The sequence below is a fragment of the Chrysemys picta genome, chromosome 7, assembly GCF_011386835.1.
Source record: "Chrysemys picta bellii isolate R12L10 chromosome 7, ASM1138683v2, whole genome shotgun sequence".
In the NCBI taxonomy this organism is placed as follows: domain Eukaryota; kingdom Metazoa; phylum Chordata; order Testudines; family Emydidae; genus Chrysemys; species Chrysemys picta.
Genome location: NC_088797.1, coordinates 89304779 through 89447664, shown reverse-complemented (window position 1 = coordinate 89447664; position 142886 = coordinate 89304779). Strand labels below are relative to the sequence as shown.

Sequence of the window (142886 nt, the reverse complement as noted above, 5' to 3'; positions counted from 1 at the left end):
TAGTGCGCAGCCCCGCTCCCCCTGGAGCACTGCTTTACTGCGTTATAGCCGAATTCGTGTTATATCAGGTAGCGTTATATCAAGATAGAGGTGTATATATGTATATGTGTGTGTGTGGGTGGGGGGTGACAGGTACTGGAACATTTCATATATTCCCATTATATAGAAAAAATTGCACCCATCTCCTCCTGTTGTATGCACGTGTTCGCTGTTATGATTTAAAGTAATCTCTCCCATTTAATGCATGTCTTCTAAATCACTGTAATGAATCATTAACCCCTTCCATACTTTAATCAAGTTTTATTCCTGCTAGCAAGTTGGTAAACACACCTATTCAGTCCACTGACTGGAACTTCAGAAATCTTAACTCTCTAAGTTCAGAGAGAATACATCTCATGACCACCTGAGTCAGAACTTAACAAGGTTATCCTCCCATGTTACCATCCCTTTTTAGAAAAGGAAAAAAAAATAAAATGGAAACGGTGTTGATTCTGCCATGTTCCTTTCCAGTCTTTCGTGTGTGTGTGTGTGTATGTATATTTGTGTGTCCCAGTGGAACAAAATACTCAGACCTTACCACCAGCCTCTCCTAGTCCCACCCTAGAAAAAGTGGTAAACCAAAAACACCGCTAAAAACTTGATCTTAATCCTTTTTTTCTAGGGCAAGGATCATGTCTTCCTGTGTCTGTGTGTTATCTGTCACAGTGGCCTCTGCAAACTAATACAATACAAATACTTAAAATATCATCTATGACATATAAAAGTGAGGGTAGAAAGATCGTGGGAAAGAGTGGAAAGGAACATGGCAGAATCAATACTGTTTCCATTTTATCTCTCTTCTTTTTCTAAAAAGGGATGGTAACATGCGTACCTAAAAAGGGATGATAACATAGCAGCGTACACGTGCTTATAACAGGAGGAGATGGGTGCAATTTTTTCTACATAATGGGAATGTATGAAATGTTCCAGTACCAGACTAAACCGTTTTAGTGACTGAACTAATATCTAATTGTTTATTAACTTTTAGGTGGGCAAGACTATTTGTAACTTTTTAATGGAAATGTGGAGATTACATTTCCCATCTGAGCAAAGTGTCTATTCAATCTAAACTTCTTAACATGACCTTGTTGATATGCACAGTTACCTTATATGCTGTCACTTAGGTTTTTTGAGAACCTGTAGAGCAACAAACATTTCATTAAAGCTTTTGGTATGAGTCTTAATCTATAGACCTAATTGTACCTAAAGAAGTTACATATTCAAAAAATGAGACATAGGTTATTCCTTCATTATATTCCAAATATGCATTTATGCAGGAAGGAGTCACTGTTAAAAATAATTCTTATCATACTGTTCAGCGGAAAGATCTGTTTTATATAGATAGATAGATATAGTCTGTCTTGTATATCGCACTCAATATATAGTCGGGTCTGAAATAATCACACTTTTTCACTGGCAGTTTATCTAAAGTGCAAAATACTGATACCCCTTTTGGCTGGAGCAGTTAGCCAAAAATTCAGTTTCTTGTGGGCTGTTCCAGTTAGGAGGAGATATTGATGATGGAGCCAGGTACCTTTGATGCATGCAGTCTTGTTTATTTACAAGGAATGTGCAAAATCCAATTTCACTGAACACAGAAGGAACAAAACAGGAAGCAGTTTCCTTGCTCACAGCCCCAAACCTCTTTTAGCCAGCACCAGATCCAAAACCTGTCTAGGCTTCTCTCAGGGCCACCCACCATGCTGGTCCAGGCTATATCTGGAGCTTCCTTCTGTTTCTGTATGCTTCTCTGCTGGTGTCCTTTCCCCTCCTAACTCCCCTTTTCAAACAATACCTGTTAAGCCCTGAGTAGTGGCCTTGGGTGTGCCTTTATTTTGGGCAGCGACATGGGCCCGTGGTTTGATTTGGAGACTATTATTTTGAGAGCTTAACTGTTTCTACCATCTTAAATGAAAAGCAGCGGTTAAGCCTCATTGAAGCTGATGCGTGTAACCCAGCCTATAGTGATAAAAAAACAAGATGGCTATCAGTGTCTATGTAGCCATTAATTTATCAGTATATCTGTAAATGATTGGAATTGCTGTTTAAAGTTTGTTTAAGTTGATCTTGGAATAGAAGTTTAAATTTGATCGTAAATGTTGTGTGATTAGTTATGTGAATTAAGTAAGAGTACACTTCACAGTGATGGATGATACCAAGTGTCTGTTAGTTTGAAGAAAAAAATGGACCATCTTAATGGAAGGACACAAAGGAATGATGAAGTCTTCCAAAAGAGCTTAAATTACTAAATGAAAAGGTAAACCACAGGAAATACATCCTTTCCTATGGTGCATCTGATGCTTTCATAAAGCAGTCAGTTAAGTTTTCCAGTATGGAAATTCCTAATACTAATGACTTTGTATTCATTCCCTTGCTTTTCTACCTTGGGGAAAACCCACAAGCACTCCTCTGGTACTCTCTTGCCTCCCCTTGCACTAGCACTGCTCTTGCTGTTCTATCACTGATGGAAATGCTAATGTAGACCAGGCACTGGAGCTTGTTCTCCAACCTTGCTCAGAGCGGTAACTTCTAAACCCGATCTAGGCTTATAGTTCCTCCAACAATTGGAGCAATGCTGAAATGCCTCTGTAGGCACAGTCCTAAAGATCAGGAAAGCAAATTGGAGATGTATTCAGAATAAGTTTATCTGGCAGTGCTTAATTGGCATTACAAGTCTACAGGAAAGTGTGCTCCTGAGTCAGTGGTGGGAGAAAAACTTGGACTGGCTAGGGATAATTTCGGAAAGGAAGTGTGAAGTCAGCAATTGTACAAAAAGCTTGGGAAACCTCCATGAGTTTGAGATCTTTACCATAAGGAAGATAAGTTGCAATATCCATGGCATCTAAATATATTGGGGAAGTAAATCAGGGTGGATTTAACTGCAGTTTATTCATGCTGCTCCTTAAAATTCAGTTGTTGGATAGCAATTGGTAAGTATTTGTTTATAAATTCTCCTGTACCGTGTTCCTGCAAAATATTGCCCTTTGCTATACATGGTGTTACTGCTCATATTTTGCTTTTACTTGTCATCTTAAGCATGATAAATAAGTTTTGTATCTTCATACCCTTTCTTTATAACCAATTATATGTAGAGGATTATAACCACAAGATTTTAGCCTAATAATGCCTTTATGAACATACGCAGAGAAAATAGAGGGATTGGTGGAAGTGTAAAGAAATTTAAATTACTCTCTTGAGAAATGCAAACACTTGTTAACCTTTCTGCTACTAGGAACAAACCAGCTAATCCTCCCAAGTAGGGAAAATATCATTGAACAGACTCATGACATGTTGAGTTCCTGCATGATAGTTGAGTTCCGCTGTGGTCCTCACCTCTACTTTGAAACAGATTAAGGGTTGCTTTACACTGGAAATTTACATCAGTATAGCTATGTCTCGCAGGGGTGTGAAAAATCCACACTCCTGAGAGACATAGCTATGCCGACCTAAGCCCCAGTGTAGACAGCGGTAGGTTGACAAAATAATTCTTCCATCAATTTAGCTACTGCCTCTTGGGACAGGTAGATTAACTACAACGATGGGAGAACGCTTCCCATCACTGTACTGCGTGTCAACACTGAAGCGCTACAGCAGCGCAGCTGCAGTGCTTCAATTGTGTTGCTGTAGCATTTTAAGTGTAGACAAACCCTAATGTTCTGTCTACCTGGTTAGCTAAAAACCACACTGGCTATGCTGGTGGAACTCCCTAATGAAGACATGTTGCACAGATATAAATTGTGTCTTGTAATGATACAGATTATTCTGCATTGAAACCATGTTAATTTGCATCATTGCAAGTCATGGTTTATATCTGTGCAGCTACACTAAACACTTGCACCCATGTAACTACATGGAAGGCTAAAAAATCAGTGTAGACAAGGATTTAAAGAAAGCAGTTAGTACAGCAGTCTTTATACATCTATCTGTTGTTAAAGGGTGAATATTTTTTTATGCTGTGTTCTTGAAAAGATGTTAATTGTGGCCCAGTTTGACCAGCCTCCCAAACGACACTAGGCTGGATCAATATGCTTTGGAGTCTCTTCATAAATGTGTGGAAGAATCTGAGACCTGGCTTACGCTAGGAAATTAGGTCAGTATAACTATGTGGCTCGGCATGTGAAAAATCCACCCTCCTGAGCGATGCAGTTAAACTGACCTATAGCCTGTGCTAGATCAATGGGAGAATTCTCCTGCCTTTTGGGGAGATGGATTACTGACAGAAGTGGAAGAACCACTCTTCACTGAAGTGCTACAGGGCGTAGCTTCAGTGGTTTATGTATAGACATACCCTTAGGGCATGGCTACACTTGCAGATGTAGAGTGCTTTGAGTTAAACCAGCCTTCGTAGAGCGTAGTAGGGAAAGCGCTGTAGTCTGTCCGCACTGACAGCGCACTGGGGTGGCCACATTAGCAGCTCTTGCAACGGCCACAGAGAGCAGTGCATTGTGGTAGCTATCCCAGCATGCAAGTGGCTTCAACAAGCTTTTCAAATGTGGGGTGGGGTGGAGTGTGACAGGGAGTGTGTTGTGTGTATGTGGGGGGAGAGAGAGTGGGTTTTGGGAGGGGCTGAGAGCATGTTAGCATGCTGTCTTGTAAATTCAGACAGCAGCAGACCTCCCCCACCCCGCCACTCTCTCTTGCACAGTATTCCACAGCAATGGTTGCTTTGTCTCAGAGCAGATAAGCAGCTGGCTGTCAAACGGAGCTTTCAAAGGGCATATCCAAAACAATGACTAGAGTGTCCACTTGACTTAAGGGGATTATGGGACGTTTCCGGAGGCTGATCAGAGCGCAGTAATGCAACACCTCGTTCACACTGATGCTGGGGTGCTCCAGCGGGGGTGCATCAAACGTTATTCTACTTGCCGAGGTGGAGTATCAGGAGCGCTGTAGCCGTGGAGTCAGAGCGTTCTACGTGCCTTGCCAGTTGCGGATGGGTAGTGAGCTGCCCTGGGGCTCCTTTAATGCGCTGTAACTTGCAAGTGTAGCCAAGCCCTTAGTGTTCAGTAACTTTTTCTCTGTTTTTGAATGTTACCAATTAGCAGTACTTCCTTTTGTACGGTTTTGCAAGCAGTCTTTTTAGGGTTTTTGTCGAAGTTGTCTACAAAACTTTTGTCTTACACGGGTGCTTTAAAAAAAGCCCGCCGCGAAAGACAAAAGCTTTGCCGACGTAAGTGGCAGTGTGAACATGGCTTTGTTGGCAGGAGCACTCTCCTGCCAACAAAGCTAATGCCGCTCACGGGGCTAGAAGTATTTTGTCGGCAAAAGTGCCGATAAAGTACGTTTACACACGCTGACTTTTAGTGACAAGGCTGTGTCGCTAAACCTTGGATAAGATTTCCACAGCTCCTGTGCTGTAGCTACTGCTGCTTGCCTCTTGATACTATATAGTATGTTCAATGTGAAGGGTATCTACACTGATTTGAGTGGAGATTTGAAGGCTCCAAGATCCAGTCCTCTTGATTTTCATTTAATGGTGTAGATAGTAGATCAGGAAAAAGTGCTCTGTGTGAATAAACTTTTTAAACACAATAGGCCATTTTAGTGTTCAGCTCTTAACACTGGCAAACCAGCAGTCCCCCTGACTCCTAATTGGGGAATCTTGGCTGTCCTAGTCTGTAACAAAGGGTAATATTTTCAAAGGAGCCTAGGCAATTTAGGAGCCCCAAGTATTTTAAACTCTTTGAAAATTTTACCTTAAATTTCAGTCTCACCTAGAATAATTACTGTGATATGGTCACTTTGTATCACAATACGACCTTGATTAGATTATAGCTTGGCCTGGCCTTCCATGTGTAGAGGCTCAAACTGTTGTCGTTTTACTAAATTGAGTTAGTATGTTTGGTCCTGCCTACTCAGGTAAGGCCAAACCATGTTTTATTCATAGATTATTGACTTAATAGTATATACAGGCTCTGTCTGAACTTGCTCTGATCAAAGGTATAGCTTATTTGCTTTGGGTTTACTATTCTTTCCCAAGCACAGGAGTTTTCTTAATGGTTCCCACATAATCCACACATTCATGCAATGGGCCATTTTTGAGGATATCTTTATTTATTCATCTTCACTAAGAAAATGTTGCAAAAATTTTTTAACCAGTTCTAGGTCTGGTACAGTGGAACCGAAGGGAGCCATATCTGGACTTGCTCTTACCATGGTTTTAGCTAAAACTGCTGAAAACCAGTCTAATTGAAACTTCTTTAAAAACTATTCTTAAATGTCTGCCTGCTTGTGCTGCAGCCTTTATAAATTCTAATACCAATTTATTAAAACCAGTGAAAAATATTTTTGTAAACTGTCCCAGTGTTAAGGCCTTGCAGGAAATGACTTCCTTAACAACATAAAGCACCATTTCAGATTGGTCTGAATAAGTACATTAAAATGTTTGCCTAACAGCTGTAGGTAATGTATTGACCACATGTGCACAAATTCAGTCTGCAACAGGAGGAGATACTTCTGTATCAGAATATTGGCCTCCCTACTATGTTACCCTGCATCTGTGTCATGCTGTTTGGAGTGGCTCATGAATGAGAGTGCTAACCTCAGGGTAGACTGTCAAAAGGCAGGGCAGAAACCCCAAACTGCTTGTGTTCTATAGTTAGTTTTCACCAACCCCGTAAAAATTGTGACCGCCTAAAGCACTATAACAAGTCTTATCATGGAATCACAGCAGTTCCCTTGGGCATTCCAGTCTATTTTGCCATCCAGGCAAGCTGGGCTGTGTGATTGATGGTCATTTTATACGAAAAATCACAACCATATTCAGATTACTCCCAGTCGCAAAGGACCAGTCACTTACCCCAGGTCAGTTGTACTCAGATCTCAAACCAAAGACAATGCCTGCAGCCAATCCTGTAATAAATAAGATTTATTAACTAAGAAAAAAAGGATTTTACAAGGTTAAAATGGGAAACATACATACATAAATGAGTTACATTAACTTTTTAAATCTAAGACTGTATGCTTCCATAATAACCACTTTATATGTCCTTTAGGGCTGACCCATTTCCAGTAGCATGGGGATCTCTTGCTTATGTTTAGGAATCTCCAGGAAAGGTTTATCCTACCTAATAAATCTCCTTGAGATTGGGGGCAGGAGGAGAAATGCATAGGAAGAGAGTGACTGAATTTTGGTGCCAACTGTTTGCTCTTTTGTTTTCTGTCAAGTGGGGCGTCTCCAAAAGGACATTTATATCAGACTTAAGATGTTTGCTAGATGTAACAAACTGGCAAAATAGAACAGGGTGAAAAGCTCAGCAGCATAGCCCAGTGATCAGATCTCTTCAAATATAATATAGTCTAACTGCAGTGATGATCTTAAAACATCAACACCGAATCCAGTTAATCTTCAAAACAAATTAATTGCATATATTGAATGCTCCTGCTGATCTCCTTTCTGAAACTAGTTGTTTTGCATGTGTCTAATTTCCAGAACAGGTTGGTATTTTTGACTGGCTTTAATAAGTAGGACCTAGAGAAATTTCTCCTCTAATGACTAAGTTCAAAGATTGCCTTGATGTGTGCATTTAAGTGACTCAGATGCTGGGATAAATAGATTTGTTTCCAATTCAAATCCTAATCTTAGAAACAGTTGAGCCTTTGCTAGCAATTTTTGAGTGGGAAGAGAGTCAGTAGTAAAGCCGCATCCACAGATTCTACTTAGGGAATAGTATGGGAAGCATTTGCAGACCTCCTTTTATTTTATTCTCAAACTTGTACCTTTAAAAGTCAGTTAGCCACTTGAGTGACCTGTGCCCTAGCATGCTCTAATACTAGCCAGGCAATTTTAGGAAGAGTATCTTTTTAAAAATACTTTTTATTAAAATAACCAGACCAATCAGGAGAGGATATCGGGATATGGGAATCTTTTGTTTATATTTAGTGGAATTGCATGGAAACCCAAAACTGGGATAGGATTATAAATCAAGACAACAGTTAAATATAGTCTGAGGACCCATAGTGATTCTTTTTAGATCTCCCCATTAAATGTTGCCTTCAAAAACATAAGGCTTACATTATTAATGTATTAGTAGAAGCAAAACTCTTATTAGCAGCGAGTAGGAAAAATAATACACTAGAAATTAGGACACAGCATTAATGGAGAACTTAACATGTCAAATTAAATTCAACACCGAAATCAAACCAACATTATTGAAATGCCTGGCTTCCTTTGTGTCTCACCTTGAAAGGTGGTAAAACACCAAGTGTAAAACACATAAAAAGAAGTTTTTTCAGTGTGTTTAAAAAGTGGGTGGTTGTCACAACCTCCAATAAGGAGGACCATTGATAGCAGCAAGGGACAAGGAAGACATACCTAATATTCCCTTTTGGAAAGGCTATATCTAAGGACTAAAATAAAAACATGAATAGCAAGGAAGGGTAAATTAGCCAAGATTGATATTTTTCATTACTAAAGGGTATAAAGTGATACTTGTAAAATACTCTATGAAGATTTCTATTCAATTTTAACCTTTCTTGTTTTGTAAGTAATACTGAAAAATAAAATTTAGGGAAGTAAAGAAGCTGTTTATACAGAAACATCAATGGGAGGCTAAATTCTGCTAGCTTTCAGGTTCATTTATGAGCATTCTTAATAATAGTACATTTGTGGAGCACCTTTTGGGAAAATCAGACATTTTACAAACTAGTTTAGATCAATTGATGTACACGGATGGGGCCAAGATTAGGTCATGCAAAACATTGCAAAGTTAAAGGAACACTCAGTTAAGCATTTACAATTTTTCCTGAATACTTTAAATAATTGAACTTAAAATAACAATCTTAATTTTTTTTGTCTTCTACAGTGAAATGTCAAGTGTAATCGATTTATTTATAATTTGCAGATCTATTTTACATATCAGTAGCACAGTATTGCAGTTCTTGCATTGCAAACACTGCAGGGAATGTTTATCTATTTGGGAAAACTTTCAGTTTTCACTGGCACTTACATTTCTATTGTTTTTTGTTTTTAAATGTCATAGATGTCTTATTTTAATGTAACTATGATTAGAACTGAATTTGGCTTGATTCTTGGTTACCTCATTTTTCCTTGTAAATATATTTTAATCATTTACAATATTTTAATGTTTCTCATAGGAACTAAGTGATCTACAACGTGACCCACCTGCCCACTGTTCTGCGGGGCCTGTTGGAGATGACTGTAAGCTCTTAATAATTTACTGCAGAGGTCTTAGTATATTTTTGTCTGAGGGAGGGGAAAAATTATCTAAAAACTTAATGTGCTTTGTCTTTCAGTGTTCCATTGGCAAGCAACTATTATGGGACCTGTAAGTATGTAATTCGTATAATTGAAATAATCCCCAAACCCCTTAAAAAGTAGGCCTAAGGTATTGACTTCTCTGACTGTGGAAAGGATTCATGTTCACACAAGCATTTGAGCACCTATAAGCAACATAGTTTTGGATTGAACTATCAGATATTCAGGTTAAATATTTTGGGGAAACCTTTTGCTATTCTAGTAGTTAAGTACTTAGAGTATTCTACATATTCCACCTACTTTGCTACACTTAACTTTCACTTTCAGTAAAACTTAAAAAAAATCCCTCCTTTTGCTCATGAAACTAAAAACAATTTAAAGGTAAACAACATCCGTCTACATTGAACCTTTGGTTTACTATTCAGTTTTCTAAGCGAAAAGCCTGTTTGTTTTTTCATGGATGATCAGTTAAATACTGTTATATGTTAGCTTCATCAGTCCAAATGGAAAACTATTATAGTAATTCATTTAGTAGTTCTAAATAGAATTGTGATGGCACAGGGTGTGCTTGGGCCTTTAAATGGTTAAAGTTCCTCCCATTCCTGTGATGTGGTTATACCAAAAACAGAGCAATTTTTGGACTTGTAGTACAGCAATCATGGAAACCATAGGCTGCAGGATATAAAAGATCTGCTTTCTTCAGTCTGAAGAAGGTCTGGGAGATGTTAGGATTTGCTGTAAGGCTCTCTCCACAGTAGGTGGTTAGGGAAGGGCAAAAGTGCTAACTTTGTCAAAGGAAAAGTGCTAAAGAATAGAAAGAAGCCTGAAAAGGAAGCCTGAAGAGGATCTGAGAAAAGGACTATTTGGGAGAAATACATAGAGTGAACCTCTGAGGGAAGAGAAGTTTACCCAGACCCTGATAAGGGGATCATAGCCCAGATGTCTTTCCTTTTGGACTTTTTGTTACCACAGAAAGAGGATTTTTGGTTCCGTTGGAGGGCTAAGCCATCGAACCTACAGGGGAAACTGAGGCCCTAGCCAAATCTGATGACAAGAAGGTGAGCAGGAGCAGCAGCAGCATTACATGGTGAAAAGGAGAAAAAGGGAGTTGACTACTCTAGGACAACTTGTTTCAGCATATTTCAACACAACTCCTGCCTCTCAGGAAAAGGATTAGGTCTTAATCTACCAATGGAATGTTAGAACCTGTTGTCTAACTGAGTCACTTGGTGGTTTTATCCACTGACCCAGAAGCTCTGTGACTGACTGACTGACTTGGGCCTGCTTTATTAATAGTGGATTCATATTCACACGAGCTGAAGTTACCCTTCTGGTTTAATGACTGCTTCCTTTCTTCTACCCCCTTTGCGCTACTGAAAGGTGAATGGCAAAACTGTGAAGGGACATAGAGTTCAGATGAAACCCCATTAACAATGCTGTGAGACTTGTTCAACACAAAAAATGGAGGAAGTGTAGGAAATTTTTTAAAAGAAAGATAGAATTTGTCCCAATAGAATTACCTTGACAACCTGAATAACAACACATCTTAATCCAGTCCCCCGCCCTTTGCAGTTCACCTTTAATATCCTGTAGCAGAAACATTCTTTTCTCTCCATGTATTGAACTTGCACAAGAATGAAGATGTACTTCTCTAGTGGAGAATGGGAACAGATCCCTTTTCCGTCCATCTTCCATTCATATCGGGCATTAAGAAATCAGCATAATGCACTTGATACTGAGAGACACGTGAAAAATGACATATATTCTAAATGCTCCCATTTCCTGCTGGACTGTAGAAAACACAGGACTAAAATTCACCTTCAGAATTAATGTCCCATGTCTGGACGTAGGATGACTTGTATGCTACTTTTGGGTCCACCCAGGGTAAATATTTCACATTGGTTATGTTTCAAATGACAAGTCTGGATGGGTAAAGTATCTCTCTAGATACTAACTTTCAACCAGTAGTAAACTTTTACAGGTACAGTTAAAACAGCAACAAAAAACTAGGGTTGTCGATTAATTGCAGTAACTCATGCAATTAACTCAAAGAAAATTAACTGCAATTAAAAAAATTAATTGCGATTAATCACACTGTTAAACAATAGAATACCCATTGAAATTTATTAAATATTTTGGATGTTTTTCTACATTTTCAAATATGTTGATTTATATTACAGAACAGAATACAAAGTGTACAGTGCTCACTTTGTTATCTTTGATTACAAATATTTGCACTGTAAAAATGATAAAAGAAATAGTATTTTTCAGTTCACCTCATACAAGTACTGTAGTGCAATCTCTATCGTGAAATTGTAACTTGCAAATGTAGATTTTATTTTTTAGTTACATAACTGCACTCAAAAACAAAACAATGTAAAACTTTAGAGCCTACAGGTCCACTCAGTCCTATTTCTTGTTCAACCAATTGCTAAGACAAACAAAATTGTTTACGTTTACGGGAGATACTGCTGCCTGCTTCTTATTTACAATGTCACCTGAAAGTGAGAACAGGTGTTCGCACCTGTTTTGTAGTGATTGAAGCATGAAGAAGCATACGAATGTTTAGCATAGGTGGCCCATAAATACCTTGCAATGCCTGTTTTGTAGCCGGCGTTGCAAGGTATTTATGTGCCATCTATGCTAAACATTCGTATGCTTCTTCATGCTTCAATCACTATTCTGGAGGACATGCTTCCATGCTGATGATGCTCATTAAAAAAAATAGTTTAAGTAAATTTGTGACTGAACTCCCTGGGGGAGAACTGTGTCTCTCCTGCTCTGTTTTACCCGCATTCTGCCATATATTTCATGTTATATCAGTCTCGGATGATGACCCAGCACATGTTTGTTTTAGGAACGCTTTCACTGCAGATTTGACAAAATGCAAAGAAGGTACCAATGTGAGATTTCTAAAAATAGCTACAGCACTCAACCCAAGGTTTAAGAATCTGAAGTGCCTTACAAAATCTGAGAGGGAAAAGGTTTGTTGCATGCTTTCAGAAGTCTTAAAAGAGCAACACTCAGATGCGGAAACTACAGCACTCAAACCACCAAAAAATAAAATCAACCTTCTACTGGTGGCATTTGATTCAGATGATGAAAATGAACATGAGTCGGTCTGCTCTGCTTTGGATTGTTGTCGAGCAGAACCCGTCATCAGCATGGGGACCCCTCCTCTGGAATGGTGGTTGAAGCATGAAGGGACATGTGAATCTTTAGCACATCTGGCATGTAAATATCTTGTGACGCTAGTTACAACAGTGCCATGCATACGCCTGTTCTCACTATCAGGTGACATTGTAAACAAAAAGCAGGCAGCATTATCTCCTGCAATGTAACCAAACTTGTTTGTTTGAGCGATTGGCTGAAGTAGGACTGGGTGGACTTCATAGGCTCTAAAGTTTTACGTTTTATTTTTGATTGCAGTTATTTTTTTACATAATTCTACATTTGTAAGTTCAACTTTCATGATAAAGAGATTGCACTAGAGTACTTGTATTAGGTGAATTGAAATATACTATTTTTTTTACCGTGCAAATATTTGTAATAAAAAATAAGTATAAAGTGACCACTGTACACTTTGTATTCTGTGTTGTAATTGAAATCAATATATTTGAAAATGTAGAAAACATCCAAAAATATTTAAGTAAATGGTATTCTATTGTTTAACAGTGCAATTAATAGCGATTAATTTTTTTAATCACTTGACAGCCCTACACAAAACATTAGCGTTCATAACCTAACAATTAGATTGTAAATTGTAGATTTGGCAGAATTCTTTTTTTATGATTTTGACTTATTATTTTAAGAACCTTTTTATTTTTATTAATTTAAACTTTCACTTACCTGGTAAAAGTAAAGCTTTCTAACCATTAAAACACAAATTGTATATTTTGACATGTGACATTGACAAAGTGAATATCTTAAATTAAACTCTCATAAGTTCTCAAGCAGCATTTTTCTCACTTTGCCTATATGTACGTTTTGATTAGTATTGATGGAAATATTTTTTGTTGGTTTGTGTCTGTTTGGTGAAATTGACATTTACCAATAAAAATCTAATCCTTCCAAGCCTAGTTACCCAATGTTAATGGACTAGGGAAAGTATTATCTTCATTCTGAATTTTTCTATGTGGTACATGCCAAACAGTGCAAGTTTGTTTTTCCTCTTCTTCAGTGTTAAATTTGTTTGATCTTAAAAGCTTTTAAGATCATTGACAGGTCCATTTAGTATGCATACAAACTATCATTGTATTCCTAGCTAGAAGTATTGTGACAACCACTTTTGGTTTGGTATTACATAATACTGACTTCTTAGCAGTACTGTTTTAAACTTGTCTCTTACTGCGACAATTTCTTCATTTGGAAATATCTTTATATGAAGTATTCACATGGCTTTCCCTATGGCAGTCTTTACTAAGTAAAAATGATATTTATGGTGATTTTTTTAAAGCTTTTCCCTCTCCTCCAAAATGAAGAGCAACAGGCCACCTTAGATCTACACAGGGAACCTGAGAAGCCAGTGTACTTGCACTGTTTTGTTGCAGGCATCAGATTCCTAGCAATTACATTAAAGATACCAAAGAAATTTGAAACTGTTATTTTTTCTTTACTTACTCAGAAGTCACAGGGATGCTCTAGCTTTGAGGCCCTCAACCACCTAATCTTGGGGTTTTTTTCCTTCATAATTATGAAAATGAAGGGTTTCCTCAACAGATGACTGCAACAGAAAGATATTTCTCTTTTAACTGTGTGCAACCTGGACTTAAACCTGTGCACATGTTCTCTAACAAAATGCATGTTCACAGATTTGTACAGGTCACAAAGATGTTGTGTGTTTTAAAAACTTCCTGATGTCATCATGATCAGCTGAGTAATGCTGGAAAACCCTACTCTTTGCACCTGCAAAGAGAAATCACTTCTTAAGGTAAGTATATTTGTGGCTTAAAGCTAAAGGAAGCCCCTGATTGTAGCAGAGCAATTGTGGTTCTGTTGCACAGAGGGCTTGATAAGGAGGGTCTGCTCAGAGGTTCTGTGCTGCCATGGAGCTGAGTTCCAGGAGCACTTTGCTGCCCAAACATGTAGGGGGAGCTAGCTTGGAGCTGGTGGATCAGCAAGTAAGTAGATTCACCAGCCAAACATTCTTCCTTCTCTCGTCTCTCCCAAAACGTGATGTTCAGTAGGGTGTGGGTTTCTGCAGTAGTGGTCAGGGATGGCTCTGCTGTTGCTCCAAAGCCTTGGGGGAGGATTCCATCCCTCATTGTCAGCCGCATGCCTTTCCAGTGCACAGCCCGCATACTTGGGCTGTGTGCTGGTGAATAGGTTTTGGTCCAAAGTTGCCATAGTTTTGAGAAGGCTCTTTAAATTCAGAAAGGACCCTTAAAAAACCCCAGTAGCATAAATCCTGTTTTTTGTCTTTTACAGCCTGATAGTGCATATCAAGGGGGAGTGTTTTTTCTCACAGTACATTTTCCAACAGACTATCCTTTCAAACCACCAAAGGTAAATACTTAATTGTCCTAAAAGTGTTATGAAAGTCCTAGGTTAGGGCTTTGTTTCTGTGTCTTGACTGTTTAAAACTCAATTTTTTTAGTTCAAAGCAGAAAAGTTAGTAAAATACCTATTCATATTGATTAATATAGCTGACCAAATGTTAAAACTGGGTTATAGGGTCAGATATTTGTACAATAGGCTATTAGTGGTGATAAAAGCCCACATTGTGCTACTTTTGTGGGTGGCAGCTCTAAAAATAAATAACTGGGTATTAAAGGGGCAACACCTATGGTGCCAGTTGCAGTAAGCAGAACTTGTAGCTAACCTCTTTGTTTGTTGATCACAGATTGCTTTCACAACAAAAATATACCATCCAAACATAAACAGTAATGGGAGTATTTGCCTTGATATCCTGAGGTCACAGTGGTCACCAGCTTTGACTGTATCAAAAGGTAACTCCATAGATGTGCTAATGATTTTATGCATCTGTAATAGTAATGATGGTGAACATTTTGATAATGCTATGGCATTTTTTAGGTCAGCCTTACTGTGCATTCCTACACTGACAAAAGCTGAAAAACAGCAGTGGCAAAGGGTGGGAGTAAGAACTTTTATCCTACACGGTATTTAAATGGGAAATTCCACAAGATTCCTGACTTTTCAGATCATGCAACCTTTTTTACACTTCAGATGTCACATTAGACAGTGAGTCATATGTATGACTAGCAACTATTATTCAATTTGTGCCACTTAAGTGTGGGTTGCTGGGAATGGAAAAACAAGTTAGATATAGGCATTGTATTTAGTATTTTAACATTAAAGAGGTGTCATGGGTGCCGGCTCTGAGTGATCAGGCACCCTGCCTCCCTGTGACTGGCTCAGCTAAGGAGGATAAGCTAACCCAGATCTGTCTGTGAATAGTTAATTGGAGAAGTAGCTGGGTGCTATTTAATTAGTTAAGGAACAGCCTTATAAAGGGTTATGAGGGCTCATGCAGGAGCCCAGAATACAGAGAGAAAGCTCTTGAGGAGATTGTTCCTGTATGGGGTTGGGTAGGAGACTATTTCCAGTAATATCTCCTCGCAGAGCAGAGGCTCCTGGGGAGAGGAACCACACCCAGAACACAGAGAAAGTGCCAGAGGAGAGAGACTGCAAAGTTTCCCAGGCAGAAAGGCCTGAGATACCCTGAGTCAGTAAGGGAGAGTCTTCAGAGATCCCAGCAGTGGAGAAGCCTGGGGACTTGTGGCAGAAGGAGAAGGCTTGTTTGCATACCATGTGTGGCAGTTGATTAAATAAACGCAGACCCCTGTAGGGGCATTGTTCACTGAATACAAGCCTCATTGAACTTACTGAAAGCACCTAGGGGAAACTGAGGTAGAGACATAACCATGATTGCATACAGGGCTTCCAGGGGTGCTCCAAGGGTGGTACCTGGTATATCACCGGGGGTTCTGTTGCGTGTGTGTGTGTGTACACAAATATAAAAAAACCTTTCACTACATGCACATATAGAGGAGAGAGTAAACTTAATGTCTGATTTATCGTAAACCCACAAAAGCAAGGAGATTCAAACTTAAATGGAAAATCCTATCCTTCACCCATCCTGTCCTTTATCCATGTATTGGTATTGCGGCAGACCTAAAATATCAGATGGCTCACTGCTTTGGAGATCCTTGCTACATGTGAGCATAAATAGATGGATTAAGGGTGATGTTCGGGATTGGCTGTGAACCATCTTCTTGTGGGGTAAATCTAGCCTTTTAATTATGCTTTTATGGGGGGAAGGGAAACTGTTCTGACTATATCACATCCACGTGTGAGATTACACAGTCTGTTGGCCCTCAAATCTTCAGCAAATAAAACTGCTCAATTATCTAAGCAGTCTAGTGTAGCATTCAGATTTTCTCAAGTTTTGAATATGTTGGCTCTTGGAACAGTAAGGTTGAGGTTAGATAGTTTTGCCTGGCACAGCTCTTCATATTGGGTTGTAGGAGTTCCACTTAAGGTGCATCTTTCTTCAAGTGTAGGCACCAGAACTGCTTTTCATTTCTCATCCATACTACTCATAACACTTACCCACCCCTTTCCTTGACACTCTGTATGTAGTAATATAAAATACAATCCGACTATTAATGATGGAACTTCTTTAAAAACCTACAGGGTTAAACAATGTAATGTTTTCTTAGGTACTTAATAAGGGCCTAAACAATGTCTCCTTTTAGAATAATGTCATTACATTTTCAGTTGGAACAAGACAAAATTGTTAGTCTTCATCTGATCTAAATTGCTCCATTCAGGTACAGCTATTATAGCGTCTTGTATAATGCAGCTGCTGCCCACACACACCAATTCTGTGCAAGACAGACTCAATAGCTACATAAAAAAAGTCTAAATTTACTTTGATTGCGGGGGTAGATGCATAAGGAACATCTTATGTATACTTGTTCTGCAGCTTTCTGTATAAATTGGCCACTTGTCCTGTCACTGAGCAACCGTTGTCTTTTTCCCTATTAATGTCAGGACATATTTAAAAAAAAAAGAAGAAGAAAAGACAAGGGGGGAGGGGAAGATGTCAGCCATTTGCATCTTATCGTAGTCTCAGATTTAAAGGCTACACTCCATGTTTTTCTTAAATGCTCTTTTATTATTAGTGGTGATTGGTCTGTCCCCTGGTTCACGCTTTAGGTAGAATGCTTTTAAAGTCTTAATTTCATTCATGTGCATGTACATTGCATATCTCAAACTGGTGCCTCACCTGAATGGTTGATGGAAGTTAATGTTTTTACTTGCACATATGTTCTTGCTGAGCAGGATTAAAGGACCATATGTCTGCTAAAGTGGTCACTGCTCAATGTGACCAGTCAAGCAACTTGAGTTGTCAAAGATTAGTGGCTTATGTTGATTTTTATAAGTGCCAAAAACTTTAGCACAAAATGATTGAAACTGACACAGTTCAAAATACCATTAATATTAAACTGAATTCAAACTTTTTAATGTGGTAAAAAAACCACCATAAAACAAAATGATTAAACAGTAAATTGTGCGATTACTGTGGGAACAGTAGGTGAGTTAGGAGTACCCTTGCTCACGGAGTTCTGCAGATTATTAAATATAATCGAATCCCCTCTTTGCATGATGTCTGCATTATTTTTTGTCATTCCCCCCCACCCCCCCCAAACTATACCTCTAACACTGGAGATAAAAGTTACGTTCTTTGAAGATGATTAGAAAGAAATATGGCAAAAAGTCAGAAGTATATCAGGTCATTTTCTCGTGTTTTTCCTGAGTAAAAAGTTAAATAGATTTTGCTAGACACAAGATTCTCTATAAAGCAAATTTAACTAATCCTATTACATGCCAGAGATGTCATCAGCATAACGTTTTCTTGCCATGAATTATCTAAATATTGGCACAGTATATGCAAAAGTGTTTCCAGAGTTCTGAATAGAAATATATTGCCCTCTCCCAAAATCTGTGTGCCAGAATTTGTGATAGAATTAAATCTACCCGAGAATGCCAATAAATTAGTACTGACATCTGTTGGTGGCAAAATTTGTAGTATTTAGAATTCAAAATCTAATACCTAGTGTATTCAAATTGGGTGAAAATTTTCATATGCAGTCTTACTGGAGAAAATAAATCTAAGTTGGCAACAAAATTGGAAAAAATACACTAAAATCTGGTGTTGCATGATAATGTGACAGAATATAAAATAGATGCATTTGTAATTAGTACATGCTGATCCTGTGACCTTGCACTAAGCCCTCTGTCAGAAAGTCAATCTCTCTCAATGAGAAACTAATTGTATTAGTTTCAAAGCAAAATGGCTTGCAGTCTGATAAAATGTTCATATGACAGTATGTAGTTTTCTTTAACGCGTGTAAGTCAAAATTGTCAGTTGTTTCACTTCTAAGGCCTGAGTCCTGTAATGAATTCTTCACAAGCACATGGGTCTGCATGGTGTGTTTATTGTGCATCAGGTTCTTGGAGCATACAGTCTCTGGGTCAGGGACCATGTCCTCATGTATGTCTGTACAGCGTTGAGCAGAATGGGGTTGTAATCCTGAGTGAGGTTTGTGGGCAGACCTGTATTAATACTAATGAAGTACATTTGTTTCCCAAAATTTATCACTGTATATAGTAAGGTATTATAGAAAATAAGACAAAGAAGTAAACCCTTCCTTAATCTATTTTCTTTTTTTAGTTTTATTGTCCATATGCTCCTTACTTTGTGATCCTAATCCTGATGACCCTTTAGTACCAGATATTGCACAAATCTACAAGTCAGACAAGGAAAAGTAAGTAACTTTTTGATATTTAGAGGCTTGTTTTTAATCTGTTACGCATAAAACGTTCCCTCCTCCCCCATTCTTTGAAGACATTCTCTTCATATACGCTCACAAAACTTAGGTATACCAAAGATATACATATCTAAGTCTTTAAACAATAGAATCTAACAAGAACCCATGTAATAGTTTTATAACTTCGACTAAACTACTTTAGTAGACTGTAGAGTTACACAAATTAACATTGATATTTCCTAATATTTTAGTGCAAAAATCTGTACATACAACCTTGACACTTCTCTTTTGTAAGTTTACATTAGTTTTAAACTACATGAGGACAAATAATATATTATTTGAGATGGTATGTGGTCCTATCATTAAAGACTTATTAGACTTATGCCTCTGCCAAAAGGTTAAGATACTGAACATGGATATTAAATTTTGACATTTGATTTCCCAAATACTTCTGTCTAAAATATAGAAAATATTGAGAAGTTTTTTTCCATAGCCACATTCATCTAACAAACAGCAACATCCTACAGCAAAAATGGACCTTTCTTCACTTTGACCTCAATTTAGAACTGGTGGGAGAGCTTGTATCAGGATGGCAACCTAGACAACTAATGGCTGCAGTAGTGCATACTTCTGGTGCAAAAGAGATTTAAATTGAAAGGACTTAATCTCTAAAGATACCATATTGACTGGATTCCTACTCTTTGGTCTTAGTCTTGTTCTCAAAGCACACCTGGAACTCCCAAAGCTGAATTTTGATGGTTTCAGACAGCACCCTGTTACACATCCCTGCCATGGATGTGTAACAGCATTGAAGCACTGTGATCCAAGTACACTGCATGGCTGTAGCCCCAAAACATCTGGTGCCAGTGTTTTGTGGTCAGCTGAGTCTCCAGGTCTTTGGCACATAGTGGAAGCTTATCTCCAGAACAGTGCAGTGTAGAGTGAATTCTCTAAGCATTTCAGACCCTAAAGGTTGATGTCTCTGGATATCTCAGGAAGTTGATGCCTTGGCACACTATGGGGCACTTCACCTAGGGGTGGCTAGAGGTTCTAGGCCCTCAGCATATTACAGATCAGACTTGGGAATTTCCAAAAGGTTTCCTGGAGGAAATTTGGAATGCCAGTGTCTTGGAATCTCTGGAGCTTTCCCCTGGTGTATCAGACACTACTACTGTGAGAGTGGCTTGAAGAGCCGTGATGGTAACAGCACTTGGGGGGAGGAGGGAGAAGAGGACAGGGGAGGCGGCGTGTATCTCAAAGAGCTTGTACTTGAGACAATCTCCTCCGCAAGTAAAGCTGCTTATTTTCAATGAGACAGGAACATCTGTATATGCTTCCTCCTTCTAACTCCTGTTTTTAAACTTTTTTCTTATGTTTAGAGGGAATATTGATCCATTGGTCCTATAACCACAGTCTGAGTGTTTAACCGTCATTCCAAATGGTGGAATGCTTGACTAGTCTAATGAACAATTGATGTGATAACAGAGTAACTTGGGGGTACACCAGTCTTCCACATCAGGGTGCTCAAAGTAGGTGGGGGATTGAGCTTTCTTCCTAGAGGTCCTGTGGGACATGTTTCTTGGTCTGGATAGTCCAAGAGAAGTTCAGGATGTGGTCTGACTGTTAGCTAAAACAGACACATTGAAACCCAGTTGCAGCATATGCCCTAAACTGTTTTCTGCAAAAGTATTCTAGTACAGTGGACCCTCGCTAGAACGCGTGTCTATATAGCGCAAATTTGCTTATAGTGTGGGACCGTGCATGGATCCCAAATTTAATTACCTTCATTGGAATCCATGGTAATGCGGTTCCCATGTTAACGTGGGACCGTGCATGGATCCAAAAGCCCGCGTTCTAGTGAGGGTCCGGTGTACCTGTGACATCTGAACCACATGAGAGCATCTTAGTAGGCCTGAAAACCCAAAACATAATATCAATGAAGATGCAGCAAACTCAATGTCTCGCTCTTAGTGATTGTCTTAAGCCCTTCCAGATTCCATAAATTCAGATTGTTTGCTCCCTGAGTCAAGTATTTGGTAGACACTATTAGGTTGTTGATGGATGTGTTTGGGATGCATATTGGCTACCTGTGATTCTGGCCGAAATCCTAGCCCTATTCAAGTCATTGGGAGTATTGTCATTGACTTCAGTGGGGCAGTATTTCACTCGTGGTGTTCATGCTAATTGTTGGTAGCCTAGTGGGGGGGGGGGGGGTCCTCTTCTTTAGTATCTTAATCAGTTATACTCATTGTTCCAGGATCTCTAGAGTCTGTATGGAATATCTGGAAGAGATCACAAACTGCTTGTAACATGTGAACAAGTTGGTGTGTGCCTGCTGCAATAATTTAACAAAATACCCATTAATACCAGCACTAAGATGAAAGGTACTTACCAGGTATATGTTTGACATTGACTGTCATCTACATATTACAGATAGAATCAGATTTAGCTTTTTAATACTCATCCATTCAGGAGCTTCTTGGTACATCTACAGATGGTCTGTAGTTCTTCCTCACTGGGCACAGTTTCCTGAAGGTAACTGAGGATTGTTTTCAATTTGAAAACTGTATTCTATTTGTCAAGTTGTGTTGGGGTCTTTGCTTATGTTAGATGGAGGTTATGGTCTTGTTAAAGGATATTCCTCTGCTGAAACAGTCTTTCTTGTCCATGGAGTGGACATTTTTGCAGACTGTTAAGATAGTTTTTTCTTGCCAGTTAGGATGATTGGTGTAATCAAAGCATCTGACCCATTTTGCAAGCACCTGCCTCAATATTTGAACTTGTTTGTATATCTGCCTTGTAATACAAACCCTATCATTCTCAAGATGAAGAAATCAGGGCTCAGCCTTTGCCTGTTCATTTACTCAATATTTCTTCCTCCTGTTGTTGATGGGTGGCAGGGGGGGGTTGAAAAGTCTCCACGTTTCTTAAGGTGGTGTGGAAATTCCCCATACAGTTTCTTGGAGAATCTCTTGGTTTATGGAGACTCCTTCTTTGAAGTGAGGGCTACGAATTCAATCCGTCTGGGACGGTTTAAGAAAGGAAAATTTGCCTGTAACTCTGCTTCTTTGAAGATATCCTTTGGTTGGCTTTCTATTAAATTTATCTCCCCTCAGATTTGGGAGGTGAAAGTCATGGCTGACTAAACTCTGGTTATGCTATACACTGACTTTCACCAGTATTAACTTAGAGTCCAAGGAGTTATGTTCCATTAGCATGTGTTTTGCAGATTATGGAGACTGCTGCAGTTAGTGCACAAGTTACATATATTGGCATCTTAAAGGGAGGCAATTAAGTTATATAGGTTTGCAAAAGTTCTTGCTTCAACCTTTTATTTGAAGAAGGAACTAACAGGTGGGGGCACAAGAGGCTGCTGAGCCTACGGTCAGGAGTTTAATATACCACATGCTGCTACCAAGGCAAGGAGAGAGTTGGCTAGGAGTTTTGGGAGTTCTGGCCAGTCTCATGAAGGAAGGAAAAGGCCCAAGGGTAGAAATCCAGTCAAATGATACTTTCGGAGAAGCATAATTACTTCCCTTTTGAGCGTCAAAATTCAGATGATGTTGGCAGACTATGGAAGTTGTGACATTTAAAAAAAAAAAAAAAAACTTCCTAGGTTTTGAACTAGTTCAATAAAAGACCTTTTATACCTAAATAATATTTTGGAAATAACTTTGTAATAATGACATTAACAATTTGACCTTGTTCATTCTAATGGTATGTAGTTAGCTTTAATGCAATTCTTACCTTTCTTCTGGGAAAAGTCTTTAAAAACTTGTTTAAATTAACTTTCTGTAAAGTGAATCTCTACAGCCAAAACAGAATTGACATTGAGAAACAGATGGTGTAATAAACAATCTTGTGCTTCAGTATATGGTGTGCATTGTTTTAATGACCTACTACTTGCTTGCATTAATTAGCTAATGTGTTTCTAATAGTCGTAAGTATGCTAGAGTTGTTGATTTGGCACTGTTTAGTGCACAGTGGAACTATTAGCAAAAGACTGATTACATAGGCACAAACTGTAGATTTCTTACATTTTAATGCAATCATAGACGACTGCTGTGGTTAGATTTTATTTTTTTAGGTAGTTCCAAAACTGAGCATATGTATCTATATGCTATGAATTATGTATTTTGTTTCTTGAGGGAAGAGTTACTATGTAAAACAGTTCTTATATTTCACAAGATTATAATCAATCCCAAAAGGTGGAGAGCCAGTAACACATCATTTGAGTACTTACATAGATGTTGTGGATCATATACCTATCTTCATTGAAATGCCTTCTTTCTACACATACAGATACAACAGACATGCAAGAGAATGGACTCAGAAATATGCAATGTAAACTTGTGAAGACTTTTTCATATATACCACAGAGTACTGTAAATTCTAGGTTTTTTCAAAATTAGAAGTAAATGGAGCACAGTTTACTGTTTCAATGTACCATGAGGCCCTTTTTAATTTTTACCCATGTAAGTGTGTTTCTGGAGCAAGAAAAAAACAAACTTCCAAAAATAATCTTAAAACTGTGATGAGACTATTTATCCTTTTTGTATGCTTTGCAAAAGACATTTATTGTGGTTTTTAAGACTCTTGGACTTCTGCATCTTCAGCCTACAAGATCCCTAATGCAGTTGTAAAGCAACCAAATTATTTTTTGCTGAAAAATTAGATGTTTTACATGAGAAATACTGTATGTGTCTTTAAGATATGTTGTCAATTTCATAAGTCTCTGTTCAAAAGTTCATTCTGTTAGTTGTTATATAATTTGTATTTTTTTACTGTATAGACTAAATATATTTTATTTACCATGCAAATTAATTCATTTAAACTTTTTTTCCTTTAGCACAGTATTGACATGATACAACTGCTACTAATGAAATCAATGAGGTGTTGCTCCCTATGGGCTATTATATAGACTGATTGCAGATTTCTTAAAACCTAAAATGATCTTTGCACTGTAATTCTTAACATGCTGATTATGGAGAAACACTTGGTTTTTTTATTCTGTTGCATACTTGACTTAATTTTATTGCAATGTGAACTAATTGCACTGCTATGTAGAAAGATATGTAACTGTTTTTGTTTGTTGCTATTCATGACTGATTTCCCCTCCCACCCCCCATATTGGCAACATAATATTCTCACAGACCTTTTACAAATCTTACTGTAGCTTTTTCCATATAAATAAAATGCATTTTCTACAATTTGTCTTGGCTATTATTTAAATCTTGCATAACCTTGCAAGTGCTTTCTTTAAATTTGAAAGATCAGAATATTAAGTTATGCATGTGAATTATAGACAAAGGGGAAAATAAAGCCATGCATCTGATATTAATTCTAACTGTGTTGCAATGAATGTTGTTAGCTATAGGCCAATTTATTTAACATGTTATACCCATTGTTTTGTAATATGTGGGATTCAACTTTGCTGAAATCCTACACTAAATATATATATAAGCAATTCTCTTTTCACAAGAAAAAATCATATGTTTGGGCATCAGACACTTCACATAAATTGATATAAATGAATACTTTCAATATCAGAATGTCATGGTAAAGAATCTTCCCTCATTTATGTCTAACAATATTTTGGTCTAATATTTTTCACACGTAAAGCTAACTTTTCCATTAACTGTGTCATCTCAGTCTACTTCACAATGCATGTAGAAAATCCATAGTATTGGAAAAACATATTTTGTTTTTAAAATGCTTTTATTTTTAGTTTAATCTCAAAACACAGATTCCCCCCTCCCCCCCGAATGCTAAATAATTGTAAAAAAAATGCATGGTTAGCCTATTGCTTTGAACTTTCTGCATTAAGCAAAACTGGATTGAATGGGAAATTTGCCACCACAGGAGCCAAAACCTTTTGAGTGCAAGCTAACTCCAGTACTTTCTCTTACACCAAGGAAAAAATGCCATTTACTGTAGCAAACATCTAACTGGAATGTGTAGAAGAATAGCATGTATGCTAGAAACTCTCTTTCTACCATTGGAATAATTTTGAATCATTAATACTTGTTTAAAATTCACCATTGAATTCACCATTGCCCAGAATATGAAACAGCAGCACAAATTGGTCACTTGTGAAATGTCTGGTTTTTTTTCCCTAATACATACAATTGACTTTTGAGAACAACACTTAGTGAAGAAGCACTGAAGTTTTTTCATTGCACTGCTTCAAAGAATGTCCCTGTTGTACACTATAGACTATTCCATCTTTAAAATGGTCAATAAAAATCTTGAATAGTAAAAAGAAATGAGTAAGTCCACTCTTCTTGAAATGGGATATGACTGCTATGGAAGCTAAACTATTCACCATTCATTTGTTTTGTATAATATCATGGGGGGGGGGGGGAAGGTTTCTGAGTAACAGAATCTTTCCCAGAATTCTTTTTCATTTGTGTTTCTTACATTTTTGTTAGTAATATGCTTGTACCAGAACAAATGGTTTAAATAGTTCTTAGTGTCTTATGCTTAACTGTGTGAAATTTGGAAGCTTGACTTGCATGTTAAAGGGAATTAATTATTCTTTGTCTTTTACTTTACTAAAACATCAAGGTTAGTTTGAAAATGTTTATACGTAAATTGGCAATATTTGAGTATACACCATACAAAAAGGAATAGCTTCCCACCCTAATGCAAGATCTTTGGGATGAGCAATAGAAATCAAATTAACTGACAATGATGAACTGACTGCAGCACTAGTTTTTACTCTAACTTTATAGGATTCTTTGAAGAGAAGTGTCTTGAAGACATTCTTTGTAGTTTCTCAAAGTGGTATTTTTGGTTTCTCAGTGATATTTTTAGCTGAAATTCAGTTCCTGACTCAGCTATCAACCTGCCTTAAGTAGTCTAGACTTTCTGTCCAAGAAATATCATACCTACTAATCTATAGGTCTGATATTTTGATTTTTTTGACTGACTGGCATTTTAGGTAATTCCAAACTTCATCCACCAGGACAACATTTAAACCATTGTTGAATAAGCAAGGATTTTAAGAATTTCCTGGTTAATATTCTGTCATCACTTATTAGATGATGCATTATGAAGACTTTTTTTCTTTTCTCTCTCCAAAAGATTGCTCAGTCCTGCTGCTTTCATTATGATGGAATAAACAATGTATAAATAATCTGTGCTTCCCTCCTCTCTATCCTCTCTATCCAGTCATGTTCTACCAGTCATTGTAAAATGCTTCATCTGATTGTCCTCTCTACTCTACGGTGACATTGCTACAACTAAAGGATCTCTGGAAATTCTTGAAAATGTAATCTTAGTTTTATTCTTATTTATTCTTACTCTAATATTACAGACAGCTTGCTTTCTAATAACTTGTTTAACAATCTGATGTTTGTGTGGTATTTTCTGTCTAAAGATGCCAACTGAGGCCTAAATGACAATAAAAATTAAAAATGTATATGTGTCTCCGTTAAAGAATAATTTGCTCTTTAAGTACTCATCTGTCTAATTCTACATTTTTAATATTGTATTCAACTGCTAAGGAATGAATTGGAGCTATTAAAAGTCTTGTATATGGGGAATAGTGGTTTGGAGACTGCACTGGGTGTAAAAAGCAGCTGGGAAGAATACTGAAGACACTGATGAATGCATCATTCCCTCAGAAGGAAACTGCTGTTCCTCAGAGAGGAACAGAGAACAAAGGGCATGAGAATGCTCTGTGGAATAAAAAAAATAAGGTGCAAAACAGCATAATCAGAGAAGAATTATTATAGGCTAAATACTCTTTTCTCTAAAAATCAGCAAGATTCTCACTCACACAAGAAGCGGAAGGGATGTTGCAAAAGAGTAAAGCTACTACTAGCAGAAAAAGTGAGCTTGTTCTATATTCCTGTTACCTTATTCCTCTTTATACTGTTAACACAACTGCACTATCAAACACACCATTGAAGTCTTTGCTTATTTAAAAATAAATTGGTCAACAAAATAAGGGACACACTGAGAGAAAACAAAAGTGATGGGTGAGTTTGACTTATTTTACTTTGGAATTGAGCTTTAAAGCGGAGTTGAAAAGTCCTACCTCTGAGGGTGAAATCCAAGCAAGGAGGGCCAGGGGCAAGGGCACTGGTTTGAAACTTAGGAGCCCCGAGTTCAATTCCTTGCTTGGGCCCGGACTTCATAGGTGACCGTGGGCAAATCATTTAGGCCCACTTGACAGATGGGGAATTGAAACACAAAGAGACTTGGGGCCAGATCCTCAATGGTATTTAGGCACCTAATTACCATTAAAATCAGTGGAAGTTAAATGTGTATCGTTGAGGACCTGGGCCTAGCCTCTGTGCCTCAATTGCCCATCTCTTAAATGGGAATATTTCTTCCCTACATGCCAGCTGTGTTGTGAAGATAAATACATTAAAATGTGTGAAATGCCCAGATACTTATAATGGGGGGCCATTTTTAAAGCATTTTTTTATGAAAGAGGACCACTTAGTAGGTTGGCAGGTGGTTTTCTAGGGAAACAGCTGAGATGGACTGTTATGTGATGGTTTTGTCTCAAAACAAGTACGTTTTGACATTGTATCCCTGCAGTCTGAAACCAGAAGGCTATCAGACATCCATTTAGATGTGATTGTCCTAATAAAAATATTGCCTGATGCATTGGTGTCAAAAGAAACAAAATTGGATTAGTCTTCTGAAAGCTTTAGGAGTTTCCAAATATAATTCCAATTATCTCTTTCACAGTGATGCTATACAGGTTTCTCTGTGATAGGCAGGTGCGTGAAGAAAATGTTGGTAGGACAATAGTCTAAGGTTGAATTTGTGGTGAGGAATCTCAGTAGAATCACAATACAATTATTCTTGTAAAATCTAGTATAAGGTTGATCAGTCAGCTCTGTGAGCGAGAGTGACTGCCACCAGAAATGGGACTTTCCACATTTAAAAAGAATTTTTTTTTCCCACAGGAATTGAGTGGTCTTAAAGGACCTTTCATCCGCTTTATCAGGACCATGCATCTTGCTAACCAGGTGCCTCTAATGGGTGGTTTCAATGTTAAATATGACAATGTGTTTTAAGACACTAAGTGGTCTCCTTTCCCTTTAGGACATCAAAGTAGGAAAAATGGTACTGGAATTCTGGACCAATAGACAAAAGAAGCCCCTGGGCTTGGAGACAGGCACTGAACTTTCATGTCAGAGTACCTAGGCCCCCGTCACACAACAACTGTGCCAACAAGCAGAAACACCGTGGTGACATGGCACTGACCAAAAAGAGGCACCAAAAGAAAGAAAAAACAAATATCAGTGTGTCAAAAAAAAGAACAGGCATAGAGCAGCAAAAGCAGTACTTAGCCCTAAAGACTGGTGCTATCTCCCACTATAGCAGACACTGAAGTAATGATACAATGGTGTCAATAATCTATAAAACCACACTGGAACTGACTAGAAGACAAGGCTATTAGGAAGAAAAGAATACCCAATAAAGTGTGGTTAGGATCTGCTGAAACAATGGCTCCCAAGGCACAGGCTTGTGCTGAAAGCTATTTCATTATGGTAAAGAAGAAATTGAAAGGTCAAGGACAGCACATATACTTTGCTGCAGATGGCACATGACAGCCAATAGAAGCCTGTCAGCTTCTGCTGCCCTGAACAGAGAGGTATATGCAATGTAGTTGTAGCTGTGTAAGAATCCAGGAACAGATATTAAAGGGACATGGTGGGTGAGGTAATATCTTAAAATGGACCAACATATGTGTGTGAGAGAGACAAGCTTTCAAGCCACAACTGAAGAAGAGCCTGTGTGGCTTCAGAGCTTGTCATAGAAGTTGATCCAATAAATTAATCCACCTGGTCTCTGAGTAACGCTAAGGAAGCTCTGCAAGTCTCACACTAAGGGGTTAAGACTCAAGTGTGAAAATTCTGTACAGACAGCATCTTTAGAGAAAAATCGTAACATTAACGCAGGCCTGCACAACATGCGGCCCGCATGGGCTCATTGTGCGGCCCGCGGGGGTTGAGTAGATGGGCTCACTGTGCGGCCTGCTGGTGGAGGGGGGGGGGGTGAGTAGACAAGCAGCGGGTGAGGGAGGGGGCTGAGTAGATGAGTGAGCGGGCAGTGGCAGGGAACGAGTAGACGAGCCGGGAGGGTGGAGGGCTGAGGAGGCGAGTGGGCGGGCAGTGGCGGGGGGTGAGTAGGCGAGCCGGGGCAAGGGGGCTGAGGAGGCGAGTGGTGAGTCGGTGGCTGACCTGTTCTACTGATCTGGTCTTGCTCCAATCCCCTCTCCCAGGGCCGGCTCCAGGCACCAGCAAAACAAGCAGGTGCTTCGGGCGGCACATTTGTAGGGGCGGCATTCTGGCGCCGGCCATCATAGGTACCGACTCCGGGGCATGGGAAAAAAGTGCCCTCGCTGCCCAGCTCGCCTCCGCCTGCTCCCCTGAGCGCGCCGCCACCGCTCCGCTTCTTCTCCCTCCCTACCAGGCTTGCTGCGCGCGAAACAGCTGTTTCGTGCAGCAAGGCTGGGAGGGAGGAGAAGCTGAGCGGTGGGCGCTCGGGGGAGGCGGTGGTTGTGGAGCGGAGGTGAGCTGGAGTGGGGAGCGATTCCTCTAACCCCCCCATTACTTCCTGCGCCCCACCCACCCTAGCTCACCTCTGCTCCGCCTGCTCCCCTGAACGCGCTGCTGCTCTGCTTCTCCGCCCTCCCTTGCCTGAGAGGGACAGGGAGAAGCGGAGCGGCGGCATGCCCGGGGGAGCAGGCGGAGTGGAGGTGAGCTAGGGCGGGACGTCACGGGGGGCCCGTAGGAAGCAATTGGGGGAGAAATGCGGCACGCCAGGGGAGGAGGCGGTGCTCGGGATTTGGGGAAGGGGTGGAGTTGGGGTGGGGCTGGGGGCATGAAAAAGAAAGGGGAGGCGGCCAAAAATTTTGTTGCTTGGGGCGGCAAAAATCCTAGAGCTGGTCCTGCCCTCTCCAAGCGTTGCAGCTGTCCAGAGGTGCCTGCTTCCACGCCTTCCTCATTCACACCTCATTCATTCAACAGGGCAATCGATTACAAAGTGGGGGGAAAGATCTTATTCTACTTCTAGCAAAAAGACATTTTTCTTTTACCTTAATTATACTACCTTAGGGGCCGCTATAACATATTACCAAGATTCAATACTGCTGTTTCGGTGGGGCGGCGCTGGCAAGAGGTTTAATTACGTGGGCAGATGGTGTGCGGGGGGGGGGGTGTTCAGCGGCGCTGGGGAGGTTGTTTCCCGTGGGGCGGGTGGTGCTGGGGGGGTGTTGTGTTTCGGGGGGCTGGGTGGTGCTGGGGGGGGGTTGGCAGCGCTTGGGGGTTTCGGCCCTCAGTTGTTTTCTTTGGAGTAATATGGCCCTCGCCACTTTACGAGTTGTGCAGGCCTGCATTAACGCATGCTTACTAACAGCATATAAAAGGGCTTCAAGCCAAGGAATGCCACGATCACCAGTGTGAGTTTCTTCAAATACCTGCATTGGGTCGACTTTTTGTTTAAAGGCAGAATATATTGATTTCAGCGGGGATATCTGCTTTAACAACTGGTATGTGAGCCGTGAGCTATTCCTGGGCAATTCCAATCGGAGCTAAACGAGTCAAAGAAATGGCACGGTGTGTGCGACGGAAAGCGCATGGCAGGCTGCACAGTGCACACACATCATAGGAAAAGGCTCCGTAAATCACTTGTCTGTCTCTGTCTCTCCTCCAGCTCGCAAATCGTTGGGGCAGGAGCCGTCCTGAGATCCGTCCTAGGCACCGAGCTCTGCTACCACCTAAACGGGGCCAGCGGGGCTTGAGCTGCCAGCCTGAGCCCGAGCCTCGAGGGGGAGGGACCCAGCCGCTATTGGTCCAGCCCCGCCGCGGGCGCCTCCCCACTAGGCCCCGGTAGACGCTACAGGAGCAGCGCGCCGTACTCCCCGCTCAGCCCCACCCTTTGCATGCGCCATCCTCCTCCTCCCCCCCCCGTCTCCCGGTTCGGAGCATGCGCTTTGGGGCCTATACTGTCCCGAGGCCCTGTTCCATCTAGGCGGGATCCACTTCTTCCCACATTGCACCGCGACAGCAGCGCGCGCGACTCTGACCGGACGAGCGTCCTGTTGTTTTGTGTGTCGGTGCCATGGCGGCCGCGCTGCTGGGCCGGGCCCTGGCCGCTCTTCCCAGTGCCCGGCACGTTCTCAGGTGAAGGCACCGCCCGGGGCTAGCGGCGAAACTTCGGAGTGAGCTAGTCTCCTGGGGCTCCTGGTCCTCCCAGCGCATCTGTCTGCATCCCGCCCCAGCCACCCTCCTCCCGTCCCCTCACTCCGCCTTCCCCTATGGGCAGCGCCCCCGGGTGCCCCCCGCGCCACGTCCCATCCTCTCCTGCAGGACCCTTCGGGCATCCTCTGCGCATCATTCCCTTCTTCCGTTCTCCCATGTGGCCCTCTTTGCTCATAGAAGGGAGCGTGTCCTTGGGTGGGGTGATAGTGTAGACTTCAGTGGCCTGGGAAGTGGCTGACCCAAGCCTGGTTACAGATGCGGAGTTGTTTCTGGAGGAGCTCCTGTGCATTTGGGCCAGGAATATGATGGGCTGTAAATGTTAGTTGTGGGCTTATTCTGGAGTCTGGTAATACTGCTTACATCTGGATTGTAAATAGGGTGACCAGATGTCCCGATTTTATCGGGACAGTCCCGATTTTTGGTTCTTTTTCTTATATAGGCTCCTATTACCCCCCACTGCCTGTCCCGATTTTTCACACTTGCTGTCTGGTCACCCTAATTGTAAACTAATGGTCACGTTATTTATTTTGAAGTGTAATTTACAACTGAGTTTACATATTGATGTATTTTTAATATCTGATAACTTTGCGTGTGTTAAAGATGCAGTACTACATACTCAGTGGAGAAGTGGTTTTCAAAACAGATCAATTCAGATAATCCTCCAAAGCGACCCTTAACAGCCTACTTTCGTTTTGTAAAAGATCAGCAGCCCATTTTTAGAAAACAAAATCCAGGTAAGGAACTCTAAAGAAATTTAGCATTAGAATAAATGTTATTTTTGTTTAAAAAATGCTTAGAAACATAAATAAAATCATTTCATTTTAGTATGAATTTAAGATGTGTTGGCAGTTCTGTTTATAGAACCTAGTTTTATTTTAGATGTGTATGCACTTTTTTCCTTTGGCTTAAAAAACTAGATAAGTATTTGAGTCAAACTAAGTATTATATGAATAAATAAACTTTAAAAGAACATATTAAAGTGATAAAATCCTGTAAAATTAAATATCAGTATTGAATGTTAGATGCACACACTACTCATACTTTATATTAGCTCTCAAAAAATTGAATTTTAATTCATTCAGAGTAGAATAAATATTTGTCATATGGACAAGGTACTTAATATGAGAACTTCAAAAAAGAACCCCATTAAATATTTGCGTTGTAATGATTAGCATTCTTCCATTGCATGTGAATATTTCTTTTCATGCACATGAAAAAGATAATTTTTGATTATGTACCAATGCCCAGTACAAGCTTTTATCCTGATGCTTTATCTAGTAATTTGCTGAGCTTTGAAAATGGTGGGTATGTCCATAACCTAAATTGGGAAAGGGCAAATATTTTTAAGAGTGGGTGTCTTTTCCTTGAATACTTTTAGTTGTCCTAAAGTATGTGTATGTTAAGGTTTTCATTCCTATTCATAGCCAACGAGAGCTGCAAAATTGAATATTGTTCCGATATAGAAAAATTCATTTGGGAATGAGGAAACTTGGTCTAATTGAGGATTACTGTTTGTAGAAATGATTGTTTTAAAGTATTGAAACTAAATTATGATTTATGATCATCTTGGACAAGTTTTGAGGTAACTCACTTTAAACGATAAACAGTTGAGAATTCTTAAGTCATTTGGCTATAGAGAGGTTATAATCAGAAAGTTCTCCTATTAAAATATGCTTGAAGATCTTGTCCAGTTACCTACCTAGATCCCAGTGCACGATCTCTTCCTGTGCCTTAGGCTTTGTCTACACTACCAAATTTTGTCGCCCAAAACCGCCTTGGACACCACCCTGAAACTGACAGTTAAGGCAGATCACAGAGCACCAGTGTTATGCATTCCTGGTATGAAATATTAAGATGTGCTAACACATTCAATGCTAACTTAAGGGATGCATGGAAGGAAGATGTAGACATATAGAGGACAATAATCTAGCCTAAGGGTGACAGATATGAATAACTGTAGCAAATTATTCATCTGGGGAAAAAACACTGTTGCACTTGTCTCATTGGGCCAATATAGAAGAGTGTTTCAGACCACAATTGCTGCTGGAGCATCCATGAGCCATCCAGACAGGACCTATAAAAATCCCTACATTGTAAATCTATGCTATAAACAGCACCATGCAACACTCCCCTTTCAGAATTGCTGGGGAAGTATCTGACAGCTGAGTGTGCTGCTCCCTTTTGGGAACAAGGAAGAAATCATTGGCATGCTCCTGCTCTGCCCTGCACTAGGAACACAGCAGCCCCTGCTTTGACATTCCTCAGCACAGAGATCTCACAGAGTTACTCATGATGCCACTCCCGGCAGCTGAGGAGGCTGTGGGAAAACATGGAGGGAATCCTCCCAAGATGCTCAGCAATCAGCTCTGCCGTCCCACAACACTGCACTGTGGGATACATACCCACAGTGCATTGCTCATGCTGTCGATGATGGTGCCCACAATGTGGATGTTATCTGTCGACAGAGGAAGCAAGTGTGAACACCCTTTCGCGTTTTTTGTTTTGTCGACCTTTGGGTGTCAACATAAGTTTTGTTCACAAAACTTGGTAGTGTAGACAAAGCCTTAGTCTACAAATTAGTATATTCCATCCCAGGGGCACAAAAAGTTTGTTGTAGACCTGATAAAGTATTAGTGTTCTTCATCTTGATAAAGTTATCCTTCTTTTCTCCTAAAAACTAATAGTCCATGGTAAAATGTGGCATTGTTGAGTGGAGTTGAAAGGAGAGGCTGTCTGTCTTGTCTTCCTATATTTTTGAGCCTGAATGCTTAGGTTCAGTCATGTCAATAATGGAAAAGTGGAACTGGCATTTTTGGAAAGTGTGTTGGGGGGGAGGAATTGAGCCTGTGCCCTTTCCCTCACTAGGATGTGTAAAGAAACCCTTGAAGGATTTTTGTCAACAAAAATCTTAACTGCTTCTATTTTACAAGTTCAAGTCCTGTTTGACCTGAAAAAACTTTCTGATCGAAGAATTTGTGAAATGATATTACAGAAGTAAGGAGTGAAAGCTAATTGAGAAGGGAAAGGCATTTTAGGCAGAGTCTCTAAACCATTGTTTGGAGGAAATTGGGGATTGTTAACTTATTTAATTTCAATGATTGACATTTTAGATGAAGTACCTGCCATTTGAATATTCAACACCACTTCTCATTAAGTTAAGGTGTAAAACTGAACCTGTACCTGGTCTATTCCAGCAGATCCTCTGGCAAAACGAGGAAAGTTGAGACTTGACTTTTTCCTGGTATTTCTAAGTAAAAAACAAAAACAAGCAGAAACTTTAAAAAAACAAACAAACAAAAAACTCTCTGTATATGCAGTGTAAAGAAGAAAAAAGAAATATAAGCCCAACTTCTAAAAAATTCTGTGTAGGTCACATTAAAAAAATGCCTGTTTCTGAAATAGTGACATTTAATCTTTCCTTTTAGGAATAAAACAAAAGCTCTCTTATTCACCTGCTGTTCACAATTTCTTGTACTGGCACATTAGGACAGGTTTTATGGAAAAAGAATGTATGTGGCAGAAAAATACCAGTAGCAAATTCTGTCCTGGGGAAAACAAAAAACATTTTAAACATTAAAACGGGTTCAGTTTTCTTACTCTCTTGTAAACTAAGAAGTTAAAATTTTCTTCTGTTTCACAGATGTGAGCATTTTGGAGATAGCAAAAAAAATTGCATATGCTTGGAAAGAGCTACCAGTGTCAGAGAAACAAGTAAGCTTGATTTTTTTTTCTTTTGTTTTATGCTCTTTCAGTTGCATATTGAGTCTTATTTTTATGTTGGCTAGGTTTGGTGTGTCTTATCAAAGGAAATTTTGTTGACAAGGTTGTAGCATGGCAACTTATAGTATCTGGAGTTCTCAGATTTTTGGGACCACCCCATCACTCAGGTTTTAGACCTGGGTATGGGACAAATGGTATTGCAGAAATTGATATCTCCTACTAATAATGAACAAGGATAAAGTGTGTACTTATTCTTTTAGAACTGTTGTTTTAAACACTTGATCATAAAGTGGTGTTGACTGATTTGCAGTCCTTAGCAAATGGCTCAACTTCTTTCATAATGAGAATTCTCAGAGGTCAGTACTTTTGGACAGTTGCTCACCTTCCCTGAGAGAAATGTCATGGGATTCTACAAGGTTCTGTTTTACTCCCTTTTGACCAATTAATATATGTAGTTATTCTAATGGTTAGGAAGGAAATACATGCCATTGTGTTTTTTAGTGTGTTAAGCAAAAGCTCTGTTTGTTTGTTTTTTTTCCTCATCTGATCCTATTGGAACAAATTACTTGGTATCTCAATGAGAGCTGGCTGAGGTTCAATCCAGAGGAGACTGAAATAGTACTTGTAGGTTGTTAAGCAATTGGAAGGATTGGCAAAGGCTATAGTGACACCCCGAGGGTGCATGGTGCTGTTTGTAGCATAGATTTATAATTCAGGGATTTTTATAGATCCTGGATGGCTCATGGATGCTAACGTAGCAACTGTGGTCTGAAACACTCTTCTATATTGGCCCAATGAGACAAGTGGAATGGTGTTTTTTTCCCAGATGAATAATTTGCTACAGTTATTCATATCTGTCACCTTTAGGCTAGACTATTGTCCTCTCTATATGTCTACATCTTCCTACCATCCATAACTTAGGTTAGTATTGAATGTGTTAGCACATCTTAATATTTCATACCAGGACTGCATAATACCTGTGCTCTGTGATCATCATTAACTGCCGATTAGTCTCAGGGTGAAGTTCAAGGTGTTGGATTAAGATATAAAATTCTAAATGGTTTGGAATCTGATTAACTTGAAATTTGTCTGTCACCGTTTGATATTTATAGGTGTGGGAATGGGCTTCTGGTGGGCATTTTCTAAGAAAGGGACTTCAAATCTGGAAATCTTTGTTTTTCCACAAGAAGCCTGGCTCTAACTTTTGGGGCCTGCTGTTAATGCAATTTTTTTTCACCCTTGGGTGTTCGTGGAAGAAGCAAGCTGAAGTATTTAAGATGTTTAGATTTGTGATGGTTGTATTGGGGGAAAAAACTATTACAAAGATTTTAATTTTGATATTTTATTTTAATTGTTATAGTATAGATCTATGTGCTTTGTAATATGTAAGTGAAATAAACTGCATAAATCTTGTTGCTCAGATATAGCACCTAAACTTGATGTATTATAGAAAATAGCTATTCAGAGGGGTCCCACATGATTATACTAACCTATATACTTCCTGTTTCTCTTGGTCTCCTGTCTTTGTGCTGTTATGGTAAATGAGACTCCCATTTTGTGAGAGATCACATAGTACAGTCTTTCCTCCTGATGATATTATGATCCTGGAGTTCAGGCTCTAATCTGTTGAAAGTAATTTCTCTAAAGGTACTATCTGTGTGAGATTTTTCACTTCTGGGTCTTAACTTCTTAATGCAAGACTGGGAAACTTGTGCGTTACCTCTCCTTTTTATCCTTGAGGGCAGCAATAGAGAGGTAGAGTATGAGCTAGGGTCCCCGGTGCAATTGCTACCCAATGCAGAATATAAATGCTGCCCTTGGAACATTCCAAGCCAGTTCCTTCTTGACAACAGTTATAAAAGAAACTCCCTGTTGGAGGCAGCACCTGACTGTCCATTGCTCCAGTTCTAGCCTGGTTTCCAGTAACATATCAGGTATTTATCTTCATATTTCCTCTCTGCTTTCCTGTCAAATCTGCTCTGTTAGCTATATTTTTGAGGTCTTTGCTGAGTCACCAAAGTACCCAAAGCACTTTGGCACCTGCTTTCTGATACTCTGCACTACTTTGGCACTCCAGCGCTAGTCATCTTGGCCCAAGCATCCTTGCTGTGGTGCTAGCAGTGTTCTAAGATTAGTTCTCAGGACAAATTTTTGGTGGCCTCAGAGTGCGGCCACCAATTCTTGGTGGTGGCCACTCTCATATTTTTTTTCCTAAAATACTTGATTAGCTTTAGGAAAAACAAATAAATATGCACATATACACGTCCAAATTATTGTAATTTATTTATTGCTAGCTAGTAAGTCTGTTGCGAAAAGTGATAGTAACAAACAAGTATCATTTTTCACAGCAGACTTACTCAGCCCTGGCATGCCTTGGGACAAATTAAGTCCTGGATGGGGGGGTATTAGGGGCAATGGGGTGTGTGGGTGGGTGGCTGGGGGAGGCAGCAGGGGGCTGGAATCTGAAGCCCTGTGACCAGATCCCAAAGCCCCATGGACGGGGGATGGAGCCTGAAGCTGTGCAGCTGGAGCCCTGGGGTGGAGCCCGAAGCCCCGCAGTCAGAGCCTGCTGCCCTGCTTTCCCAGAGCTGAAGTCCAAAATCTGAGCCCCACTACCCCAGGGAAGGTGGGGAAATCACTGGCTGCCTGCTCCTCCAGTGTTATGCCTCAGGTGTCTCCAGAGGGTGGCAATGGCCAACCCCTGCTGGCAGCCCCGCAACCAACGCCAAGGTGGTGCATCCAAGAGAAACAGGGAGGGACGGCTACTTTGTGAGAGGAGGGAATTGGATGGTATTTGAGGGAAATCAGGAGAGTAACTCTTCAGCTGTTCTTGGGCTTGCATGCAGCCAGCTTGATAAGTGACAGAGCTAGTGTGCTCTGAGTTGTTACAGCTGTCTCTGAAGCTAGACAGGAGCATTCAGAAGCATTAGGAGGCCCATCACTGGTGTAGTTGCTGCATTAGCTCTTAACTAATGGAATCTGATATAGTGGTAGTTAACACATTGGTTAGCTTTTCAATCCAGATGATGGTGTGTACCGTTGATACAGTTGCTGTGAATGCATAATATGATACATACATGGCAGAGGGTCTAAAGAATAGTTATATCGAATTACTGTTGTGTCGATCATGAAGTTACTTCATCCTGAAGACTAACTCCCATGGATTATGTCCCTCCCAGTGTAAGGATGGGCAGGACAAAGATATGGGGCTGTTGCACATGGGAGATGGGGAGCTCATGTTACAAGAACTCTTCTTTGCTAGAGATGATATGCATCTCTGCTGCATTGATTATTTCTAGGGACTCTGTGTAGCCTGATGATTCTGTTTATTGCATGGCAGGCCAATATCTGTACCCTGCTATAGCCTGCATGGTTTGGAAGGCTGTTTGATCTTTAGAGTGTTTTAAAGCAGTGGTTCTCAAACAGGGGTACTCATATCCTAGGGGGTACACAGAGGTCTTCCAGTGGGTATATCAGTTCATCTAGATATTTGCGTACTTGCATTTCAGTATACAGAGCAGTATAAACAAGTCATTGTCTGTATGAAATTTTAGTTTATTCTGACTTTGCTAATGCTTTTTATGTAGTCTGTTGTGCAAGTACAATATTTATATTCCAGTTGATTTATTTTAGAATTATATGGTAAAAATGAGAAAGTAAGCAATTTTTCAATAATAGTGTGCTGTGGCACTTGTATTTTTATGTCTGATTTTGTAAGCAAGTAGTTTTTAAGTGAGGTGAAATTTGGGGAACATGTCAGACTCCTGAAAGGGGTACAGTTGTCTGGAAAGGTTGAGAGTCACTGTTTTAAAGGTAGAATGTTTAGCTGAAATTGACAGTTATGTTTGCTTTCTTTGGTTGCTTTCATGATTTTTGTGCTTATAGACATATGAAGCAGCTGCAAAGGTAGAGCGGGAAGCATACAAAGAAGAACTGGCCAAATACAAAGCACAGTTAAGTCCAGCCCAGATAGTAGCTTTGAAAGAAGAAAGGAGACAAAAACGGGCAAAAAGAAAAGCAATGAGGAAAAAGAGGGTAAGTACTCAAAATGTGATTTCATTTTCCCTTTTAAGGTAACTTAAATGTATTAATCTGGTTGTTTCAAATGGTTATTAAACATGATTACAATGCAAGGCTAGAAATCATGTTTTAAAGGAATGCTGTCAGGTTAAAAATCATACTTAAATCATTACTGATGTTTCCTGTAATACTTTAGTTTATTAATTGATTACTTTATTTAATTTGCTTCTCACTATGCTATACTTTTTTCCATTTCACTTAACTGAGACTGTGAAAATAGACCAGCCAGTTTCACCTTCTGGTGCATGAGAATCAGCACAGTCCTGCAGTATTTGGTTGCGTATGTTGCAAAGCCAATTATTAACCCTTATTTGCCACAGCCTGAAATAGTCCCCTCTGCCAAGGTAAAGATGGCAGATAATTTCAGCAAAAAGAACAAGTAATAGTGACTAGGTAGCAAGTGCTCCACTCCAGTTATTTCCCATATGGACAGTGTCCTGGAAGAGGCCTGTCAGGAGGGAGCAACAACACCAGAGGTCTCCAAGTGGAGGAGGTGTCCTGGAAATAGCTTTTCATGAGGATTCAGTCCACCAGCCCCCGAATTTCTCAGCTCCAGGATGTTATCCAGTTGACTAAGCCTCCCCAAAACCATTGTAGCCACCAACACCTATACTAGACTGGGTAGTAAGGTTGGCACTTCACATGTCCTTTGTATCAGAGTAAGAACTCCAGAATTAAGAAATGTAAATATTCTCCTTCCACTCCTTCTGTGATGGGTTCACCCTGGGGTGCCACCCGGAACTTGAGTACCACCGAGCCCCCTAACCCACCAGCCTGGGCTCCTTCTCACACTGTACTGCTGTGACAAGCTGCAAAGCCCTCCAGCCTACACTTTCACCAGCATTCATACAGGTAAGGGACACACCCAGCTGCAGTTACACGCAGACTCTCTAACCATCAGCTTCCCAGCTTGGGACCCCAGAGCAGTACCATCCTGCCCTGGTCAAATCTGGTCAGTATATGGGTTTAATATGCAGTTCGTCTCTCCCTCAATGTGAAGAGAACAATGCACACTTGTGGTAACCAAGCAGAGATATTCCCCAAGCATTCCAGTCAAAGCTCACTGGTTTAGATTAAAATAAAAACAAGTTTATTAACTACAAATGGTTATTCGATTTATTAGGTTATTTGATTTTAAGTGATTATAAGGGATAGCAACAGATCAAATCAGATTATCTAGCAAATAAACAAAAAACCCACACTAAGCTTAATATACTAGATAGATTGGATATGAATTAGCAGATTATCACCCTAAGAGATGATACAAGCAGGCTGCAGATCCTTAAGGGGCAAGATGCACTTGCTTTACAGCTTGGAATCCCCAGGTGTTTCATACACAGGCTAGAAATCCCTTTAGTCCAGCACTTCCCCCAGTTCAGTCTTTGTTCCTCAGGTATTTCCAAGAGTCTTCTTGTGTGGGGAGTGAACAACCACAGATGATACTCCCTGCCTTATATAGTTTTAGCATATGGCAGGATCCCTTTGTTTCAAAACTTGGTTCCCAGGCCAGTTTGTGGAAAAATACTGACATCCCAAGATGGAATCCAGAATCATGTGACCTGGTTATGTGTCCTTGTAGAGTCATAGCAGCCATTACTTACAGGCTGTTAGGAGTGTTCTCAGTAAGGCTCACCAGGTGGGAGATAAGCTTCTCTGAGGGCTTGTTGTTTTCTCTAATGGCTTATTGCCCTGAATAGGCCCTTCCCAATCAGCTATCTAGACTGAAAGCATCTTGTCTAGTGGGCATCGCCCAGGTGTAGCTACATTTTAAAATACAGATACGTAGTCAATATTCATAACTTCAGATACAAAAAGATACATGCATACAAATAGGAATAACATATTCAGCAATTCATAACTTTTCCAATGACACCTCACATGACTTATCTTGCATAAAATATATCCTAATTATGCTATAATCATATCATATAATAATATTACTATGAAGAATATCGGGTGCAGTGTCATACCTTCATCTTCCCCTGAAGAAGAGGAACTTTTGGATTTAAAACTATAGGTAATGGAAGAAACAACTCAGGAAAAGCTCTTTAAAGCAGACTGTTTTGATCTAATGCTTTGCAATGTAGTTACCTCTCAATATGAGTCCAATGAGTGCAGGAAAATGCTGATCGGGGTAAAGTGAAACTACAAAACAACTTCTCCATTGTCCTAAAGAAGGAGCTGTCTATCTTTCTCTAATCAATGCTTGAAAATATCATAAAATCACAATTGGCACAATCCAACAAATGGAGGTTCCCAGGCAAGGCCAGAAATTTTATACTCTGTTTAGTATCAAAGGCAAATTGTTAACCTACTTAAGATAGATGTGGCAGGAGCCTTACTAATAAATTAACCACTCATTTTTGTTCAAGGAGTCCACTGATAGCGAAATAAAAATGACCTTTAGAAGAAACTGAGATGTTTAGTGCAGCCCTCCACACTTCAGTTCATGTAGCTAGTCATGATCCTTTCCTCCAATAGGCTCAAATGTAGCCTATTGTCTCAATCTGGGTTAAAATATGAATCGGTTCACAAGTGAAGACTAGTTTAGTTTGGTGTTAGTGTAAACCTTAATTGTCTTATGTCCACAGTGTAATGCAATTTTGCATAAGAAATTGATCTTTTTGTAAAATGCTGCTTTTTTTTAGTAAGTGTAAAATGGTCAATAAAAAGCTAATGGTATAATCAGCTTTGCTAAAATGAATTGAAACAAACTATAAATGTATATAATCAGTGAGTTGACTCATTCACAGAAAAATAACTTCTGCCTTCTTACAATTTTTTAGGAATCAACAGTGCTTGGAAAGCCTAAAAGACCTCGTACTGGCTTTAACATTTTTATGTCTGAACACTTCCAAGAAGCTAAGGGAATTTCAGTTCAGGTAAACAAGACAAAATTGGTTAACTTTAGATTTCTTCTTTGTTAAAACAACTATCTTCCAAATTTGTTGCATTCAGAAAATTTGTTCTAGCTTCTGTTATGGGTAACAATTCAAACAGTTCAGTGTTTCTGGATCTTTCTTTGCTAGGCAGAAGTGGGAATTTTTAGGGCATGGTTGAACGCTTGCTGCTAATTGCTTGCTATCCAAACTGAGCCACTCAATGGACACAGGGACTTAATAAATCAGAAAGTCTTGCAGTACTGTACACTCTGAAGACTTACTCCCTCTTATTCAGTTACTGGAGAATTCCATTTTTCCCTGCTTCTTTCTAAGGCCTGGTCCACACTAACCCCCCATTTCGAACTAAGGTACGCAAATTCAGCTATGTTAATAACGTAGCTGAATTCGAAGTACCTTAGTTCGAACTTACCGCGGGTCCAGACGCGGCAGGCAGGCTCCCCCGTCGATGCCGCGTACTCCTCTCGCCGAGCTGGAGTACCGGCATCGACGGCGAGCACTTCCGGGATCGATTTATCGCGTCTAGACAAGACGCGATAAATCGATCCCAGAAGTTCGATTGCTTACCGCCGGGTCCGGCGGTAAGTGTAGACCTACCCTTAGGTCTAAACACAGGGTTGCATCACTTTAATGAAGACCTTGTCTGCACAAGAAATTTGCACCAATTTAACTTCAGGTGTGAATTTAAACTGATTGGAGTAAGTCATGTGTGGACATGACGACTTTGGTTAAGTATGGCTTATTTTTGGATGAGCTTCAGCCTGTTCCAAATTGACTTAAACTATAAATAAGCCATGTAGAAGGTTGCCCCAGTTTAACCAAATAGCACTTGTCTATACAGTGAGGTAATGCATTTTACTGGGTGTGATTTCTAAAGCATGCTAATGTGTTGATTGATCTATGTAGATCCTGCTAGTGTGCCATAAAGGTTCCCTAGTAAACTTTAACATACATGTTTCAAACAGCACTATGTGAAAGCACACCAGCAGGATCTACAAATGCAAAACATAATTAAAATAGATTCAAATCATGATAAAGTTGATCTGACTGGATAGAAAACTATATTTAACCCATGCTTAGTATCAAGGCCACTAATTTCCTAGCTGAGTGGAAGGAACTCTTTGATATCCTGCAGTTACATTTGATTATATGGAGAGGGTCAGCGAGTGATGCAAGGCATTTTTCGCTGAGGTGATCCATTCATATAATCAACCAGCTTATTTCCCTAGAACTAAGATGATCAGGAATAGTAAGTGTAAACTGTATGTCTCGTGAAGGTATAGGTCAGTGGCTCTCAATCTTTCCAGACTACTGTATCCCTTTCAGGAGTCTGATTTGTCTTGTGAACCCCCAAGTTTCACCTCACTTAAAAACTAACTAGATGGGCAACAACAGAAATATATAGATGATCCCCTTGGCAGACTACCCATAAGTCTGCCCATTTATGCTTGAACTAGTTAATTGGTTTTTGTTTCACTTTTGCATTGGAGCAGACTTTTAGTGATGGGGAAGTATCCACCTACGCTTGGGGGATTGCACCAATGCAGCTACATCAGCAGCTGGCCACTGATAGCTGTAATTTAGGCCATTTGGCTACTCTGTCTCTCTCCAGAGTAGACAAGGCCTAAGGCACTCAAGTGTTAAAAGTCAGACTATCACCTATGAGTGGTGTATTCATTCCACCTTGTTTAGTCTCCTCTTCTTGCTCTCTGCTTACCTTCCTTGTACCCTCAATTCTCCATCTGTTTTCTAACATCTGCCTACCTTCCAATTCAGCAAACACCTTCATCTTCTATCCTTACTTTCCCCCCTAACCAATTTTATTCCTAGCTAGCTTCCTCATATTTAGCCCTTCCCTTTTGTGTGTTTTCCCATGTTTGCTCCCCCTAGCTCTAGTCACCTTTCTGTGACATTCTGGGTGCCCATGAGCAAGTCAATTCACCTCTATTTCTCCATCTGTAAAAAGGTCAAAATTACCAGTCCCAGTTTACCTATTTCATGAAGACTTTGACAGTATTTATAAAGTTCAAATCATATTTACAAACAGAGTGAAATTAATCAAGATGTCTAATTTGTAAAGTACATGCAGATAGCACTTCAGAGATTTGTGAGTGCTGGTATTCTGTACTGGTACATACTGTCCCATCTCAAGCAGTGCACAACTTTCCATTTTAAGAGCACGAAGAATGGTGGTTTTTACTGGAATCAAAGGTATTTAGCTGTCAACTAATTTTGCTTTAGGAGGACTTTAGTCCCTTTTAGCTTATACGCTTGAGAATCTCATGATCCAAATTTTTTACATGAGTTTGAGAGAGTTTGTATTTTGTAGGCAAAGATGAAGAATTTATTAGAAGAATGGCAAGATCTATCCAGTTCTCTAAAGCAGGTATGTGTCTAGCTTTTGGTGAGGCTCCAGTTCAGCTAAGTGTTATCCAACTACAGAATGACAGTTTAGTCATTCTGACTCCAGAACATGCTTGTAAATTCCAGTTACACCGACCTTTTATTATAGTTAAAGTGCGTTTTTTACTAAAGGATTTTATTTTAATTTATTTTATAAATTCTTGAACCCAATTACACTTCAAGCTGAAATGTCTCATATTGATTCTTAACACAACAGTGACCACTTTTTAAAAAATATTGATAACATTTCATTAAGCAGTGGAATGGGTGGGTGTTGTTGGGGAGGAATATTGATTCCTGAGTATGAAAGGAAAAAACAGTTAAATTTTTCAAATTAACTTCTTGCTTTCATAAATGAAATTAGATCTTTTTAAAAACTTCAAACTAGTAATGGATTTGGTTCTCATGGGGAATGAGATCTTTTGCTATGTTTAATAGAAATTTTAAAAATAACCGTTACATGCATGGGAAAAATCTTACTTCATGTGGCTTTTTTTACTGTCTTTAACAGTGCACTGAGGTATGATGCTCCAGATCTGTATATAAGAATATTTGAAGCATTCCACATTAAAATAGTATAAAAACTAGGGCTGTTGATTAATTGCAGTTAACTCACGTGATTTAAGTAAAAAAAAAAATTAATCACGATTTAAAAAAAACCCACAATTAATCGCAGTTTCAATTGCACTGTTAAACAATGGAATACCAGTTGACATTTATTAAATATTTTGTATGTTTTTCTACATTTTCATATATATTTTATTCTGTGATGTAATTGAAATCAAAGTGTATAATTTTGATTACAAATATTTGCACTGTAAAACTGATTTTAAAAAAAATAGTATTTTTTAGTTCACCTCAGACAAATAGTGTAGTGCAATCTCTGTTGTGGAAGTGCTACTTACAAATTTAGATTTTTGTTGTTTTACATATCTGAACTCAATAATAAAACAATGTCAAACTTCAGAGCCTACAAGTCCACTCAGTCCTACTTCTTGTTCAGCCAAGCGCTAAGACAAACAAGTTTGTTTACATTTACAGGAGATAATGCTGCCCTCTTCTTATTTACAATGTCACCAGACAGTGAGAACAGGCCATTCGTATGGCACTTTTGTAGTCGGCATTGCAAGGTATTTACGTGCCAGATATGCCAAATATTCGTATACCCCTCTATGCTTCGGCCACCATTCCAGAGGACATGCATCCATGCTGATGATGCTCGTTTTAAAAAAAAAATGTGTTACTATTCTCCCCAAGGAGTTTAGTCACAAATTTAAGTATGCCCCTGCTCTGTTTTACCTGCATTCTGCCATATATTTCATGTTATAGCAGTCTCAGATGATGACCCAGCATATGTTGTTCATTTTTAGAACACTTTCACTGCAGATTTCACAAAACGCAAAGACGGTACCAATGTGAGATTTCGAAAGATAGCTATGGCACTCGACCCCAGGTTTAAAAATCTGAAGTGCCTTCCAAAATCTGTGAGGGATGGGGTGTGGAGCATGCTTTCCAAAGTCTTAAAAGAGCCACACTTCGATGCAGAAACTACAGAACCCGAACCACCAAAAAAGAAAATCAATCTTCTGCTCATGGCATGACTCAAATAATGAAAATGAACATGTCGGTCCATACTGCTTTGGGTTGTTATTGAGCAGAACCTATCATCAGCATGGACGCATGTCCCCTGGAATGGTGGTTGAAGCATGAAAGGACATATGAATCTTTAGTGCATCTGGCACATAAATACCTTGCAATGCCAGCTACAAAAGTGCTGTGTGAACAGCCTGTTCTCACTTTCAGGTGATATGGTAAACAAGCGGGCAGCATTGTTATCAGATTTGCCCATTACTTTGGGGTATGCTCATTTATTCGGGTTACTCTTCTGGGGAAGGAGATTCTGTAATTCTATCAATGTACTGCTTGTGTTTTCATATGGAGCTCTACTTCTCCCTTCTGCAAGTCCCCTCCCAGTGGAGCTATCCTGCAGGACCTAGGTTCCCTAGGACTGGGTTTCTCCAGCCCCAAAACCGGACGGACGGGCACGCACGCGCACATGCCCCTGGGCTCCATGGACTGGGTCAAGCAGCACTTTCAAGCTGTTACCCTTATGCCTCCCAGATTCAGCACGTTCCTATCCCCACTCTCACAACACAATTGTACTGGCAGTAACCTACTTGATGAGCAAACCCCACAGTATTTTGCGCGCTGCAGGGATCTTTAGCTTAGGTAAAAGAAGCGTTGCTGTAGAGTGAATGAGGGGAGATAAAAACACAAAAAAGTAAAGTTCAGCAAGAGAGAGAGAAGCAACCAACTTAACCATAAAAGTTATGTATTGAATAATAGTGATAACTACACAAGGATGGCTAAAACAACGTAACATACATTATTAAAGGTTAATACCTAAGGTAGAAAGGAAAACAGAGAGAGAAAGAGGGGGATCTCACCCATTCCATGAGGCTTGCACTGGTCGGGGTTCCCAGGTGATGGTGGTAGGGAAGGGTCCTGAATGCTGGAGACAGGCAGAGCCCCCAGCACGATCAGTCAGGAGAAGATGGAGTTCCAGTGGAACTGATGCATAGTTTGGATCTAAGCATCGGAACCCTGACTAGAGGGTGAGTAGGGATTTTTGTAGAGAAAATACAGTTGTTCAGGGGAGAACACTAGATTTGTTTATAGATAAGTTGAAGACTCAAAGGTTTTCTTTAGGCTAGACAATAGGAGCTGATCACTCTTGGCTATGGGTGGTGTTTTCTTCCAGGGAGCTCACAATGCAACTAGGCTGCTTCAGTATTTGGATATCAATTAAGGATTCATTACTAGAATTGGTCTGATAATTGCTGAGCTGGGTGTGTGCAGACATAGGTTCATTAGCATCTGGAGCAGAGATCCCATGATGCAGTGCTTCCCTGCTTTTTCTGGTCCCAGAATTCAGTGTGGTTCTCTGTTCTCCATTCTGTATGTAAATTGAGATGTCTTCCTGTCCCATCTTTCATGCAGATGAGGCTAGGGGAGTTGTCTTTGCTCTCCATTCTGTATGCTACTGGAGATGTCTTAATCTTGTCACCCTTGTCAGGAAGGGTCTAGGTGTGTCTCCCAACGCCCTTCACTGCTCTCTGCAAGTTTTTTCCTCTGATGGGTTTTGGTTTAAGCAGAGGCTGGGGGGGACGGGGGGTGTCTTTCATGAGTCAGACTGGATACTGCACCCTGGTTCCCCAAGAACACAGAGGTGTCTGGTATCAGCATTATCTCCTGCAAATGTAAACAAACTTGTTTGTCTGAGCAATTGGCTGAACAAAAAGTAGGACTGAGTGGACTTGTAGACTCTAAAGTTTTACATTGTTTCATTTTTGAATGCAAGGTTTTTTACATAATTCTACATTTGTAAATTCAACTTTCATGATAGAGATTGCACAACAGTACTTGTATTAGGTGATTTGAAAAATACTATTTCTTTTGTTTTTTTACAGTGCAAATACTTGTAACCAAAAATAAATGTAAAGCGAGTACTGTACTCTTTGTATTCTGTTTTATAATTGAAATCAATATATTTGAAAATGTAGAAAACATCCAAAAATATTTAAATAAATAGTATTCTATTGTTTAATAGTGTGATTAATCATGATTAATTTTTGTAATCGCTTGACAGCCCTAATAAAAACCCAATTGGCCTTTATTAATCTTGACTTTCTTTTAAACCTGCCATTTCTTGTCCTGAATTTCCTTTGTCCAAATAATGTTTGTTTGAATGTGTAATTGGAGCATACAGCTATTTTATATTTCATATTCTTTCTCGAGAGAAAATCAAATTTGAAATTGGTTGTGCAGAAATATCTGTTTGGTTTCTCTTTCCAGCTTTAATCCTTATGTACCCCAGCTTCATCAAACTTGTACTCCAATGCAAAACCTTAGTGACCTCAGAAATGGTAAGGCAGAATCATTTCCCAAATGCATGGAATGTGACAGTCAGATGTACTGATCTGTTGGCATAATTGATATAAAAGAATATGATCTTACTGTTAAGGTTTTGTGTTAAAGTGCAAATTTGAAGTTGAGGTAATTTATTGTTTTTTGGTATTTGTTGGAAACAAAAGCCTTATGGAATATAGGAGTATATTATCATATCAATAGTTGAATGGAGAGAAATGCACAAGTCTTTCTACTTAACTTTTTATTTCCATTCTTCTAAAGTTTTGGATGGATGGAATTTGTCCTGCTGTAACCTTAACTGCCCCTATACATACATAGTATTTCTTTGCTAATATTTACTTAGCAATGGGGAAAAGGGAGAGTTAAAGATTTTATCTTGGGATCTAATATGTCTGTGCAAATAGGTAACACACTTCTAATGTGCTCATAAGAAGACTTCATGCAAACAGAGTATATTATATTGTAAGCTCAAGATGGGGACTTGTCTGTCTGGGTGTAAAGCATCATGCTATACAAATAGTTTTTCTAACATTTAAAATTGAAAAGGCAGTTTCCTCATGGAAGTATTAAGTCTGAAATCTCAACATGGTTTCACTGCTCACGAGCTGAGTAGAGCATACAGCTAATGCCTTATCTGGTTTAGCTGAAATTGCTTAAAACATTCCAGAAGAGTAAATTTGCAAATTTTAAATATGCAATTGCCTGAATATTCTACTTCAATATAAGGCACTAGGGATGGAGGGAAAATTGAAGGTGTAGAGGAGGCCTGAAGGTCTCAAGAAGCAGAAGACATGATAGCTCTTAAGAAAGTGAAGGTAGAGGTTACTGAGGAATTTGAAATAGACTTTGTCGTTTAAAGAGATAAATAACTTACTATGCAGCAACTTATTAGTGCTTTCATTTGTGAGTGAATTTGCTTCTAAGAAACAGATGCTTCAAATTCTTGTGGAGCATTGGGAAGGGGAAAATGCCATGGGATTTGGCAGAATTTCCATTTACAACAACAGCCAGAATTTTACCTAAGGAAATATTGAAACATCTTAAATGATTTCTCAGACATATCTACAGCTTGCTGAAGATGACAAGGTTCGGTATGAAAATGAAATGAAGTCATGGGAGGAGCAAATGGTTGATGTTGGACGTGATGATCTGATACGTTACAAAAACAGGCTCAAAAAATCAGGAGTTGCAACAGAGAAGAAAACCATAAAAAGGGTTGTTTCAAAAAAGAGGGTTAAAATTATAAAGAAGGTTCAAAGAACTAAAGGTTCTTCATCGCCAGAAGTTATGGCAAAATTAAAGACAAAAAGTTCTGAAGAATAAAACTGGTAAATGTTTTATATTTAATTACTTGATTGCCATGACTTTATTCTGCTTGTAAGTGTTAATGCACTTAGCACTAGCACTGAATTTTTGAAAAAAAAGAAAAGAAAAGATGGTTTATATAAGATATTTAAGAAAAAATTGGGTAAGAGGGATTTGAATATCTTTCTCAGAATTATCTAGAGAAATGATCTCTGCAGGTGTAACATAGTGTGTATAAACCTAATCAACATTAATCAAGCTGTGAATACTTTTGATACTGACTGATTATGATGGGAAGAGCATTCTTGAGCCCACAATAATGCAGACAAGTGTTTAGTTTTTGTAATTTATACGATATTTTAATGTAAGCAACCATAATCAACGATATTATCTTCTAGATGTTGTAACTAATTGGGAGGTGAAACTTGGATTTACAACAGAGGTATGTTCTGTTTCCTCCCTAGTGTTAATAGCGCATGTATTAGCTGGAAATAAATGTCTAGCTGTGTATTTTTGCTCATTTCAGTTCCTCTCTCAACAAATGTAAACTTCAGAATTATGTACACATTTAGTTTTGTTACTTGCATCCATATTCATCTGTGTACCACTTTGTATGTATCACTCATCTATGCATACATTTAAGTTGAATAGAATAAAAAAAATCAATGAGTTTTGTACAAAATACTTTCCCTTGAGTTTTATGCCATTACTTCAAAAATCTGCAAAACACCATTTTATCATTGTCAGTTTTGGGGTAGTTTTCAAGAGAAGCAATATACACTTCTTTTAAGTTATCTACTGTTACAAAACAATGGTTTCTGATTTAGGAATAAAACTGGGCTTTGTCAAGATCTGATTGGTGTCTCTTGGAGCCTTCTCCTCCCCTTGCTGAAGTCCGTGGCAAAACTCTAGGCTTCTAGAGAAGTTACCTTTTAGAAATAATCTCCCATTTCCCAAAAGTTATTCCAAACTTGTATGTTAAATAACTTACAGTAATTATAACTAACTGAAAGCAATTCCAAATAACTTCATATTTGTGGAATTTTCTCCTTGAATGAGGAAAAAAAGCAAGGAGTCATAGGAAGTTCTGAAGCCTGTAACATATTGACAGTTACAGTAACAGATTGACAGCTGAAGCCCTAGGGCTTCAGCTCTGGGTGGCAGGGCTCAGGTTATAGGCCCTCTGCCTGGGGCTGAAACTTTTGGGCTTTAGTATTTGTGCCCCTCCACCACCACCCTGGGCCATGGGGCTCAGGCGGCTTCAGGCTTTGGTCCCTTCTCCTGGGGTCATGTAGTAATTTTTGTTGTCAGAAGGGGGTCGTGGTGCAATGAAGTTTGAGAATTCCTGCCTCTGACTAATCTTCCATAACAGTAGCATGAATAAGCTGATAAAACATTATATACAGTGAAAACTATTTGATCATTTCTAATGAAATCCCTGAATATATAAATGGCAATATTGAATAAGAGTATGGAAGGTTGTATTACCTTTGTATTTGGCACTGGGTACTAGAATACTATATCCAGTACTGGTATCTACAATTCAAAAAGGATGTTGAAAAATCAGAGACAGTTCAGAGAAGAGACATGAGAATGATTAAAGGATTGTTATAAGAATGCCTTATAGTGACAGCTTCAAGCTCAATCTATTTAATATCTATTTTACCAAAATGAACATGAAGAGGTGACTTAATTAGTCTGTAAGTATCTACGTGGGGAGCAGAAACTTGATGATAGAGGACTCTTCAATCCAGTACATTGCATATAATGTTTGTTCCTACTGTTTCTAGCTGTTCAGTCATATTAAGACTGCTAAACTATTATATTTTGTTGATATTACACTTTGATGCATGCAATTGCTGTAGTTAGGACAGGAATAATAGTGGAGGGGGAGAGGGTAGTGGATAATGACCACACTATTTAGCAGTATAGGCCAGGTGCTATAGGAATGAGAGAAACCCTTGCTGACGTGACCAAGATATGGTAGTCAGTGTTGGCTTCTGACGTGTCACCATTACACTTTAGCATTAACACCCTGCAGCACAGTCTGGTGTATTTTACTCTGCTCGTCAGCCTTTCTACTCACAATGCTTTCCAACCACAAATCCTATATGTGTACATCTTTAAAAATGAAAGCTGAGCTCTCCCAAGAAGAGAGAAGCTATGGTTCAGCCTGGGTTGAGCCTGCCCCACTAGTGGGGTTCCCCTGACTGCCACTGTCAAAACTAAGGCCACTTCTGAATGAGAGCATCCATGGAAGTTTAAGGTGCTGTAACTTATGTGCATTCACTTCACATCTTTATAGTGACACCATGTAGACAAATACTTAATAAGGGAAACCAAGGAGGGAAAAGCTTCTGTTAATTCATTTAGCTTTAACTGGTTTTCCATGACACCTACACAAATGGGGTGCGGAGGGGGGCTACAGATATTTAGATGCACGTACCTTTGATGGCAAAGAAGCAATGTTAGCCACAGAATAGTATCAGAATTGTCAAACTATGAATAATGATTCATTTAACATCTGTTAGCATTCTAGTTTGTGGTCCATGTTAAGAAAATGTGGTTTAACTAGTAGGGTAAATAAATGAATTAGCTATCCTGTTGTAAAAACATAGTGGAGACATAAGGCACTTTAGTTTCTCCAAAAGACACAGTAGATGAGATCTGAACTATGCCTACTATCCAACCAATGCTCAGGAGTAACTGGATAATTCATTTTAAAAATATCCTTGATTTTGGCAGTACAGAATGGTAAATGTGTCAATGAAGGACATTACTGAAATGTATTATAATAATATGTAGTACAGGTAAAAGGTTATGAAATTAAAATACGCCATTAAAAGTATAAACTCAGTAGAAAAATAAACATGTATGCATACAACCCGTGAAGTAATAAAGTGTACACTTCAGTGTGTACAAGATGGGGAAGTCTTCCATTAGAAAGGAAGTGGGTATCATGGTACTGGAAATTTAAAATGATACTGAATGTTATAGGAATGTACAACTGTTTTAGGTATATGGATTATTTGGGCGAGGTTAGAGCAGAAGTATGAATCTGGTGCTGGTGTGAGCCTATAGCATGTAAAGTAATAGTAAAAAGAACAGGCGTATTTGTGGCACCTTAGAGACTAACAAATTTATTTCAGCATAAGCTTTCGTGGGCTACAGCCCACTTCTTCAGATGCATCTGAAATCTCTTAAGGTGCCACAAGTACTGTTCTTTTTGCAGATACTGACTAACACGGCTGCTACTTTGAAATCTAAAGTAACAGTGAAATTTTGCCTTGGAGAAGGATTTCATACAAGATAAAATATGATAACGCCCACCCTGTGGTTACCGTCCTGCCCGTAGGCCCCTCGCCTTCCCCTGCCTCCTCCAGCTGCTTAACTCCCAGTGCTCAATCACTTTCCCCCTCGACAGATTCTGCGCGTCGCTCCCCTCCGTTTAGCCCCCGCCCCGAGCAGCAGCAAAGACCCTCATTAGGACTGAGGCCCGGCTTCCCCAGTATCACGCATGCTCAGTAACAGCCGCGAGACAGACAAAGTGCGTCAGGCGGCTGAGCGCGGCCCCAATGTGAGCTCAGACCGGCCCTGCGCTTCACACCGCTCTGGGCGCCGACATCTCGCTGAGTGTTGGGACGACGCACAGGGCAGGGACCCGTGGGCAGCGGCCAGTCCCGCTTCCTACTGGGGAAGTCCCAGGGACGGCCAGCCCGCCGTCTAACGCGAAACTTCCTGGGGGCGGGGCTGTATTCACGACAGCTAAGGGCTGCGGAATTTATTTGCTCTCCCTGTCTCAACTGCGCATCTTTGCGGCAGTTCCAGACCCGGCCGTAAAGCCGCGCGGGTCGCAGACGTAGCGCGCGCGCCAAACTCGTCCCGCGAAACGAATCTGCTAGTCGCGCGGCGCTACCGAGGCGCCAGCGGCGGGATGGGGCTGCTGGAGCAGTGCGAGGCGGCGTTCGGCGCCGCCGACCTCTATCAAGTGCTGGGCGTCAGACGGGAGGCCTCGGGGGATGAGATCCGCCGCGGCTACCACAGGGTCTCGCTGCGGGTCCATCCGGACCGCGCGGCCCCAGACCGCAAGGAGGAGGCGACCCGGCACTTCCAGGTGAGCTCGCGGTGGTGAAGGGAAGAGAGACGCCCCCCGGGCCGAGCACCCCTGCCGCCTCCCCAGGAGTGGGCACCGCTATTGGCCCCTGTTATGCTGATAGCCGCTTTGTGTAAGTGCCCCGGCCCAGGCGGAGCTCGGGCTCAGCGCCTGTGGAGCTGCAGGGCCACAGCTGCTTGTGAGCAGCGTCTTGAATCCCCCGCAGCGAAGGCTGCGTCCCGTGGCTGTCCAGTGGGAGGGGGCGGGCCGCTGCACGGAGACTCGCTGCAGAGGGTGACGGTTGTTTCCTCAGTTCCTAGGCAAGGTGTATGCGGTACTGAGTGACCAGGACCAGCGGGCGCTGTATGACGAGCAGGGGATTGTAGATGAGGAGTCAGACGTTCTGAGCCAGGACCGCGACTGGGAGGAATACTGGAGACTGCTCTTCAAGAAGGTAGGGGCTGTTGCAGTGAAGGGCTAATGATCTAGGGGAATCCTTAGCTCTGCTACTGAGTGAGTCCCAGATCTAGTGCTCCTGGAAGGGAGGATGTGTCCGGAATTGCTAGATAATGATCTCTACATCTGGTGCATGCTCTAAAAGTGCTGTGGCCCTGGTTAAGGGGAACTTGTTTTCTTTCCAGCTATCTATCATATCTGCCTTAGTGTTGTACTGTCCTAGGCAGTTGCTAATTCTGTTGCTCTACCATTCTCTCACTAGAAGGGAAAACCTATAATGGCAGCAGGCCGTAAAAGAGACCCAGTTTGGGAATATTTTAATGAAGTTCCTCTACCTGTGGGTAAGACAGGCATGCGTGCAAAATGCAAACAGTGCAACAAAGAAATGCAAGGCTTGGTTGCACGAATGAAACAACATCATGAGAAGTGTTCCTTCTCAGGAGGAGGTTACATTGAAGATGATGAAAGGAACATGTCTGACCATGCAGGATCTTCAGGTTGGTAAACTTTTTAAATTCATACTTCTTTCTTACAGACTGCCTGTCTTCCTTCTGGACTATTCTTGAATTCTTACGTTTGAGAGTTGTTACTCTATGGTACTATCATTTTAGATGCAGTTGTGATAAAGAAATAGCTGAAATAGGCAGATCTTCCTTTTATAATTTCACCTTTAAAGTAGTACTGAGTGTCAGTGAATGCAACGAGTAATACTAAATGAGCAGTATGGTAATAATAATTAAATAACTGTATTGACTTACTTTGTTTAGGAGAATCCATCCTCAACATACAGGATTCTGAAGACTATCCACCTTCAAGATCACCATCATTTTCTATAGTTTCAGAGTTATCTGTCAATGATAGTGTTTCAGTCACATCATGTATGTCACATAGCCACAGTATATCACCTGTAGCAAAAAGAAAAAAAAATCTCCATCACCCAGAAACAACTGTAGATAAGTTTGTGATAAGAACCAGCAGATTACAAAAAGAGGTAATTGATGAAAAAATTGCCCGGTTTGTTTATGCAACAAACTCTCCTTTCCATACGATTGAGAACCCACACTTCATTAACATGGTTCAGTCATTAAGACCAGGATACAGTCCACCCAACAGAGCAGATGTTGCAGGCAAATTGCTGGATAAAGTTTATGAAAGTGAAATTGAGCAGTGTGCAAAAGGTCTAGAGGGTGAAATTGTTAACTTGAGTCTTGATGGGTGGAGCAATGTCCACAATGATCCTGTTGTATGTGCTTGTGTGACAACAGAAGAAGGGAATGTCTTCCTTACAGAAACAATTGATACATCAGGAAATGCACACACAGCAGAATACTTACAAGAAGTAGTAGGAAAAGCTATAACAAACTGTGAAAACAAATTCAAATGTCTAGTACGCAGCTTGGTCACAGACAATGTTGCAAATGTATCCAAGATGAGAAGAAATTTAGAAGAGCGTGAAGAGAGTCCCAAGCTAATAACATACGGTTGCAGTGCTCATTTGATGCACCTCCTAGCCAAAGACTTCGGTATTCCAGAAATAAAGGCTAATGTTGTTGAAATTGCAAAATACTTCCGCAACAACCACTTTGCATCAGCTGCTCTGAAAAAAGTGGGAGGGACCAAGCTAACTCTCCCACAAGACGTGCGATGGAACTCAGTAGTGGACTGTTTTGAGCACTATATCAAGAACTGGCCTAATCTGATGACAGTTTGTGAACAAAATAGTGAAAAAATAGACGGCACTGTCACAGCCAAAGTTCTCAACATTGGGCTTAAGAGAAATGTTCAACATATGCTGAGTACCCTGAAGCCTATTTCTGTAGCCTTGAACAAAATACAAGGAAATAGCTGTTTTATTGCTGACGCTGTTGAAATTTGGAAGGAACTGAGTGAGATCTTAAAAAGAGAGATATGCAATGACAGAGTTAAATTACAAGCATTAAAAAAACGAATGGGACAAGCACTATCTCCAGCTCATTTTCTTGCAAATATTCTCAATACTCGGTACCAGGGTCAAACCTTAACTGCTGAAGAAGAGGAGTTGGCTATGACATGGACATCCAGCAATCATCCCTCCATAATGCCAACTATAATAAACTTCAGAGCTAAGGGTGAACCATTCAAGAAATATATGTTTGCTGATGATGTTTTAAAGAGAGTCACACCAGTGAACTGGTGGAAGTCACTTAAGCACTTGGATTCAGAGACTGTTGAAGTGATAATCTCACTTTTAACAGCAGTAGCGTCTTCTGCCGGTGTAGAAAGAATATTTTCTTCCTTTGGATTAAGTCATTCCAAATTGAGAAATCATTTGGGACCTGAAAACAGGAAAGCTTGTTTTTCTTTTCCAGATTATGAACAAACAGGAAAAGGAAGCTGAAGACGACTGAGTTAGCTACAGAAGCCAGTATTTTAAGTTTCTCATGTCAACCTCATAGTCAATTTTAATTTATTTATTTAAAAAAAATATTCTTTGACTATTTAGTTTAAAACAATTTTAACAAAAACAAACCTGATTTTAAAAAACTTGAATGTTTAACTAAATTCAAAAATTTATATGTTTGTTTTGTTAAAATATTTTGTTTGCCATTGAAGAAAAAAATCCAGAATACAGAATGTTGTTGTTTTTAGTTAAAACAATTTAAATGTCTGTCTGGTGATATTCTCCTCCTAATACAGCATGTCAAGAAAATCCAAATATTAATGATTAACCTGTTGAATTGGAGATAGTTCACCTCCCAATGACTTCATAAATATCTGCTTCAATTACCTTTGGTAAATGAAATAACCAAACAATCATTCGTTTTCTGATATAGTTGTAACACTAATCTGAAAAGTTTTCAAAATAAATCACTTTAAAAATGTATAGTGTGTGTACCTTCTAAAAATGAAACCTACATCGATCTCTGAGTTGTAAAGAATGTGTATTAAGGTTATAACAACCAACAAGAATGCACTTTTATGCAGAATTTCATGCTTAAATCGAGTCTTCCTGACTCATGATTTAAATCAAATCCACCCTGCTCTAGCTGAATTAAAACATGTCACTGATCAGTTGGGTAGATGTTCATCTATAGCAACAAGATGCTTCAGGTGTAAACCAAGAGCAAAAGTGATGGTTAGGGACCTAGAAGAAGATAGTGGGCAGAAAAATTTCCATTGGCTCTACATAGACTCACTAGATTGCCTTCATCAAGGTTCAGTCAACAGTGGCTTACAGCAATGAGTTTACAGTGTACTTTGATCAGATTTGGGGCAATCTCAAACTGCAGTGGTGTCAAAGGAGAGGACCAATACATGGTCTTCTCTCAGGCGTTCTTGATGATACTAGTTATTTCAATGGGCTTTTATCATGAGATGCTGGTGATGCAAAAGTCAGTTAGCCTGGAGGCTGATGCTCTTAAAATAATGTAGTTACTAAATGATAAAGTTCAATCTTGGTATCTCTTCTCCAACTTGAATGTGTAGCTGCTTTTAAGGGGAGCAGTGGGGGCAAACAATCTAACTGGCTTCAAGACTCAGCTTGATAAGTTTATGGAGGGGATGGTGTGATTGGAGTGCCTACAATGGCATGTGGCCCATTGGTGACTGCCAGTTGCAAAAATCCCCAATGGCCAGAGATGGGACGCTAGATGGATAGGGCTCTGAGTTACTACAGATAGTTCTTTCCCAGGTATCTGCCTGGTGGGTCTTGCCCACATGCTTAGGGTCTAACTGAAACCCATATTTGGGGTCAGGAAGGAATTTTATGCTGGGTCAGATTGGCAGAGACCCTGGGGGTTTTCACCTTCCTCTGCAGCATGGGACATGGGTCACTTGCAGGTTTAAACTAGTGTAAATGGTGAATTCTCTGTAATTTTAAATCTTTAATGATTTGAGGACTTCAGTAACTCAGCCAGAAATTATGGGTCTATTACAGAAGTGGGTGGATGAGGTCCTGTGACCCGCAAAGTGCAGGAGATCAGACTAAAATAAAGTATGTATTACTTGGTAAGAATAACCAGGCTGGATTCACAGCTCAGGCTGTCTTCTGGGGTGGAAACTCCAGTTTTGAGCCTGGTGGCTTGTGGGGATGTATCATCCCTACACCAACCTAATGAAAAGTTCCATAAGGAGGTAAGGGTCACGATGGGACACTTGCCAGGTAAACAAACATGGCCTTATGTAAGGCCCCCTGGTGGTCTAGGATTATATAAGATGATCATGGCCTTATGTAAGGCCCCCTGGTGGTCTAGTATTATATAAGATGAGGTAAACAAATCATGGCCTTATGTAAGGAACGGTTGAACCAATCGGTGTGGGGCTATACATGTGATAAACACATGATTCTCCTTCTTGTCCAATCCGTAGATGTGTGATTATAGCCTAATTGTGTTATGTAATGTTGAGAAAAAACTATAAAAGAAAGCTTGTAATAAACAGAATGGGATTCAGCCTGCAACCACAGTGGTCGTGTGCTTTATCTGCTCCGCATGGAACCCCACAAATGGTGACCCCGACGTGATTCGGCTTGGACATCAAGGCAGCCAGGACTTTGCCCAGAGTGAGCTAGCAGAGATCATACTAGACACAGCTGCCAGTGGAGCAGGGATCAATGTTCTCAGACAGTAGACCCAACAGGTGTTGTCTCAGAAGCTGAGCAAAGAAAAAGCAGATCCAACCAAAAAAAGGATCTGAGTGGTCAGACTCTGTCATCTCTCATGAAGAAACTGGAACAATTGAATTTAGATATTGAAGAGGCTCTCAGTGCTGGCTCTTCTCCTTCCAGCACTCCTTCTACCAAAAAGCGCAAACAGCCGTGCTCTGTTAAGGTGGAAACAGGCCTTCTTCACAAAGATCATCAAAGAAAGGGAATCTGTGGGAATAAGAGGGCAGGCTACCAAGATTTAGATGGTTTGCCAAGCTCAGTGTCAACTGGAGCACGACCAAAAACTGAACATGGTTTGAGAAAAGGCGGAGGTGGCAGCCGCGGCAGGAGGTACCGGAGGATACCGGCTCCTGGTCGTCCGAGAGAGACGTTCGTGAGCTCACAGCCGACTGAAGCGTTCGGTGAGAAAAGGCGGAGGTGGCAGCCGAGGCAGGAGGTACCGGAGAATACCGGCTCCTGGTCGTCCGAGAGAGACGTTCGTGAGTTCACAGCCGACTGAAGCGTTCGGTGAGAAAAGGCGGAGGTGGCAGCCGCGGCAGGAGGTACCGGAGGATACCGGCTCCTGGTCGTCCGAGAGAGACGTTCGTGAGCTCACAGCCGACTGAAGCGTTCGATGAGAAAAGGCGGACGTGGCAGCCGCGGCAGGAGGTACCGGAGGATACCGGCTCCTGGTCGTCCGAGAGAGACATTCGTGAGCTCACAGGTGAGCGGCTGCATTTAATAAAATGGGCTCTGCTTTGTCTGCAGAGGAGGAGACAGTGCATGATTTTTTATTATGCATCGCTAAAAAGCGGGGAGAGAAGCTTCCCTCTGACGCGTTGTCCCGTTTGTTGAAATGGGGGCAGAGACGCGGGTTTTTTGTTACTCCTGATACTGTCTTTGATAAGGCAGTCTGGGAAAGTCTAGGCTCTGACCTCTGGGAGTCGGTCTCTCATGGCAACAAGGAGGCCGTGTCATTGAGCCAAATATGGTGCAAATCTAAGAAACTAATAGAGACACTTGCGGCAGAAGCCGAGGTCCAGTCGGCCATTAATGACCTCTTTCGGCCAAAAGAGGAGGCGCCTTATGTGTTGCCGGTGGGAGCCCGTAAGTTCTTTGGGGGTGAGGACACTATCATACCACTCATCCCCAGTGCACCCGAAGCTGATCCTAGTATCGTCCCATTACCGGACGACCCCGCGAATAAAATGGAGGTCTCGAGCCCAGAAGGGGATAAGTTACAAGAATTTCGGGCAGAAATGTACAAACAGGGCCTTCAGCTACAGGACATGCTGAATCAGTTGTCCCATTTGGCCGGTGAGAGCCATCCCCCGCAGTCCCACACATTGCGAGCCCTGAACCAGCCCGGCTTTCCTGTCACCAATAATGTTTGTACCCCAAAGTTCCGGGCGGAGTTCCCGGGGCAGGGTGAGCAGTTGCAGAATAGGTTAAAAAGAATGGCGGAGCCAGGCTTATCTAACTTTGAAAGGACATATAGGAAAAAACCACCGGATAAGATCCCTCCGGCCGTGGCTCAAGACACAAATTGCTAAAGAGCCCGACGCCGCCACGCAGGAGCCGGACGACGACCCCGCGGCACCGGACTTGCACTTGTTGTTTGCTACAACCTAGACACCTGATAATGCTGTACTTCTGTTTGTTCGGACTCCTTATTATAGGAGCAGGGGTCTTCGTATGTCCAAACTCTGTACCTTTTGTTAACCCACGACAAAATGTTTGGGTCACCTGGGCAAACCAAACTGGCCAAAAAGCATGGCCACCCCATCGGATCCCCAATGGTTTTCATGGGTATTTATGTAATATTATGTTTTTTAATAGTTCTCCATATATTTCCCAGTTGTTAAATGTCACCTGTCGTCAGTTTTATAGGTTCAAAAAAAGTAGTCAGGTGGCTAGTAATTGTCCTAATGTTAGTTGGACCCTCCTATAGGCCTTATTTAAGAAAAAGGGGGGAGGTGTGGGGATGTATCATCCCTACACCAACCTAATGAAAAGTTCCATAAGGAGGTAAGGGTCACGATGGGACACTTGCCAGGTAAACAAACATGGCCTTATGTAAGGCCCCCTGGTGGTCTAGGATTATATAAGATGATCATGGCCTTATGTAAGACCCCCTGGTGGTCTAGGATTATATAAGATGATCATGGCCTTATGTAAGACCCCCTGGTGGTCTAGGATTATATAAGATGATCATGGCCTTATGTAAGGCCCCCTGGTGGTCTAGTATTATATAAGATGAGGTAAACAAATCATGGCCTTATGTAAGGAACGGTTGAACCAATCGGTGTGGGGCTATACATGTGATAAACACATGATTCTCCTTCTTGTCCAATCCGTAGATATGTGATTATAGCCTAATTGTGTTATGTAATGTTAAGAAAAACTATAAAAGAAAGCTTGTAATAAACAGAATGGGATTCAGCCTGCAACCACAGTGGTAGTGTGCTTTATCTGCTCCGCATGGAACCCCACAGTGGCTGGCTGATAACTTGGGGTGAGAAGGAAGCTGTGAGCCCAGGTTGGGCTCAATTTCACAGCATGGAGCCTACCAGCAGTGAAATTGTCATTTTTGTCAGTTTCAGGGCTCCAGATGTGAGCCCCAGCACTGCTGCTCTGAGTCCAGGCAGCCATGAAACTGACAAGAATGACAGCCAAGAACCAATGTAAGTAACACAGTATCTACCCAGGGGTGGGCAAACTACAGCCTGCAGGCCGGACCCGGCTCGCGAGCTATTTTAAGTCGGACTGTGAGCTCCCACTGGGGCGCCGGGTCAGGGGCCGCACTACGCAGCTCAGCCCTGCTCCGGCGCTCCAGCCGGGGCGCTGGGTTGGGGGCCGTACCACGCGGCTCCCGGAAGCCGCAGCATGGCCCTGCTCCAAGGGTCGGGAGCTGCTCCATGCCTAGGAGCCGGAGAAGGGACATGCCAGTGCTTCTAGGAGCTGCTTGAGATAAGCACTGCTCGGAGCCTGCACCCCATAGCCTCTCCCCACGCCCCTGCCCCTGCCCCAGCCCTGATCCCCCTCCCACTCTCCAAACCCCTCAATCCCAGCATGGAGCAGCCTCCTGCATCCCAAACCTTTCAGCCCCACCCCAGAGCCCATACCCCCAGCTGGAACATGCACCCCTGCCCCAGCCCTGATCCCCTCTGAACCCTCAGTCCCAGCCCAGAGCACCCTCCTATACCCCGAACTCCTCATCCCTAGCCCCACCCCAGAGCCTGCATCACAACCTCAATTTTGTGAGCATTCGTGGCCTGACATACAATTTCTATTTCCCGATGTGACTCTCAGGCTAAAAAGGTTTGCCCACCCCGGTCTACACGGACACTGCATCGCCCTAACCTCGTGGAGGTGTAGTTATTATGTCGGTGTAGCAGGCCAGTTACTTCAGCGGAAGCATCATTCTAGTGTAGACGCAGACATAATTAGGTCGATGTCAGCTGCCTTACATGGACCTAACTCTGTAGTGTAGACCAAGCCTCAGTACCTTAGGGTATGTCTATACTTAAATTGCTACAGCAGCAGAGCTGCAGCACTTCAGTGTAGATCGCATTCCACAAGAGTAACGGCCTCCTTGACATGCCTTAAGCATATTCCCATTGTAGAAATTTGCAGAGCTGCTACGTGGACATTATGCATTACACCTAGCATTCCAATAGGATGCTCAGTTTATTAGAGCCTCCATGTCCCACTTCCTTCAGATGACAGTACTGCTTTTCAAATTGTCCTATGAGTTTGAATGGGTAGAGTCCTTCCTGAAGAACTCCCATTACTGGTGAATAACCTTCATTTCCCTTTTTACAATAATTTTAACATCAAATTTTGGGTTGGAAAACTTGAATGTGTATCTAAATTTCTTTTCTAATCTGACGTTGAGAATTTGCCTTTTGTGGTAAATAAATCTTGTAATTCATGATGTTTTAACTTAATTTTTAAAATTTCAGATCACCATAAAAGATATTGAAGACTTTGAAAAGAAGTACAAAGGTTCAGAAGAAGAGCTGGCTGATGTTAAAGCAGCATATGAAGATTTCAAGGGAGACATAGACAAAATTATGGAATCTGTGCTGTGTGTTGATTATACAGATGAGCCAAGAATAAGGAAGATCATACAACAAGCCATTGACTCTGGAGAAGTTCCATCCTACAAAGTCTTTGTAAAAGAATCTAAGCAAAAAATGAATGCAAGGAAAAGGAGGGTATGTTACTGCACATGCAAGGGGTTAAAGGGGGAAATTATTGAATATTTACACTTGGCAGGAAGTAGTCTTTTCAAATCCTCCTTTACGTACAAATTCTCTCCCCATTGGAAAAACATAGGATGAGTTTTATAAAGAAAGAACTGAGACACCATCATGAGTTGCTGGACTTAAAGTTTGAATCTAAGTCTAGAAACTTTCTATTTTGTCTTTTCAACAGTAACTAAGGCTTTGTCTACACTAGCACTTTTGTTGGCAAAACTTCTGTCAGTCAGGGGTGTGGAAAAAAACTGAACCCCCCTGACTGACATAAGTTTCATTGACAAAAGTGCCAGTGTGGACAGCACTTTGTTGGCAGGAGATGTTCTCCTGCCGATATAACTATTGCCACTCCTTGGGGGTGGTTTAATTATGCCGGCAGGAGAGCTTTCTCCCACCGGCATAGAGTGGCTACACAGGAGACCTTACAGCGGTGCAGCCTTACATATAAACATAGCCTTAGTTTTTCAAATGTCATGTCTTTTAATTGCAGTCAGTTTGCTGCTAAGGGTTTCAGTACAATAATAGGCACTTATATATTACTTTCTACTTGCATTTCATTTGTTTGAATACCATACCTACTTTGCTAACAGCTTATCAAAGTTCAAAATATTGGAGCAGATCAGTGTCTCTTGACCCAAATCTAGAGGGACAGTGTTAGGCCAAAAAACTGACTTCTGGAATCCTACTGTATATTTATTCTTTATACCAGACAGTGCATGCAGCAATTTTATTGATAGTCGAATGATAAAAGTTGTTAAAATTCAGATGTGAAGAAGCAAAAACATGGCAGGATTTCCTAATAGCGGAACCAGTATTGGACATTTGTTTAATGCAGACAACACTTTAAGGCCAAACAACTTTGAACAAATAACTTTTTCCACTAGAGTTTTTTTGCTACTTTGCTCCTCTGTTTTGTATTTAGACACAAAAGGAAGTATTCAATAACTGTTGTAATAAAACTTTGGTCAAATAACATGCTGTTTGTTTTCGTCTAAGCAGCTAGTTACTATTTCAGGCTCAAGAAGAAGCTAAAGAGGCAGAAAAGACCAGAGAAGAACTCGGTCTTGGTGATGGGGAAGATGACTTGAAAGCACTAATTCAAGTAAGCTTTGAGGATCTCTGTCGAGAAGGCATTTTTATGTCTTTGACTTCAGATAGTTGTTACCTTTTGGTGCCCAAATGCCAGTAGGCTAATATGGTTGCAGATCATTGCATATTGGAAAAAATCTACTGGAGATTAGAATGAGTCCTGTTGTTGAATGTTATGCCTTTCATTTAGTCTTCAGAAGGCTCTGATTAACACTGAATATGATACAAAATTTTATTTAATAAATTCACTTGGATAACCTGGTTCACTGTAGTTATACTTATTCTGGTCCCAAATAAACCATGAAAGTTTAGATTGGGAACCTAGGAATTGCTATATAGGTCCATCTCATCTTACGCTGGGGTTACGTTCCGCAGTCAGCGCCTAAAGCGAAAATTGCATAGTCAAAATTACATTGAGTGTAATGGCGAGCGGAATCGCCCATACTACAGAAACAGTATTTAAATTATTTTTCTCTTTTTTGTTTTTTGTTTTGTTTTTGCCAACCATGTAAAGCTGAAATCGCGCATGTTAAATGCGCCTAAGATGCGACAGACCTGTACTGAATAGACACCACAATAAAGGAACCATTGATGTGTTTGCAGTCCCTGATGGGTGTAGACACAAATGTTCTTCATTAGCTTTGTACTTTACTCTCTGAAAGATTCCACAGGTTGTGTGGTGGTAGTCTGCCCTGAGGTCTCTATCCTGTTGGGTACCATAAGGATCTAGTCTGTCACCCCTTATTCAGTGTGCATGTGAGACCACTCATTACTGAGATGTGTTGAAGTGTTTTCATACTGATAACATCCAGCTTTATATAGGTAGCTTGTCCATCCCAGATCGTGTTGTCAAGTAGGCAAATTTGGGCCATGAATAAGGGCAAGAAAGCTGAGTTTGAATCCTGAGAATATTAGCGATTGGAAGATGCAACTTGTAGTTAGCAGAGATGTTATAATTTCCTCTGATTACAAATGAAGGCCAGACATCCTCAGAGGTCACATCTTGAGGGATGTAGTTAGATTCTCAGCTATTTTTAAAGGACAAAAGAGCATCTGCAACCAAGTTGGCTTTTTACTATCCATGTCTGGCCAGGAGGCTACATTTTTTTTTTTCTGAGGTGGACCATGCTGCTATGATCTGTGCTTCTGTCACCTGTAGGTAGGACAACTGCAGTGCATTCTACATGAGGTTACACTTCACATTTATTTAAAATCTGAAGCTATGAAGAATATAGTAACTTGATAGTTAAGTGAAGGGTCTTCCTGTGAACACATTATATCAATACTCCAAGAGCTTTATTGGCTGCTTAATGTTTTCTAGGTGGAAGTTTAAGGTATTGGTTTTTACCTATAAAGTTCTGTGGCTGCTTCTCAGAAGTGCTGAGCAGCCACTAGTCCATTGAAATCCAGGAGAACTGCATGCTCAGCCCCTTTGAAAAGCAAGCTATAAGTGACCTGAGATTTTTCTCTTTGAGGAATTGCGTTACTCCCCATGACATACTATCACAGTTGAGGCTGGTGGAGGTGCCTGAGTTTGACTTTGAGCTCCCTCTGTATATATGAGGGAGCTTCTGACAAAGGGTGTTGCATGAAGAACCCTTGACTTTGGAATTCACTGCATCTGTTCTCCCCGCCTTGATCTGAAATAGCCTAAATCTGCTGATCTTCCCCATATCCAGCAAGGCCCATCTGAGTGGTCATTTAGAAAACACTGAGGTGGCTACAGGAGGGATGGTTTGCTTTGGAAGGGGATGTGAAGACGTTAGTTTGAATTATGCTTGCTGATATGTTTGTAGGGGTGGCGGAGGAAATGTATTGCTGTTTAGGATATATTTTTGAATTGTAACTACTTTAGTTAATGGCAAGGGAGCCTCCTATGAGTCTCTTATGCTGTATTTGTATAAACAAATTAGATACCTAGATCATTTCTCCTTTCCAGAATATAATTCTGGTCTGTTACCTCCTTCCAGGAACCCACCCCCATTGTCAATCAGTTAATATTTTTGTTGCCCTTTTCTAGCCTTTATCTTGACATTTATTTTTAGATACTAGATTAAGGTGGACCATAGATTTTTACATAATTATATTACATCTTCCATATTCTCTTAGTACATCTCAACATCTTATTTAACTATGCAGATTATTCTAATGAAGTTGGATCTCACAATGACTTTTTGGTAAACAGATTTCTCATTCATTTTATAGAGCAGAAATAAAGATAGAAAAAAAGAAATAGATGACTTTCTGGCTCAAATGGAAGCAAAGTATGGAAACAATTCCAAAAAAGGAGGAAAGAAAACAGCACCCAAGAAGGCAAAGAAATAGTTATCTATTGACTTTCTAGCCTTTATGTCAATCCACAAATGAACACCTAAGTTCCAGTGAATCTCTGCAACCTTCCTGACTTCCAGTGTAGAGCACGTGCACATCAATTCATTGTGGCTGGGAAGATATGATAGCAAGTGAGATGAAAACAAACTTTTTGGTGACACTATTTTAAATCTTCTCCTAAATTTTAGTTAGGATTAAATAGGTTATTGGGATTACCATTGTGCTCCAGATAAGGGTTGTAAATGTACTATTTGGGATCTATATTTCTGTCAAAATTTGAATTGTGTAAGCACATCAGAACCCAACTAGTGAGACTGTTGGTGGCAAAACAATGTAATTTAACAGGATTGATAGTCTTAAAAATGTTGGTCTATGTGGCATGTTACCTGAATATCTTATTTTCTAGTTCTGTTCATGCTTACCAGTTTCCTCTGTAATATCCTGTTGCTCTTCTTATGGTCTTTGCACTTCTGTTCAGCAGGGCAAGAGTTTTTCAATATTTGTGGTTTTATTAAAGATATTTTTGAAAGCTAGCTTAAATAAAAATGTTTTTGCAAAACCGCAGTACTCTTGTTTTTTCAACCCCATGTTTTTGCAAGTGTTTTTATAGATGTCTAAAATAGAACAGTAATAATGAAATTGACTATCTGTTCAAACACCTGATGTTGAATTGCCTAACATTAAGTAATACTGCATGATATTATAGCATCTGACAGAAAACCAACCATTCAAGCAAAATGATGGACATATAGTCCCACAATGGCATGCGGTTATGTTGACATTTGTCCTGCAAGAGGCCTAACTGTTACAATTTCATTATTTCCATAATGAAGCCCTCTTTCTGTAAGTTGTATGAAAGTTCTCATAGAACTGGTCTATTGTAAAAATACAAGTAATTTAAGCAACTTCATTTAGATTTTTTTCTTATGAAGTAATAGTCCTGTAGTAAGTCTAGTAATAATAATATAAAGGCAGCAGAAATTCATGTAATATGCCTTGGTATAAATTGGAGGGACAGTTAATTTTAAAAATGCATTAGCTGAAAGAAACTGTATTTAGACACAGCCTTATTTTATTTTGTGAAACCTATTTTTGTAGGCCTTTTTAGTAGCCAGGTGCTGAACATTTGCAACTTGAAGCTAATGGAAGTTACAGGTACTCATCAGTTTCTAAGATCACTCCCTGAATTTAAGGTTGACTAGAACTGTATTGAAATGATTGAGTTTTTTGAGAATTATATTTCATGCTTAGTGTTACCTCATTGCTTTTAACAGTTATTACCCTGAAGCTGACAGACAAACTATATTAAATCATTAAGTAACTGTGATTAGGTGCAAAACAAATCTTACCAAACAAAAGCATTCAGTAGTGCAAACTTTTGACATCTGTTGACCCCTATCATGCACAGGAATTGTATCTGTAATGAGATTGAATTTTGGTAAAAAGTCTCCAGAGGTGGTCTCAGGCTACGAACTACATGTACCTTTAGTTAGGGGCCATAATACCATCGAAGCTGCATTTGTCTTGTGTGTGTTAATAGGGTAGCACAAACAGAGGAGTTGCGGAGAAAAATATTTTGGTCCCTAACACAAGTGTTGCCATATGGCCTGATCTGAACTACTTTGACAGTTTTAATTTAGATAATTTTCATTTCCTTAAAGGAAGGAACCTTTGTAGTGACCAAGATGAGTAGACTGTGTGGATTCAGTTATAAAGAGATACTTGGTCAGTCAACTGTTACAGCCCACTTAGTGCCTTGGAAAAGACAGTGATTGCCTTCAAATATCATGTTTAAGTTAATGCTTTTAGCTAATTCAATGGTGCTTTGGTATGTTGTGTATCATTCTGTCTGTCTAACCATCTGAGATAAGATCACTAAATCTTAGGGAAGGGAACCCCCCATGCCTGTTAAGGATTGTTCTGTGTTGTACAGCACCTAGCACAATGGGGTCATGGTCTGACTGGCTCCTAGGCACCACAGGAATACAAATAAGTCTCTTGTCTACACTATTCTTTCATTTTTCTGAACAGAGAATGGTTGAACCAAGACAACCGGAGGGGGTTGGACTGCTTTTCCATGAACAGGAATTTTTGAGGTGAGGTCTTTGCATCAGAAGGGGAGGGAGGAAAATCTGAGGAAAAAAGTTGCTAAAAGGCACAAAGTGGTGGGTGAAATTTGTAACCTGTTCTTTGGTGAGAGAGAGAGAGGGCTAAATCGCTGCATCTGCTAACAGACTAGGATTGTAAAGGATATTTTTTCCTCTGTCTGAGCAAGATGACTTCTAGTAGTAATGGGACTTATGTGGCCACTAAAGAGCAAATGTGCCCTGGGACAGTCATTTCAATCTCTTTTCATGAAGCTTGTATCATGTATGTACTTTCAGTCGGCAACAGTGAAGCCATTTAACAAAACACATTTACAAACTGTTCCTCAATATTTTCAAATTACAAATGAAGTTTAGAAAAGGTTCTTTTTAATTGCATATAAAAGGTGACAATTTGTTTATTAAAGAATCAGTTCCCTCAAAGTAACTGTCTTCACATTGTAGCAGAATAACTTTTGTTCAAAAATAACAGGTTACTCTCAATTTATGACTATACATATATTTGCAGTCTGGCACTTACTGTTAATAGTAAGACCTGAAGCTAATTGTAGTTAAACTGAATTACAGGTTAGCTGCTTTACTGTGAAATTGTTGCATTTAATGTATAAGCTATATTTAAGTCTTAATGGTAACTGTTTCTAATATATCCCAGTATGTCTATCTTACAAAAGCAGAATGTGTCTGTGCCTAAGAAAGCTCTCATATCTGACTGAAATGGTGAATGATGCTGGTGCACAGAAACACTTCTTTAGTCACTCTAATTTGTTTCAAAATGGAGACAGATTCATCTGCTGAAATTACTTAACAAAATATTTAATCAAGAAGAATATTTAAAGGATTCTCTTACTTTGAGTAGTGTGTGGGAATAACTTTTCAGCAAAATGATTGCTTTTGTCCCTTGAGGTCACTTGCCTGAGTCACTGGGGGAGAAGTATTAGTTTATAATACAGGAAAGGACATGCTACAGTTAAGACTGCAAGTTAAAATTAGCAAATGTGGAAGCATAAGCTTTCATCTTTATTTGCTGTCTTATCTTATGCAACTGTTGTATCTGGTGTTCTCACCACAGGATCCACCGTTTGTCCAAAGTACCTGAACACCACAGTTGTACAAGCAGCATTATATGCAATAAATCTACTCACTTTTGATAGAGAAATCATGCCAGAAATATCAATGTGTAGTAATTAAGATTTTTTTTAAATCCTTTAATATATAGTAAATAGATTGTGAAAGACTATTGCACTTTTCACAGCAAAGTTAGCCCTTAGGCAATTGTTCCAGTAGTGCCACTGCTGCAGTAACGGGAAGCAAAGAGTCCTGAGCCAATAGTCCTTTTTAATATGAAAAATATTAGCAATAGTTTAGTGGAAAATTTTGGTAGACTTTTAGGATACAAGCTTTAGTGTTCACCAGAATAGCAGAACCTGGTCTACAGGAAGAAAACTGAAATGTGCTGAGTACCCTATAGTCTTTGGCAGCTGCTTTTTTAAAATATAACATACAAAAATAAGAACCTTCATGAAGATGTTCTTAAATTCTTCTGTAAACAAGTTTGATATTGCTGAGATTCAACACTGTTTCATGAGCGTCCAGATGTGCTCAATGCATCATGGTGAGAGTTCATTACTCATAGTCCTTGTCTGCTTCTTGTAACTGATCCACCTCTGCTGTGAGCTCTTACAGAACCATGTAGCTGAAGACCTACTACATAAAGATTAGGTAAAACATGCATTTTAGTATATGCTAGAAGTCTTAAATACCAAAAACATTTATATCAACATTTTCAATGTTAAAATACACTTTCCTTTTATTTATTTATTAGCAATTGCATTATCTTCATTTTAAAAACCAAGACTGATTATGTACAATAATCTTAAAATATTTCTTTTATGAAACTTTCTGGAGGTAAGAAAGGTATAAGAAAATAAGAATGGCCATACTGGGTCAGACCAAAGGTCCATCTAGCCCAGTATCCTGTCTACTGACAGTGGCCAATGCCAGGTGCCCCAGAGGGAGTGAACCTAATAGGTAATGATCAAGTGATCTCTCTCCTGCCATCCATCTCCACCCTCTGATAAACAGAGGCCAGGGACACCATTCCTTACCCATCCTGGCTAATAGCCATTAATGGACTTAATCTCCATGAATTTAGTTCTCTTTTAAACCCTGTTATTGTCCTAGCCTTCACAACCTCCTCAGGCAAGGAGTTCCACGTTGTGTGCTGTGTGAAGAACAACTTCCTTTTATTTGTGTTAAACCTGCTGCCCATTAATTTCATTTGGTGGCCCCTAGTTCTTATATTATGGGAACAAGTAAATAATTTTTCCTTATTCACTTTCTCCACACCACTCATGATTTTATATACCTCTATCATATCCTCCCTTAGTCTCCTCTTTTCCAAGCTGAAAAGTCCTAGTCTCCTTAATCTCTCCTCATATGGGATCCATTCCAAACCAGTAATCATTGTAGTTGCCCTTCTCTGAACCTTTTCTAATGCCAGTATATCCTTTTTGAGATGAGACCACATCTGTACGCAGTATTCAAGCTGTGGGCGAACCATGGATTTATATAAGGGCAATAAGATATTCTCCGTCTTATTCTTTATCCCTTTGTAATGATTCCTAACATCGTGTTTGCTTTTTTGACGGCTACTGCACACTGCGTGGACGTCTTCAGAGAATTATCCACGATGACTCCAAGATCTCTTTCCTGATTAGTTGTAGCTAAATTAGCCCCCATCATATTGTATGTATAGTTGGGGTTATTTTTTCCAATGTACATTACTTTACATTTATCCACATTAAATTTCATTTGCCATTTTGTTGCTCAATTACTTAGTTTTGTGAGATCTTTTTGAAGTTCTTCAGTCTGCTTTGATCTTAATTATCTTGAGCAGTTAGTATCCTCTGCAAACTTTGCCACCTCACTGTTTACCCCTTTCTCCAGATTATTTGTGGATAAGTTGAATAGGATTGGTCCTCGGACTGACCCTGGGGGAACACAACTAGTTACCCCTCTCCATTCTGAAAATGTACCATTTATTCCTACCCTTTGTTCCCTGTCTTTTAGCCAGTTCTCAATCCATGAAAGGATCTTCTTCTTATCCCATGACAACTTAATTTACATAAGAGCCTTTAGTGAGAGACTTTGTCAAAAGCTTTCTGGAAATCTAAGTACGCTATGTCCACTGGATCCCTCTTGTCCACATGTTTGTTAACCCCTTCAAAGAACTCTAATAGATTAGTAAGACATGATTTCCCTTTACAGAAACCACGTTGATTTTTGCCCAACAATTTATGTCCTATATGTCTGACAATTTTATTCTTTACTATTGTTTCAACTAATTTGCCCGGTACTGATGTTAGACTTACTGGTCTGTAATTGCCGGGATCACCTCTAGAGCCCTTTTTAAATATTGGTGTTACATTAGCTATCTTCCAGTCAGTGGGTACAGAAGCCGATTTAAAAGGACAGGTTACAAACCATAGTTAATAGTTCCGCAATTTCACATCTGAGTGAATGCTATCTGGTCCCAGTGACTTGTTGTTAAGTTTATCAATTAATTCCAAAACCTCCTCTAGTGACACTTCAATCTGCGACAATTCCTCAGATTTGTCACCTACAAAGGACAGCTCAGGTTTGGGAATCTCCCCAACATCCTCAGCCATGAAGACTGAAGCAAAGAATTCATTTAGTTTCTCTGCAATGACTTTGTCTTTAAATGTTCCTTTTGTATCTCGATCGGCCAGGGGCCCCACTGGTTGTTTAGCAGGCTTCCTGCTTCTGATGTAGTTAGCCAAAAACTCAAAAGGTGGCAATAAAATGTTTAACTTTTCTTCAGACTCCTTTTTGGCATTTATTACATTTTTACACTTAATTTGGCAGTGTTTATGCTCCTTTCTATTTAACTTGGTTGAAAGTAGCTGCTGTATTATTGTGGACTGCTCTGTGACATGATCCATTAAAGAAGCTTTGTACCAAGAATACTTGAAATTCCAGTGCTTGTGTGAAGTACCAGCATGAATACAGGAGAGTAATAGTTACCGTCCTAAAAAATCATGATTTTTAAGACAGTTTCTTCTTTTGGTCTGTCTTCTAAGCATAGTAGGCAATACTCCCTTTGGCTATGGATGTTTCAGCTTGAAAAATCAGTGTGAAGTGTACATAAAACATACACACAATTCAGGCACCACTTTCCCCTCTTTCCTTCCACTCAGACATGCCCTTGAGCGCTCTCCAGCCTGGCCCTTATTCAGATACTCTAATGGGGGTGGGGTTAAGTACTTAGGCTCCTGATCTGTGCTCTATACCAAGTCTGGCAGCAATGGGAGAGGAGGAGTTGAGGGGAGCTTGGCCTGAGAAGGGACTGATTCCCTGGAGGCTTGGTGGGGAGGGAGAAACACATGCATGCTTGTGCCCTATGCCAACTGTGCCCTTAGGGCTTGTCTACATGGCAAGTTTTCTGTGCAGCAAGTCGGGGTAAGATTCTACATCAGAGCAGTTGGTCATATCACATAGTAATGTCCTAAGGAGTATAAAGTCCTGGATGTTGGCTTGACGTACTATTACTTGAAGTGCACTGTATCAATATCCACACAGGGTGTCACTGCATGGCAAGCTGGTGCACTGTAGCTTCGCAACCTGGCTTGCCGCACAGTAACTTGCTATTTAAAGTGTTTAATACTCTCCCTCCATCCCAGTCCAGAATAAAGTAGGGGAAATAACATGAGCTGCTGCTAGGTAGGGCATGTTAGTGTGCATTTCATTCCTGGAGAATTTATATGCCAGACCCTTCCCTTTGCTATCCCTTCTTGGGCTGGTTTCTGCTGTGCTCACTAGCTGAGTGAGTGGCTGCTTCATTGAACTATATTGCACTGATTCTGATGATTGGAACATTATGCCTTATTAGAGTTAACACCACAAATCATGGGACTCAAGAATTTCACCAGAAAGGGACAACCTGTAAGAGCTTTCTAATAGTACAACAGACAGTAACAGTTCAATTCTCCACCCCCCGTTTTTCCCCCGACCATGTGCTTCAACACTGAGCTGAAGGAATCACCAGATGCTCTCCATAATTGTTCAATCATTGACAAGGATACCAGCCATAGTTGCCAACTCTTACACAGTAAATAAGCACCCTGACTTTCACAATAAGCCAAAAATCAAACTAATCCTGTTTCAAAACAAGGCCAAAACAAACCAATCCCTACGAACCCCAACCCTCTACTGACTAATCCCCCCGGTGTGCACTCTGGGACTATGGTGGGCCTGCTGTGCATCCCGGACTATGGTGGGCCTGCTGTGCATCCCTGACTCCCTTCCCACTTGCCCCTGCTTGCCAGAAGCCGATCAAAAAAAAAGAAGCAACAAACTACTAGCCAACAAGCAATTCATAAGCCAATTAAGCCAAAAACAAGCCTACTTTCTGTGTTTTTTTCGTGGGTTTGGCATGTCTGATACCAGCTCAGATAATAAATACCATCCTAACACCTATCCACTAGGATCTGACAGACCATCAACTATCAGATACAAATGCACCAAGAACATTTAACAGTACTCAAATCTGCTGCCTCATTTCCAACCCAATGGAGGATGATCTCTCTCCTCATCTAAAGAATGACCCAGAGCATGATGGTGAAAAGAACTAATACAGGAAGAACTAGATATCCCTAACCTGATACCTCTCACTCTTATGTTAACAGAATCTATAGAGTAATAAACATTCCAGTATTAAAATAGATACAGAGAATGGGTTTTGAGTTTGAAGTGACAAGCTTATCCCAATTAAGGATTTACAATCCAGACTATTTTCCAATGTAAACTCCCAGCCATACCTGAAAACAACATAGAAAACAAAACTATAGATTTGGTTAACTGTTTTTTACTGCTGTGTAAGTGCATAGAACAATAACTGACACTCTCCCTACAGTAATCCTGAGATCTCTGAAGCAAGAGTTGATGGAGACAAGAGGCCTTCCTCCCTAGATTATTTCTGTGGCAAAAGTGCACTTGTGCACACACACGGCTTCGTGTACCCTGCTGCTAAGTCACAACCCCCATTACAATTTTGTATCTGAAGCATATCAGAATGGCTTTATTTTAAAAGTTAAGGATTGTATCATTAGCATTTCCAGAATAGTAGGGCAGTTCGGGCTAGGGAATGAGTACTATCTGCCACTAAGTTCATCCCATCCCCATGCAAAACCTCGTCTACATTTAGAAACTGCACTGGTTTAACTAAAAGTGGATTTTAAATCAACTTAACTAAACTGGTAAAATCCCCTGCATGGTTACGCAACTCAATTTAAACTGTGTGTGTATTCAGCTTAAGTGGGTTACAAGTCAAATGAAGCTAAATTGCTATCTGGGGTTTAAACTTATGTAAAAGTATCCCTATAGGGATTTTTGACACTGATTCAACTACAATGACTTTCAGTTAAATCAGCACAGCTTTTCATATAGGCAAGGCCTTAGTTACACAGAAAGTGAACCAGAACCAATAGAAAAATATAACCTTGAATTTCACATGTATAGTACTTGATCTTTCTTTCTCTTCAGTCAATTTCCATGTATTTTAATAGGATCAAGGTCCACAATGTAAAAAGTCCTTTGAATTATTTGAACTGTTACATATGGCAGGAGCAAAAACCACACAAGCCTCATATCTGTGAAACTTTCTATAATAGTAAATCAGAAGTATAAATCAAGTATAAAATAAATTTATTAATAGAGGTTTTCTGTTCATGTTGCAGATATAACTTAAGTCATGTGATATAAAAGCAGCAAATACCCACATCACACCCATTATTATTTCAGTCAAAATATTGCATGTACCTGTGCCTGCTGATCCTCTACTGGTCCGGGGTTGATTAGCATAATCAATAACTGTGCAAGAACGGCGATACTGTGGATCGGGCTGAAAGATAAGGTGAACTAGTTTTGAATACTTGCAGTAACAGGATTTTTTAAAATGGCAAGTCCCAATACCAGGAACTTTATTAAAACAGAACACTTTTAATGTTGCCCAATAACTCCAGACCTCGTAAGTATAATATATGAGCCTAATATACAAAGATTAATATCTCGAGGTGGTTCTCCCTTAGGTTAAATTGGACAGAAGACACCACACCTATCTACACCTCTCCCCTCCCCCACCAAAAATCTACTATATATTACTTAAAAGCAGCACTAGCCATTCATTATCATTCTTTCAATTTCTGAAACTACCTATGTTTCAAGCTAGGAAGCCCAAGTGTTCCTACAACCATACATGGAAAACCAAAACCATACATGGAAACCATGAGCTGTGCTGCAGGATTCAATACTCACAAAGCTTAATATAATAAAAAAGTTTAGTTAAAGCTGGGACAAGAAGCCAGCCAGACTGTTCCCCAGTAAATTTTAAAATAAAGAGCTATACAGCAGCATCTGATAATGAAATTGAACTGTAGGGATTTTACAAATAATATGGGGTTGTTCAAGGAAACTTAAGAAAACTATCCTTCAGTTATGCAGGAGGTTGAGTAGACGACCCAACAAGTCCCTTTAAGTTTACAAAGCAAAGTATTTTTGTCTTCCTCATTACTTCATGACTGTAATCCTCATGAAAGATGCTGGCTTGAAAAGCTCTGAAGATTAAAGTCATATTTAGCTCAAGAGTACAGGCTTCTTCTCAATATACCTCAAACTTGTTCTGAAAGGACCATCTTTAAGGAGAAGAGTGTAGTTCCAATAGCTGAAAATACTGACCATAAAGAGAGCTGGTTGTGGGGAATTTGGAGGCATGGACACTTAACCTCTAGGAACTGGACTGAGTCCACATTGTCATGTCACAGGTGCCAAACAACTTTGTATCTACCAACCTGGGCAGATTTAATTTGGAGATGTAGGGATTAAAGATTCTGTACCAATCACTTGAGCCATCCAGTTCTCCATTAAGTATTTATAAATGCTAACTGCTAAAGCAAAAATCTACCAAACAATCTCTCTGGATCTAAATATTATTTGGATACATTTGCCACTTTTTACCCAAAATGCATGTGTTGTATTAGGCCTGGAGAAATGATCAGGTAAGAAAAGCCTCTCCTGTGGCTGCTGATGGTTAATCTCATCTTCCATTGCACTCTGAGCTCGACTGGAATTCCCTCGGGCTTCCTACATCAACGTACAGGAAAATTAACAATCAGACTATTTTTGATTGTGACTACATTAAAGATAAAATTTTGGAATCAGAGTCTAATCAACTATGAGCATCTTCATAGGAAACAGAAAATGGTTCCTACTTTCACTGGGTCTGAAAAGCACTCAACTTTGTTCCAGTTTGTTGGTCAAAACTCATGAGCTTATTTTTGTATTACAACATTGTATTATCTTATAACTATGAGGAAGAACTTCTCAGAACTTCAGGATAATTTGGATAACAAAAATATAAACCAAAAATAAAAATACAATAAACGTTTCTTGGATTTGCCAATGCAATCTGTTGTGAGATAAATTCAACTTTAACATGTCTCTCGTTTCCAAAGAATATAATTAAATGTGTTTTCATATGACATACAAATTGGCAGGTTACCGTTTGTCTTTGGGATCTCACGGTGTTCAAGTGTTCCACCACGTCTGCAGTACTAATAGGTGGCAGAAGATTATTTCGGCTCAAGGGCATTAAGGACGGTGACATCAGCTGGTCATGTGCAGTAGGACTGGAATCCGCCACCACCAACAACCAAAAATATACATTAATACCAGAGATTATGAGACTGATGTGAGCTAAAGCAAATTAAACAATAAAACTCAGGACAACACATGCAGAATTGTAGTTTAAGATGCTGGGTTGTTGTGTGGAAAGTATAAGAGAACTGGGCTTTAAGGGCGAGCATCGCACTTGAAATTATTTTTGAAAAGTTACAAAATGGTCTTAGCCAGTAATTTTCTTGTATTCCCTTGTTAGTAGGCTTGCGACTGCTCTTCATGCATTTTGTCAATGTATCCCTTGGGAAGGCAAACCTTCCAGACACTCTGGTCCAGTCAATGGTCAAAATAACAGCGATCTCAGCAGTTTCACTCAGCAGTCTTCACAACCCTAAGCAAGGTCATGGGAAAGGTAACAGCAGCCCAGCTCCAGCAGCACATAATTACTTATCGCTAGATCCCTCCCAGATAGGTTTCAGGCCTAGCTATGACACTGAGACAGCACTGTTATTCTTTCAGATAATGTTATGCCATGAACAGCGGTAAGACATCTGTGCTAGTTCTACTGTATTTATCTAATGCCCTCAATATGGCTAACCACAAGATATTGCTATCCCATCTATGGACTATAGCAGGAGTTGATGGCACTGCTCTCACAGTGTTCTACTCATTCCTCTTGACTACATCTGAGGGCTGTGATGGGCAACTGCTCTTACCAAAAGCTCCTATCTGTGAAATCCCACATGCCTCAATACTGTCCCCTCTCCTCTTCAATATCTATGTGAGAGACCATGAGATGGTTGTGATAGTATGGGCTCAAATGTCAGCAACATGCTGATAAGGCACAACTACACATATCATTTGCACCTGAAGCAGATGCCATCTTCTAGCTACCTCATTGTATGGAAGAAATAAGCACCTGGATGGACAGAGTCAGTAAACACTGACTCAGATTCAAGTAAGATAAATGTTGGTGAGCAATGAGGAACTTTTGGCAGATTTTGCATAATCTGTATCCATTTCTTCTGTTTAAGGCTTCTGTCCATTGTCTAGGAGGTAGGCCATCTTGGCGCTGCACTGTATCTAGATATCCAAGCTGTGGCAGCAGCCAGAAACACCTTCTGGATCTATGTCTTTGTAGTCTCAAGGATAGACTATTGTAATACTCTCTATGTGGGGCTGAGAATGGAAAATATACAGAGGCTGCAGCTGGTTTGGAATGTGGAACCCCATCTCCTAAGCAGAACAGATAGACAAGAACATGTAAATGAGAATCCTGTACTAGCTCCCCCTTTAATACTGGATCCAATTAAAAGTCCTGATCTTTATCTTCAAAACCTAAATAGGACTGCCTTTTCCTCCACATCATCCTTGAAATACTGTGCTCAACATGTACTAAGTAGTTGTTGGTACCCAAGATGAAGCTCATTGGTACTGGAGTCCTGGTATTCTTGGGAAAGGGCACCCTGCTATGGAACTCTACCACAGTGTATAAGGATGATGTCATGTTTTGCCTCTTTTATTGCACAATACAAGATGCAGATGTTTACACTGCCTTTTTCTTAATAAACACTCTGTCACTTTGCCCAGAAAGCCCAAAAAGGGGAGGAAAGAAATCAATAACAGATCAATGATACCCCAGAATGGAGAAGAGAGGTGTGTCCTAACAGGACCATGTTGAAACTTTATGTTCCTCTCTCGAGTGGCTAGATACCACTGTGTTTGGCAAAATATACAAACAAATATAGATGCTGCTGAAATGTGTGTTTTAAGCAAGAGATTCTCCCACACAGCTCTGTTTCTCATCCTGCTTGTCTATGAAATCACTAACTGTGATCTCACAAATTCAACTTTATGACTTCATTACAGGAACAAAAAGGAAGATGTAAAAGGCTTGTTAAGAGCAAATCCTTTTTTTAAGGTGAACTCAGAAGCTTTCTACCCAACAAAAGGCAAGTTCAGTATTTATATTACAAAGTTGATGGAATCAATGACATCTAAAACAAGACAGAGAACAGCATTCCCTGGCTTCTCTGAAGTCTGAGTGATAATTTATTAGCACCTATTGCAGAAAAGACACAAAATTTAAGTCTGGACAAGTAAACAAAAGAGAAATGATTTTTAACTATTCAGTTTTAAAATTTATTTAATTGTGATATTTAAATCTACATAATATTTGTGTTAATATGAGAGTTTAAGGAATAACTACAAATGTGCAAACAAAAGTAGAAAGTTGTAAAATAGATATTCTGCTTTGAAAATACTGCAATTTATAGATGAATAGAGTCCACATATGATACGGTTACCATACGTCCTCTTTTTCCCGGACATGTCCGGCTTTTCGGCACTCAAACCCCCGTCCGGGGGGAACTGCCAAAAAGCCGAACATGTCCGGGAAAATGGCGGCTCTGCTCCTCCCCTGACTCTTCGGCTCTGTTTAAGAGCCGAGCTGCCCGAGCGCTATGGGCTTTAGGCAGCCCCCTTGCCTCCGGACCCCAGCCGCCGGGAGGGCACTTCCCCTCCCGGGCTCCGGCGGCGCAGGGTCCGGAGGCATGGGGGGCTGCCCGAAGCCGGTAGCGCTGGGGCAGCTCGGCTCTTAAACAGAGCCGAAGAGTCAGGGGAGGAGCAGAGCCTCCAGCCGCGGCGGCTCTGCTCCTCCCCTGACTCTTCGGCTCTGTTTAAGAGCCGGGCTGCCTGAGTGCTACCGGCTTCAGGCAGCCCCCATGCCTCCGGACCCTGCGCCGCCAGAGCCCGGGAGGGGAAGTGCCCGGTTGGGGGCACAGGGTCCGGAGGCAAGGGGGCTGCCCGAAGCCCAAGCGCTACCGGCTTCACGGTTTGCCGGGCAGCCTCCAGACCCTGCGCCCCCGGCTGGGCGCTTCCCCTCCCGGGCTCCAGCTGCGCTGGGGAAGCGCCGGCCGGGGGCGCAGGGTCTGGGGGCTGCCCGGCAAACCGTGAAGCCGGTAGCGCTCGGGCAGCCCTTTCCGCGTGGCTGGGAGTGGGAGGGAGGAGGGGGCGGAGTTAGGGCAGGGAAGGGGCGGAGTTGGGGCGGGGCTGCGGGGTGGGGAAATGGGCGGAGCCAGGGCCCAGGGAGGGTCCTCTTTTTTTATTTGCTAGATATGGTAACCCTAACATATGAGATAAGTATTGAAGATATTCAAGATGCCTTAGATATTATATTGCATACATTCGGAGATTGCCAGATTGGGAGGACATTCGGGAACTATGTGTTACAAGAGCTTGAAAGCATAACCAAATTTTTTAAAACCTCTCCCTGGAACCCACTATATGCATTTAGTATATATTCTAAGAATAAAGGGGGTACTTCAAGAATTGTGAAATGAATCTCTGGCTCTGAGAATAGCGAAGAGAGACATTATAAGACACTGGAAGGAAAAAGGAGAATCAGCTATTAAGTAATTTACAGCTGAGTTGGTAATAATGACAACATCTGAAAAAAAATGTAGAGAAGACAGGATAGATTGGATGAGTTTAAAAGAACACGAGTCCATTCTTAAATGTAGACTGCAAAGTCAAAAGGAAAAGTCAAGTCAGTTCCAGAAACACATGCAGAATTCTGCCACTAGCCTGCCTGCAAAGGACATCCAACAGAGAAAAACTTTAATTCACCTTTCTAAACAAAACATTTTTAGGGTCTGTGATATCCAATGACTCTTCTGGGTTTACTAGCAATGCTGCACAATATATCATTCTGGGTTGTCACAGATACCAGAAGCATCAGAGATCAATTAGAGACTTTTAGTACTTGTGGCTTCCCAGAATGATGCATTTTGGCATGTCACTTCTAAATCCAGAAGAGCCAGCTCTTGGTACTCGCACTCCAGGGTGACTCAGCTGCTTTCAAAGTGTAAAAGTCTGTTTTGGATGCAGGCAAAAGACTAGAGGAAAATGAAAATAATTTCATTCTGGATTTGATCCAAAGCCCATTGAGGTCAATGGGAGTCTTTCCACTGACTTCAGTGGGCTTTGGAACAGACTCACTAAGATTAGCATCCTCTGTAGCTATCATATTGTACATCTTTACATGCAACTCTCCTCCTCTCTCCAAGGCAGCAATTAATAAAATTAAGTTTGCTCTCCAGTTGCTCAAAAACTTATAGGAATGTAGTCTCTCTTTTACAGGATGCACAGTATCACATCCTTAGGCAATTTTCAGAAACATAGGTTGCAGGTAAAATGTTAGATCAGTTTTAGCAACTGTAGCAGTTTCAACTTCCTCAGGAGGCAGTGATTTAATTTGCAATTATATTTTTTTAAATAAAAAAATCATAGACACTGTCTCCATTTGACAGCTTTTTTGCTTTACATGGATTTGGTTCTATAAACCTTTGGTTCTATAATTTGTAGAATGAAAAATTGGTTTTTAAACATACAGTCGTGTTCCCCTGATGACTTCATCCATGGATCTTGGTGTCCCAGAACGAGAGTGGTTAGTGTTGATGGGATGCAGGGTGCGTGGTGGTGGGTTGCGTCTTCTAGCAGAATGAGCAGAATATGACAGAGAAGACGTACTGAGCTCTAGAGTGCGATTTGGTCGAGTTCTTGTTGAGAGGATGGAACTGGAGCCTGGCCTCAATAGTGATTTGTCATCCAGATCTCTAACAACAGAATCAAGGAACCAAATGAAACATACATAAACATGGTCATTATGACAGATTTCATACTACTAGTACAATCCTCGTCTGAAAACTACAATAGCAACATTATGTACTGATAAAGTTGGTAGACTTTTGATACCATTCTATAAGTCACGGAGGGCTGTGCTACCAAGGAATAGGGCAAGGAACAGAAAGAAAGCAGGTAGACTTTATTTTTAATTATCATGAAATGTTCCAGATTGAAGAGAATAGAAATGGAAGAATTACTATACAACATAGAGAATGCAAACTAAACCCTCACATCCTTGGCTTTGTGCCTCAGACCAGACCAAACAAGTCTATCTCTAAGGCTAAGAGGGCACCTTCGTTTCCAATTCCATTCAACCTGTGACTGTCCTCTTCAGGATGACAAAAGCTATGCCAGCTAGTACCAGTTGTGATGCAGACAACAGCTAACTAAGTGATAAACTAGCCATGTTAAAAAAATAAATTTTAAAAGTTTGGGATTAGATGGCTTAATGGGTTAGTGCATTAATCTTTCATCTCTGTAGACCGAGTTGAAATAATATTTAGATCAGAAACAAAAAGGTGTTGAGTTTGTTTGTTCCATCTGTTGCATGTCACAAAACCACCACACAATTTGCCATTTGGCAAGAGGGGCCTTTCTTTAAGAGAGACTCAATATATGAAACAGCAGGCTTGTTCCAGTTCCAGTTCCAGACTGGTATATTGGCAGAATGGTAAGAGAGAACTGGTATAGCATTTTCTCTCCCCCATGCCTCATGCAAGTCAAGTTGTATGAGTCTCTTACATGAGCATCCAACCACTACATTTTAAAAAGAAAACCAAACCTCAACACCATCCTTTTAGCTACCCTTATGAAATCATAGTATATTTAACACTTTTAGATCCTGATTCATCAAAGTATGTAAGCATGTGCCAACTTTAAGCATGTGAGTAATCCCAGTGGCTTTACACAGGAGCATAAAGTTAGTCTTGTGCAAGTGCAGTAAATATATTGCATCACTGAGAACAGATAAATAGGTGAGAAAATAATCAAGATCCGCTGCTTACACTCTGGGAGATTAATTTCCTTGACACTGGGTTTAATCCCAATACATTCTTCTTTCCTAGCATTAAAGAGCTCAACTTTACTACAGTACTACAAAGACAAAAAGCTACTACTCTTACAATATTTTGTCTATTAGAGGCAGATTCCTTTGCTGTAAATGGATCCCATGTATCATCATCAAACCATTCAGATTTTGTTGAGGGCCACCACTTGATCCTTGAGAGACATTTATCTGCAAGTCAGAAAAAAATAGATTTACTTTTGACATGATGACTCACCTATGTTCTTGCCCTTATCAAATAATCACTGGAAAACAACAGAAGCTGAATGCTTCCAACCAAAGCAGAGTATATTCATATACATCATTCTCATATTTTAGCTAAGTATCCTATAAATAACAGTTGAAGCTTGGTCTTGCAAATGATGGCACTTAGTATATATTTTTATTTTAAAATATCTGCTACCATACTATATATTGTACTTAAAGCTTCACAACTGAGGCTTTCATTTGCAAGAAACAATCTTGTGACATGGTGCACAGATGAGTGTAATATAACTACTATAGGAGAATCTTTATGATCTCACTTTACAATGTGTTGGGCACCTCATTTATGTCAAGAACAAAACTGGAAAATCCTCTCCTTGTAGCTCAGGCTGATCTGGAAAAATGGCAAATTCCACCCACCACAATGACACCAATAGTAAGAACAATAGAGCTTTAATCTCTCCAGCATACATACTTGAGGTGATTTTCTCCTCTTTTTGGTTTTGCGGCTACCTCTGGGTTGTGGGCACTATACATACAATAAGGCAAACATGAGGAAGAGGTAGAGGATTATACAGGAAAAGTGGGAAGAAAGAAATAAAAAGGAAAGAATTGAGTTAAAAACTGATGGAATATAGATAACATTTTTGGTGCTTTCCACTTTAGGGACATCTAATCCTAAAGTAGAACATGCAGGGCCAGAATCAGTATCTAAAAAAAATCATGTTTTAAATGTAGAGTCACTTACCACTTCACAGAGACTAGACTCTAATCTCTAATTTCTAATGACCTTGGAAATGGCTGGGCTGACAGTGACTAAGACATCTCTTGTGCACGCTAATCAGAACCTCACAATTTAACTCAAGCAATGTTAAGCATGGAAAGAATCTACACAATTACCATCCAAAACTCACCGTACCTTGGTCCATTATAAATGATACTACAAAACAACAACAGCATTTAAAACAGCAAAACAGGGATAAAAAACAATTGTGACTGTGAGACATAACAAAACTAAAGTTTTAGAAAGGGCAGTTAGTGATCATGCTTCTAATTTTAAGAAGAGGTCAAAGCACAAATCTCCCTCTAAAAAACTTTAGCCTCTCTGGCCAGGCAGTGTTACTCCAACTCAACCTTAACCACTTGGCCAGTAGAGCTTACCAAATTTGAGGTGATGGAGGGCATTTTAGCTTGTGGCACTCGAGGTAACACCAATGGCAGAGGTTCAAACTGCAGAAAAGGGCTTCCAGGATCCATTCTCATTGTTTCTACAGTTATGACTTTTTTTTCATCATCTATACAAAACAAGAAGAGTGGAGAATCCACATCACTACAAACTATCAGCAATGCCATTTCTATGGGCAATACTTTGAATCCAAAGATTTTAGGCTCTTTTTGGATAGATTTCACTCAAGTGTTTTTAACTCTGTTTAATATTGTTAAATTCATGTCTCATCAAGTTGAAAAATCAAGGTACTGTTGTCATTAAAGGGTCATCACCAAAATGTGTCTCTCTTTTATTCCATTCCATACAGTAGTAAAAAAATCCTACTCTGCAAATATGGATCCCATGATTTTTCTCACAGGCTGGCAGGTGATAAGTTGTTTAAACAGTAATATCAACTACCGATTTTAACATCCCTTGAAAATATAATGTGGTGGGGAGTACTATCTCAAATATTTTTTTATTTTTCAATTTACCCCATTCACCACTCTTTAAAAAAACAAAAACAAAACACTACCAATACATTACTGCAATATCTCTGCTCTGATGATGCAGGACAGCAGCTAACCAAAAGATGAAATAAGCGTACTTCAAACCTGTGTGGTTATCAAAGACACTAGTGAACTGATTATTTTGGGGTAGTAGGAAGACAAACAGTGTTTCCCAAATGGAATAGAGCGACAAGTGTTATTTATAGGATTCTAAAATAATATTGGAAACTATGGAAGGTATACAAATTATACTAAGTAATAAAAAGTACTGACTACCTCTCTTTAAAGTATGATTTAATGTACAAATATTGTCTCCAGAAATACAGTATATCCTATGAGGCTAAGGCTTACTAATTTTAAGCACTCCAAAGAGTATCCTTTTTAAAGAGAGCATTAAAAGTATTACATCCATTTCAAATTTTATTTCAACACTGATCCTTACCGGAGACTGATCCTTCCCAGTGCCGGCAGATTAACTCCTCTACAGAGCCCAGGACTTCACTCCACACATCATCAAACACATATGTGAGCACAGCATCCTTCATGCAGTAACATGGAGATATAGGAGGGAAACCTAATTTCTGTCTGTCAGATGAGAGTCCCATTTTCCTTTCATGCAACTCTTCCTCCCTGTAAAGAGAGGGTGAGCAAGATTTCTATCTTGGCTTAAACAAACTGCTTTCTCTATCCTTTGCATTCTTGTTGTAATCATTTAATGTTTTAAATGGCTGGTTATATGTCTGTTACATATGTGCACCTCTGTTAGACTTTGGTTCTATTTCCTTTTAAGTTAAAATGGGTAGGTTCAGGACATCTGTCTACATGATTACAAGAAATGACTTCAACGGAAATGGCGTATTTCTCACAGATTATTGTTTGTTGAGGGGTGGCAGTGTACTCAACAAATAAGAGCAGATAACCCACTGAATCTAGAATTGGAGGGAGCACGCTTCTGTGGATAGAGCGCTGACATGAGAATATATTTCAGAGTCTGCCACTGATCTGTGTGATATTCACTAAATCACTTTACCTCTCTGTGCCTTGATTTTCTGATCTGTAAAATGAGTATAATGATATTTATCCTCCTTGGTAAAGCGCTTTGAGATTCATGAATAAAAAGTGCTTTATAAAAAATATATATTAATATTTACAATTTGAGTACTTAACTTCCAATGGGACTATTATCTTCATGCATCTCCCCACTAGGCAGCAGTCTTGAATGCACAACACTACAAAGTCCCTAATTTTGGAGAGAAAGGCAACTAACTGCAGTTGTTTAGTAGCATTTCCTGCCTGTTGACATAACAGCCACCAAATACTTAGACTACAGAACCAACTTAATTTCAGAGAATTAAAAAGAAATAAAGCTCTTGAATTTAATATATATAAAAAGAAAGCTCAGGGGCAGCAAGAGACCCCAGCTGCAGGAGCTTCCACAAGACAGGAGGGGTACTAAGTTCTGAAGGCCAGGAGATGTCTGCTGCATTCAAGAACATGATGGGTCAGCCAAAAGATTTCACATGCTGACACAGAATAAAAAATATTTCAGCATCTATTTATTACAGCATCAATACTTCTATTTAATATTTAACATAAAAAGCTACACATTTTGAAGATAAGGAAGGGCCAGTGTTAAAGGAGTTTTCTATACTGACTACTTAATACCTTACAGAATTCTCTGCTGTTTGTTCACTGCAATACCCATCTCCTACTGGTCTGGTCAGCACATGCCATACAATGGTTTTCAAACTGTAGCTGTACCCCTACAGGTACATGAGAAAAATCATGTAATGGTGGATAGTGTTCGGGGGCCCCCCCTTTGAGTTACAATTTTTGGTTGTGCCCCTCAACCCAGACAGGATGCAGTGGCCCACTGAGGTGAGTCAACAGGTAGAGATGGTGCTCCCTCCCAGAGTCCTGTGGCACAGGGCTGGCCCGAGCCACCTGGCGTCGCTTGAAAATTCCTCTGCGCCTTCCAAGAGTTTGAAAACCTCTAGAAGCTGTTGCTAAATGGAAGGCAGAAATCTGGGGGTGAGGGGCTGACCCTGTGTGCGCCCCCACACACACACACGTCACCTCTACCTATCTCAGATGGGGGTACGCAATAGACTACATTATTTGGAAAGGGGTATCCAGCCTAAAAAGTTTGAAAATCACTGCCATACACCAATCAGAAACTCATGATCTGTACACATAAGTGACTTTGTTTTTTCAAACTAATTAACTTGTGACCAACTAACAAACCAACAGGTCATACAGATTTCTTACTTACTTTTGTTTCCATTGGGCAAGTTGCACAAAATAAGTGGTGTTTCCAACTGACACTCTTAATTTCCTTCTTTTGATGGAAACAAATGTAAATTATTTTCTCATAAATAGTGAATCCAGAACAACTTAATTGCTCTTAAGGAGGTGGAAAGATCTAATACTACATAAACACTAGCAATCTGGACACTGAAATGCAGAAACAGCACCAAGCACATTGTTGATACTTAACAACTAGTAACAAACTTGACATTCAGAATCATGTAACAGACCCTCGGCTATTATGTTATAAACCACCCAGGCCAGAAACAGAAGCAACTAGTACGAACAGTTATAAAAAGGAATTAAGACAAATACTTTGAGGGGAAAAATATAGCATAGCAAAATTACTAATTCAAGGAGATAGATAGACCTCCATAGGTTTGCAAGCGCCTCTCCAGCCTTAAACATTTTAAATTTCTCTAGTTGGATGACGTGAGAGAAGATTCAGTGAAAGTATTGTTTTGTCATATAAATTGTCATCCCAATGTCAAGAACGAACGTAATATATTATCATTTAGCAACAGAAATTCCAAGCCACCAGTATTAGAGGTATTGTGATAGATTAATATTCGATACCTACACATCTCTGCAGTCAAATGCTAAATATTCCTCCATTATTCCTTCAGAGACAATTACTCCATCTTCACCTTCTTCACTCTCCACAGAGCAAACAGTAGGAGGTTTTGAAAAGTCAACATCTTTATGAACGGGAGTAACACAGAGAGGTATCTTCTTGCCCAAAATACTAAACCTTAACAAACAAAATATTTTTCGAAAATAAAAGAAATTTGTTATTCTATTTATAACAGTAGAATTTAGCTTTTCCTGTATGGTCGACTGAGACACATAAGATGGAAGACCAAATGGGTACATTAATGGGTTAGGTATTGGAGAGGACAGTAAGCCTGCATATTGTGGATTTTAATGCTGTATATTTTTAATGCTTATCAAGAGTCTACAGTCTCAGAGAATAAGTTTATAAAACAATTGTAAAGAAAAAAGTGCTTTATATCTTTAAAGAACTGTACAAACATTAATAGTTAATGAATGTCACTGGCAATTACTATATATAGAAATCCTCAAAAAGCTAACTATCAACTTATTAGGTCAATTTGTAGTCTACTGCACCTCAACAATAGACTCATCTGGAAGGTCTAACCATCCTGAATCTAGTAACTCTTTTCTTTTGGCTACTAATCCATGCTTTGTCCAAAAACCTACCAAACAAAAAATGCTGAAGCTTGACTTTATATACAACTCATAAATTAAGAAAATAAATTGATTGTTGCAATCCTTGAGCAGAAAAATCACCTTCATACACTGGTACAATCTGAGAAATCTACTGATACTTACTCACTATAATCTCTTTCTTGTACTGGGCTGACATCCACTGAACCTAAGCTGCTAGAAGGTGAACTTGAATACCACCCAAAACCTTCATCTGTGGGGATTACTACCTGCTTCCCCAAAATCCTATAATATTAAAAAGAAAATTTGAAAAATCAGACAATGTGATAGGTAAAATGGCTGAATGATTTATTATACAAGAAAGTAAACAAAGTTTATCGAGAAGCCATATGAACACCATAAAAATAGTGAGGTTGTTTGTCTCTCACACAGATAGCTTTGATAATATACTTGTCAAATGAGAAATTTTCTGCTTTGCAGATTATATTTTAATGTGGTTTGAGGTATTTTCTCTACACATATTGCATGGCATCATGAATACGTGTTAAGAGAATTATTTTGCTTTCTCCTCTTCTAACATTAATGCCTTAAAGCATTAGCAAATCTGTCAAATGTAAGAATAAGATTTAAGTCTCCAAACAGCCACCATAACTGGCAAGCTATTCATTTGTAGAGGAGGGATGAATTATTGGTGTTTTTTAATTATCAAAAAATAAACATCTATCACTTCTAAGAAAAAGTTGCTATTTTAGGGCCCAACGCATTGGAAAATATCAACAGTCTTCCAAGCACCTGAAGGAACTAAATATGAGCCTTGCACTGGTGGGGGAGGAGTGGGAGCAGACAGACAATTTTATCTCCTCATATTGTATAATCACTCACACACACATCAATTCTAACAATGTTTAAAAATACAGCCATTTCCACCACTAGCAATTTGGTTCTGTAATAATTCTGTGACATTACCAGCATTAATCCATCAATAAAATACCTGAGATGAGGAAAGCTAGATGTCCATTGTTGGCACTCTTCTTGCAGACCCTCAACATGCACACTTTCTTTCTGTTCATATAAAAGCTCATCAATGTGTCTGAACATCTGTTGAACTTGTCGTGTGGCAGCTTTATCAAATTCCTAGGAAGGAAAATTATCAAAAAAAAAATGTTAAAGGGGAGGATTTGGGGTGAGAATTTTTTTAAGCCACCTTAATTGAAAAAAAAACATTCATTTACTTAAACTTTAGCAGGATTAACTTAAACAATAAGGACCTCTCTCAGAGAGGCATGTTAACCTTAAGACATCTTTCCACTGGAGAGAACACGGATTGATGTAAGTGCTGATCCCATGTACACACAAAATTTAGATCAGCACTGTCCCTATTGGATGGTTTAACAGAAGGTTTTAGAATATTTGTTTTAAATCAATAATGAGAAAGAAAATTGTCAGTTGAGACATGGCAATTCAAGTAAATTACCTGGAAACATGAAAAAATAAGACTCAACCAAATTTCAGTGAAATGGAAAATTAATCATGCCAGAGATGGTGATAGAGAATGTAAAAACAATGCTAAGTGGTATTAGATGTTGCCACAAATTTATGACACTGAACAGTAATCAAGAGTTGATAGGTACCAAATCCTCTATGTAGCCAGTAAACAACTGAGGATGCTTCTCAAGTCATTTAAAATTCAACAATTTTTCTGTCTCCACTGCGGAGAGAGCAATAGCACCTGTTAATCAGAGCCGGTGTCGGCATATGAAAGAGAAATACATTTTTTAAAAGAGAAAAAATTTCAGTGGCTTTAATATGCTTTGAGAAGCACAGAGGTTTCCAAAATACAGTTTGATAAATCCAACCATATGAAAACCACACACTGGCATATGAGGTTCAACATTATGGCATATATGCTGTATACATTACCTTTACTCATCAAATTACCTGTGATCCGAAAGTTTTAAGCTAAAAATGCAGACTAAAAGATATTCAGGTATTAGCACAACATGTCCTGATTAGACAATAAAGAAAAGAGAGTTGGGACGGGTTGAGGGAGAAAGACTCTGTTTCTTTTCCCATAGCAAATACCATTGCAATATTTACAGTTCTCACCTTAACCTGGATTTTGCAAAGAAATTTATTCAAAATGCTATTTGAAATGTGTCAGCACAACCTTTCAACTATCTCTGATAATTTTATGCCGGAGGACTGTGTTCTACTCACATCGTAACCCCAAGAGAAGACTGAGCTGTCTTCAGTGGAGGTGCCTGTGTAACTCTGACTAGCAGACCATGAGCTCCCATTGTCAGCTGCAGTAATATCTGGGTAATTTGATTCCTTCAAGGTTTCAGACTCCCTAAAATGCACATTTTTGGGGGTAGGAGAGAAAAAAATTCTCATGAGATACATTCACAAATATGTGGATGAGTAAACTATTTTTCATGTATAGAAAGGCATATTTATAACAGTTTAAATTCCAGTAGAGGGCTGCAGGATTAGGCTCTTGACATGTTCATTTTCCCAGAGTTATTTTACTACCTTTTCCCTTTAACTACATAGAGAATTACCAGTTTATCTTCTCCACAACTCAGAAAATCACTCTCCCTCTCTCCTGCTTCTAGCATAAAAATGAGATGACCCACAATATTCACAAGCTGTGACAGATCAAAAGGATTTAACTATTCTGAAAATTATTCCCCAAAACTACATGTGTTCCCATACATGTATACTAGGGCTTGAAAAAATATATCATATTGTCTTGCCAAAATGAAAGAGAGGGCAATCAGCAAGGCATAGAATCACTACTCTAGTGAGAAGCCTGGGTCAAGCTGCTGGGAAGGGGACAGTGCTGGGATTTAATTGTCTCCATCCTCATTATGACCCCAATCCAAGAAGCTGTTCTATGTTGGGGACCTCTTTGCACAGGCAGAGTCCCATTAATTTCACTGGCAACCTGTGCAAGTGCAGATTTCTGAGGTCAAGCATTAGTAGCGTAGTTATACTGTGGAGTCACGCCACTGTGAATCAACATATATACCACCTAATATTATAGACTGTGTCACTGTGATATCTTTATAATGCGGACAGAACACAAAAGTTGTCTGTTTCTCTGTGGTCTCCTGACAAAAATATTTTATTACTCCAGATACCTCAAGAATTCTTCATAGCTTTCAGTGGCCGGAGTAGCTGTGTAAATGTCATCTAGTGGCTCTGGCAGGGGATGATGCTCTAAAGCATGCTTTACAAGTCCATGGCTAAAAGAAACATAAAATAAATAAGCTCAATTTGACATTAGTTCTGAGAATAAACCCCACAACTCAAAACTTCTGCAGAGTTCCAGGGGATTAGAGGTTTTTGCTGATTTTCAAGGAAACAGTAACATGCACACCTGAACTGTCTTTATATCCCTAGAGGATTAGTGCCACTATATTAAATATCTACCAGTATTCCGTTACAAATCACTATTCTCATCAAAGTCTTAGACTTTAAACATACAAATTAACTCCAGAATGAAGCTTGAGATAAAAGATCTTAGTTTAGGATCCACTGTCTCCTTTAAACTAAGCTTATTAGGCCATAATTCATCAAATTAATGTTTTTAGAATAACATAAATATATGACAACACTTATCATAAACAATATAAGTATTTTATTTACATTAATAGTTGTATTTATTTTGTTTATTATTTAGATTTTAACAAACCTTTTAAAAAAACACAGGTTCCTTCACACTTTATTTTGGCTATCATTTTCTATACTTCAAAGAAACTTAGGTTAAGATGGGGCCGCAACACAATCTCAACGGCAAATGTGGTCCTGAGTTATGTTGTAGATTTCTGTTTACTAAACTACTGTCACCCTAAAGAATCAAAGAATGATAGCTCTAGCTCAGGGGTGGCTAACCTGTGGCTCCGGAGCCACATGCAGCCCTTCAGAAGTTAATATGTGGCTCCTTGTATAGGCACTGACTCCGGAGCTGGAGCTACAGGTGCCAACTTTCCAATGGGGGGGGGGGGAGGGCTGTGCCACAGGTCCTGCCCCCACTCCACCCCTTCCTGCCCCCTCCCCTGACCTGCTGTGCCCTTGTTCCTCCCCACCCCCAGCGCCTCCTGCACCCCAAGAACAGCTGATGCGGAGGTGTGGGGAGGCCCCGGGAACTGCTGACCTATTACTGTGGCTCTTTGGCAATGTACATTGGTAAATTCTGGCTCCATCTCAGGCTCAGGTTGTCCACTCCTGGTCTAGCTATTCTTAGAGCAGCTCCTGTGAAATACCCAATGTAGCCAACTCTGGCAACTTGATTACAATTCTCGCACTATTTCATGTTTTACTTGAAACCCACACTTATATTATGAGGGGGGCGGGGATCTTGGGGCCTGTGCTGCAGTCAGGCCGGGGGTGAGGGGCTGGGCCCTGTGGGGGGAGCTGCTGTCAGGCTCGGGCCCTATGTGCGGGTTGTTGCTGTCACGCCGGGGGGGGGGGGGGCAGGCCCTGTGTGGGGGTGCGGCTGTCAGGCTGGGAGGGTACTGCTGTCAGGGTGGGGAGCAGTGAGGGCTCGGCCGTTGGGCCTGTTACCGCCAAACCTCCCGCGTGCGGGCCAGAGCTGGCCCTAGCCGGGCTGCAGGGGCTGCAGCGACGGGGGCACTCACATCTCCAGGGCATCGGGGGGCACCGGCTTCCGCGTGTATCGCGAGATCATCCTCATCCTTCATCGCGGCTTCTCCGGCCGCCTGGCTCTGCCTCCGGCCGCCATGGCGACGCCCCGCCCCCGAGCGGAAGTGGGGCTGCTGCGGGCGCGCGGTGATGACTGGCGCAGCAGGGAGCGCGCAGCCTGGTGAGGGGTGAGCGCAGGCTGCCACGGGCCGTGGCGCCGTGAGCTGAGTCCTTGGTGCTCGTGGCCCTCCGCGATCGAGCTTCCCACGTTCTCCGGCCTCGGGTGGCGGGTGGCCTACGCCGCCCGCACTCCCCTGGGGGCGCCAGGCCGGGCGGTCTAACGCTCGCACTCGCGCGCCGGGGCCTCGCCAGGCGCTCTGCGCCCGCAGCTCCCCGGGAAGCCGCTGCGGTTGGTCGGGTCAGGGTGTCCGGGCTGGGCGCAGTAGTCACGGGGGTGTCGGAAGCCGCTGGTGCAGTTTGCGGAGAAGAGGCCGCGAGGCATTAGCCCTGCGCGGAGAAGGGCAGCGGGACCCGCTCCCTTCTGTGGCTGTGATGGTGGCCACGTGGGGGTGGAGGTTGGTGACAGGCCAGTGTCTCTTTCGGGGATGACCGTGATGTGTGTCTGTGGCACCCGTTGCCATGGCTCTGGATACAGATTGCCTGAAATAGGGCTGAGTTCTCCTGTTTATACTTCTTTGGGGACAACTTTTAAGGCTTCTCTGTGCTGTAGAATTGGTTTGCTCCATAGAGTAAATAAAGGGTTTTCTTATCGGATGTGACTGGCTGGGGCAATGTAGAAGAGTGTCAGGGATGTTTTGAATTGATAACATGGCTGAATATATCATTTTGGAGGATGGGTTATTTAATATTTACTGGTTTTGAATGATTGAATCTATTTGGTTTGTTTTTTGAAGGACACTTTATAAAAGTTCAGAATGGAAGGGGAGCTGAGATTGGCAACTGTAGACGATGCAGTGCAGTACCAACTCTTTCTGATACCTCTTGAACCAGGTGACCCAGACCAACACAGAGAAGTTCTTCAGCAGTACATTGAGAGGATATTGGCCCAGTTTGCACCAGTCTTAGTTTCTTATATCTGGCAAAATCAACCTTTTAATCTCGAATACAAACCTACTAAAGGTAAAACTACTGCATTTGTTTTCATCTGGTATAGGGTTGGATTTCCACCTGTTTAATGACTGGCTACTACTATGAAAATAAAATATGCTGGTGGTATTACTGAGTGATGTCTGTATATCTTTGGGCCCAAGAGGAGGAGAAACTGAAGCTGTTATGAGTTTGTTCACTGAAAACTCAGTTTTTTTATAGTATTGTTAGTTTAACCCCTTTCCTCAAGTGAAAAGTTGCGAATCATTCTCCATATTTTGTTGTGTTGGTACTGCAGTTCTCACTAAGGTTGCCTGCTGTTTATCTTGCTTTCTTTCTGTTTGATATTGCTGTTAACAGAACTACTAGCACAAAACATTCACCATTTCAACTACTGAGTCATGTTCTGTCCCATTTCTCCCCATCCCCAATTATACTATATAGTGCAGCATTTCTCAAACTGGAGTCCCTGAGGGTACTCCAGGGGGTCCATGGGCCCTGCTGATCAACTCCTCCCCCTCCCTCTATCTCCCGGAGCCTACTGAAGCCAACCCGGGAGATTTTAGGTGCTAAAAGTCCGGCGGGGCTAAAGCAGGCTCCCTGCTTGCCCTGGCTCCGCGCCACTCCAGGAAGTGGCCAGCGAGGGTCTCTGCGTGCTGCCCCCGCCCCAAGCGCCGACTCCACAGCTCCCATTAGCTGGGAACTGTAGCCAATCGGAGCTGTGGGGGCGGTGCTTGTGGGCAGGGTCAGCTCTTGGAGACACCTCTCCCCCCTGCCCCCCCACCCCCGGCTGTCCCGCCTAAGAACCGCTGCCAGAGAGATGTGCTGGTTGCTTTCAGGAGATGCCCGAGGTAAGCGCCGCCTGACCAGAGCCCGCAACCCTCACCCCCTCCCACACCTGAGCCCAAAGCCCACACCCAACCTCCCTTCCAGAGCCCGCACCCCCTCCTGTACCCAAACTCCCACCCAGAGCCTGCATCCCGCATCTCCTCCTGCCCCAGCCTGGTGAAAGTGAGTGAGGGTGGGGGAGAGCGAGCAACGGAGGGAGCAGAGGGAGACCTGGGGGGAAGAGGTAGAGTGGGGGCGGGGCCTGGGGCTGAGCAGGGCAGGGGGAGCTTGGGGATCCCTGAAAAATTATAAATCAAAATGGGGGTCCTCAGGTTGCTAAAGTTTGAGAACCGCTGACACAGTGAATAGATTGAAACAACGAGTAGTCCGGTGGCACCTTAAAGATTAAAAGATTTATTTGGGCATTAGTCTTTAAGGTGCCACCAGACTGCTCATTGTTTTTGTGCATACAGACTAACACAGCTACTCCTGATACATAATGAATAGATTGACCATGTTTTACAGACCATTAATAGAGATGATACTGCTTAACTTCTGTCTTGAATTCTTTTTTTAATGCCTCCTCTCAGGAGATATCCCTGCACATATTGGTGGTGTGACTAAATTTGGGGATAATATTGAAGATGAATGGTTTATTGTGTACCTCATACAGCAAATAACAAAGAAGTTTCCAGAATTAGCAGCAAGGTACCTCTAACACATTTTCAGCGTTTTGTGAAACTGTAAATTAAAGACTTTTAAGCTCCTTCAATGACAGCTATTGCTGTACTCTAAACCTCACCAGGATAATATTAGATTGCTTTTTCAAAAACATTTTTCTGTTGTCAAGATGGGGAAAACAAAAGACAAACAACTTTTCCTTCTAAAACAGCTTGAAAGTGTTAACTGGAGTCTTACCATTTACTTCAGTACGTGTAGGCTGGATCCCAGGTCTACACTTAAAACGCTGCGTCGGCGCAGCTGCATTGCTGAAGTGAAGATGCTCCTATGCTGATGGGAGAGCTTTTCCTGTTAGCATAGTTAATCCACCTTCTCAAGAGGCGATGGCTATGTCAATGGGAGAAACACTCTCATCAACATAACACTGTCTACATGGGGAGTTAGGTCAATATAACTACGTCACTCGGGTGTGGATTTTTTACACCCTGGAGCAATATTCTTATACCAATATAGGTCTGTAATAGACCTGGCTCCAGTGTTCATGTCAGACATCTGAGTTTGTGAAGTATTTATTGAAAATAGAAATCATTGTAGTGGCTTTGTACTAATGGTTTCTTGTCATATAGGAGAAAGTAAGGAAAAAGAGATTAGCAGTTGAGTTGTCCACTGTTAGTATGTTCAGAAAAGTACACAAGTAATTTTTCTGTTTTGCTGGTCTTTCTATAGACTGTTCATTGAGGGCCCAATTCAGCAAAGTGCGTAATCATGTGCTTAATTTTAAGCACATGCATAGTCCCTTTGAACTTAGTTAAGCATGTGCTTAAGTGCTTTGGTGTACCAGGGCCTGAGGGAGAATACAAATCTCTGTAGTTTGAATTTTAGGATTACTATATAACAATATCTTCTTAATTTTAAATTTTACTCTTCTCTAGGATAGATGAAATAAAAGTGCCTTTTAGGGTGACCAGACTACAGTATAGTTAGTGCTTGACATTGCAGCATCTGTGTATAGAAATAATATTCCCCCAGTCTTGTTCTTAATTGTGTTTCTATATAAACTGTACTTGAGCATATTGCATGTTTCCAATCTTTTCCTAATACACCTTTACCCTGATATAACGTGACCTTATATAACACGGTAAAGCAGTGCTCTGGGGGAGTGGGGCTGCGCACTCCAGTGGATCAAAGCAAGATAGGTGAAACTGCGTTATATCAAAAACGCGGTAAGATTTTTTGGCTCCCAAGGACAGCTTATGTCGAGATAGAGGTGTACATGGCCCAAATAAATGAGTCCTATTCTTGTTCATAATACAAATGTGACTAAAAATTTTGCAGACCTCGTAATTTACTATCAATGAAAGAACTCGTTCAAGTGGAGGAAACGTTAGGTGACTTCCATATAGGAACATGCAAAAAAAAATCGTGGAAACCCTATTTAAGGCTGCTACCAAGTAAAAGGGGAAATGCCTTTCCTAAAAGGAGCAGGCAGCTGAAACCTCTAACCATGTAATGGTACATTTCTGTCTTGTTTTAGAGGATTAAGAGGGGAAAAAATCTTTAACAATGAATGTGGGGTGTTTTTTGTAAAGTGATGAAGCCCCCTTTCACTGAAACAATAACTGATAATTATTTGTCATTGTGCTATACAGGGCCATGTTTAATAAGACACTGATTTCTATTTGGTTAGGGTTGATGACAATGATGGTGAGTTCCTGCTGATAGAAGCAGCTGACTTCCTCCCAAAGTGGTTAACACCTGAAAATAGTGCCAATCGGGTAGGTGAAATTGTTATGCAAGTGGGCAGGTGACTCAATATTGTATTGAGTTCACTGCAGTATTCTTTCACCCCTGCAGACTTAAAATCAAATCCCAGCTTAAGCTACAAATGAAATTAGTTGACCTGTCTTATTCTCCTATCTCCATCGCAAATCTACACTTGGCACATTGTTCGTAAAGGCATCTCTGGACTGAACCAGAGTCTTGTGATCAGCTGCTTGATCTCTTTGACCACAGTCTACCCTTCTTCTGTTCTGTTTTTTAATAACTATGCCTACCACGAAAATTTACTACAGGCTTAGCAGTTGAACACATTATGTGTTCTATCATCCCATTCATTTGAAGCTATACATGTCATCTAAATTTGTTAGTAAGAAATATTCTCTAGTAGTTAAGCAAGTGTGATTACTCAGCATACTTTTTCCTCACAAAATGGTTCTATCACACAGACCATGCTTAACATTTTTGTTTTACCTTTAAAGTTACTGGAACTTCTGGGTACATAATATCAATATTACATAAAACAGTGTAAATGCTGATGTAGCCTGTGTGTGGCACTACTGATATTATATAATCAGTAAATATAAGTGAGTGTCTTGGCAGCACTTAGTTTAAATGACAGGATGGAATGATACTTATTGGCAGGGCTGTTTTTTCTCCCGAATGCTCTTTATTTGGAAAAAACAAAACAAAAACACCCCACAAACAAACAAAAACTACGCAACCTTCTTTGGACATATAGAGCTATTTTAGCTCCTTTACAAGGAGATCAAAAGTGCTTTACAAATGTTCAGCAAGGAGAGAGAAGTGTTCTCTGTTCTACAGATGGGGAAACTGAGGGCTGGTCTACACTGCGGGGGGCGAGGGGGAGGTGGGGCGATCGATCCAAGATACTTTGACTTCAGCTACGCTAGTTGCGTATCTTGGATCGAATTACCTGGGGTCCAGACGGCACAGGATCGGTGGCCGCGGCTCCCCTGTTGACTGCACTACCGCCGCTCGCTCTGGTGGAGTTCTGGAGTTGACGGTGACCGCGTTCGGGGATCGATATATCGTGTCTTAACGAGATGCAATATATCGATCCCGGATAAGTCGATTGTTACCCGCTGATACGGCGGGTAGTGAAGACATACCCTGAGACACAGAGCGATTACACAGCCAGGCAGTGTCAGTACTGAGATTTGATCCTAAGCCTCCTTACCTCCTTTCTCTAAGGGTACGTCTATACTTACCTCCGGGTCCGGCGGTAAGCAATCGATCTTCTGGGATCGATCCCGGAAGTGCTCCCCATCGACGCCGGTACTCCTGCTCGGCGAGAGGAGTACGCGGAGTCGACGGGGGAGCCTGCCTGCCGCGTGTGGACCCGCGGTAAGTTCGAACTAAGATAGTTCGACTTCAGCTACGTGAATAACGTAGCTGAAGTTGCGTATCTTAGTTCGAAGTGGGGGGCTAGTGTGGACCAGCCCTTAGTGAGGAGACCTCTGATAGAAGACCAAGCATGCTATTTGTGCTGTTATAGAAACTGAAATAAATTAAAAATTCATTTGACTGGACCTGTTGCCGTCAGAATTGTTCTGAATCAATGATTGAGTCATGAGTCTTCACTGCACCCAATGAGGCTCTCTGAATAATTACCTCCTTTCCTCAACTTCTGCTTCTTGCATCAGTTCTCTTCTCATACTCCTAATTTCTAATGTGTTCTCTGTAGTTTGGAGAAATCCAAAAAAGTCCATATAATAGATAAATTCATTAATCTATGTGTGAATATAGATGTTCCTTCTGATGTGCCATTTCGATCCTCTCTAACCATCCCTTCACATGGAGAATGTTTTTGTAACTATGTATAAATTCACCAGTCATTCATTAATTAAGACCGCTATGGAACACTAGCAAAATTTTGCCTAATGAACATGTTACATTTTGTCAGGTTTTTTTCCACCGAGGAGAATTGTGCATCATCCCACAGCCAAAGACTCCTGGAGAGGAGCCTTGGCTACCTGACACCAATCCAACAATCCTGCAGACATTAATGCTATTGTCCGCACACCCAGAGGACTTCCTGGCCACAAAATCTATTAGAACAGCAGTATATAAACGCATCAGTGGGTATGTGGATTATTTTTTCTGATATTCTTTACCAGAATGTTCTGATACTGAGCTCTCTAGGGAACTTACCTCCCATATCTTATGTATCCATGGTATCTAAACCATTTTCCTGTTAACTATGATGAGGTTACTCCTATCCTGACAGATCTGTGCTAATTTCTTTGGCATTCTTATGAGGGGGACCCTAACAACGCTAGGCCCATACACTATATTCTGATCTCAGAACTGACACCTCAGTGGTTCAGGACTAAATTCTAGTCTTTTACAAAAGGACAACACTCTTTCTTCATTCGACTTCCAGGAAGGCTGACAGCAATTTCGGCCTTTCCATAGAAGTGTGTGTCTGGGCTCTCAGCTGAGAGACAGAAGTAGAATGTCCTTCAGACCATCAACTTGCATTCAGGAATGGTCAGTAAGGGTCACTGGATTGGTGGTAGAAATTCCTTCACAGAAGACGAAACTAGGGCTGAGCAAAATGACTGTAATTTGACTCCTCTGCTTATTACAAAGAAGCTATACAGCTAGCCTGTTGGGCTAGTTCAAAATGATGCATTTCCCCAAAATGGGGGGTGGGGAATGGGATTTCACTGATCTTGTCAAAAAAGATTGGCTATGCAAGTCTCTTGTAGAAACATTGCAGAAACATTATTGACTAGTATTCTAATTTGATTTCAGATTATTTTAATAATCTGGCATAATGTACATTCTGATATTAAATGAAAGAGGAAACAGGCCTATATTAAATGGCTGGTCATGTCTGTAGTATTTTTTGTATTTTTCCTGCCACAGGTATCCTGAGAAAGTCCAGGCCTCCCTTCACCAAGCCCACTGTTACCTTCCAGTGGGCATTGTGGTAGTGTTGAAGCATCGCCCTGCACTGGTAGCTGCAGCAGTCCAGGCCTTTTATCTGCGAGATCCCATTGACTTACAAGCATGTCGCCCTTTCAAAACTTTCTTGCCCAACACACGTATTATGACTTCAGTAAGTGATCTTTCTGCCTTTAACTTATTGCCATTCTACTGACTGCTTGATTGATGGATATACTGTTCTGTTTCAGAGTAGCAGCCGTGTTAGTCTGTATCCGCAAAAAGAACAGGAGTACTTGTGGCACCTTAGAGACTAACAAATTTATTTGAGCATAAGCTTTCGTGGGCTACAGCCCACTTCTTCGGATGCCACAAGTACTCCTGTTCTTTTTGTTGTTCTGTAGTCATGTTAGGAAATGTATGGCTTTCAATTTTAAAACAGTATGTTTGCTAATTAATTTTTCTTGAGGGCAGTCATGAATTACTGTTTGCTTTAGGAATGTTGTGTCCTGCCGCTATATAGTCAAACAGTAATGGGAACTAGATGATTATAGACTATAAAAAGTTTTGTGCCATCGTTCCCCAAAGCAACCCTAAAATTAGAAAGTCTAAATTCCTTTTATCTATGCTTTCTTTCTCTTTCTGCCCCAATAACTAGGGGAAACTCCTTTTTCAAACCTTATTGGGCAGGGTGGATGGTACTTTGCCACTCTTTTTTTCTTCCTTCCATTGCTCCCAACCCCATTCTTCACCAGAGTGAGGCCTCTAAGCAGCCACCTGCTGACTTTATTTATACAATAAGGCCTCACTGAAGTCATCCAGCTCCCAGAAGGAGAATATTGGAATTATGACATAAAAATGGGGGGGAAATCACCAATCTTTAATTACCATTGTAGGTGTTACTTGTAACAACTGCAGGTGTAAAATAAAATTCAGACAAAAGTATGGCTTTTTATTTAAGTTGGTATCTCTTCTAGAAAATCATGCTACAATATGTATAATTATTTTTAATTTTGATATTTACAGGTCACATTCACTAAATGTTTATATGCACAATTAATGCAGCAGAAGTTTGTTCCAGACAGACGCAGTGGATATACATTGCCTTCTCCTGTACACCATCAATACAAAGCACATGAGCTAGGCATGAAACTGGTAATGTCTTTTTTACATGTCTCCTACACTTATGTTTTGTTTTTGTTTTCCCCTCTAGTTCATATTTTGGGGGGTGGTTAAATCATTAGGGGTACCTCTTTATTTTCCCCTGGCTTGCTTACAGAGAGAACTTGGAGCCAAACAGCAACTTACATCCCCAAAAGGATGCTGTATCAGACAGCTGTAGAGGACTGTTTTTACAGATTGGGCATAGGTATTTCCTCCAAGTACTTACCCTTTAAGTAAATCCATTCCTTTTTCTCAAACTTTACTCTCTCCCTCCCCCAATCTCAATCTAGTTCCCAGCTATGCTTCTCCCAAGTCATTAAAGAGAATCTTCCACTCTTCTTGCAGGAGAGTTGTCTGTCCTAGAAAAATAGGAACCCGTAACTGGTTACTAGTGTATCTCCTCCACTGGAAGTTGTACCAGAAGGATCCAGATATTCTTACCACCATATTGTCTTTGTTGAAAAACTAAGTTTTATTCTAGGAAAATGGAAATGAGACCTTTGCGAAGATGAAAGATCTCCTTTGTCCTTGCAGCCCAGGAGAAATAGATGGGCCTCCTCTTGAAGCCTGTCAACACATCTTAATCATTTGTTAGGATTGCTGCTGAGTGTCATGGGCAGGGATCCTACTTTCCCATGATAAAAACCCCAAAATGCTCTGATTAAAAAAATCCCATAAAAATCCGTCTTTTTCTGCGATTGAAATGAATTGCTGAACTTTAGTTTCTCTAGCCACAATATATATAGATATCAGTTGAACACAGTGTTTTATTGATATATTTACAATTTTTAAGGTGACCGCCAAAGACCTACCACCCAGGGCTGACAGTCCAAGTCCTACCTATTCTCCTGATTATCTGAATTTTTGATTATCCGATCTGGCCCCAGTCCCAATTAGATCAGATAATTGGGGTTCTACTAATATATATAGTTTCCCACAAAATGTAAAGAAATAAAGGATTCTCTATTTAAAAAAAAAAAAATCCACTTTTTTCCTTGCAGCAAATGGATTTCTAGGATCCCTGATCATGGGCCACCTCCTTGCTATTCTGGAAGTTGAGAACTCTGCCTCTGCGGTACTCTGAGGCTATCATGTTCCAGGGAGCAGGCATCAAATCATTTATCTTGTGACAGAGTCAGGAGCTTACCACTACTGAGTTCTTTGTGCAGTCATTTAAAGCGAACTTCAACAAACGTGTCATATTTAAGAACCTATGTTTCCTGTATCTCTTTTATATAGGCTCATGGCTTTGAAATATTATGCTCCAAGTGCAATAAAGTTTCTCCTGATTCCAAGAGGCAAGTATTAAACACCCCCTTTTGGGCCAGTTTCCTCAACAGCCTGAAGACAAATAATTATTTCAAGGTAAGGAACTGTCTCGGTCTCTCTTTGTATAACTCGGGAAAAACAAAACCAGCTTTCAAATTTCAGGCAGAATTTAGGTAGAGGCTGAGGGACATAATTCCTCTCATCATGAAAGATAAGCTCATGTCATGGGAGAGACCACTCCTAAATTCTGTATACAGTACCTTTTCTTTCCCTTCCTCTACCCCACCAAATAGTTTAGAATAAAATGTCTTCACAAATGAAAAGACATTGTAGGATTTGGGGATGAGCTCCTACCTACCATGAATGAAAGGATAGACTTGAAGGAAGCCAAAATTACAAGTGCTGTTACATGCAAGTGCTTTTATTTGTATATATTGAAAACAATAATATGAAATAGTAAATGTATTGGGAATATAGTTTTGTAACGATTTTGTTTCACAAATCAAATATACTTAAATTCCACACTTGGAATTTAACATGATGCATGCTGATCCCTCTGGTCTTCTGCAGCTGATGATTTAAAAAAACAAAAACAAACAAACAAACAAAAACTCTCCTAATTCTGACCTATCATTCCTTGGCTTATAGTTTAAGTTGACAAGTCCTAACCTTTTTAGAATGTTTGCAAAAATATTATTAAATGCAAAAAAAAAGTACATTCCTGCAACGCCACACTTACGAATGTAAATGTGCAAACATCAGGAAATTCATCTATGGTTCTCACAGCAGCTGTAACCCTGCCTCTTTTTTGTTATATATTAATATATTCAGTGTGGTTGCTGGTGTGGGAACCATAACTTTGCATTTCCTGGTTTCTTTGTGTGTAAGATCAACTATATTGCTGCATAACATTTTTTTGGCATGTTTTCTTTTCTTTTTAATTCATGCCCTACTATTAGCAAAACGTATGCCCATTTTCTGCCCTCTACTTTGTGTGTAAGTGGGAAAAGTAGTATAATTTACCTCATTGTTGCTAGAGAGACTAGATGCATGAGGTAATATCTGTGTAATCTCGAAAACTTCTCTTTCACCAATAGAAGTTGGTCCAATAATAGATTTACCTCACCTGCCTTGTGTCTCTAGTATTCTAGGACCAACACTGCTACAATAACACTACAAACCAACATTGTTACAGTCACTGCTTAATTGCTCCCGTTTACTCCAGGCTGCACTAAGTAGGATTTGTTCCTAAAGAGCCAGTATATGCAAACCAATAACTTGGGCCCTACCAAATTCACAGCCCATTTTGGTCAATTTCACCGTCAGAGGATTTTAAAAATAATAAATTTCATGATTTCAGCTATTTACATCTGAAATTTCACGGTGTTGTAACTGTAGGGGTCCTGACCCATAAAGGAGGCTTTTGGGTTTTTGGGTGGGGGGGGAGGGAATCACAAGGTTATTGTAGGGGGGTTGTGATACCGCTACCCTGATTTCTGCGCTGCCGCTGGTGGCAGCGCTGCCTTCAGAGCTGAGCAGCTGGAGAGCAGCAGCTGCTGGCTAGGAGCCCAGCTCTGAAGGCAGAGCAGCTGCCAGCAGCAGTGCAGAAGTAAGGATGGTATGGTATGGTATTGCTACCCTTCTGTACTGCTGCCTACAGAGCTGGGCCCTCAGTCAGCAGCTGCCACTCTTTGGCCACCCAGTTATGAAGCAGCAGCACAGAAGTAAGGATAAAATAACCTTGTGACCCCCCCTGCAACTCCCTTTTGGATCAGGACCCCCAGTTTGAGAAACGCTGGTCTCTCCTGTAAAATCTGTACAGTATAGGGTAAAAGCACACAAAAGACCAGATTTCATGGTCCGTAACGCATTTTTCATGGCCAATGAATTTGGTAGGGCCCTACCAATAACTAAGCAAGGAAACTACATTGTGATATTCATCCCCATTTCACTACTAGTGGCAGTTCCTCTGGACACTGCTATGAAAAGGAAGTTGAGGGAGGATTTGATACACTAGTGTTGGTGACCTGTTTTAAACAGGGAGAACTGGAAGGATCTGCTAAGTACCTGGACCAGCTGCATATGGCAGAGAATTACTTCCAGCAGTCTATCAAGCCTGAAAGGTAAGAGTTACTGTAAACTGATATTGTTAATGTCTGTATGTTCAATTAGATTTCATGGGATTTTTACAGATGTGGGGGGTTTTTTCTTTTAGCTCTGTTGCTATGAGTCCAGGTGAAGAAATCTTGACCTTGCTACAGACGTTGTCCTTTGATTTGGATGAACTTGAAAAAGAAGCTGCCAGTCTTCCTCCTGAGGATGGTGAGTGAAGGTGGTGTCATGGGAAATTAGGCACTGCTCTTTATATAACAAATGGCTACAGAAGTTCAGTCTCCACGTATATTCAATTTCAGCCTTTGTCCTGAGACTGCCACAAGCTTTTTTGTGATCTTGCTAGTGGAGAACTCTCTACTAGTTTGGACAACCAGTTTGTTTTGTGTAAGCCACCAAATACGAGCTGGTCTGTTGGCCCAGTGTGATAAAATGGTGTCAGACGTATTTGTCAAGTGACCTCTTCCACCAACCCCTTTATAGCTTTTCTCATTATCAAACATTTCAGAATTTCCATATAAAGTATTCATGATTTACAATAAGTAGGCATTGTGTTAACATTCATCTTACTGATGAATATTTCCCCCATTTTAAAGTGACCGTATTCCAAATTTGATCTTGTAGGTTGACAAATATGCTCCCTTTCTGTTATTTCAGATGATGGTTGGTTGGAGATCTCTCCAGATGATCTGGATCAGATCCTGAGTGAGGCATCAGGTAGAAATGAGTCAATTCCTCCCTCAAATGAGGAAGATCAGAAGTATGATTTGGCAGAGGTCACTGAAAGCATGAAGGCTTTTATATCTAAAGTCTCAACACATGAAGGAGCAGAAACTCCATGGTATTTGTTTAAATATCTGGCATGGTGTATGTAGTGCATTGCTCTTTTATGTTGCAACCCTGTTAGTAATGCTGCAATTCTGGTAAGGGTTCAGCTTTTCAAGCCAGCATAGCTAAGCTTGAGTGATTTGTTAATGTCACTAGAACCCTGAAACAGAATTACATTCTTAGTTTATATACACTTTTATAACATGTTGAGCTACTACCAGTAAAAATATCTGAAAGCTGTCTTATTTTCAAAAACTCTCACTTCAGTTTTCTGTGTGAATCCATTTTCTTAACTTAGGTTCCTCGTGCCCATCACCATAGTGTCTGAACAACATTGGGGCTCTTTGGATTGTATACATCTGAGGATCGTTGTCTTATTGTGTATTGTGAACTTTTCTAACCACAGAGAATTACTAAAAATGTCCCTAATCAGGCTGCACATAGACAAAATTATAATTTATGGCTATGTTGGGCGTGCCAGACCTCTTAAGATGAAGACCATACATTAGCATAATACCTTAGAATTCATAAAGGTAAACATTCCAAGTAAGCAGTGCAGAACAGCAGTGTGGTATCCGTGTGTAACACCTACTTTCTTATATCTAACAAAAATAAGGAAGTGCTGCACATTCCAAAACATAGCCCAAAGAGTGAAAAAAATCCTCACTGTGGGTGTTTCAGTATTTTCTCACTTGCTTATTTGACAGTAACACAGCTGCTAAGTTTCTTGTTACACTTAGCAAGATATTCAGCATAAACATTAACAGCCACCTCTTACTTACAAGTAAGTAGAAGGTGCAGTGGTGTTTCTGTTTCAGCATTATGGATGTTGAGAATGTGTAGCAAGTCCTTATTTTTAAGAGCTTGAGAGTTGGCTATTTTGAGTGGACTGTTGTGAATTTTTTAAATAGCTATATTAATACTAAGACTAGAAGCATAATCCTACATATGAACATCTATTAACAAATTTAGAGCCTCATCAGTTCCCACTCCCCTTATTTTTACCCACTTTAAAGTGTAAGAACTTGATTTTGATCATGTGTGCAGATGTCTGACACATTCAGAGAAGGTGATTTTTAAGATTCTCTCTCAAACAATATTCTGATCTCATATTTGGATAAATCAAGTCCACGGGTGTTTTTCCCAGACATTCTCTTGAAGGCTCTGCATAGCATAGCATGCCTCCCCTTCTCCCCAAAAGAATACTGATCATGTCTTCCTTGGGTTGATGGGCACGCAATTCATCCAACAGGGAGCAATGTGAGACTCTCACTATCCTCCCCACTCCATGTCAGCTTTCCATGTGCACGATTTTCCATGTCACTCTCAGCACCTGCTGTCCTAGGGCTAAGCCCTTGAGCATGGCAGTGTATTGCACTGCCACTAGATCACCAGTCCAACACCCCAAACTTTTCACTCCTAATTCTGCCATGGTTGATGCAAAAAGTTCTTGCCCAAGGATACCACACCAGATGTACAAGAGAATGGATTTATGGAGTAATTGTTCTTAAATTTCAGGTCACCTGCTGAGGCCTGTGTCACCTTTGATGTTGACTCTTTTACAAATGCTTTAGACAGAATATTAGGTGAGATCTAGTTTCTTTATTAACTTGCTACTCTGTTTCCTGGCCATCCATATACATTGCATTGACTTGATTTGTATATAGGCGCAGACTCAGAAGAGCTGGACTCAGATGATCTGGATGAGGAGGAGCAGTTTGAGTTCTTGGACAGCGATGAAGACTTGGATTCTGAAGCCCATGGTCAAGAGGAAAAGGCATTGCCAAACAAAATGATAGGAAGTCTCAGATCATACATGGATGACATGGACTGCGAACTGACGCACACCAATGTTGGTAAAAGCTTCGTCACCCCAAGGAAAGTGGTATGTATGCTTTGGGTTTTTGTAATTTATCTCCTTCTGTGAAAGAGGAGGTAGGGAGTAGAATAATAATCTAAGCATCCGTGGCTGATGCACATGCTCAGAGATCAGGAACTCTTTCCAAAGAAATATCCTACATGCAAACAATGTGTGCTGTAGCTATACCACTAGACTGATTCTGTATATAAAAAAGCTAAACTTTTGGCTTCCACAGTAGCTTCAAATCCTGGCTTCATTTCTCTATAGCCTTCTCTTGGGACTTCTTCTGCATGATGATTCTGATAGTGTGATTGTTTGGTTCATGAACTCCTGCCCTCCATGACTGTGTGGGACATACTGGACTTTAACTTGGCTTCTAAACTATCTGCTTAACTCACTTGTGGTGGGTGTTTTTTTTCCTCCCCTGCCTTGATTGTGCAGAGTAATTCTGGTAGTTTCATAGATCAGTCTGTGCCTTCCCTGCTGTCTTAGTCAGGAGCTTCTCCCGTATGGTTGCTTTTCACCATGTACCACCAGTGATTGTCATAAAGAACCTACATGTAATCAAATATTTGTCTTTAAAATTTACTCTCTGTATGTGCTACAGGCTAGTTCTGCTAAAGAACCTCTGTCTCGAGATGCTGACTGCGCCTTAGAAGATGATTCTGATGCAGGAGATACTGATTTGACACCTGTGGATGTAGATCTGAACCTAGTGACTAACCTGCTGGAATCATATAGTGCTCAAGCTGGACTTGCAGGACCTGCCTCTAACATCCTACAGAGTATGGGGGTGCATTTACCTGAAAATTCAGACCATAGATGCATTAATAGCAGAGCAACGGATTAATCTGTTATCCTGGTTCAGAGGCCGGTTTGTGCTTCTAATCCCATCCTGCAGAGTAGCAATGGTATAGCAGACACTATGAATGGTTTCAGTACTAAACACTTCAATATGTTTTACGTGGCTTTAGATGTGTGTGCAAAATACTTACCTGATAAAAGTTTGTCTGATTTGTTAAATGCAAAAAGTTGCCTTGGGAATAAAGCACAGTTTTCTCTTGTGCTAGTATATTTTAGAAAAATTGTAAAGATTGTTCTGATTTGAATGAAAATTTCCTATCTCTATTATAAAAGCTGTGTATCCAATATAAAGATCATAATCTAGGTGATACTGGCACTCTGGGAAGACTCCAGGTCTTGCTTTCTTTTTCTTGGCCACTCACAATTTTTTTTGTCTCTTTTAGCCATTAATAAATGTTTCATTTTAGTGGCTAAAATGTGGATGAGATGCAGATCCTCTTGAAATGCTGCTATGTCAAGAAGGATATAATAGAGAGATCACACACCAACAGTAGTACCCTCTTCTGTCTTCTACTTTTTGCTGTTGATATGCACAAGCATCTGTCTGCCCAAAAAGCACCCACAGACGCACACAGTTTCTAAAGTACGAAAACTTCAGTGTAAGCAGTTTTGATGAGTAGTGAAAACTATACAGATTTCTTCAAATAATGGAGAATTGTAGATTTACCAGCCTGGGTATTTTAATATATTTTTCTATAAGCATTTTTCTAATTTATTTAAATAAAGATATACAAAAGTACAACTTGGTTGCTGTAACTTTTTTTTCCTTTGAAGTTGCGCTTATTTTTCTCAGGTTAGTACTGGACATCCTCAGAATAAAAAACATTTCTTAACACCATTGTATTTGAAAGAAAGCTCGTGACCAAACTTGGCTTTTGTTTATTTGAACTACCTCAAGTGGCTGAAAAATGATTTTGTGCCAACAGTATCTGTATGTGGGCCCAATCTGAACAAGTCTGTCTTGCTTTAATAAAAGTTTAACTGGAAGACATCCAACATTTTGTTTCTATACTGAATTGAAAAGCTTAAAGTTAAATCAGTTAAAACTAGGTAGCAAACCTTTTAAGTTATGCATATGAAGACTGTCTTATATTCCTCTAGTTATATTTCAGATAAATATATAAAAGGTTCCTTTTTCACTTACTTGTCAAGACTTTGATTCATTTTTCTGTGTAGTTTCCTTAACAATTAACATAGGCACCTTAATTAGTGTAGGAAAAGCTCCATATTTTGCTTTGGAGATTAGTATGGTCAAACTCTCAAGGAAGCAGAAGCCTGAGTACTGGTCCTAGCAGGCAAGTGAAGGCAGAACTGATTTTCTAAGTACTGTTCTTAAATACATTTGAAAGTCTGAACATAAGTTAATCAGTTGAAATTGCAAATAGATTTTTATTAAAAAAAAAATTGTACAAAAATTCTGCCATTTTCTTGAGGCTAAAGAAGAAGAGATTAGTAACTGGTTTCTTATACTGCTGATGTTGAATGTCACACCAGTATTCCAGTCACCACCAGCAGGAGGCTTATTAGATCTCGGTTATAAGAGAGGCAACACTGTCCAGTTCCCAGACCAGGTGAGTTGAAAGTTAGAAAGGGAAATCTTTAAATGGTTTAAATTGTCATACTTTCAGTAAAGTCACTGGCTGAGGCTCTGCCACAACCTTGCTGAGATCCCTTGGCCTGTGTCTGTTTCCCCATTTGTAAAATTAATAATTTGCTCACATTTGTAGAGTTTTATGGATCTCTGATAAGATGCTGTAAGTGCCAGTATTTGACTATCTGTACAGGTACAAAGTGAAAAATAGTCTAAATTATTAATGGTCAGTGTAAAACACAGAGCAAAACTGCTGCAGTTTCTTCTAGGATATATGTCTTAGTTAAATCTCTGTCATTAAGAATTTTATTTATTCCAACCATTTATATTTATCAACTCTTATACTCATCTCAGGGTGTTGTACAATTACCCACATTAGAATTCAGCATATAAGATTAGTTAAATGCTTTAATAAACATTGCCATCTTGCCTTTTTGACTGTTTTGGAATAATGTACTAAAACATTTTTGCTTTTAATTATAGTAAGATTGTATGGTGAGTGAAGTCTGATGGTATCCCAGTATGGTAACCAAGTGGGGAGGAACAGTGTTTCTTAACTTTTGCTGTCGAAGTTTTGGATGTGATAAAATTCCCTGGTTCAGTTGAATATCCACTTCCGTTGCAGAAGTACACCTCTGCCCCAATATAATGCTGTCCTCGGGAGCCAAAAAATCTTACCACGTTATATTGAACTTGCTTTGATCCGCCGGAGCGCTGCTTTACCGTGTTATATCCAAATTCGTGTTCTATCGGGTCGCTTTATATCGGGGTAGAGGTGTATGTAGAACTTCTGACAATTTAATTTTTTCCTACTTGTGGCCTGAATCCTGGGACAGATCCTAGCATGAATGGATTAATTAGCTGTAAGCTTGCTATTTTAGGCAGGAAGATACATTATTTATCTTCACTCCTCTTGATGCAGCACACACTCTAGCAGGATCATAGCCAGCCCACAGTATTCTAATTCCTATTAAGATGTCTAATCTTGGATAATAATTAAGTGAGTCAGCTGCTAAGTGGTAATTTAGTTTCCTAACTCACTGGGAGCAAATGTGAGATCTCTTGCAGAAATGGAAGGGAAAATGAGCCTCTCAGTGCTTTATCTACCTGTTTGTGCATGCAGTTTCTCCCAAGTCCCACTGCATCATCAGTACTTTTAGATCAAGTGTGAATCCTCTGTGGCTGGTGTGGGGCTTGCCAGAGTCTCCCTTTTTGAAAATTAAGAAAGGTGGGGGTGGAGGGTTGTTTTGTTTTTTGGCTTTGGACTGGCAGAGAGCAAAAAAAATTCAGGTAGTCAAATGTGTTCAGTGACAAGTATGTGGCTGAAGAAGTCCCAGATTTGGGAGGCCTGCACTACAGGAACCCCAACTGGAGCTGAAAGGCCACCTGGCCAGAGAGGAGCAGCCTGAACTCTGGAGATCACAGGGCAACTTCAGCATCAAACACTAAGGAGATGGGGGAGGACAGCAGCTCCTCCCCCAGCTGGGCTTCTCCTCTCATCTTTGTCATAAGGGTGGAGGAAGCAGTGCTGATTTTTAGATTGCTGTGTTTGGTGGTCACCCAACGCCCAAATGAAGTCCCACTAAATAGACCTTGGCAGCAGAGTAGAAGAGACAAAAGTTGAAAAGGCTGAGAGGCAGCAAGATGTAAAGGTGTGGGACGCTAAAGATTGCTGTGCCATTTGTGTAAATGTAAACGTTCTTTAGTGACTTTGAAAAATGGACTTTGTGCGTTTATGCTCTTCTAATTAAAATGCATTTGGAAGTATTAATTGTAAAAACGTAACAGAGCAACACACCTCCATTCTCAGTACTCAAGAGGCCTCATGCCCAGTGTACTCTTAAAATAGCTGTATGTCTCTACCAGACTATTCTATGGCTTAATGACAAACATACATGGTAAATATATATATAGTATATTTATAAAACTTGGAGAAAGATAGTGAAGAGGTACACACCCTGTTTTGTCCTAAAAATAAATCCCACAGGCTGCAGAAGTTGCAAAATATTTCCACATTTCTTTGGCATACCAAAACATTTTTTCCTTTTAAGTTTTGACATGTGGCCTACAATGCAATTATGAATTTCTCATCTATCTGAGCCACTCCTTTTCTTCTTGTCGTTGCCTTGTGTTGCCCTGAACTACTGACACTTTACATCTCCATAATCAGTAGCCATGGTGTGAGTAGATTTGTGGGGGTGTGAGAGAGAGGGGTGCAGGAGGAGGGAGTGAGAAGTTGATGTATGGAAGTAGAGTTTTGTGCACATGAGAAAAACAGGTTGCAGAGGCAGGCTAGAAAACAATAGAAAATGGGAATGAAACGACAAGACTGATCTACACTCATTCTCTACCTCATTCCTAATTCCCCTTTATTCCAGCAAGTAAAAGAAAGGATGATGAGAGTAAGAGCCAGAAACAGGGAACCCAGACACCACACACGCAGGGGAAGAATGATGAACAAACCAGCAGAGCTACAATAAGTTACATTTTAAAGAAAGCTGGATGCCAGACTGTTACAACACAACCATGTGTGACTATAGAAAATGTGTAGCTAGCAGTGTTTGGCCAGGAGCCGGAGCAATTGGTGAGGATTAAAAATGCACTTCTCCCTCCAAATGTTCAAACTAATAGCCTCAAAACTGGGGGCATCTGTGCCTTTTCCTAAGAACTCAACTAAGTAAGCAGAAGGTACAGCCATCCTGAATTCTTACAGTTTAATTACCAGCAAATCAGAAATCTAGGTAACTCCATTATTAGGCTGTTATTAGTCTCTGCCTGCCCAAGGCTATGCTTCTGTGGATCTCCCAGAGGGTGATAACCTGCTATTCCACCAGTACAAGGGGAGCAAGCATCTAGCCAAGCCCTTGAACCTTGTGACTGGGCTCTTTCTGCTCCACAGAAATGCTCTGTAGCTAAGCAATGCATAGAGTTAAGAGTGATACCCTATGGACTGAGGCAGAAATGTGTTCCTTGGGTTCTCAGCGATTTCTATTACCATTTGAGTCATGGGGGCTCTTCCAGAATATCAAGCAAGTTAAAGCTTTATGCAGGTTTTTTTCCTCTGTTTATCACCAAATCTTGCTCCCTGAGGATGGAAAGCTATAGAGGCAATGTGCTCGGCACTGAGGGAGGGCCTTGTGATACCTTTAGCTGCAAAGTCCAATATGAACAAACGTGGTACCTCTTTAGCAGCAAAGGAAATCAAGGGTATTTTTGTATGAAGATGAGCATAGTGGGAGACTTGATGGGGCAGGGAAGCAGTGGAAGGAGGGAACTTAATGAAATTTGTACTTTCACTATTCTCAAACTTCGTCAAAAAATGCAAGAGCAGCACTAGGACCAACACTGACAGGCCCTAAATGGAATCCCACCTACTCCTCTGTCAAAAAGAGTGAGGCTCTATTGTGTGACATCAGAGATGTCTAAGGCGGTAAAATAGAGGAAAATGAGTGGAATCCTTTATTCTAAGAGGGATCTAGGAAACATGTATTAGGGGTTGATCATTCTGATGTCTATGGTGCAGGCTTATAGCTGGTTTGATGACACATCTAGTGGTTTGGGCTTTTTTTTTTAATATAAGATTTACTGGAACTTATGGTATTGTATCTAATTGATGGTTCTTTGTGTATCAGAGTTGCTGGGACTTATCCAAATATGTGTCTGTGCCCCTAGGTGTACCTGAATATAAGTTGGTTTATGAGCCATTCTGGCTGGGTCACCACTGTGAGAAATTGTCCTCACTTGTTTTTACCTGCTAAAATAAAGGTTTGTTAGACTGTGCCTAAGCAGGCGAGGAAGCCTGCAGCTTAACCCACTCCTGAATCAGTTGGTGGGCTATGGCCCACTTGGGTGGCAGCCAAAGTGAAAAGCTGCCATCCTCTTGTTTCAAAGGCTTAGGCTCCCGTCCGAGTGCTTCCATTATCTCCTCCAGGCTGAACCAGCCAGCTGCTTCCAACTCCAGTTTGTTCACACTGATCTGGAAAGGATTCAAAATGTATGAAGGACTGTAAATGGCTTTCAAAGCAGCTACCTGGGACTTCATAATTCCTGTATCTACAGGACTTTCTGGCAACAAAGGCTAATGAATTCTGGGTTCCAGTGTATTCTATGAATGTCTGTTGAAGAGATTTCTCCCCATCTGCCCTAGACTGGGAAGTGATGTGGGAAGACGGACAGGTTAGAGTTAAAGCAAGCCCCAGTTACCAAGAATTTTAAACAAGCATAGTCTCACTTATCCTGCAAGTGAGGCTGTTCAGTGGCTTATGTGAAATGAATTAGTAGTATTTGGCTAGCACCAGGTGTTCGCATCATATCTGTTCCTGGGGTGGCAGTCTCCACAAAGGGGCTAAGACCTCAATGGAAATGGAGACTGAATTACTCAGCCATGCAGCAGGCTTGGGAAAGGTGGGTGAGGGAAATTAGCGCTGCACTGCCCATACAGTTCCTGGTTAGTGGATGAATGGAAGACTTCACATCCCAGGAATTATCAGTCCAACACCTTGCACTAAAATGGAATTTGCTTTAAAAAAATTTAAAACTTGCTTCCAAAACAGTCTTTATACTTTAAATATCTATTATGAGACAATGCATTGACCACTTGTTGCCAATAAATTAAAAAATTGCCCCAAGTACAATCTATTGCGCGCTAATATTTTGAGGCTTTGGTTTCCTTTAGAGTAGCAATTAGTCAGTACACACTATTCCATTACCATGCTTGTATTAGTGGTGCTGGTAGAGGAACAAGGAATTTTAGCAATAGGAAATCAAATCAGAGCTTGGGCTGATCTGCAGAGGGTGGACACAGAGTATAGCCGTGTTTGGATCTGGATGTTGGTTCATACACATTGCAGCACAAATACACCATATTTTTGAAACAGAAAAGGAGTATTTTCAAACTTTTAAAAGGATCCCACACTCACTTCAGTAGAACTCATTGAAAGTTGCATTTAAAAGGATTTGACAATGCAGCGGTTCTGTGGATTGGGAAAGGAGAATTCACTAAGCAAGAAAGGTAATAAAATCTTGGGGGCTGCTCACCTTGCTCTGTTGTGGTTGCACCATGGCATGACAAGCTATCATTAGGGAGCTGTTGGGAAAGGGCCAGTGCTGAGATGCAGAATACCACAGAGACTCCACCTCCAATCCCACCTCTTCTGCCACCTCCCGTCGGACTGTCTCCTCCAGAGTCTCACCTGGAAACACTCAAGTTAGTCAGGGACAGCCCCCACATCAGGTAAGGTACTGCTGGCAGGTTTTTCCCTGGATAAGAAAGTATCCCTGGTGCCACACAAAAATGGGGGGGATTTTAGGAATTTTAGGTTTGACTTCCCAAGTAGTATAAGTCGCTGTAAGATGAGTCATTCTGAGAGCACTTTAGCATCAGGCCACAATAACAAATCCATCAACTATCTTTAGTCCCCTTCAAATTTGCTTTCTGGATACCTCTCCCAGGCACCAAAGACACTCACATAGTAAGGTGGTGGGGGCCATATAAGTATATACTGTAGACAGAAAGAATAAGCTACTCTGATCTTCTTTCATTTTTGAAGCCACTTTCCCTCTCACTCACTAAAAGTACCACACTTTTTCTTGTAAGTTCCCCAACACACCCACTCTCCACCAGCCCAGAAAAAAGATGTAAGAAGAAGAGTCCTTGGATTTTAACTCAAAGGTCTCATACGTGGATATGAGCACAGACAGTGCCCTGTTGCTGAACCCCATGACTTTACCCCTTTTAGAGCTCCTTTCCTTCTTCAGATAAACACAGCAATTTCACACTTCAGCTGGATGAGCAAAGCTGCTCTAGTAACATCCATCCCCTTTTTCCAGAACATCACTTCTGGGCATGACCTTCACTGAACGGGGGGAGCTGCAGGTCTGTGGCTGGTTCCCAGACTCAAGTCTCCCACCATGCAGCACACAATCTTGTTATCAAACACAGTCTTATGCATATGAGTGCAAAACAACACTAGGTCAGAAGCTTTCTTACCCACATCACAGAAGCCTGCTAGAGCACTGTACATCCCCTTTGGGAATGACGCCTGTCGGGCAAGAAGGCACCGGCTCCCATCAGACACCAAAGTGATAACCACTGGGGACATCTAGACAACATACCAAACAGCAAAGCAACTAGGAATCACAGTTCAGACAAACTGATTGTTACATGAGAACTAGAGTAACGTGAGAACACAGACTATTGCTATTGCTTTTTCTAGAAGATTTCAGGGGACATTGGACAAACAAAGAAAAAGTACACAACTAAATAGAAAGCTCTTGCTCTTGAGTGTCACAAATTCCCTCCTATTAAGTCCAACAATTTTGGCTAGTTACCACTGTGATCATATGTCAGTTGTCCCACCATTCAGATGCTGACCTGTGGGTAATAAATTATTCCATTGGTATGGCAAACACGCTTGCTGCCAGCTAGGTTCTTCTGGGTAGGCTGCCCAGTTTTGCTACAGTACTGATGGGTGTCATGCCAACGAAGAAGGGCCTGAGCCTATAAACACCAAAACATAAACACAATCAGTTAACATCAGAACATAGGGCTCATTCAGTGCAGTCATTCCATTCTCCCTGAGTGATACTTTGCCATCCTCTTCCTATCATGCATCCTTGTGGATCAAATCACAGTTCATCAGGTCAGGCAGCCCTGAAAGTGCACATGAAATTAAGGAGCTGCTTTGAAAAGTGTGGCTGTAGCCACACAATGTTTCAAGCTCCTCATTTTGAATTTAAATTACAATCCCTTTCAGCATGTCTAGGAGAGGAGAAGAAAAGGAAGTTGCTGTGTATTGGGATTGAATAGGAACAATAACTGGAATTGAACCATGCCTCTAAGTCAGTGTTTCCCAAACTGTGTTCCACGGAACACGGGTGTTCCGCACGATGTGAATAAGTGTTCTGTGAAAGAATCATAATTTTTAAAAAAGGGTCTTTAAATTTTAAATTTGGCATATTTGAAGCATAGTTTACAACTCTTTTTGAATGACTATAATTTAACATAAAACTCTCTTTCCAGTTATTGATAGACCTCGTATTGAATATCATGGCATAAAGAGAACGTGGCACGCACGCATGTTGACGTCTACCCCTTTCGGGCACATTTCAGTTAGTGACATTGTACCCCTTCCGCTTGAGGCTGCGCGAACTGCAGTGGTATGCACACACCATTCTCTTTACGCCATGTTGAATATAACATATTCACTGAACACGTTCAAACCTGTGGGTCTTTACCGTGTGTGCGATAAGCACAACTAAACTAGCTTCGCTCAAAACAATATAAATATTTGTGACAAACAAAATTTGACAAAAATCAGTATTTCTAAATATTGTTACTAAACCTAATCACCATGGATTTGTGGCTAAAAGAAGGAACTTTGAAATGAAAAGCAAGTTCTTCTAGTACTCCAACTGCGGCCGAAATGAATGAGCAAAATATTGTGACATTTCAAAGTGAGGATGAACAATCACAGTCTTTTGTTGCCGAAAAATCTGTTAGTACCAGTGAGTTATCCAAGGTGAAAGAATTTCCACCGAAGTATATCAAAAAGCAAGGAGAAGCAGGTGTTAAAAGACCAAAACGAAAGTATGATGAAAGTTATTTGTCTTTTGGTTTTACGTGTGTTGGAAATAAAGATGTTCCTGATGCGCTGTGCATTGTGTGCAACAAAATACTAGCAAACAGTTCACTGGCTCCTGCTAAACTTCGTAGGCATTTGGAAACCAAGCATGCTGAATATAAAGACAAAGATATAAGTTTTTTCAAGAGGAAGCGTGACTTACTTGAAAATTGTAAACTTTTGATGATTAAAATTGCTAAAACAGACAACAAAAGTGCAACAGAGGCATCTTATTGAGTAAGTTACCATATAGTGCTTGCCAGAGAAGCTCACACTATTGGAGAAACACTTATCAAGCCTTGCGCGAAAGATATTGTAACGTGCATGTTGAGTGAGCAGTCTGGTAAAAAAAGTTGTGCTGTACAGTTGTCAAATAATAGTGTTGCACGCCGTATTAAAGATCTTGCCGATGGCATAGAAAAAGAGCTAGTTTGCCGACTGAAAATTTGCCATGAGTATTCATTGCAGCTAGATGAGTCCGCTGTTGTTTCAGGACTTACTGTGCTACTAGTATTTGTCCGATATAGATTTAAGAATATTATTGAAGAGGACCTGCTCTTATGTGAATCTCTGCAAAGCAACACAACTGGAGAAGCAATATTCAACTGCATCAACAATTTTATCAGAAAGCATGAAATTAGTTGGGGAAAATGTATTGATATATGTACTGACAGTGCTCGGGCAATGATCGGGAAGATGAAGGGAGCTGTAACACGAATCATAAGTGTGGCACCAGAAAGCACTAAGAGCCATTGTGTTCTACACAGACAAGCACTTGCAGTTAAAAAAATACCACCATATCTGAAAATTGTGCTCGATGAAGCAGTACAAATTATCAATTTTGTCAAATCTCGACCACTTCAATCCAGGTTATTTAACATTTTGTGTGAGGAAATGGGTAGTCAGCACAAAGCGCTTCTTTTACATACGGAAGTGAGGTGGCTATCCAGAGGAAAACTGCTTGTGAGGCTTTTTGAGCTTCGTAGTGAACTACTGGTATTCTTCACTTCAGATAATTCAGGATGAAAATTTAATGACTGTCTGACAAATTCCTCATGGCTAATGAGACTTGCGTATCTTGCAGATATTTTTGCAAAATTAAATGAAATTAATCTGTTGCTGCAACGAAAGAATGTGACCATTTTTACTACAATGGATAAAATTTCATTGTTAAAAAAGAAACTGCAATTCTGGGCATCTTCTGTAGAACAGAATAACTTCGACTGCTTCCCTACAGTACATGAATTTCTGACTGAAATAAATTCTACAGTCCATGAAGAAGTTTCCAGCACCATTTGACAGCACTTACGTGACTTGCAGGCCTCTTTATTAGAATATTTTCCTACAACTACTGATAATAATGCTTGGGTTCGAAATCCGTTTGTAATTACAGCCAAACCAGTGGGCTTTACTGCGCACGATTATGAAAGCCTAATTGACTTAATTTCTGACTCTGATTTGAAACAAAAGTTTAAGGATCTTCCGCTGAATAATTTTTGGAGCAACCTAATAGAAGAGTACCCTATTGTGGCTAAACGTGCAGTTCGAGTGCTCCTTCCTTTTGCTACAACTTATTGGTGTGAGACAGGATTTTCGTATTATACTGCAACAAAAACCAAATATAGGAATAGACTTGATGCTGCGCCTGACATGAGGATTCAACTTTCCAGCATTATTCCTAATATTAAGCGAATTTGTGATAGGAAAACGCAAAAACACCAATCCTATTAAATCCAAATTTGTCTTTCTGTTTATAAAAATAGATTTTCCTAGTAAAAATCTAATTTGTTTGGTGTTTGTGTATATATAAAAACAGGTTTTTTTTAGTAGAACACTGTTTTTAATTTTGACTCTTGCACTTGATTTTTGTACTATTTTACACACGCTTTCCAGTTAGAAATTGTTAGTTCAAGTAATTTTAAATTTGTATTTTTGCTTTGTTTTATAAAATAAAATATATTTGAGCACAAATAACGCAATTTTTTGTTTGAAAACCAAACGACTACAAAATAATATAACTGTTCCGTAATAGGCTAAAAAGTGTTCCGTAGCCAAAAAAGTTTGGGAAACGCTGCTCTAAGTAATGCCTAGACCAGATCTGTTTCTTGCTGTATAGCTCATGTACCACAACTCTTTCAGAAAGGGGAATGATGAGCTATTTCTATTTATGGGCTAATGGACCTGATTTTAGCACACATGCCTTTTGACAAGGCTTCCAAAAATAAATTAGGATATCTGCAGAGTAATGGCTCAAAGAGGAGCAGTTTTAAAAGGTGAACAAAACAATGAGAACACCACTTTATCCTCCTTCAAACCCCTTCTTAGCATTAACTTCTGCTGGGATGCATATAGAAAACTGTCCTCTGATCGTGGTGAGGCAGGTGGCAAGTTGTGATTACTGTGACTATTGCTACTGACTGGTTTGTTACATTTACAAAGTGGGCAGAGAGCTAGTCCATGTTAAATCAGCGTATTATTACTGTTATTCTGTCCTCTTTTCCCAACCACTCACATCTCTGTTTCATCCACCTGTTACATCTTGTCTTTCAGACAGAGGCTGCCATTTACTATGTGTTTGTACAGTGCCTGGCACAATGTCTCACAAACTGGTGGGGCTCCTAGGTACTGCCACAATATATATAAAATAATAAACTAATGATTGCAAGTGGGAGATCTGGTGCAAACAATCACAATTTCTATACATGAAATATCCTGTATCATACCGAGGACAACAAGGGTGCATCTTTCCCATCTAGTTGAAAGAAAGCCTTCCGTAATTCGGTAAATAACCCCCTCAATTCAGATTCAATGACAGATTTCTCCAAGGATCCTGGAATTGAATAAATCTGAGGGAATCAGAAATTTCAGTTATTACCCCCACCCCACACCCTTCTTTGTTCCTATTAAGAGTGTACAATTTCTGAACATTCCCATAGAGCTGAGGATGACGGAATCATATTAATATGGAAATGACATTACATCAGTCATAATACAGTCCCCAAAAGTTGTGACCTACAAACATACCAACTTTACTAAAATCAAAGAGAGAAGTAATATCATTATATAAAAATTCCCTAAAGTGGCTCCAGTGAAGTCACAGTACCGCCCATCAAGGATGAGAGAGGACTTCCTTCAGAAGCAACTTCTCACCCATCAAGGGCCTAGACAGCATCTCCATCAGTGTGCCTGGGCTTCCTTTACTTGCAGATTTATGTGAACAAATATAGCACCCAATGGGTGAGACATAGATGGAGGCGTAATTCTAACCTAGATCCAGGGCAAAGTATGCCATGCATTCATCTGAACAGCCAATCAGCACCGAGTCCTCTATCATCTGTTCATTCTGTCTGAACTTCCCCAGCATGCTTTTCATTTCTAAACAACAGAGCAAAATGGAGGAGAAAGCTGATAAACTTACACTAAAACAAAAACAACAACAACAGCTTAATATTTAAGGCTCCTACAGACCAGGCCAATGGAACTAGGCCACATCACAGAAGGGATTTCCTATGGCTTGTGGAAAAGGTGTGAGACTGGGAAAGCACCTTGAAATAGCTGATTCATGGTGCTGTTGACAACAGTCCCCTGAAGTGGGGAGAGTAGTAAACCATTATACCTTCCCTTCCAAGGGTAAACCCTCAAGACAAAGCTCACATGTGGGGAAGGGAGGAAAGAGGTATGTGGTGGTTCTAGAACAGAGGTGGGCAAATTACGGCCTACAGGCCACATCCAGCCGGTGGGACCCTCCTGCCCAGCCCCTGAGTTCCTGCCCCGGGAGACTAGCCCTGGGCCCCTCCCCCGCGGTGCCCCCTCCCCCACAGCCTCATCTCGCTCCACCGCCAGCGCAATACTCTGGGCGGTGGGGCTGCGAGATCCGGGGCAGCGCAGCTGCAGAGCCTGGCCTCACCCAGTGCTCTGTGCTGCGCGGTTGTGTGGTTGGCTCCAGCTGGGCAGCACGGCTGCCTGTCCTGGCACTCTGAGCGGCGCGGCTGTAGTGCTGCCAGCCACCGGTGCTCCAGGCAGCGCAGTAAGGGGGCAGGGAGCAGAGGGGTTGGCTAGAGGGCAGGGGAGTTCGGGGTGGTGATCAGGGGCGGGGGTGTGGATAGGCGTTGGGGCAGTCAGAGGGCGGGAAACAGGGGGATTGAATGGGGGCAGGGGTTCCCAGGGGGCAGTCAGGAATGAGAGGGGGGGTTGGATGGAGCAGTGGGGGGCAGCCAGGGGCAGGGGTTCCGGGGGCGGTCAGGAAGAAGGGGTGGTTGGATGGGGTAGGGGTCCCGGGGGGGCAGTCAGGAATGAGAGGAGGGGTTGGATTAGGTGGCAGGGGGCAGTCAGGGGCAGGTGTTCTGGGGGCAGTCAGGGGACAAATAACAGGGGGGGTTGGATGGGGCAGGAGTCCCAGGGGGGCAGTCAGGAAGGAGGGGGGGGTTGGATGGGGTAAGGGTTCGGGGGGGGCTGTCAAGGGACAGGGAATGGGGAGGGGTTGGATGGGGCAGGAGACCCGGGGGGGGCCATCAGGGGGTGAGAAGCAGGAGCGGTCAGATAGGGGACAGGGTGGGGCCGGGCCACGTCTGGCCTCAGGCAAAAAGTTTGCCCACCCCTGTTCTAGAATGAAAGGAGTCAGGTGGAAATAAAGAATCCAGTTTATCCACCGGCTTTTGGACCATGATTGTGCAAAGCAAGAAGAGCATACAGTCTAGTACTCGGGGACCTACAATGTGCCTCTCCCCTACAATTATTTGTGTCTCAGACTGTATTGTATTTCCACCAAAGAAACTCTCCCAAGTTATACACCTTCCTTGTCAACTTTATATCTCACTTATAAACCATTAGCTTCAAAGGAAATGGCCCCACATATTTAAACCTGATTAAAAATATTGTCTCTAAATAAATATTAGTAAATGGATTAGACCTGTGTAGATACTATTTATACTTACAAAGAATTAGTTCATGTCCATTGGCCAAGGCTTTAGATGGTAATCCTAAACACAGTTATTTGATGTTAATAAATAATACCCTGAACATAAAGTGGAGAACACTCTCCCATATGACTTAATAAATTTCCTAATTCTTCATTATGATCAGTCTGAGATAAAGATACAAAGCTCTAAGATCTTTAGAACATACATGGTATCAACTAAAATCTGGTTAGTGGAAGAAACTTGGGTGTACATCGTTTTGGCTGGTTAATCTACAAAGATGTTTACTATTGACCATCAGCTTACCTGCTACACTTATCTGTGGTGCCAAGTACTTGCTCCCAACTTTCTTAAGGAATGGAGAGAGATTGTGAAAGAGGTAGAATGTTCCTGAGTTCTGGGCTTGCCTACAGATGCCATCATCTTCCTTTAGCTCAAACAAGTATCTGCAATTGTGAAAGAATCAGGAAGATCATTGCAAGACCAAGCCTAGATCAGGAATGGTACACTCATTATTAACAGAGAAATGGAACAGAATGCATGGTATAGTATCTTTCATATTCAGGGGCAGCCCTAGACTAGCTGCCAGCAACTGGCGCCCTAGGCGAACCATGCAATCGGCACCTCCCACCCCCAAGCCCCAAGGGCAGATCTAGGCTGAGGTTTTTGGTAAACTGGGAAATATTTTGCCCCTTTTTTCCTTTTAAAGTTTTTTAAGCATTTTTTTTAAACAGAGGCTTAATTATTCAGTTTGTCCATCCGTCCGTCTGTCTAACCAATGTTTCTGAGATCAGATAAAATAGACACACAAAAGTTTCAGAATAGATTTGTACACGACAGCTAGATGATTCATAGATTCATAGACTCTAGGACTGGAAGGGACCTCGAGAGGTCATCGAGTCCAGTCCCCTGCCCTCATGGCAGGACCAAATACTGTCTAGACCATCCCTGATAGACATTTATCTAACCTACTCTTAAATATCTCCAGAGATGGAGATTTCACAACCTCCCTAGGCAGTTTATTCCAGTGTTTAACCACTCTGACAGTTAGGAACTTTTCCTAATGTCCAACCTAAACCTCCCTTGCTGCAGTTTAAGCCCATTGCTTCTTGTTCTATCCTTAGAGGCTAAGGTGAACAAGTTTTCTCCCACCTTCTTATGACACCCTTTTAGATACCTGAAAACTGCTATCATGTCTCCTCTCAGTCTTCTCTTTTCCAAACTAAACAAACCCAATTCTTTCAGCCTTCCTTCATAGGTCATGTTCTCTAGACCTTTAATCATTCTTGTTGCTCTTCTCTGGACCCTCTCCAATTTCTCCACATCTTTCTTGAAATGCAGTGCCCAGAACTGGACACAATACTCCAGTTGAGGCCTAACCAGCGCAGAGTAGAGTGGAAGAATGACTTCTCGTGTCTGGCTCACAACACACCTGTTAATGCATCCCAGAATCACGTTTGCTTTTTTTGCAACAACATCACACTGTTGACTCATATTTAGCTTGTGGTCCACTATAACCCCTAGATCCCTTTCTGCCATACTCCTTCCTAGACAGTCTCTTCCCATTCTGTATGTGTGAAACTGATTGTTCTTTCCTAAGTGGAGCACTTTGCATTTGTCTTTATTAAACTTCATCCTGTTTACCTCAGACCATTTCTCCAATTTGTCCAGATCATTTTGAATTTTGACCCTATCCTCCAAAGCAGTTGCAATCCCTCCCAGTTTGGTATCATCTGTAAACTTAATAAGCATACTTTCTATGCCAATATCTAAGTTGTTGATGAAGATATTGAACATGGGATATTTCAGTCACATTTCAAATAAAAATGCATTAAAAATGTTTATTATAATTTTTATTATTACAAATCCAAAATCATCTATTACGCTCTCCTGCTTTAACTGCCATTACCACCACATCCAATATAGAAAGAAATAAGAAAACTCTTCAATGAACTTTAACCTGTATTTACAAAAAACTCCAAATAAAAAAAATACTTTGTGCTTTTAAAACATGACTTTTCTTGCTTTAAGTTTTGAAAATTCAGTCACTAGTTCTTTTAGATCCAGTTTTCTAGTTATTTGATGCTCTATTGACATTGTGGCAAGTCGAATAAGTCTCTCTTGCACCATTATTGAACGCAGATATGTTTTTATCAATTTTAACTTTGAGAAGCTACGTTCCCCACTAGCTACAGAAACTGGCAAAGTTAAAAGAATGCGTAGAGCTATAAAAATGTTTGGAAAACTGTCTGTGAGTTTATTTTCACAAACTTCAGTACTTCTTCAGGAGTGGAATGTTTCTTAAGTCATCTTGAAAAAGCCTGAAGCTCACTAAACAAATCTGTAGTATCAATGTCTTTTGAATTTTCATGAGTCAATGCCAACTCCAGTTTTATACAAAATTCTCTTATCTGTTTTGCTGTTTTCTTTTGCAAGTTGGAGATAACATATAGAAAGCCAAACACTGACTCTAGCTGCTGCATCTGTTGAAATCTTTCGTCAACCGAGTGAATAGCAGTATGAAGGACTGTGAAATAGAAATTCACTTTGAACCTTTGCTTTGGGTTCTGAATGGGTGTGTCTCGTCCTTCATACGAAAACTGCTGTTTCTTTTGCCAAATGCGAACTGGCACTGGTTAAAATTCTGTCAGAAAGTCTATTTCTTCAGCAAGCTCAAGAGAATCTACCAGTGTTCTTTCAAACCCTTCACTTCTGAATTCCTCCAGAATATTTTTAGTTTGCTGCAGTTTTTGAATAGCAGAATGTATGTTCAAGTTCTTTTCCTGAAGCTGCTTACTAGTGAGGTTAATCTCGAAAAGGATATTATACCACAAAATGAGTGAAGTCACAAATTTTAACTTGGAAAGGCCATTTGCAAAAGCTTCCGCATCTGAACGTGCCGTATTGCCAGATGATCCAATAAAGGTAGTATCATCAGAAATTTCAATTAGGGCATTATAAATGTCAAGTATCAGGGGGTAGCCGTGTTAGTCTGTATCTACAAAAACAACAAGGAGTCTGGTGGCACCTTAAAGACTAACAGATTTATTTGGGCATAAGCTTTCGTGAGTAAAAACCTCACTTCTTCGGTTGCATCCGAAGAAGTGAGGTTTTTACTCACGAAAGCTTATGCCCAAATAAATCTGTTAGTCTTTAAGGTGCCACCAGACTCCTTGTTGTTTTTGGCATTATAAATGTTTCCAAGTTCATAGCGAAGAGGCTTCAAAGCATCAGTGCGACTCTCCCATCTTGTCTGACTAAGTGGTTTCACAGTTAGAGAATTCACATGGCGAATCAGAATCTCCCAATGGCATGTTGAGCCTGAGAAAAACACATAAACATGTTGCACCAGGTCAAAGAAGCTGCTTGCCTCCAAACAGAACTAGCAGCATCAATGACAACCAAATTCAGAGAATGTGCACTGCAAGGAACGAAAATGGCCCTAGGATTGATTTCCATCATTCTCCTTTGCACACCATTGTCTTTACCCTTCATATTACTCCCATTATCATAGCCTTGGCCACATAAGTTTTCAACAAATAATGACATTGTTTCAAGCTTTTGTAGAATAGTTTCAGTCATAAATGCTCCAGTCGTCTCCTTCAGTGGTACGAAACCCCAAAAATGTTCCTTTATGAGCACTTCAACATTATCTTCATCTGCAGACTTTTCCATATCCACAAAACGAATGATCATCGTCATTTGTTCAACATGACTCACATCTGGTGTACAGTCCAGTATTATTGAAAAGTATTTTGCAGAATGGGCAGCTTCTACAATTTTCTTTTTAATGGCATTTGCTAGGATTTGAATCCGTTCATTCTGCATATTTTTTCATAAGTAATGAACCTGTGTTTCATGATCACTTATTTTACGTAGATGCTCCTTCATGACTGGATCAAACAAAGCTAGGTATTCAACAAATTTTTAAAAGTTTCCATTACATGGAGTGTATAATTTTTCATTTCTACTGCGGCCACGGACTGCTAAATTTTGCCCACTGAGTACTCTCACTAAAGCAATCAGACGCTCTAATATTTGTTGTCAATATTCTTCTTTTTCCTTGATCACACGTAAATTTTCTTCAACGATAGTTTTTCCTTTTTTCAATCGTAATTAAAGCTCTTTCCAATTTTGAAAACTTTCCAAATGTTCTGTACTTCTTTCATGTGAAGAGAGAATTGAAGATATGTTTTTCCAGTCTTTCAAACCATTTTCAGTAAGTGATGTACCAATTACTTGATTTCTAAACAACTTGCAGCAAAAGCAAAACACAGAGTCCTTCGACACTGAATATTATACCAGTTTCGATGAATTTCTTCCCCATTAATGAGTTTCATCTTGTAATGCTGAGCAGAGAATTTTCTTTTATTTCCATCCTTAGGGAAGAGAAATTCATGAACTTGTTTGGGTCCATGTTCCATGAGAATTTGCCACACACGGTCATCACATCTGGGCCATGAAGCTGGGTCCCTATACTGTCACTTGTTTGTAACTTCCTCATCCTTTCTTCCTTCTACTTCATTTACTTCAATTTCTGCATGTGATTCTGAAGGTGAATAAATTTGCTCCACTTCCATATCAGTCTGATTATGTGAGCTTCCTTCATCTAGAAGTTTCCATCATCTTGAGTTTCCAAACTGCATTTTTGTGGAGTGAGCTACCCTCATCTCAAAGTAATATACCTTCATCTTGATCAGGGGTTCTCAAACTGGGGGTCAGGACCCCACTGGGGGTTGCAAGTTTATTACATGGGGGGTCACGAGCTGTCAGCCTCCACCCCAAACCCCGCTTTGCCTCCAGCATTTCTAATGGTCTTAAATATATTTTAAAGTGTTTTTAATTTATAAGGGGGGTCACTCTCAGAGGCTTTTTATGTGAAAGGGGTCACCAATACAAAAATTTGAGAAACACTGATCTTGATGTTCCAAACTGCTTCCATGCAGATGTGAGCTAACCTCCTCTCCAAGTAAAATTCCTTCATCTGGATGCTGTGAACTGCTTCCATCTTTATTTGGATTAAAGAGAAGATATTTCAGGAAGGATCCCTGCTGTTTTGCTTGGTCCTTTTCCTTCTCAGCCTTTCGTTTACAATACTCAGCTCCTGAGGGTTTTTTTCTTCCTCTTTCTGCCATGGGACATTTGAATATTGTCATGTACTGTGCTCCCAACTGCAAGCATTATAGCATTAAGGATGGCTGACACACCACATGGTTGGTGATTTAAATCACATTGCAGCCATCCCAACACGTCTTTTCACTGCTTAAAGGTTCAATGATTAGTAACATACACTCACTTACCTATTAAAACAGTTAGTTACAGCGTTTACACGGAAACAAAATGACCTTTTTCGACATTATAACCCAACACCGGTTGTTTGAAAAGTAATCCCCTTCCTCACAGTTACCTGCTTGGGGTGTGACGTCATCACTTTCCTAGTCTATTAAGTGTTAACGCTGTTACTTTTCTTTTATGGACCTTATTTATTACATGTGAACCAGTTATAACAAAGAAAAGTTCATAATTATACAGCCCGATAATAATGCTAAGGTTTAATAACACTTAAAGATATTCACATTTTGGATTTATAATGCTGAAAGACATTATTCTTTGGCACCAAGAAACATAATTTTCTGCAGTATTCGCTCAATTCTTAACCATCTACCTGCGACGTGTGTTAAAATGACCATTTGACATGTATCAACTCGCAATATCTCCGCTCTACATGTATTTCTGGCTATGCGACCTTGATGTATATTCAAGTTAGGTGTCACTAGCATTGCCGCTCTTGCCACTGGCAGATGTATTTCATCGTGGCTGAGTTATTGCTTATCAAAATTGCGGAGTGGGTCATCTTGACCCTATGTCGCAAATTGAATTTTTTTGTGCTAAAATATTATTTATTTTTGCAGTAAATAAAATATTTGACATAGTAATAAATTTTCAGAAATGTAGAGAAAAGAATTATAATTCATATTCCGTCCGTACACGCACGGGAATTGAAATAATGACATCTTTGTTATTTTATTTGTATTTGTTTTTCATCTTTTTCTTTTATTTATTTATTTATTTATTCGTTTTATTTTTTTCCTCTAATTTGGCGCCCCATTTAACGTGGCACCCTAGGCAACCGCCTAGTTTTCCTATATGGACAGGCCACCCCTGTTCATATTCCAGATATTCCCAAAGCTTTGTAGAGCAAGATGCTAGTTATTGGTGGGTAGTGACTGTACAGGTGAAGGCAGAACAATCATGCACTCACTAACACCTCACAAGCAGCCTTTAATGTTGGACATTATTTTCAATCACACTATAACCCACCCCCCAAACATATGTCCTCTATTTTATACACACAATCATTTCTGTGAAGAAATAGAATAGATGTCTTTCTACCTCACAAAGGTGCTCGGAGCCCTGAGGATCCTACTCCTCATTTGTATTGTATTTCCCCACTTTTGAAGGCTCTAAGTGATGTTTGACTGGCTTTACAAACAAGGAAGGCTGGATATATCTACTCTTAAGTAAGTCAACACAGCTCCTACTTTGGATGACTGGATCAATTTGGATGACTGGATCACTGAGCAATATGAGGCTCTCCCTGCCCTGCTGATTCAGGAGGTAAAGATGAAGCTCAGCTCTTGAAAAAAGATACTCCATGTTGGACTCTGTCTACACTACGGAAATGAATCGTAGTTGATGATGGATGGCAGAAACTGCTTCCCTCAAACTGTTTGAAGTAGTGCTGAAAACTGTTGTTGAACTGATGATCAAGTTCAAGGAATATTTGAGAAACTTCACTGCTAGCATGCTTTCCTACAGTTGGAATTGATTCAGTTTACCTGACTTCAGCAGTTTTCAGCACTAGTAGAAGGAACCTGGGCCTTTTGACACCTGTTGTGTAGACAGTGTAGTGCACTGTGTTATCACTGGACTATAGGATTAGCCACAGATGCAGAATTTTAGCAAGAACACATATGGAACACTGGATACATGAGCACCAAGCTCTGGTCTTCCCACTCTGTAACAGAAATAAGATAAGAACTTACCGCATTTTTCTAACATAGGTAGAGTGTAACCTGCACCACAGAGAGGGAGTTCTGTATACACCTTGATAAATCATAGCTCTCACCAGAACCTGAGAGAAGCTGCCTCTGACCAAAACAAAAGCATAGCATGCAGTGTAATGAATCTCTACGAATGGGTTTAAAAAGGGACAATGTTCCAATGTAAAAAAGAAATATATCTCTCTTCTACAGAATCCATAGGATGCTGAGGGCACACTTCCTAAAATATTGTTCAGTTTGGCCTTGGGCTTCATCCACACCCCAGGAACCTCATTATCCTAACTCAGTTTTATACACTTTTCAAAGACAGTTCCAAAATAGCTGTGTATATATATATTTGCACACAGAGAGAGAAAGAATTTGTGTTGGTCAAGAAGTTCTTGCAGAAATTGCTGTAAACAAAGATTAAATTGTGCTGTCCTGATGTGTGTGTCTCTGTGATTAAGGATAATAAAGTTAATTACTATGTTGTCTGTTTTCTAAAGAAAGCTATTCCAGCTCATCAAACTGAACATCCTAATGCAGCAACCAGAAAATCTATTGGGAATGCAATAATGACAGTGAAGAATTAAAGACAAAATATCAGATGCAGAAGAGAACTCCCCAAGTTAGAAGGAAGACAGCAGTTGCAGCTGCATCAGTCTCTCTAGGTAGTTGATGATTTTGTACCAAAGAAACCTGCCACACTTTTAGCTGAGGCAATTACATAACTCACTTTGCCTTCTGGGTAGTTGTCTTCCTGACATTTTGGAGTTGAGGGCAACATTATCTATAGTGTCTTTTCTGAAGAATTGATGAACAGTGATTCTTAATTAAGTATTAAATATTTGGCTCTTATATAGCACTTCCTAACCATAGATCTCAAAGCATTTTACAAAGGAAGTTAAGTACCACTAGCCTCATTCATAGGTGCTGGAACTAGGGATGCTGCCGTACCCCCTGGCTTGAAGTAATTTCCATTATATACAAGGTTTATAATTTGGTTCAATGGCTCTCAGCACCCCCACTATAAAAATTGTTCCAGCACCCCAGCCTCATTTTACAGATGGAGAAATTTAATCAATGGAAAAGAAGATTCTGTGGATACTCCATGCAATTCTACACTAGCCATTATGGAGAGTACTCTGTTCCTGACACTTGGTCCACAGAAATGGGAACTTATAAAAATATTGCAAAACTGTGTACATGATTATGACATGAAATTACTGAAAGAGTTTAATTGTCTCAATGATCAAATTTGAAAGGGATCTTAGGTGTCGGGTTAAAAATTATGTGGCTCTAGCAGGAACCAGTCTTTGATCTTTGTTTCTCCATCCCTACTACTCCCAGATCAGTTGGGATTCATTTTTTTTCTGGTGTAATACTGGATGAACTGATTGCAGTCTGAGATTTGGGACGAGATTTGGATTGATCCTGGGAACCAGCAAGGCATTTCTGTTTTATTCCTTTTCCTGGTTTGGATGCTATGGAGCAGCACTGTCTCCTCCTGATTCCACCACCAGATGTATGTTCATCAAAGTACCAGGCAATTTTCATCCCTGGGATACCATCATTGACTTCAGTGGAGTCACAGCAAGGTTGAATTTTGGCCATCTTTGTTAAGGCCCTTCCTTCCAGCCCTTATATAATAACTTTTGTTAAGTACTAGCAAATTTTTTAAAATGGAAAATAGCTCCCCTTACTTTCACAAAATTAATTTGGAAGCATTGTGAGCTCTATACATGGTATCATTACTTGCAGGATTCTATTAAATGGAACATTTTGATAGACCATGGGTGGGCAAACTTTTTGGCCTGAGGGCCACATTGGGGTTCAAAAACTGTATGGAGGGCCGGGTAGGGAAGGCTGTGCCTCCCCAAACAGCCTGGCTCCCACCCCCTATCCACCCCCTTCCACTTCCTGTCCCCTGACTGCCCCCCTCAGAATGCATGACCTATCCAACCCCCCCCGTTCCTTGTCCCCTGACCGCCCCTGCCCCCCCAGGACCTCACCCCCTATCAACCCCCCCCCCCGCTCCCTGTCTGCTCTGACCCCTATCCACACCCCCACACCCTGACAGGCCCCACACGCCTATCCAATCCCCCCGTTCCCTGTCCCCTGACTGCCCCCCTGGGATCCCCCTGTCCCTTATCCAACCCCCTCTTCCCCCACCACCACTCAGAGTACCAGGACAGGCTGCCGCGCCGCCCGGCCAGAGCCAGCCACGCTACCGTGCAGTCTAGACTAGAGCAGCGGGGCAGGCCGGTGGCTCATGCAGCGGTGCTGCCTGGCAGGAACTCGCAGCCCCGCCGCCCAGAGCACTGGCAGCACAGCGAGCTGAGGCTGCGGGGGAGGAGGGACAGCAGGGAAGGGCCGGGGTCTAGCTTCCCCGGCCGGGAGCTCAAGGGCCGGGCAGGATGGTCTCGCAGGTCGGATGTGGCCTGCGGGCTGTTGTTCGCCCACCTCTGATCTAGTCTGTGAAAATCCCAAACACAGCATAAAGTTTAAGTGCAGATCAGTGTAGGAGTTAATAGAAAACTCTGTACTTGGCTCTAGAATGGACAGCTGGGAGAGGGTTCAGAATCTGACTGCGGAGGGCAATAACTCGTTCTTATAATAATAAAATGCAAAATCAGGAGATGAGAAGACTTTAACTCCTTAATTCTTTGGAGCCACAAGAAGCATGGTTTGTATTTAACAATAATGAATTCAGGAGCTCTCAGGGCTTATGCACATTCAGATCTGCTACCCTGTCAATCCTGTTTATGTTGTATGCCCTCAGTAGGTGGGTGTCAGTCAATTCAAGTCCACACATTTCTGGTACTTACTGTAGTCAGTGCAGAAGAAATGCTACCTCGGACAGCAGGAAGCGCTTTGTAAAAGTCACACACTGACACACAGGATGTTAAAGGAAATGCAGCTTGTCTATTAATCTGCACTACATTTTTCAGAATGCCTTTCCCCACAGGGAACTCTGGGAAGTGTAGTTCCACAAAGACTGCTTCAGAAGCCTCTCTCACTGTGGAGTCTGTGTTTGACAGTTCACTGTACATTTGCTCGTATTTTTCTTAACTCTGTGCATTAGTGGTGCTTTCTTGTAGTGAATTATTGATTTTCTACTAACAATTCATTAAATCAGAGAACCAATTCGCTAGATTCCCCCAAAACAAAGATGTAACAGACAACAGCAATGCTAGTGCTGTGTTTTGATCTATTTTTATAGAACACAGTAGAATTTTTTTAAGTTTTATCTTTTTTGTGTCTGAAATGTGAGAAAACTATTTTAATGAGTAAGGTTAAGGATCTGAATCCTCCCTTTGCCCTTAATAAAGACAAATGTGTGAATATCAATATGCATTTGGTTTGCATTGTTGGTCCCTTGAAATATGTGTTTAACTACCTCTGCTAAACAATCTGTTCCACCTTGTATTTAGCTGTAACACTCTGAGTACATTTCCCAGACCTGAAGAAGAGCTCTGTGGAAGCTGGAAAACCTGTCTTTCCTACCGACAGAAATTGGTCCAACAAAAGATATTACCTCATGCCCCTTGTCTGTGTGTGGGGAGGGGGCAAGGAGATTGACAGATCTGTATAGTTTCAAAGCACTCAAGTCTATCTTTGAAATTGCAAGCGCACAACTATGATTAGAAAGTGAACTTTGTCAAGTAAGATGTCAATATAATTAAAGAGAATCTTTTTCATGCATTTATAATTGAACCAGCAAAGGGATTCTTCTCCAGTAGTGGAAAACATCAATTCTGGGCTGAGATCTCCATTTAGCATGAAGAGTATCTTTATAACTGTATAACAATAAATGTGATTTATAAAGAATATTAACAGACACTTATTTAATTTGTCAGTAATTAAAATACTATAATAAGGGATTCCAGACATTTAATTAGAGAGCACAGGTCATAAAAACAACAAATGAGATACTTAGGGAAAACAGCACACTTGTTACTAGAGTGATGTACAATTATGTTACATTTAATTATGCTTGACTGTTGTTACTTGTGTGCTTTCTGAAACAGAGCAAACCCTCAGCCTCAACATATCAATCCACTAGGCAAATTGGATTAATTGAGAAAACAAAACCAACAAATCTTTCCTTAACAAGCTAAAGGATTGAAGTATAATCTGTAAGGAAAATGTCCATCCTGCTGTTAAAATATATATATATTTTTACCATGTCTGCACTGAGATATGAAATTTGCATAGCCTGGAAAATTATTTTCTGCAACACAATAGCCAGGTAGCTGGTTTTCAAAATCATGCAGCCTCATCATATAATTCATTTAAGATGATAAATGGTGGCAATCGCTTTGGCATGTATATTATTTGTAAATGTTATAGGGCAGATCCTCAGCTGGTATAAACTGTTATAGATAGCTGCAGTGATGGAGCTACAACAATTTATACCAGCTATGGGGCTGCACCTACATTAGGGTGGCCACTCATGCATTCCCAGAATTCCAGACATTCCAGTACTTTAGGGACTGACCTGGGCTTGCCCTGTCAGCATGACCCACCCTGCCAATGTGACCTAACACACATGGTGTATGCGAGGTCTTGCCCACAGAGTGGCACACTCTTCAAAATGGCATCCCCCATCCAATACCAGACATATCCATGTCCAGTTTTCTCTCAGTACCTGATGGGGGACAAACCACACCAAAAGAGGACTGTCCAGTTTCAAACTTGATGAATGGCCTGCCTGACCTATATATTACATTAAACTCCTCATTCCATGTGCTAGTGGTAATTCCATCAGCTAAGTAAAGGCTTGTCTAAACAAATACATTTCACACAGATTTCTGAAGCTTGCTATATCTGAGCTTTGGCAGGCCTCCAGAGGAAGTGAGTTCCAGAGGTTTAGACTTTTCTCTGAGACTACCTTGCTGCTGCTCCAGTAATTAACATAAAGAGCAAACCAGCAGGTTGTAAGCAGTATCTATGAACATAGGTGATCTCTCAGTAGCTGAGATGCAAGTCATTGTGGCCTGGATCCACAAAGGGATTTAGGTGTTGCAACACTCAGCATCACAGACTCAGCACCTGACTTTTAGGTGCCTAGAAAATTACAAAAACAATACTGCAAGCCACAAAGCCTGATTTAGCCACCTAGGCTTCTATGAAATGAATGGGGCGGTGTAGGCACCTTAGAATGCAATCTATAAAAACCAGCACAGTAGGCAGGGAGCTGCCTAAACAAGCCAAGGGAAGATACTGATGTGGTCTAAATAGGTGCCTAAATCATGGCTGCAGAGATGTGCCTATTTCTATTTAGCAATCCACAAATGGGAACCCATCTCCTGTAATCAGGTGGCTGAAGTGCCTAAAGCATTTCTTACAGGCAGGGGCATGTGCAGGAATTTAAATCTGACCCCCGGGGGGGGGGGGGGGGGCTCAGAAGTTTGCAGCCCCTCCTTCCCCCTGACCCTAGGAGGAGCTTGATCTTCCCTCCCTCCCTCCCTCTACCTAGCCCTGGCCCCGGCCCCACCCCAGGATCAATCTTCCCTCCCTGCCCTGGCCTCAGGCAAGAGCTCAATCTTCTCTGCCTCGACAGCCCCAGGGCCAGAGAAGTTCTGGGCCCACAATGATTATTGGGGGGAGGGAGGGTGCCCTGCTTGCCCTCCCTTGTAGGAAAGAATTAGGTACTACCTTGGCCCACACAAAACAGCTGGATGAGGAAGTGATGGTGGTGGTGCCATCAGCTAGCTATTGTTAGTCCAATGAATTGAGCACTCACCTGGGATGTAGCAAAATTCAATTCCCCTATTGTTAATCCCCCTGCCTGATGAGGAGAAAGGATTTGAACTATCAGGAGGATGTGCTAACTACTGAATTATGGGATGATCTGATGTGGAGGACTCCTTCAATCTCTTTTGTATCTACTATGGATAAATACTGAAAGAGTAACTCAAGCAGGGGCACTAGGTCTCCTATGTAGGTGCCCTCACCACCAGGCTACAGGGTCATTCTCTTGCTCTTTTTTTCTAGCCCACTGACTGGTTCACTGTGGATAAATACTTAAATAGTCATTGGGCTAAGCAAGAGAAAGTGAGAATAACTTTGTAACCTAGTGGTTAGAGCGCACACCCGGGGGGGGGGGGGGGGGGGGGCAGGAGACCCAGGGCCCAATATCCCAGATTAAATTGCTTATTATTTATCCTCTCAGGAATAAAGACCTGCAGCTGAGCCTGGGACTAGCTAGCTGAGTCTCCTGGCAAACTAATGAGCCCAGGTGAGCTACAGCAGAACCACCTGATTGACTAACCAGCCTGATTGGCTGAGGGGAACCAGCAGGCATGTTCTTAAGCCCAGTAGCAGCCACTTGCTGGTTATTTGATGTTTATGCTAGTAGCCATACTTGTGCTTGCCTTGTTCTTAGCCCTGTTTGTCTTCTGGCTCTGACCACCCAAGTGTCAGTTACTGAGGATCCACAGTGGAAGAAAATCAACAAGAGAGAGCCACCACCCCAGACTATCTCAGTGCTCTGTGGTTAAAACACTGTCCTGAGAGATGAGACATCCGTTCAACTTCTTTCTCCCCATTAGGCAGAAAGGGAGGAATTGAACTAGGGTCTCACATCCCAAGTGAGTGTTCTACCACTGTGTTATAAGGTGGGCTCCATTTGCTCTTTAGTGGCTAGAGTTAGTGGCCTTTTACCCCACCTACCAGAGCAGACCTTGCATGTGAGATAGGTGAGTAACCACCCATCTTCCCTTAAAAAGAAGAACAGGAGTACTTGTGGCACCTTAGAGACTAACAAATTTATTAGAGCATAAGCTTTCGTGGACTACAGCCCACTTCTTTGGATGCATCCGAAAGCTTATGCTCTAATAAATTTGTTAGTCTCTAAGGTGCCACAAGTACTCCTGTTCTTCTTTTTGCGGATACAGACTAACACGGCTGTTACTCTGAAACCTGTCATCTTCCCTTAGTTTGTGGATTGTTTTGGGACTTAACTGGGAGATAGGCATCCAGATGCTAAAAGGCACAACAGTGCATCTGCCCAGAGGCAGAAAGTGGGGTACTGAGTGAACCTTTATCCTGAAAATGTGGACAATGAGCAAGTTTAGATGCCAACAATGTTTGGTGGGAGTTCTGTGGATTGCAGTGATGCCTAAATCTTGGGTTTAGGTGCCTAAGGACCTTTGTAGCATAGGACCTGATTACTAAATCTGAGCCAAAAGCCCTTGTCCTGCAAATATCTGGACACATGTTTTTCTTTATCCCATGATTAGTCTCATTCAGTTGAACTACTGAAAGCAAGAGAACAAGCTTCTTGGGTCTGTTTCTTTTAAAAGTGATTTAATAGAGAGGAAAGAGCATGTAAAATATGTCTGAGAGACATTGCTGTCTGTAGGTGACTAGTTGGCTGTTGATTAACTGATGAATTAAAAAAGAGAAAATGGATGAAGAGTGAAAGCAGTATAGGCCCTGCTGGCAAGAGGAGGCTGTTAATTGCATTGTGGAAGAGGGGACATTTGCATGTTAGGCTGCTTTACTGGATGATTCAATATGATGAAAACACTGGGGTAGGAAATATCTGAGGACCCTATCCAGTCTCTTGTTTAATGGCAATGTGTGAACCAAAAAACATTTGGGAGATACACTGTGGTGTTTGTGATAATCAAGGATATTATTAGTTTTCCCATGTGGATGTTGTTGTTAGGGTAAGATCACATGTTTCGAAAGCTTTCCAACATTAAGTTGTGAAAAATGCTAATCTGCATGAATGATTCATCACAGACTGGCAAGCCAAAGAAATCATTGATCAACCTACCTTAGACTGTCTGGATATAATTGAGGAAGCGATTGACTCTGCAGTAATTGGGGGAAGTGATTATTCCACTGTATTCAGCACTGGTGAGGCAACATCTGGAGTGCTGTGTCCACTTTTGGGCCCTCCACTACATAAAGGATGTGGACAAATTGGAGCAAATCCAGTGGAGGGCAACAAAAATGATTAGGGAGCTGGGTAAATGACTTATGAAGAGAGGCTGAGGGAACTGGGCTTATTGAGTCTGCAGAAGAGAAGAGTGAGGGGGGATTTGATAGCAGCCTTCAACTACCTGAAGCAGGGTTCCAAAGAAGATGGAGTTAGGCTATTCTCAGTGGTGGTAGATGACAGAACAAGGAGCAGTGGTCTCAAGTTGCAGTGGGGGAGGTCTAGATTGGATATTAGGAAAAACTATTTCAGCTAGGAGGGTGGTGAAGCACTGGAATGGGTTACTTAGGGAGGTGGTGGAATCTCCATCTGTAGAGGTTTTTAAGACCTGGCTTGACAAAGCCCTGGCTGGGATGATTTAGTTGGGGTTGGTCCTGTTTTGACCAGGAGGTTGGACTAGATGATCTCCTGAGGTCTCTTCCAACCCTAATCTTCTCTGAACTAGTGGAGGTGGGGAAAAGAGTGATTCTATTTCTTACAAATCCTTTGGTTTCTATTAATGGTTGTACTGGTAACTTGGCATGTTGCTTTATATAGACAAAATAACAGAACTTAACTACTGACCTTTACAAAATAACTGCAGTGGTTATTTGCTTTAAATCAGCTTGATAAGTTTGTTCTAGAAACTAACAAAGTGAAACTTCAGGAAACCTCTTGATAGAACATTTTCTTTGCTAGAAAGAGCCCCCTCCAGAACAAGGTTGAGGCACCATGGCCTTACTATTTTATGAAGTACCCATGGTCAGCTAGTCACTATTGAGACTGCCAGTCTAATCAACTTTTTATATAAGCACCTGTCTGTCAGGTTCTGGACAAAAAAGACAAATTTTCTTTATAGATAAATTTTAACATAAAAACGACCAAGCTTTTCTTCTATTGCTAACATTGTGATTGGCTGACAGAAAGTAGTGAGCCGAGTTCTGCTCAATTATATCCATGCAGTCAGACTTTGGACCAGCCTAACTCAATCAGCTGCTTCTACTGCATGTACAGGGATTCTTTCTCTAATACTTTCTAAGCTGCCTATCCCTTGGGTACCTAAGCATCTGTCTTCTCTCATGAGGTAAGGAATGCTTGAATTGGCCAGGATGATGAGACTTCAGCAATCATTGAAATCATGTTTTCTTTATATGTAATGACACAGATTATTTTGAACATTTAACTGAATTGGGTCAGGGGTTGAAGTTTCCCATCTTTCTGCTAAAAATCTCAAATGTATTACAGTCAATTATACAAAACTAAAGCCCTTCCCAAGGAAGCCAACCATCCATAACAAGAAAAGTCACTGAATCTGGCTTACAGAATAGCACAAAAATAACGTAGTATGACATGGAATCTAAACTCTAGCTAACCAGTTCAAATTTGACTCAGCCTCATTGTGGTCAGAAGTCACTGCAAGCAGATGTTTGATCAGTCACTCATTGGAAGTTAGGTTTATTTTTTGGAGAGAGAGGGAAGCCTTGTCCAGATCCTAACAGACAGGTATCTATATAAAAGGCTGACTAGACTGGCAGTTTCAACAGTGATTAGCTGCCTATGGGCACCACACAAAAATAGTGAGGCCACTATGCCCCAGCCTTGCTCTGGATGGGCTCGAACCCAAAGGGAAAGGGTAGTTACAGCTCCATGCATATTCTTTGTTTGGTCTTTACAAGCAAGGGTTCCAGCAATGATATTTTTTGTGACACCTCTTTACCAAGAGCTACAATAATTAATTGCTCCATTCAAGATGTACCTGGATGTGGCTGCTCCTTTTTTTTTTTTTTCTGCCTCAGGCAGCCATTGATAGACTAGACAATGAGTGCCTGCCTAAAGCAAGAGTCCAACTTGAAGCAATTATGTGGTCTAAACCAATATTTTGCTATAATTACAGCTTTAGTGGCTGCCAATAGCGGCAGTGCTGGAGTCATGAAGGCAGAAGAAACTACTGGGTCACATGCTGAGTGATTCTGTCCCTCTAATTCTATCCAAACAGGAAGAAGAATTTTTAAAGTGATGCCTCTCTGAGGGACAGGAACAGATTCCTGGAATAAGAAGGTTTCGTGATAGTTGGAAATGACAGTTGAGATCTGGGCCCCCCGGCTGATAAAAGCTGCTCTCATGGGATCTGTTTGGAGGCTAATTGTCAGCAAATTGGGAGTGGGGGGCTGAATAGAAAATCTGGTACAAAATACTTTAAATTTTTGGGAAAGTTCTGAACCTGCCCATATCTGTCTATGACCTCTCTCTGTTTGGTAACCTGTACCTACAGCACAGTCTCTGATATCTTACTGTAATAATAATGAAGAGGAAATCCACAAAGATCACTAAAGGTGTAAATAAACAGTGGGAAAGATGGGCCTTTCTTTTTAATTCTTGGTAAGAATTTCAGTGCCTTCAGTGTAGTTTTCAAACAAGCAATCTATAGAGGCTGGAGTCATGTCAGATATTATGAACTGTTTGGATAATAGTGTTTGAACTGATCTTTACATAGATGCATGTGTATCATTCCAATGTTTCCTGCTAGTGGTAGGAATTATTTCACTAGAAAGCTACCTAGACAGAAAAGTGGGAAGGCTTATTTTTAAGAAATGGGTCCCACTAAAAACAAGATGACTTCCCATCACTGCTCTGTCTACTACCCACACAGCTGGGAGGCAGAGTCTTAACTCATTGTGTGTAAGCAGACATCTTTCCAGGGGCTTGAAATTACTAAACTCTGAACTGTTTTTTTTTTTAAATACCAATTTTGGTTTTAGGCCATGTGGATTACTTTCTGTAAAGTGGTGTACAATTCAAAATATGGTGGTATTCAGACCTTAAAATTAATAACAGGAATTATTGTCGCTTAGATACTTATTTAGGCCTAGGGGAAAATCTTTTAGATCTGCACTGCGTCACTGTCTCCAGTGACCTGCTCTCATGCTGTCCTAACATTATAAGGCCACAGGGACCAATGTAATCATCTAGTCTGCCTGCCTGCATTAACACAGGCCACAGGACTTCCCTGAATTCATTTCTGTTTGAACTAGAGCATATCTTTTAGGAAAAACACTGAATCTTGATTTAAAAAATACCAGTGATGCAGAGTCTAGCACAACCACTGGCATTTTGTTCTAATTGTTAATTATACTCACTGTTAAAAACTTGTCTTATTTCCAATCTGACTTTGTCTAGCTTCAATTTCCAGCCACTGGATCTTGTTATACCTTTGTCTGCCACACTGAAGAGACAATTATCAATTTTTGTTCTGCATGTAGGTATCTATAGGCTCAAGGAGCTCAATCACTATAGGGGCATGTTTTCCTTTTTTATCCATTCTTTTTATAAAAAAAAATCTTATAAAAATTGTTATTGAACTTGAACAGAGAGAAACTTAGATATAAACAATTATCAATTGGCCTATGGAAGTCCCTAAAGCTGTAGATCTATCAATGGCTATTAGCCAGGATGGATAAGGATGCAATATCAGGGATGCTCTGAGTGTCCCTACCTGTTTGCCAGAAGCTGGAAGTGGATGATGGGATGGATCACTTCATGATTACCTGTTCTGTTCATTCCCACTGAAACACCTGTCATTGGCCACAATCAGAAGATAGGATAAGGGGATAGATGGACCATTGGTCTGACCCAATATGGCCATTCTTATGGTCTTATTGGCTAGACATACCAATCACTTTCTTCAATTTTGTGGAATTGATCACATATTATTTTCTCCTCTTCTTCCCCTTCTGTCTTGCCAGTAGATCATTTCTGTTAGTCTTTATCTCCTACTTAGGTCCAAACTTTTGTTTTCCTTACGTTTAAATATGTAAACTTTTTATTGTCCTATAAAAAAAACTTTTTGTGATATTTTTTTCTCCTTGTGTTTTGCTTATTTTAATATCCTTTTGAATTTAACTTTGACTGAAGGGATTTCTCATTTCCTTAGTTTGAGAACTTTTTTTGAATACTATCAGGTTTGATGGTGAGGGATGACCCTCTTCCAGTAAACTCCAAAAAAAATTCTACCATTTTAATGGGGTCACCAGGGCTGACTTAAAATTGCTGGGGCCCAGGTCCCAAGCCCAAGGGCTTCAGCCAGGGCCGGCTCTAGGATTTTTGCCGCCCAAAGCAAAAACAATTTTGGCCGCTCCCCACCCCGTTCTTTAATTACCCCACCCCCGGCCCCGCCTCAACTCTGCCCCTTCCCCAAATCCCCAGCCCTGTCTCCTCCCCCCAGGCTCTCAAGCCTAGGAGGGAGGGAGGGGGAGAAGCGGCGCCCGCGCCGCAGCCATTCGGAGTCTCTCTCCCCCCCCCCCCCCAGGTTTGAGAGCCTGGGAGGGGGGGGAGACTCCGAGTGGCCGCGGTGTGGGCGTGAAACGGCCGCTCGGGATCTCCCCCTCCCTCCCAGGTTTGAGAGCCTGGGAGGGAGGGGGAGAAGCGGCGCCTGCGCCACGGCCACTCGGAGTCCCCCCCCACCCCCCCAGGCTCTCAAACCTGGTTTGAGAACCTGGGAGGGAGGGGGAGACCCCGAGCTGCCACAGCGCACAAAACAGCTGATTCGCGTGCTGCTGCTCCCCCTCCCTCCCAGACTTGAGAGCCTGGGAGGGAGGGCGAGTAGCGGCGCGCAAATCAGCTGTTTCGCGCACCATGGCAGCAGCAGCGGAGGTGAGCTAGGGCGGTCGGGGCACATTTTTAGGGGCGGCATTCTGGCGCCGGCCATGCCGCCCCTAAAAATGTGCCGCCCCAAGCACCAGCTTGTTTTGCTGGTGCTTAGAGCCGGCCCTGGCTTCAGCCCTGAGTGCCAGGGCTAAGATTACAGGCCCCCTGTCTGGGGCTGACTCCCGTGGGCTTCAGCTTTGGCTCTCACCCCCTGGGATGGTGGGGCTTGGTCAGGCTTAGGTTTCGGTCCCCCCTCCTGGGGTCCTGTAGTAATTTTTGTTGTCAGAAGGGATTTGCGGTGCAATGAAGTTTGAGAACCCCTGGTTTAGAATATAATTGCCTGTTGAGATTTTTCTGTTTATAGTAAGTCTAACTTGCTTCTGTCCTCTTAATTTTTTATATATTTTCTGAGATCAACTTTTCTGAAGTAATTTAAATTTTTTTTTCAACTTCACTGAGCAATGTTTGCTTTTTCTTTTTCTAATTTAGACTTTGTTAATTAAACTGTCCCTAATCACTGCTTTGAAGGCGTCCCATAAAGTCCTTTTAAAATCTGGTCAGCATTGTTTTCCTTAAACAATTGCATAATTTTCTCTATCTTAAACTCTCTTCTGGTCATACAGAAGTGTGGTGATTAATTTTCTTGTTCTA

At 40.7% G+C, this 142886-nt stretch overlaps 7 protein-coding genes across 31 annotated transcripts in view; 5 read left to right on the top strand and 2 right to left on the bottom strand.

Moving 5' to 3' along the window:
• The window catches only part of UBE2D1 (ubiquitin conjugating enzyme E2 D1), a 34045-nt gene extending 9784 nt beyond the window's left edge, over positions 1-24261 (top strand). The window contains exons 2-8 of one of the 4 annotated variants that reach the window (XM_065552015.1): positions 9136-9199; positions 9295-9326; positions 14068-14186; positions 14684-14761; positions 15099-15204; positions 18957-19050; positions 23356-24261. In XM_065552015.1, the coding sequence (XP_065408087.1) occupies positions 14136-14186; positions 14684-14761; positions 15099-15204; positions 18957-19050; positions 23356-23401 (375 nt within the window). In that variant the 5' untranslated portion in view covers positions 9136-9199; positions 9295-9326; positions 14068-14135 and the 3' untranslated portion in view covers positions 23402-24261. Of the gene's footprint in view, positions 1-9135; positions 9200-9294; positions 9327-14067; positions 14187-14683; positions 14762-15098; positions 15205-18956; positions 19051-21310; positions 21508-23355 lie in introns of those variants that run through there. The other 3 variants (XM_065552014.1, XM_005301724.5, XM_065552013.1) reach the window with 3 other exon arrangements.
• Positions 24262-30877: 6616 nt separating this feature from the next.
• TFAM (transcription factor A, mitochondrial) lies at positions 30878-50303 on the top strand. The gene is made up of 7 exons (XM_005301725.5): positions 30878-31205; positions 31884-32017; positions 34924-34994; positions 38889-39038; positions 41870-41965; positions 44313-44369; positions 49373-50303. Exons 1-7 carry the CDS (start codon positions 31144-31146, stop codon positions 49637-49639), a joined length of 837 nt encoding a protein of 278 aa, XP_005301782.1. The 5' UTR covers positions 30878-31143; the 3' UTR covers positions 49640-50303.
• A 2841-nt stretch (positions 50304-53144) lies between these two features.
• DNAJC9 (DnaJ heat shock protein family (Hsp40) member C9) lies at positions 53145-67035 on the top strand. 4 transcript variants are annotated; one of them, XM_005301726.5, is made up of 5 exons: positions 53145-53735; positions 54028-54168; positions 62760-63014; positions 64072-64158; positions 66351-67035. In XM_005301726.5, exons 1-5 carry the CDS (start codon positions 53556-53558, stop codon positions 66468-66470), a joined length of 783 nt encoding a protein of 260 aa, XP_005301783.1. In that variant the 5' UTR covers positions 53145-53555; the 3' UTR covers positions 66471-67035. The 4 variants fall into 4 exon arrangements, with proteins under 4 accessions (XP_005301783.1, XP_065408072.1, XP_065408073.1 ...); XM_065552000.1 differs by lacking the exons at positions 62760-63014; positions 64072-64158; positions 66351-67035 and adding exons at positions 54433-54667; positions 54938-57031 and having other exon boundaries at positions 53155-53735; XM_065552001.1 differs by lacking the exons at positions 62760-63014; positions 64072-64158; positions 66351-67035 and adding exons at positions 54611-54667; positions 54938-57031 and having other exon boundaries at positions 53157-53735.
• Positions 67036-68933: 1898 nt separating this feature from the next.
• Positions 68934-93234, bottom strand: FAM149B1 (family with sequence similarity 149 member B1). 12 transcript variants are annotated; one of them, XM_024107545.3, is made up of 16 exons: positions 93080-93234; positions 91580-91684; positions 90654-90786; positions 89428-89570; positions 88602-88721; positions 87829-87999; positions 87214-87279; positions 85384-85571; positions 84387-84520; positions 83701-83754; positions 83080-83192; positions 81664-81888; positions 77157-77283; positions 76613-76738; positions 75419-75500; positions 68934-70285 (listed from the first exon to the last, which is right to left on the bottom strand). In XM_024107545.3, the coding sequence occupies exons 1-16, from the start codon at positions 93133-93135 to the stop codon at positions 70209-70211; spliced, it is 1920 nt and encodes a 639-aa protein (XP_023963313.2). In that variant the 5' UTR covers positions 93136-93234; the 3' UTR covers positions 68934-70208. The 12 variants fall into 12 exon arrangements, with proteins under 12 accessions (XP_023963313.2, XP_023963314.2, XP_023963315.2 ...); XM_024107546.3 differs by lacking the exon at positions 83701-83754; XM_024107547.3 differs by lacking the exon at positions 87214-87279.
• On the top strand, positions 93149-109482 carry ECD (ecdysoneless cell cycle regulator). 7 transcript variants are annotated; one of them, XM_005301730.3, is made up of 14 exons: positions 93149-93271; positions 93998-94223; positions 95609-95726; positions 97387-97474; positions 99403-99581; positions 100371-100563; positions 101415-101543; positions 102792-102917; positions 104862-104944; positions 105037-105143; positions 105591-105774; positions 107280-107347; positions 107435-107646; positions 108230-109482. In XM_005301730.3, the coding sequence occupies exons 2-14, from the start codon at positions 94019-94021 to the stop codon at positions 108470-108472; spliced, it is 1935 nt and encodes a 644-aa protein (XP_005301787.1). In that variant the 5' UTR covers positions 93149-93271; positions 93998-94018; the 3' UTR covers positions 108473-109482. The 7 variants fall into 7 exon arrangements, with proteins under 7 accessions (XP_005301787.1, XP_005301784.1, XP_065408077.1 ...); XM_005301727.3 differs by having other exon boundaries at positions 107429-107646; XM_065552005.1 differs by having other exon boundaries at positions 93177-93264.
• A 369-nt stretch (positions 109483-109851) lies between these two features.
• Positions 109852-132556, bottom strand: NUDT13 (nudix hydrolase 13). Of its 2 annotated transcripts, XM_008170885.4 has the most exons (9): positions 132487-132556; positions 129662-129766; positions 122922-123061; positions 120967-121074; positions 120423-120529; positions 116451-116576; positions 116067-116178; positions 115115-115269; positions 109852-114053 (listed from the first exon to the last, which is right to left on the bottom strand). In XM_008170885.4, the coding sequence occupies exons 2-9, from the start codon at positions 129733-129735 to the stop codon at positions 113859-113861; spliced, it is 1017 nt and encodes a 338-aa protein (XP_008169107.1). In that variant the 5' UTR covers positions 129736-129766; positions 132487-132556; the 3' UTR covers positions 109852-113858. The 2 variants fall into 2 exon arrangements, with proteins under 2 accessions (XP_008169107.1, XP_042712620.1); XM_042856686.2 differs by lacking the exon at positions 120967-121074 and having other exon boundaries at positions 113574-114053.
• Positions 117881-119670, top strand: LOC135972754 (zinc finger BED domain-containing protein 5-like). Its single transcript, XM_065552012.1, has one exon. The coding sequence runs from the start codon at positions 118024-118026 to the stop codon at positions 118723-118725; it is 702 nt and encodes a 233-aa protein (XP_065408084.1). The 5' UTR covers positions 117881-118023; the 3' UTR covers positions 118726-119670.
• Positions 132557-142886: the final 10330 nt, after the last annotated feature.

Excerpts from the sequence above, each read along its gene's own strand:
- TFAM (XM_005301725.5), top strand. The coding sequence starts at position 31,144 with ATGGCGGCCGCGCTGCTGGGCCGGGCCCTGGCCGCTCTTCCCAGTGCC. Across the intron at positions 34,995-38,888 it reads TACCAGTGTCAGAGAAACAA|ACATATGAAGCAGCTGCAAA; the intron begins GTAAGCTTGATT and ends TTGTGCTTATAG. Across the intron at positions 41,966-44,312 it reads CTAAGGGAATTTCAGTTCAG|GCAAAGATGAAGAATTTATT; the intron begins GTAAACAAGACA and ends TGTATTTTGTAG.
- DNAJC9 (XM_065552000.1), top strand. The coding sequence starts at position 53,556 with ATGGGGCTGCTGGAGCAGTGCGAGGCGGCGTTCGGCGCCGCCGACCTC. Across the intron at positions 53,736-54,027 it reads AGGCGACCCGGCACTTCCAG|TTCCTAGGCAAGGTGTATGC; the intron begins GTGAGCTCGCGG and ends TTGTTTCCTCAG. Across the intron at positions 54,169-54,432 it reads GGAGACTGCTCTTCAAGAAG|AAGGGAAAACCTATAATGGC; the intron begins GTAGGGGCTGTT and ends TTCTCTCACTAG.
- FAM149B1 (XM_024107545.3), bottom strand. The coding sequence starts at position 93,135 with ATGAGGATGATCTCGCGATACACGCGGAAGCCGGTGCCCCCCGATGCC. Across the intron at positions 88,722-89,427 it reads TCTAGCTTTCCTCATCTCAG|GATTTTGGGGAAGCAGGTAG; the intron begins GTATTTTATTGA and ends TTAATATTATAG. Across the intron at positions 75,501-76,612 it reads ATACAACACATGCATTTTGG|CCCGATCCACAGTATCGCCG; the intron begins GTAAAAAGTGGC and ends CTTATCTTTCAG.
- ECD (XM_005301727.3), top strand. The coding sequence starts at position 94,019 with ATGGAAGGGGAGCTGAGATTGGCAACTGTAGACGATGCAGTGCAGTAC. Across the intron at positions 95,727-97,386 it reads TTTCCAGAATTAGCAGCAAG|GGTTGATGACAATGATGGTG; the intron begins GTACCTCTAACA and ends CTATTTGGTTAG. Across the intron at positions 102,918-104,861 it reads AGACAAATAATTATTTCAAG|GGAGAACTGGAAGGATCTGC; the intron begins GTAAGGAACTGT and ends TGTTTTAAACAG.
- LOC135972754 (XM_065552012.1), top strand. The coding sequence starts at position 118,024 with ATGTTGAGTGAGCAGTCTGGTAAAAAAAGTTGTGCTGTACAGTTGTCA.
- NUDT13 (XM_008170885.4), bottom strand. The coding sequence starts at position 129,735 with ATGATTTATCAAGGTGTATACAGAACTCCCTCTCTGTGGTGCAGGTTA. Across the intron at positions 116,577-120,422 it reads ATGCACCCTTGTTGTCCTCG|GCTCAGGCCCTTCTTCGTTG; the intron begins GTATGATACAGG and ends TGGTGTTTATAG. Across the intron at positions 115,270-116,066 it reads AGCAGGCTTCTGTGATGTGG|GTGAGACTCTGGAGGAGACA; the intron begins GTAAGAAAGCTT and ends GAGTGTTTCCAG.